This window comes from Vanellus vanellus (assembly GCF_965231255.1).
Source record: "Vanellus vanellus genome assembly, chromosome: 3".
Classification (NCBI taxonomy): Eukaryota; Metazoa; Chordata; class Aves; order Charadriiformes; family Charadriidae; genus Vanellus; species Vanellus vanellus.
This window is the reverse complement of record NC_138907.1, coordinates 87,422,867-87,544,762: the sequence shown is the minus strand read 5'-3', so window position 1 is coordinate 87,544,762 and position 121,896 is coordinate 87,422,867. Positions and strand designations below refer to the sequence as shown.

Genomic DNA, 121,896 nt, shown 5'->3' with positions numbered 1-121,896 from the left:
AGACTTAGCAGAATTGCCTTAAGTCAAGCACTAGGGGAACGGGTATAGATACAGCTTATTTGATCTTCCAAAACAACTTATTTCATCTTTTCATCTTTGCAATGAAATACCCTCGGCTGTTCCTGCAGCAGATCAAAGCTAACTGGATCCCTGGATCAAAGACGACTGGTGAATTAGCAATGGGACCACGTGAGGAGGTCTCTTCATCAGTCCAGAAATTCACCGGGCAGTATCAACCACATCCAAGCTACCCTCCCGCATCTCACCTACAGGCCGCGCGTTAACTGAGCACTGCAACATCAATTTCAGAGTCAAGACGAGGTGATTTACAATACATAATGATATGTCTTTATTTCATCAACAGAAATGGTGTCTAGACAAAATTCAGTTAACACTAGCAATTCAAATGAATGAAAAGGGTCGGGTGTTTTTTTTTCATTTTTGTTTTTCGCACAATACTGTATTTACAATGAGTAAATGACATTTTAAATTCATTAGTTCATAGCAATGCTTTCTTCCAAAAAGGTAAAAATTCTTAGTAACAGAGAGTAAGCATCAACAGCCACCTCATTTATTTATACAATAAAAATCACAAGAAACCACAGTCACCTAGAAAAAAAATAAAGACGAGCTTAAGAACTAGTACAATAAAATGATGCATTGAATTAAGTTACATTAATCGCATAGAATTTGTGTAAAAAGTATGTAGAAAAAACACCTGATGTAACCTGTTACAGTCATTGACCAGTTATGAGAGGTACAGAGGGTTATACAGGTAGATATGTGTGAAAACTGTCCATACTGTTTGACCTGGGGAGGAAGAGAAGAGGGGTTGCACCCCCTTGCATACACTGATAAAACCCTGTTTTGAATATGGCCTCTGAAGTTTGTAAGGCATATATAAGAGGTGCACTTGTAACCAACTGGTTCTGGAACAAACTCTTAGGGCATCCCCACCCTTGAAATCAAAGGTGATGCTTGGAACTACGAGTAAACAACCACGCATCGAATATCACCAAAGTGTTTAGTATCGTTCCTGCCGGTCTGAGGGATCCAGATAGCTTCAGGCAGAGCAAACGTAGTAGTCGAGAACAGGACTGAAACCACGCACGTTTCTCTCGGGTACATCACAAATGCAGGGCAACGCCGGCCTGGGCAAAGGATCCCCAGTCACAACCCCCCGGCGTGGGGTAGCTGCTCCCTCCTCTGCCCACCACCCGGAGGGTTGGCTCCTCCGGTTGCAGGGACGAGCCCAGCCGGCCACTGCGGTACCCGCTTGGCTCCCTCCAAAAGGGAAGGGTCGTTTGGGTTCGTAGCCTGGGACCGTCTCTGCTTCTAAGCAATCAATGAAATCAAACACTGCCAGTTGCCATTTCTATTTTAGGACGCTAGTTTCTTTCTGCGTGCCCTTAATTAGCCAAAAGGGACAACAGCGGCACTGCATGAACCACGCAGTGACTTTCACCTACAGAAAGGGCTCTGCCCACAGTCACTAAAAGTCGTACAAGAAGAGGATTCGTCTAACTGGCTTTTTAGCAGTCGTTTGGTTGGGGTAATGACCTTATAAAAAGGTATTTTTAGCATTCCTTCCTGCCAAAAAGCGATTTCATTTGCAAAAATGGCAACGTTATCTGTGTAACACCTTAAAATGCATATCAATATTTGACTTCGATATAAATAATACCTATCTTGGTGGAGTGTAGGAAAATACTGTACACTTAGTCTTTGCAAGTAATGCCATTAAAATTTTGAGAGTAACGGGAATAATTATTCTACAGACCACCAACAATAGATCTTTTAAATATACACACAGTATCTGAACATATGCATATACACATATATTGTATTCTACAGCATCCGATCTGATGCTTGAGTCATGAAATACTCCAAGGAGTATTATAAATATACATATATGTATTATAAACAGGAAAATACACAAACACACGCTCCGACTAGAATTATAGATGTATGTATACATACATACATGTATTATATATATGGATACAAAATTAACTTGGACTGTGTTGGCAGAGACAAAACTGAAATGAAGTCAAAATCTGTTGAGAAAATTTCTAGCAGGAAAGAGAGCATAAGTTCTTTATGTTAATGGTTTTAGTTTCACCTCACTTCCGATAAAAATAAACCGCTCCATACTTAGCAGATCCCCTCCTTATGCAAGGCCATCAGCTCCACTGCTCATACTGAGCTAAACCTTCTCCAGGCAGCCCTAAAATAGAGACTTTTAAAATGCTGCCACCACGGGCTACAACGTTCACCCGGAGGCACCTCCAAACACAACTCAGATCAGAGAAAAAAAAGGTGAAAGCAGCGCTGCTCGTTCCAGTGGTAGAGGACACGAAGTGGAGCAAACTGCGAGCTTGTGGAAACCTGGCAAACATTCACTTTGTCTCACTGCAAAACTCACTACAGGTCTTCTGTTCTGCAAACCCGCCCCTCTCTTTCTCTTAAGCACCACAGCAGAGCACGACAAGTGAGGATGTGGTGTTGGTTCTAGAATTGCACTGCTTCACCGTGCTTTCTCCTCGTGGATCAGATTTCGTTTCTTTACAGGATTATAGTGATTCCAGCATGCAGATTTGTTTTATTTATTAGGCAATCATAAAGTTACATATTAAAAAAATCTAACTATATATCTAGGCATTTGAACTTCTATTTAAGCGCTCTTTAGTACACAGACTTGACGAAGTGTTGGGCTCCAGATTAACGACCACACTATCAGCATTAATCATTTCTCCGGCAGCAGTTAATCCATTTAGCAAAGTAACGTATCTAGTTCCCACTCTCCTTTTTAAAGAGAAGTAGCAGTGAGCATACTAATCACTGTGGCTTGCCTTTGCAGCACATTTTACTTCCTTGGGAAAAAAAATAATACAAGGATTAGATCCAAAAATATAGTGCATCTTAAAAGCAGCATATACCCTTAGAAAGACATTTAATAAATTACTTGTACAATATATAAAATAATAGTTTTATACTGCAGCATCAAACTCTGACGCCTGAGTCATCACATGTTAGGAAGTCTGTGATATAAATACTGGGATCCTGATAACAGAGCCAACATTTTTGCTTTTGTTTTTTTTTTTGTTTTCTCTTTTGTTTTCTCTCTTGTTGTTTTTTTATTTTTTCCTTTTTTCTTTTAAACTACCTTTTTGTTCCAGAATCAGCTTGCAATGAGCTTTAATTGTGTTCAAGGCACCCCCAGAGAACGCAGAGAAACAAACACATTATATAGTGTAGTACTCACCTGAAAAAGCATAACAAGCCTAAATGAAATGAGGTTTCCTGGCGATACAAGTCTAGCAACGGCAAAGGAAAAGGAGGACTAGATACAGACTGGACAAAGCTTCAAGGACTTGCACGCCCACGGGAGCGGTGCAGCGCCCAGTGGGGAGATGGGGGTCTCACCACGCCATTCCCAAGCAGGATCAACGCTGCATGTATCCTCTTTGACAAAAGCAAAGAGATTCTTACTTAAGATCACGGTGACCACTGACCAAACTCTTAAAATTCTTAAATACTGCAGTCAGTTGGGTTTTTTTTCTTTTTTTCTTTTTTTTTTTTCTTTCCAATGGTATTCTTTTGGTCATTTGTTTTGACCTCATGAGACAAGAACAGTTGGGTATGTCAACTGGTGTCCAGGTCTGAAACTAATTTTCCCAATGTCTTCCTTTAACGTTAGCCCAGTAACCGCTTTGAGAGCCGCGTGGATCAGAATAGCAAAAAAACCTCACAACAAAGCAGAAACAAAAAACAACCACCACCACCAAAAAAACCCCACCGAAAAACCATGATACATGTAAATATAGGAAGCAATGACACAAAATCAGCCACTTCTAATGGGAAAGAATGAAATCAAACATCCAGAAAAGCGCGCGGGGGAGGGAAAGAGAGAGAGCGAGATGAGAGAAAGGTTGAGGAAGAGACACTTATTTGAGCAGTGGTTTTAAATATCAGTTCCCAAGGTAGAGGAAATCAAGAGACCCAGCACCAGTATGAAGCCAGGTCAAACCTAAGAGCTGCAGCGCAATGGGTTGTGTGGGTGGGTTTTTTTAAACCGTTGGAATGAGGTCAAGAGTACCAGTTGCACATGAGTTGTTAGTAGAGTAAATCTTCATGTCAGAAAGCAAGTTAAAACTTGGTTTTATACTCATAAAACATTCTATCTATTCATATATATAGGAGGTCACTTAAAAATAAAAAAGGCAACAGAAAAACATCTTTAAAATACTGTGTCAGTTGACCCTTCCCTCCCTCCCACCCGCCCCCAGCCCCCCCCCCCAAGTAGCTATGACTCTATAATGTGATTCACATTTAATTTTAAATTCTAGCTTTCACCATGGTCTCATAGAAACAAAACTTCTCTGCGAAGCACAGAACTGCTTTGCAACGTCGACGAATTCAAAGGAAAATCAAATCCCCCCCCAAAGAGCTTCTCAGTCAGTTACCTGCAAAAGATGGCTGGGAAGGGGGTTCAGATATTTTTAGGTTAAGCTCTTTTAAAAAGAAAGGACGACTCCTCCCCCTTTTTCAACCGTGTGAACTAGGAGTTTATGGCATTTGTATATTTCTGAACATTTAAAGGTAAGGATTTTGTACAGTAATGATTAATACTTAAACATAAATATTCTCCTACATTATATACTAGTTTTTCTTTGTACATGCGGGGAAAAAAAGTATTTTCAACAAACATGGCACATGCTATATGCATTTCCTCCTCAGTAGCTTGGCTACAATAGTTTGGGTGAAGAGGATAAAAGCAAGACTTTGTGGCGAGTGGGCGACGGTCCATGAGCACAGTCTGAAGATGGAAGAAGTGGAGAGAGGGAGCTGATTCCTCCTCCAGGGTCAAGATGCTGATCTACTGAGTGCCTCAAAAAAACACCAGCGCACACCTCTAGTGTAAACGTTAGCGCAGAAGACCACATTATCACTTAGTGCTTCTGAGAAGCTGCTTCCCCACACTTTTTTTCTTTTTTTTTTATAAATAGGTGTGAACAGCTGGTCATTTTTTTCAGTGAGAACAAACAATATCAGCCAGTAAAGCACATGACAGTTGTCGTCGATAAAGCCACGCAACCTGGCACACGTAGGGCAAAGAACCACAAAATAAAACCTCAGTACACTTAGAATAATAATAATAATTATTAAAAAAGCATCAGGAGGATGTTTTTCTGTCTACACTGTACATACAGATGTTAGGCTTGGAAAGCTGCTGTCTCACACAGTCATAACATGAGTCAACATTGCTTAAGATACAAATCCAATACAGTTACAACTAAGCCAATTCACTGAGTAGTCTCCTTCGAGACAGCGCTCTTTTAGCTGCGGTTTGTGCTGAGGGCAATGCTGCAGGACGAGAGGATCCTGGAACACAAGAATTTGATGGGTGAGCGACCGAATCGGGTGTTGGCAGATGTATGGTATGCTCTTAGAGGATACAGTGCTAACTCGACTTCTGTAAGGAAACCAAAGTCAACAACTAGGGGTCTGATCCTGCAACTCTGCCTACGCAGGCAGGATCACTGGCTTCACCAGACCCACCTCTGCAGCTCGGGTCTGGTGAGGAAAACGGGTAACGTCTGAGGACAGCTGAGGTGAGGCTCTGGGGACTAGCCGGAGCAGCAGTTGCTTCCATGAGTAAAGGATGCAGAGCGGGGCTGGAGAAAAAGCCCCCCGCCCCGCAAGTGTATTGATGAGATCGCCGTTTGCTTTACTTCGTGGAACGTATGATGATCCAGTTGTCAAATACTTTTTTCTCTAAAGAGTGAAATATACTTTCCCCTATAAGAATCCAAAAGCATCATTAACAGCACTTAAACTTGGTTTGTGAAACAGAAAGAAGTCTGAATATAAAAATAATTCAAGCAGATTCTCTTTACAAATTGTATAGTGAATTCAGTATTTGGCAAGACCGTTTTTACTACATAATGAGCTCCTGAGTGTTTGTCTATTAGCTAAAACTTTTCTATTTTCTTTAAGCCATAAAGCAAAGAAAACCATATACTCAAGTTATACTGAAGTCACGACTTCATTTATGAAAAGAGGTTTGACCAGAAACTCAGTGCAAGTGGCAAAGTTGACCATTACTGTACAGTATCTGCAAGAAAATAAAATAACTCCACATTGCTCAAGTGGCACGAAATGGCTGTGCCAAAAAAATTGTCTATAATAAAATCTCAAATAAGTTTCCAACATTAAAATTTTATAAATAAGTACAAATCGAATGATATTGCTGAACTGCGAACCGAGAAAAAAAAAATTATCATGTAACAAGTTACCAAACTAGTTCTAGCATCGAAGACAAAAAAGGAATGTTGGAACTTGTTTATACAATAGAAATGAAAGCTTCCAGTTTGTAGGATGAGAAAAATTGAGGCATGCAGGGACTTTTGCATATGGATATATATATTTTATATATATTATATATAATATGTACAGTTTAGCTATAAAACTTTGATGTGTAAAGAAGCTGTCTTCAATGAAAAATTGAACATTCAGAGGAAATTCCTGAGTTAGGGTTTTGTGACATGGGCCACTGAGAAAAAAGCTGCGGTTGGGTCCTCAGAGGTGTTATGTCCATCCCTGTTAAGATTGAAATCAACATACAAAAACAGACAGTGTTGCCACTGCTTCGTTCCCTGCCTGAGCAAGGGATAGCACCATTGTGAAGAGAACTCCTGCTTGTAGAGAGGAGGGAATACTTAAAAACAGTATTGCTGCTAAGACCACTGTAGTGTGCACCAAATACGTTCTTCTAGACAACAAATGAACATTGCCACTGGCTGACTGAAGAACACCTGACCAGGTGTAACGTTAAGGTTACAAGTCACTAGGTGTAATCTTTCCTAGGTTGTTCATCTGTTGTACATTTATCAGTCATTTCCTGACAGAAGTCTACCGTGACCGTTTGGCTGCTCTGCTCTGGTGGAAGCTCTCTCTCGGGGTAAGTACCTGTGTCGGCTCCATCCAACCCCCCGCCAGCCGAACAATTTTCCGAGATGTTGTTGGGCAGCCAGGGCGCTCCCAGTTGCACTGAGCCTTGCTCCGAGCAGCACTGCATGCTTTCCCCGACGCACTGGGAGGTCACCAGGCTCTGCTCCACGCCAGCTGGGGAGGGGCTGACGGTGGTGGCTGGCTGTAGATCCATGGGTCTGAGAACAGGGCAGTATCGGTGGAGAGCTTGGATCTGTTCCGGGCTCTGCATGTCTCTACACACTTCTTGGGAAAGACACGAGAAGTTGTCTAACAATTCTCCCATGCTTGCTTTCAGCTGGTTCCTTTCTGAGAGCAATTTCTCTTTCTCACACACCTGAAAAAGAAAGAAGGCATCTTAGGCTGAAGAAGGGACATCTGCCGGCTGCACACTCCAGGCACGTATGCAGCAGTACCCAAGAAGAACACCAACATGTCACAGTTATTTTTGTACAGGCGGAGGAAAAGTCACAAAGACATCAGGTATTTGACCACCGCGAGGTTCTGTCTGGACTGCAGTTTGGGAAACATCTGGAGAAAAACATTTGAGTTGGAAGAGTTGGATAGAGTCACAAGTTATTCCCAAGAGACTGTTAGTTCCTTTTATAGACTAAGGCTGTTTGATGGGTGATACAAAAAAACTCCGAAAGAAACATTTTTACAGAGAAAAGTCATTACACATCTAAAAAGCGAGAAAGCAGGGTTTAGTTCCTGAAGCGAGGATATATTGCAGAAGTTCAGTTCATCCTCTAGCTGGGTCAGTCGGTCAGGCTGGGTGCACCTGCTGGCCCGTGTGCCAGCTGAACCCTCCTCACCACTGAGAGGTGTGCTATTCAGCAGAGAGGATCTGTGTGTGGGCTCTGTGGCCTGCACCATGGCTCATTTTCTTATGTCCTGCTGCTTAACGGTTTAAGTTTGACCTAATCAAGATATTTTTATGAAGGCGTATGTGAAAACCCTGAAATTTGGTGGGCTTCTTAACACTCAGTACAACAAGATCAATGTCATTTCCCCTTTGTTCTGCTCAGGGTCTGCCTGCTGGGCTCCCAAATGTCCTCCCCTACCAAGACCTAGCTTGAGCATTTTCAGAGTGTCACTGTGTCAGCAAGCTGCTCTAGGAGGGGGCCGGGTGAGAGGCAGGACAATACCGGTGAGGAGGAAGAGCAAGAGAGTTTGGTGGGACTGACTTTTTCACGCGGGATTCAAAAACTGGGAAAAGGAGCTCAGGTTGTTCTGCATCCAGCAAAGCACCAGTAAGGCCCCCAGCCCTAGCTAGCACAGGGTGGTGGGAGTCATCTCCAGCTTGGACCTCACGTGGCTGGCAAGGTCCCGGTGAGGTGGACACTGCCCTCCCTGTGCTCAAGAGGCAGATTGGGGGGATTACGTACAGAGCCAGACCCAGCCTGGGGTTACACCTGTAAAAACCGGTGTTGACTCAGTGCAGACTGGCAGACTGACTGGGATGATCCTGCTGCATCACTTTCTGTCCCAGGAAGGTGGGTACGCAGCTTGAGGGAGTAGATGAGATTTTGTAGAGTACCAGAGCTATTTTCAGAGCTGAGCTGGCCCCAAAAGCAGCGCAGGCGTGTACCTCACCTAGTAACACTGCTAAACCCAAGCTGCCTCGGCATCTGAGGTGTGAAAACTCCACAACTCAGATAATCCAACTATGGGTGGTTGTTGACAGCTGATAGTATTGCCCTGGGTCCAAAGCCCGCACTGGAAGCATACAGCTGTGCGAATGAGAAAGAGAGCAGTGCACATGAAAGGAACCAACTGCTAAAATATTGATAAATCTATCAAGAAAGCATAAAAATAATAAAAAAATAAACAGATGCTCAAGTACATCTTGAGATAATGAATTATGGAAGAGAATATGCTGTGAGTTTGCAGGGAAAAAAAGGAATGTGAGTGGGTAGACGGATGAGTGAGGGAAAGCAGACAAAAAAAAATTACCTATCAAACTCAGCGGATACGACCATTTCACTCACTGTCTGCTGTGAAACCATCTGTGTCAAGAAGATGGGTGACTTACAGCAAGTAAGTGCACGGGGGGAAAAGGGTCTTCATAAAAAAGACCAGCCCAGGGAAAAACCCTTAAACCCTAGTACCATTACATAATTCAGGAGACCAGAAATTACTGGTCACAAAGCGGACAGAAGATGACAAAAGAATTTCCAGTGATCACGTATTGTGTGAATTCAACTGGAGTTTCACTGCTGGTTCTCCTAAGAGAAAAAGTAAGATCCTGAAGCAGACTACCTGCTTGGACAGCATGTGTATGGGAGGAGGGTAGGAGTGCTTGAGAGGCAAAGTTAAAGTTGCATGAGTTTAATTTTGCAGCTTTATACTCTTGCGCACCTTGTGACTGTCTTTTTTACAAATGCCCTTTTTCAGAATGATGCACCAGATCCCATAGAATCATAGAATCATTCAGGGTGGGAAAGACCTTTAAGATCATTGAGTCCAACCATTAACCTAACACTGTCAAGTCCACCACTAAACCATGTCCCTCAGCACCACAACCACACGTCTTTTAAATACCTCCAGGGACGGTGACTCCACCACTTCTCTGGGCAGCCTGTTCCAATGCTTGATAACCCTTTCAGTGAAGAATTTTTTCCTAATATCCTTCCTAACTTCCCCTGGCACAATTTAATGCCATTTCCTCTTGTCCTAGTGCTTGTTTATTTGGAGAAGAGACCAACACCCACCTCTCTACAGCCTCCTTTCAGGTAGTCATAGAGAGCAATAAGGTCTCCCCTCAGCCTCCTTCTCTCCAGGCTGAACAATCCCAGTTCCCTCAGCTGTTCCTCATAAGACTTGTGCTCTAGAGCCCTCACCAGCTTTGTTGCCCTTCTCTGGACATGCTCCAGAATCTCCATGTCTTTCTTGTAGTGAGGGGCCCAAAACTGAAGACAGTACTCAAGGTGCAGCCTCACCAGTGCCGAGTATAGAGGTACAGTCGCTTCCCTATTCCTGCTGGCCACAATATTCCTGATACAGGCCAGGATGCTATGGGCCTTCTTGGCCACCTGGCCACACTGCTGACTCATATTCAGCTGACTGTCGATCAACACCCCCAGGTCCTTTTCTGCCAGGCAGCTTTCCAGCCACTCTTCCCCAAGCCTGAAGTGCTTCATGGGGTTCCTGTGACCCAAGTGAAGGACCCGGCACTGGCCCTGTTGAACCTCATACCATTGGCCTCAGCCCATCCATCCAGCCTGTCCAGATTCCTCTGTAAAGTCTTGCTACCCTCAAGCAGATCAACACTCCTGCCCAACTTGGTGTCATCTGCAAACTTACTGAGGGTGCACTTGATCCCCTTGTCCAGATCATTGGTAAAGATATTAAAGAGAACTGGCCCCAATACTGAGCCCTGGGGAACACCACTTGTGACCGGCTCCCAACTGGATTTAACTCCATTCACCACAACTCTTTTGGCCTGGCCCTCCAGCCAGGTTTTTACCCAGTGAACAGTACACTTGTCCAAGCCACGAGCAGCTTCTTCAGGAGAATGATGTGGGAAACAGTATCAGAGAGTTTACTAAAGTCCAGGTAAACGACATCCACAGGCTTTCCCTCATACACTAAGCAGGTAACTTTGTCATAGAATGAGATCAGGTCAGTAAAGCAGGACCTGCCTTTCATAAATCCATGCTGACTGGGACTGATCGCCTGGTTGTCCTGTATGTGCTACATGATGGCACTCAAGATTATCTGTTCCATAACCTTCCCCAGCACCGAGGTCAGACTGACAGGTCTTGTAGTTCTCCAGATCCTCCTTCCAGCCCTTCCTGTGGATGGGAGTCACATTTGCTAACCTCCAGTCAACTGGGACCTCCCCAGTTAGCCAGGACTGCCAGTAAATGATGGAAAGTGGCTTGGTGAGCACTTCTGCCAGCTACCTTCAGCATCCTTGGGTAGATCCCATCTGCGCCATAGACTTGCGTGTGTCTCATTGGTGTAGCAGGTCACTAACCATTTCCCTTTGGATTATGGGGGCTTCTTTCTGGTTCCTGTCCTTGTCTTCCAGCTCAGGGGGCTGGGTACCCCGAGAACAACTGGTCTTACTATTAAAGACTGAGGCAAAGAAGGTATTAAGTACTTCAGCCTTCTCTTCATCCTTTGTCACTACGTTTCCTCCTGCATTCAAAAAAGGATGAAGATTCTCCTTAGCCCTCCTTTTGTTGCCAATGTATTTATAGAAACGCTTTTTATTGCCTTTTACTGCAGAAGCCAGATTAAGTTCTAGTTGGGCTTTGACCATTCTAATTTTCTCCCTGCATAACCTCATGACATCCTTGTAGTTCTCCTGAGTTGCCTGCCCCTTATTCCAAAGGTCATAAACTCTTCTTGTTTTCCTCAGTTCCAGACAAAGCTCTCTGTTCAGCCAGGCTGATCTTCCCCGCTGGCTTGTCTTTCGGCACATGGGGACAGCTTGCTCCTGTGCCTTTAAGATTTCCTTCTTGAATATCCAGCCTTCCTGGATGCATTTGCCCTCAGGACTGCCTCCCAAGGGACTCTGTCAACCAGTCTCCTAAACAGGCCAAAGTTTGCCTCTGGAAGTCCAAGGTAGCAGTTCTGCTGACCCCCCTCCTTACTTCTCCGGGAACTGAAAACCATAATTTCATGACTGCTACGCCCAAGATGGTCTCCATCACATCAGCTGCAAGTCCTTCTCTGTTTGCAAATAACAAATGCAGTGGGGCATCTTCCCTAGTGGGCTCACTCACTACTTATTGCTACATACTCAAGTCCAGCTTGCTAACTAGAAACTTGAAGATTTCTTTTGACAAATCCTGTACCTCAAAGGGTTTTTGATTCCTGAAATTCAGCAGGGATCAGTCCCACAAGGTCACTCATATGCCTTTCATTCATTTCCCTGAGATGTGTGTGTATGCTGGGGAGAGAAGGAGAGTTAAAAAGATCTATTTTGCCTATACACAGTTGATTATGTTAGACAGTAACGGAAATGCCACAGGATTGTGTAAAGCCAATGAACCCAAATTAATTTTCAAGTGAAGGCTACAGGTATCAATCTAAACCCCCCCTTGCTGCTAGTCCAGCCCTTAGAGTGCTGCCCCTGGTGATCTGCTCTGGAGAACAAGAGACATGCACTCCGCCCCATCATCAGCTCCGTGTAGAAAGATGGGCACGTGCAGCCAAGACTGGACCTGCTGGACCTGACAACCTGGACAAGCAGCTGCTTTTTCACCCTGCAGAACCTCTGACTCACCCCACACGTGCTGTGGATTATGTTCGGTGCAGGAAGCAGTTGCTCACTGTTTTGTTTATCTTTGATGTTTTGTTTGTTTTGCATCAGTGGAGCACCACTCTGAACAATGTTTTGATTTTTGTTTCTTTTTTTTTTCCCCCCAGGGCTTCAGCAGCACGGCATCTGAAGGCTTCGCAAGTCTTGATGATTTAAGCCTCCTAACCAGCTTGTGGGGTCAGTGTCACCTCCCTGTTACAGACGGGAAGCAGACAGGCACAGGCAGTAAGTGAGTAACCCAAAGTCATGCGGCTTTCTGCCATTTGTGAGGTGACGGCAACTCAGCTTCTTCCAACAGATCCCTGCCTCTTTCACACTACGTTTGCTACAGCTTGTGCAGAGAATGAAGCACAATGAAGCCTACACTAAAGGCCACTTTCAACACGCAACCTGTTATGACAAGAACAAGAAGTATCCCACTCCCAGACCCACCAAGTTCAACCTACAACTGAGCATGTTTTAAATGTGCACATAGATATTTAAATCAAAGCCTCCCAACAACCTTTAATTTTAATGGCAGCTGGGTACACAGAGATCTTAGTAAGGAAACCAACTTCAGATCCTTTTGTTTTATCTATGTGAATGAATTAATTTATCACTCAAACCCTTGCTTATTCAAAGGCTGGATTTACTGCTGCACTCTGAAATTTATGCTGTATAATGCAGTTAAACTGTCCAGTTCTGCATGCTCTGCATGCTGCACGTTCACACTTCTTGTAACAGCTGAACTGGGACTACTACATTATTTCTGACGTCTCAGAAAGCTTTCGGGACTTTTAAACAGATAAGGAGGTGCTAACTCATTTTGAAGTTCAGTGTTGCATTTCTCCTGCCAAGTGACACCCTGTAGACATGTCTTCCTCCATGACCCTTGTCTCAAGCTTTTTTATCTTTGTGTACCAGCTTGCTTTCTCAGTGGGCAAAGGATGGCAGAGGAAGAGGAGCAGGGCCCTCAGACCACAGGGGCACTGTCACAAAGGAGGGGAGTTTTTTCAGAAAAGGTGCCTATAGCTAAGATGTCTACATCTGACATGGCTCTCCAGGTGATCTTGTTTACTGATGGAGAGGACCAGACACTTCTGGGCTGTACGTCACCTTCTCTGCTGCAGGATGAGACAAATAAGGCTCAACAGGTATCTATTTCTCTTCACTGACTTTAAAGGAAACCGGGACAACTAGCTCCAGCGCAGGGGTGTATATTGTAGATACCTGTGTTTAGCCACCCAAACCACACCTGAGGTGTCCATACCATGACTGAAAGAGAGAGAGATTTCCTGAGCAGCCATTTAGCCTCACTCCAGTCACCTCACTCCTTTAGATTAAAATGTGGCAGCACTGTCCACTGACACTTTGGCACGCAGGAGACTCATCCCCATACGTGCTCTTGCCACTGAGCAGGGCATGCTTTGCTCTCCTCTCTGCAGCAGACTACTACCAGAGAAACACGACAAGGAGGGTTGGGGCACACCAACAGTTGCCACCCATTCGGTGCATGGGACATGAAGGCCAGTGCCCTGTGGAGTGGGAACAGGTCTTGTGTGTTAGATGGTCCTTGAATCATGGGGGAGTTTCAGTCCACAGCACACCAGGAGCGTTAGAAGGAAGAAGACAGCAGGAGCAAGGAGGAACATACCCTTGCCATCTCACTGACCTACACTAAGGGATGCCCACTTGTCTGGGTATTTACATTCCTGGCTTTTCACTTTGCTTGCCATTTTTGTCATTTGCGCAGTGAATGAAAGAGCTGAAAAAAAAAGCATAGCAAGCCGAAACGTCTAGAAAACACTGAGCTGCCTTCTAGCACACCAAAGTGAACGAAAATCTCTCTGTAAAGATGAAGCTGGCCCTGCCACACCACTGTTTGGACCAGACAGCCTCTGAAGGTCTCTTCATACCTATCTCTTCTAAGGACTCCATGAACCCCTGAGCAACAGACTGTTATGGTAGTTAGGCATGGAAATGGGGCTCGGATGAGGAAATGCCTTTGAGGATGCACTATAAGTACCGGCGGTAAGTTAAATTGCAAGAAGGTAGCTGTGATGCAGTCCTCCCTCCTCTTCCAAGTCACTCAACAATCTGCTCTTGAGAGATCAAAATAAAGAGATATCTAGGCCTCATTCCACTGGAATGTTGCGTTTTCCATATATATTATACACCACCCCCCCCCCCCATTTTTTTGTATGCTAAATTTTCATTCTAGTGGCTCCACTTACTTCCACATCAACTGACTGAACCCATTAAACTCTCGATAGGAATTGCTGTCGGTGCCCTGCAAGCTGAGGCATGAGGGTGAGAGGGGCCACGGCGAGAACACAGGACTCACCAACTTGCGGATTTCACATTCTAGGTTCTGAATACAGTCCAGTTTCCTCTTGCGGCAGCGCTGAGCTGCAATTCGGTTCTTGCTGCGCCGGCGGACATCATGAATGAACTCGAGCTGCTCTGAGGTTAGCTTGTGCATCTTTATCATCATCTGGAAATCATTCCTTGGAAGATCTGTGATTTGATCAACAGGAAAAGGAAGTTTCACCTAAAACAAACAGATACAAGACAAGAGCAAAGAGTCATATTTTGCTTGCTGAATGCAAGCTGAACAACCGTGAGCGGAAGGACCATTAGCTGTGCTGCCGCCCCTAAATAAACAACACATCAAGTTTTATTTTACATTGAGCAAGTTTTTAACACTCCCTTGTGGCACATTGTAGAGGTCCAGCTGGTAAGAATCAGATTATAATTGCACCGAAATCAGCAATATAGATGAATCCCGGGTAAAAATTTAATCTTTCTAAAAAGCTCTAAAACCAGATCTCCTTGCATTAAAGGAAGGCTCCATCCACTAAGAGACATGGCCTTTTTGAAACAGTGAAGTACTTCTCTGCTATTAATTTCAAACTAATTCCAAGGAACAGGCTATTACCGCAGCAGGAAACCTGTCTCCACATGGCCTGCAGGACTGAAAGTTTGATTAGGTGTGAGGTGAAAAATGCAACCTGACACCTCAAGTGGATGAAAAATACCATATTGCAATTAGGAAAGGTTGCCTAATCAGCATTTCAACCGAGCAGTACACCATATAAGAACAGGGTCAGAAGGAGCGTGATGCAACATATCCTACCCTGCTAAAATATAAATATTTTGAAATAAACCAGTATTTGCTGACATTCTAATATTTTTGTAGATTGAAGAGCACCCAAGTTGCATTTCTTGAAGAAAAACTCAGTCTAAAACCTGAGTTACTTGCAGTAAAACACTTTTCTTTCGGGCCACGAACTGCCATCCCGTTTTGACTGTAGACCAGGTTCTGACTTCAGCAATTCCAACCATCTCTCCAACTCCTACTGATTTATCCATTAAAGCAAAGCAAAACACAAAGCTCCTGACAGCTTGGAGCAACGAACACTTACTGTCTCAAAACCTGGAGAATGGTGGATGTGATCAAAGACTTCTGCTAGCTTTTTTCCCCCAAACCTATCAGCTTGCTCCAAGCGAGCACCTCTCCCTACAAACCTTGCTTCACTTGTAGCTTGAGACTGATAACACGACTATCAAAAAAATAACGTTCCTCGGTGGACTGCTGTGTTTGGTGGTCAAATAAAAATCAGTTGACAAAGCTGAAGGAGCTGACAACCAAGTAACTCGATTGACCCCCTTTGGTTTTGGATTTTTTTTTTTCAGTCATACCCACACTGCCCAAAAGATGGCAGTAAATATTTACATTTCTGTCCCCATTTGGTACAGTTCAGCCTCTTGAACAAGGAGACTGTTCTGCGTGCAGGCTACCAAAGAAGATATGACTTAAGCTGCTCCAGCCAAGCAAAAGATATGGGTTAAAAAGATTCCTTTGATATTTAAAACACTGTTATCGTCTTCAAATGGTGCACTTTAATTACTTGGATATAAAGAAAATAACAGCACAGATTAGAAATAAGTTATTTTCATCGGAAAGCTGAGTTTGTTTATGCAGAACAGTTTGCTGAGGGAGGACGCATGTACACAAACACACAGTGGTGGCCTCTGGGATCAACAGTCACAGACCCTCACCGGGCACCCGGACCTGCCAATAACCAGCTCCTCGCCTTGTTTATGAGCTTGTGTTTTCTTGTGCTATTCTATCATTGCTCTGCGCATCTCCAAAGCCTGGGCCACATGAAATTCAGTGCAAACACCCATGCATCCCTTCAGACACTTTCATGCCCTGACTGTTGCCCCGCTGCCCCATGTGTCCAGGCACCACTTCATAACACATTACTTGACAGGTCAATTTAAACCAGCAAGAAACACCAAACACTGCCCCAACCCCCCAGATTCCTCCTTGTACACACAAAGGCTGACCTTAGGCATGGTGATGTGGACTACCTTGTTTACAGACTGCTAACTAATGACATGAAGCCTGTTTGATTTCCCTTCCCTAGCCTTTGGACGGTCAACATAAACTTGGTGTCAGCTGCTTTTCTCTCAAGCTTCAACCAGGGTCTGAAAATGAAAACAGCCCGTGCTTTCTGCTGAAATATGTGACAGTTTGAGTCTCCTTCTCTGGAGACATTCAAAACTCGCCTGGACACCTTCCTGTGCAACCTCGTCTAGGTGTTCCTGCTCCGACAGGGGGATTGGACTAGATGATCTTTTGAGGTCCCTTCCAATCCCTAGCATACTGTGATACTGTGATACTGTGATACTGTTTCACTGCAAAACCAGCCATTTCACGTTCCCAGTTTTTCCTTATTTTATTAAGTCCAAAGCGGAAAGCGATGTTAACTTTATTTCTCCCCCCCCCTCCCTTTCAAAACATATTTACTTGCAAGGAGGAGATGTGCTTGCAGCTGGAATGGGAATGAAAGGGAAGCAACTTAAATCTGTCAGGTAGAAGTTGCTGAAGGGAAACGGGAAAATAAATAGAAACAGATTCATAAAAAAAAAAAAAGTATTGAAAATAAAACCATCTACACAGCAGGCCAGAGACGGCTATCAGCAAACCCAGCATAATCCCACTCCTGTCATAGGCAGCACTGCGCAGGATTAAAAATGTGAAAGGGAGAGTGGAAGTGAGTCAGACTCATTTCCTTCACCATTCACAGCATTTTTATTGCCTGTCTCCTTCTCTGCAATTAGCTGTCAACTGAAAAAAAAAAACAAAACACCAAGCTTTTGGCATGGACACAGTGAACAACTGCACCAGGGTATTGCTGCAGAGAGGGCTAATAGTGTTTTACATCGGCACAGGGCACAGCTCTCAGCCGGTATTTATCACAACAGAGCGGTAAGTCAATTTGCAAGAGCCGACGACTGTGCCATGGGTGGGATTCACCTGATTCACTTAGAGCCGTCTGAAATGATGGGTTGGGACTAGAGAGTGTCCAGGTCCCTGCTGCTGGAATCGAGGACAGAGAGGCTTCTGGATGGCAATGAATCCCGCATGGCTTCTCCTTCCTCCTGGCTGTAGAAGGAGCGGAGATGAGCCTTAGAAAAGATGCTGCATCTTAGGGTATCTAAGGTAGGTGAGAGAAACCTTTTCTGAGGCATCTGAAAAAGGATAGTCGGTCTTTTCTAAGATATCTAAGAAAAACACAGCAAATATGGTTTCTTGTAAACCTTTCTTTTTAATAACTATGAACTTTATACAGGAAATGACTGTGTACTCTTCAGTTCGGACTATTTCAAATTAGAAATGTAAGCGGGATCCCTACTCCTTCCACAAGTTACTCCAGCCAGAGTTAACCTCACTGAGCTCTAAAACCTTCCCTATCAGCACAATTGCTCTTTCCCTGCAATTTTACACCAACAGCAGAGGCTCTGTTTCTACCACACAAAAAATAAACCAGCACTTTCCACCACCGCTGCAGCCTCTATTGCCCCCGGCTCTGGCTGATGCATCCCTGAGAGGAGAGCCAACACACCCTGGTGAAAAAGAACACTTGTTTATGATTTTGCAGCATTTCCCCCCCTGTATTAGCATTAGGACGCCAGTGTAAATGTCATTGCTTTGAGTGGCTAAGTAACAGCAGTGATCTAGACAGACGGACAGCCATTGACTCAGCACATGAAAGGCCCGTATATAACCAATTAATTCCTTTAAGCTTCACTAGTTAGTGCCAGCTTGGATCATATGCCAGTTACTGCCATGCTGCTCACATACTGTACTAGTTACTACTGCTGCTGCTCTCCCCCCTCTTTTTCTTTGGAATAAAGAATGGACCAAGGCCCCGTATTCACTCACATTAAAATATAAATGTCAAGTGTTGGAAATTTCCTCATCTCATGAGTAACATTAGCTATTTCATTCTTTCTTTATATCTAAATTTCAACATCATCTTCCTTGAGCTGCCAAGTGCTAGTAAAGACACTGAGCTTCCCAAGCCTGGCTTAACATCACAGTAACAAAGGATTCATATGTTATCCCTAAGGAAAAGTAATCATTATGTATTGGGCATGGGAGGCTTAGGGGAGATCTTACCACCATGTTCCAGTATTTAAAGGGTGGCTACAAAGAAGATGGAAACTCTCTTTTTACAAGGAATCACATGGAAAATACGAGGAGTAATGGGTACAAATTACTCCTGGGGATATTCCTGTCGGATGCCAGAGGAAATGTTTTCACAATGCGAACAATCAGCCATTGGAATAATCTCCCCAGGGAAGTGGTGGATTCCCCATCATTGGACACTTTTAAGATTCAGCTGGACAGGGTGCTGGGCCGTCTTGTCTAGAATGTGGTTTTGCCTAGAAAGGTTGGACCACATGATCCTTGAGGTCCTTTCTAACCTGGTATTCTATGAGTCTATGATTCAAGGTACCAGCCTGACCTTTATAAATGGTTCAAAATCTTGGTCATTTGTTCCAGAGTTGTAAGAAATGAAACCGTTACCTTAATGTCCTTAAATTGAAAGCCAGAGCCATTGAAAGCCTCTGACACTTAAAACTGCCCAGCCCTTGGAAAGCTCTCAGGACCCACCCAAGCAATCTAGTACAGGGGCTGGATCATATCAGTGCTTTTTTAATGTAAAAAGGGGTAATTTGCTTCACACAGAAGAGCCCAACACAGTAATCTAAGGGTGGAGATACTTAGAAAAGATGCTTTTGTATCTAAAGGGTGGGTTGAAGGAGGATGGAGCCAGGCTCTTTTCAATGGTTCCAAGTGACAGGACGAGGGGCAATGGGCACAAGTTAGAACACAGGAAGTTCCGTTCAAATACACGGAAACAGTTCTTTACGGTGAGGGTGAGAGAGCACTGGAACAGGCTGCCCAGGGAGGTTGTGGAGTCCCCTTCCCTGGAGATTTTCAAGACCCGACTGGATGCAGTCCTGAGTAATGTGCTCTAGGCAATCCTGCTCTAGCAGGGGAGTTGGACTAGATGATCTCTAGAGGTCCCTTCCAACTCTGAAACTCTGTGATTCTGTGTAATGCTGGTTTTCCTAGTATCTTCCTCAGCATGCAAGTCTTTCTTCCACAAACGCCCAGGAAGAAATTCATCCCAGGACAGGAACTAAGGTGTGTCCACCTGTGTTAGGGGCTCAATTACCTACACACTATTTCAGGCACCGCTTGTGGTCCCACAGAACAGGGACCTACCTAATTTAACTTGGACAGGCACTATCTAAGAAGCACAAAGCCAATGGGCCATGCTTGGTCTAACAGAGAGGACAGGCAGGATGCACTCTCACTAGTTTCCTCACTTTGCTGTCTACTGGCATAGGTAAAGCCTTCAGAGCACCTCTTCTTTTCAGGTGTCAACCACATCACGATGGCAGAGGACTGCAAGAGGAGAATGGCGAGCCCAGGCAGCGAAAATCTACCATTATGTCAACAAACCAGGTCTGAAATGGACTTGATCAGCAAGCGCCACTGGAAACAGCCTGTCTTATCTGCCTCAACACAACTGATGGCCAGGCAGTTGCCTGGGGCCAAGTCCAGCCTCACCTCCTGAGGGCCACGAGAAGTGTTTGGGCCAGCAAATACTGCCTGAGAAGGCACTGCTGTGCTCTTAGTGGAGGCAGTCTGGGTAACTTTTTGATTTGCCACCTGCCTCAGAGAACTGGGGGAAAGGGCTGATTCATGGCTGAGGGTTTTAACCCAACAATCAGGAGATGGATGGAGTTCTCATCCCTTAGCCCATGACTTAGACTGGTATTCAGATCACACACTGTTGGTGCTTAAAATGCTGGGCTGACCTCTTCCTGTTCACTGCTTGTAGCGTCCCCAGCTTCCAGCCCTACAAAGGGCATGACAATACAATACTCCTGCCCATTAAAAGGCTTTTACGTGAACAGGGATAGCACAGAAACCCCGACAGAAGCCGTAGGTGCAATTGAGAAGGGCAGATCAGGCAGTGAAATGAGGGGGCATAAAGCACAGTATTTATCTGAAAAATCTGTTTTTGCAGAAATAATACAAGAACTGGAAATGGTCCTTCAAGAGCTCCAGCAGGGGCTTCAGCTCAGGGCATAACAGAATTGATTGTAGGCTGCGATAAAATAATACAGTGTTTAAAAGGTTCTTCCTGAAATTTCAAGCTTGTAATGGAAAACTCTCACTGTTGTTGTAATCCAGTAATTCCCTGCTACGAGCATGGATACCACTCCTATTGAAGAGAGGAAAGAAAACAAAACTGCCATGAAGTTTATCTTGCAAGACCGACGTTTCACAAGACTCCGTTTAACCAGATGTTGCCAAACACAATTCCCAGTGCTCTGTTGATGCTGACAAGGATCCTGGTCAGGAGAACATCCACCAGAGAAGAATGTGGAGATAACTTTCTCCTTGTCAAATTTATAAACCTAATAAGATCAGGAAAGCTGGGGTGACCAATCACCAAATTCTGGGGAGGAACTACATAAAAAAGCAAGTTAACACCTTAACATGCATTTTCCTTGTTTGTCCTTCTTTCTATGTAACACTCTTCACTGAGTAGAAACATTAAGCAGTGAAGAAGACTCAGCTTATGTAACTTAGCATAGCTCCAGTAGATTTCTGGTAGGGCAACTTTGGTTGACCCCCTTTTACTGGGGCTCTGACTTTGCTAAGCTTCAGCAGACAAAGAGAGAAAGGGTGGCTGCCTGTCACTTAACATGGAGGGTTTTGGAATCTCACTGAAGGTTATATGCCTACACTATCCTCAATGGTCCAATTGCATTAGCTCTGCCTTTATGAAAACTTCTTTTGAAAAGTGAGTGACTAACCCAGGCGGGAAATTCTTTTGAAATATAAATGAAAGACACATTGAATGCAATTCTCTAGATGGTAATAGTTCTTGGAAAATTCCACCTCTTACCTCCTTCTACCCTTGTTTATTCTTTTTGCTAAGAAAACTCACTCATCAAATTAGACTGAGTTGAGATTTCTTTTTAACTGGTTTAGTAGTACCATGTTTTTTACAAGTTTTCTACCAGAAAAAAAACCCATAGATACTTGCTGAAGAAAATGAGTATCAAGAAAAGTAGGTAGTGCTGAAGTTTCTGTTCCTAAGTAGGTTAACAGATTGACAGACTACTTCCTCCTCAACAATTCATTATTTCAGGGCTTATTGTTTTGTTGTTGCTATTTTGAGCAGGATTGTCAGAACCTGCCTGCAAGCACCGAGCGTAAGTCTTCTCTCTAGTAGTATATCCCAATAATTGATTTTTAACAATCTGTGGAGGCCTGAGGGACCTGGGTGAAAAGAGCAACACAAACTGTTAAATGTTTCTGTGAAGTCCCAGCAGATCCCGTTCCTGCAACTCTGTAACATAGGGATACTCCACATTGCACTTGTTGCTTCTGTCATGAAGCCTTAAGAAAGGGAAGTCTCAGAAGATTCTGGGTGGCTCCCTTAGCAGGAAGGAAAACGAAAAGCAAAGACATCCTGGAGTGAATTTACCAGCGGTGGTATGGGGACCACCACCCTCTGTGACACTTGTGACTGCAGTTGGCACCCCTGTATGGGACAGGGAGGCTGCCCGCAGAGCGGGGTCACCTTCACCCACAAGGCACTCACGCTGAGCCCGAGCACCCAACAACTTGGACATGTGCTCCTAAACAGCAATCATCTGCGGGAAAGCAGAGTACCCTAAAAAAGCAAATAGAAGAAACCTTTCACCTAATTCTCACACAATCAATACGCAGGTAAACGATGTTTTGTGACATTAATTCTGGCACCGACAGCACTCCGGAACCCAAATCAAGACTAACAAGGTCCAAATTCCAGGGGAACTGAGTAGCCCTGTGAGATAACTAAGGGTCAGAGTCTATCAGGCTTATTCCCATCAGGCATCCCACCCAAACAAAAGCCCACCAGCAGCAGAAGAGCCTGTGCGGCTGCTCTCTGGAGGGGTGAGCGCCTGTGCGGTGCCCCCAGCTATCTTATCAGGTGCTTTTTGAAGAGAAGCCCAGCAAACACTGTATGATCTGATATGACAGGGGGCAAAGGACCCGTCTGGGAAGTTATCAGGACAGCAAGGGCAAACCGGCAATTTCGGGAATGGACAAAGACTTCCATGCAGCTTAAGGGGAGACGAAGGACTGAAAGCAGTCCATTTCAGACTGCTGTGAGTCTCTCCTGCAGTTTTAATGGCAGCCAAACTGCTAAAAGTAGGTAGAGCAACTTATACAATAACTTCCAGCTGTCATTAGATATTTTCTACTGCCTGGTTTAACATATCCTTCTCTGAGATTTCCACAGCAGTGGATCTTACAGGATTGCAGGATACACACCCCAAGTCGCTGTATAAATACAACATTGTTCAAGGAGGCTGCAATGTCCTTTCTTGTATTGGTAACAATCTTTACAATTCATTTTTCAGGAAAAAATCTGTACTGAAGCACTGGTGTGATCTGTTTACCCTTTGCTTGCTAAGGATAGTGCAGTGCAACCTCACAGAGCATTAATTTCCTCACCACAATTTTAATAAAAAAATAAATTTTTTTATTAAAAATAATAAATAATAAAGTCCTAATAAAAAAACCAAAACCAAAACCAAACAAACAAAAAAAACAAGGCAAAAAAAAAAAGCCTTATCAGCAGTCCCAGGAAGAAAACTTGCTCAGCACAGTGCTGCAAATCTTCCCAGGAGGAAACCAGCAGCAAAACCTGGAGGGGAGCAAACCCTTCCCAGCTCTGCCCTAGAGCCAGACACATCTGCCCGCCAGCAGCACACTGAGACAGCCTCCTGTAGCCCACCCGCTTGCTCCTCTCATGAATGTCCCTCCTCTCATCCATGCTTTCCTGCTCACTTTCGCACACTTTTTTTGGGAAACCACCAACAATCCCCTATACTCTTCTTGTTTGACTCTTCCAAGCTCATTTCTTCTGCAGCGTCTCCACTCAATTAGCCAATTATGACAGCTAATTAGTCATCAAACCCCAAAAGGCTAACCTCCCGCCCTCTTTCCTGCCTCACGCTGTGCATTAGCCCCTGCTGAGCAAGCAGCACATGTGGGTGGAGATCTGATGCTCCCACTCCCTGCTCCCTTCCACCCCTCATAAAGGCAGGACTTCACCAAGTAACCTCGGTATCGCCAAGTAGAGTGGTTCTGCTGTAGGGCTTCCCAAATGAGGTCCTACATGTGGTATCCCAGGCAGCTTTCCAAGGCGGCTCCTCTCCCTTCTGCATTGTCCCTGGCTCAGGACATGGGTACAAGCAAGAATCGTCCTCTCAAAAACACAGGTGCAGCATGACAGGGATTAGGACACCAGAGGCACCCCAGGCTCTTCCTTAGAGCTAAGCAGAAAACCACCCAACTAAAGGAACCATCCACATTTGTCTGGAAGGTATCTTCCAGGCCCTGGGATGTAGCTGGAATAAGGATTGAGGGATAAAATACAGTTCATTCTTTTCACCCCTAGCCTACAACTGAGCCCAACTGGTTCTGTCCTGGGAGCTCACAACACGTGAACCCCCCAAACTTGAACTTGCCGCTCCTCATGCTGAAGCACAAGCTTGCAGTGGAGCACTTCAGCGTTACTAGAAGAGCCAGATACACCCCTTCAGCCAGATGCTGTCCAGGTCATGCAGTTTCCTAATGAAACTCTATGAAAACATCTAGTCTTTTTTCAGTTTCTGGGCTCCACAATGCTGCTCCATGATTTAAGTCTTCCCTCAAACTAGTGACTTCACACAGACGGTTAGCCAGTTATCAGCACAGCATCTCCAGCTAGCCCATCTCTAGTTTTAACGTGGGCCCTCTTTCTCCTCCCTCTCATGGGAGAGCTGCACAACAATTAACAGCTTGTTCTCCAGTCCCCAAACGCCCTCCTGCTATTCTCCTAATAGTCCTGGAAATTAAAGGATAACTCCTCTTTGAGACCACTTATGCAATGGCTGCTAGAGCTCGCCACCAAAGTGGGGTCACAGGCAGGAAACATCATCTCAGTTGTCACTTAATGGAGGCAAAACCGATTACCTGAGCGTGGAACCCATTACCACACAGGGAAGATGACTTGAACACCACTCCCACAGCCAAGGGTGGCCAGCTATGCAACTGTTCAAGTAATTTCACACCTCTTTCTCCTCCCACTCTGTCTGCCTCCTCTACTCAGGCTGTTAGCGATATGCAGCAAGGGCTCTTGGTGCAGGCTGCTCGACCCTCGGTGCCAGCGAAGGCATGGCTTGAGGTTGCTCAAATACACCAGCAACAATAACAAGCAGAGCTGGAACCACCTCGGCAAACTAAGGATGGAGAACGGTGCTTTGTGCCATGGGCGAGGGAGGGAGGAGGCCAGGACACTGCTAGCAGACTTCTAAGCACATCAATGTGCTTTCGTCATTCAACAGTTTGCTATTGCCCCATACCCAAATTCTGATAAGCACCAAACACCTCGGAGGTCAAGCAGACCTATTTACGTGAAGTCATGCCTCTATAAACAAAGTGCTGGGAAAATGCCAAGTCATTCGAGAGAATCAAGAAGCGATTAATTGGGTCACAACAACTGTGATATATGTACTTATCTTAAATCCCTACCTCATGCCCTCTGTCTTGCACAGGACATGATTCACTGTCTGCTTCTGAGAATGACCCAGACTCATCGCTGGAGTTTGTTCCATAGGATGGCTCACATTTAATCTGGGCTCGGACCGGGTTGTACAATCCATCCCCCACCACACCGGGTTCCTGGTGCTCGGGCGCCAGGAATCGGGGGCCTTGGGAGCAAGGGGAAGAGGAGAGCTCGCAAAGACGCAGACTGCAGGGAGAGCCGCCGCTGCCGTCCTCTGCGTATGAGTAGGAAGAGCACGAGCTGGAGGTCCTGGTTCTGGTTTCCAAAGGAGGAGAGCGAGGGCAAACTTTAATTGGCACCGGACAGCTGGTGTTCGGCCGCATCCTTCCCGGCAAGTGATCAGCTGTCAGTCCGCTGTGCGAATAGGTCTGAGAGCTGGGGAGAGACTGGCTACTGCCAGCCCACAGACCCTTTGGCACAGTCTCAGTGAGGTCTTTGTCCAAGCTGCTCACACCAGAATATGAATGCACCGAAGTGTTTACTTGGTCACAAGCGTTTGAAGAGAATATAACACTCCTCCTGTCCAGTTCCCCTTCTTGCTTACAGAGAGTTTCAAAGCCGGGCCCCCTGAGTGGCGATCCCACTGTGAAGTTGGAAGCATCCTTCTGCATGGCATGGGACTGTCCATAGTTCCCTGTGAAAGGGATGTAATCAGTTTTGTGGTCACCCTGAGTTGTCCCTTTTTCAAAAGGGCATGCTGGACTCCTGCCAAAGTGCTGTTGGGAAGTGCTGGGGAAGCCAACCAAATCTATGCTTTTTGTTCTGTTGAAGAAAGACCGCAAGCAAGAAGGAGAGGATCCACTTTTTGGCCTGTCGACGCAAGTGGGGCTTGGCTGTTTCCTGTCCATTTCAACATCCCCTTCTTTATCCCTGATGTCAGGTTCATCTCCAGACAGGCAAAGTGTGATGCTTTCTTCATCATTCTCTTCATTCTGAGGCTCGCTTTTTATCTGCCCCATAGCAAGTCCTGATTTGAGGCCATTTCCAGAGCTCTCTTCGCTGAATGTGCTTGCAAAACCTGAGGTACTGATGTGTGATGTGTTGTAGACATTCTTGGTACAAGCAAGCTGGTATTTCTTGTATCTAGGGTACCGTGTTACTGCATCTTTGTCCAAATTGTCCTTGCTATCTCTCAGCATGTCAGAGTCAGGTAGCATCCCTTCACCTTTGTCTGCTCCAGCAACAGTGGTGTCAAAATTGAAGGGCTCTTGGTGCATCCTCTCTCTTGGGCAAGATATTTTTGACGTCTCCGATTCCATCGTCTCCTCCTCATCTCCATCCGAGTTCTCCTCATCGTGCATGCGCTGACAGGTGGTATCTTTTTTGCACAGGAACAGGCCATCTTCGTTGTTCAGCAGTTGAGTCTGAAGGAAGCTGAAGCAGGAGTCCTCCAGGTTGTGCATGCGCAGGAATTCAGCGCAGTGGATGACCTCCTGGATGTTTTCTCTGCTGAGTAACAGCTTAGCAGTGTAGGCAAACTGTAACAATGGACCAAATCCCCTGACAGTGACCTGCAAAAACAGAGAGAGAAATTGCCAGCGTTACCATCAGCTCTTGCTATCATCACAAGTCCTTCATCGTGTAGTTAGATAACCTAACAGACGTAGCGTCCACAAATAAATACTGCTCAGTATCAGTTATTCGTCTATTGGGTCAGCAATGATGCTACATCCAGTAACTAACACTGCTCCCTTTCTGTTGCTTCTGTACATCATTGTACAGGTTGAGCTGAGCATTATTTTTCCCAAATGTCTTGAAGACCTATGAAGTAAGCCTCTGCTGTAACAAAAGACTGAAAAACCAGACTGGTGTAGACACTGCTAATTCTTGGACGGATCTTATTTTAACTGTGATGCAGGCCACCAACCTGAAAGCACCAATTAAAATTTGATTCTTGTGCCCTGATGAAAGCTCTGGTGAACAGTCGTTTCAAGCTTAAGATACCCCTTAAATACCAAAAGTGTTTTGGGAAGGAAACATTTAAAACTATGGAAAAATTCAACAGAAAACACCTTTTTGCCTCTTTCAAGAACAAACTGGTTCCTTTTTATTTCTCAGATTTTTGCAAGCCATTGCTGAGTAAATAATAGGTAAGTAATGACTTGACTGCACAGGTCTTTTCTCCATCCCATGGTGATTATTCTCCTCAAATTGTTCTTGATTTTAGTGAGTCTAACGTACAGCTAACAGAAAAGAAATCCATATTCATGGTTCAAGTGATACAAATCACTCCAAGTCCCATCCCAATACATCACTTCCCACCATTTTCTTCGTAGAAGAAAATTTTTTTCCTTTTCCAGGAAAGTGATCTCCAGCAAACTGTTCCAGGTCTGAGTTATGCACCACTACTTGTCCTTTTTTCTCATCATACCATCTACATGACATTTTATATTCACATATCAAATATTAAAAAATACACACTTCCTCACCCCAGATTTTTACAGTGATATCTTCACATATAACTATCAAATAACTTGCTAAACCACATGGTAAACTATAGATATTGTCTACTTTTTGACCAGAAGTGCACTGGCACTAATTTCTGTTGCATTTTTTCCCCGCAACGGGCAGGAAACAAAGGTACTGGAAAAACTCTATTCTTCAGGAAGCAGTGAGAGGTTGCTTCCAAACCAGGGCTCACCATCAAGGATAAAGGTTTCTCCACAAGAAGGAGATTCAGTGTTCTGGCCACTAAGTTGAGACTTGGGATACCACCACTGATTTCCTGCTCCACCAAACACCTTCTACATGACCCTGGCAAGTCACTTCAGTCTCAATTCACCAGGACTTTTTTTTGCCTTGCCTGCAAGCGGTATTCACAAATCTGAGTTCCCTGTGCTTTGCATACCAAGGAAAGTCATCTAGTTGAGATTCAGAGCACGCAAACACCTGCATGCCTCTGTGAGGTTGGGATGCACAGTCTGCAATCTCCTTCTGGTTGTAGGTGTCTCTGGTAGGTGTTCCCAGCTCAGTTTCTTCTTTTAAAACAAATAAGAAGAGGAAGCACTGCTGTCCTCTTTTGTAAAACGGCCAAAAGATCACAAGAGGGACCTAGAAAGTAGAAGGCCAGGTCCCTTCCCTAGGCTGTGGGGACTAAGATTCACATTTCCCGGCTCCTCAGAAGGATATCCTACCCAGTAGATATGGGATACCCTGACGGTGTGCTGCTTTTCCCTGTCCTTCCGATTGAATTAACGCCACTGAGCAAGAAGCTGCTCAAGAGGTCAGTGAGACATCAGGCCATGAATTTGTGATGGTCTTATGTGTGATTAACATAAATCTCAGTGAATAATTTGGTTCAATCCAATGAAAAGCCTATAAATTCCCTACACTGCCTCAGGACCAGTGGTGGAGCTTACAGGTTTTTATGGAAAATCCTGACTTCCAGAAACAAGCCTTTGTTATTCATAGATCCGCACTTGTAATGCTGGATGATGAAGACACCACAACTGGTGCAGACTTTGATGGAGAGAAAAATATTTTAAAACACCTCTAAAATTGCTCCCAATAGCTTTTCCATACATAATATTACTGCTGTATCTGCTATTTTAAGAAACAGTTCATTTTCATGCACATACTAACACATTTGTGCACTCCTGTTTTACAATACGCCTCTGGTACAGAATTGCCTAGATTTACAGCTGGCTATTAAACCGATCTCTGCTTTATCAGTGTTACACTTTCTGCCTATTTGTTGGATTATCAGCTCACTAAAGGCCTATCTCCATTTTATCTATGGAGCCTGATTAACAAAATTGCTCGAGAACTTAATGAGCTACTCGCAGGCCCAAGTTTCTCTTTGATAAAATCTTCAATGTGGGGGTGTACGTATTCCTACACATCTTGGAAGCTCCGCAGCAGCGTAGGTCTGTAGGAGCAGCCATAAATACCGTCTGGAGGTTTTGGATCCCTTTTGATGAGGAGGGACTCCGGAGCACAAACCCAGCTCTCCTGGCAGTTGTGTCCCTTGGCCACTAGGTGGAATGACTGGAAAGCAAATTAAAATAATTTTCTGTGCTGGGCCAGGGTTTCACCTGCCCATCCGCCACCCCAGCGCAGGCACGCTGCAGAGCCCCGGGCTGACTCATATCAGCCCACAGCAAGGCTGTCTCCCACGCTGACTCAGGTTTTAGCTCCCCATTAACCACTGTGATAACAGACAGCAGCAAGACAGCTGTTACAGCTGTTCTGTGCTGGATGTATTGGAAGCAGAGCCCGAGACTGAGCTGCGGGCTCCCCACGATGCCCGGCAGATGCCTCAAGTGAAGGATGATGAAAATGCTGGTCAAACGTGCGTCTTGACTTCGATACAAGATCTTACCCGGTGACACAATTTCCCTCACTCTCACAATCTTCAGATTCAGAAGGGGCAAGTCACTCTTCAAGCACCCGGCGTTTGTCATTGCCCTCAGGGAGGAATCTCTCAAGTGCAAATGCTTGAAACTGCACAAACAATAACTTTGGTAAGAAATGGATGCAAAGCTTGCTGCCAAGTGTGAAAGCCAGCGCAATCTTTGTCGCCTGAAGTTGTCTAAATATTGATTTGGCTCCCATGGCGGGTCCCCTGCCTCAGCCCCACCAGCTTTTGGGACCGTTCCTGTCTGATGCATTCTGGCAGGAAGGCTGGAATGGAGGCGCTGAAGCATGGCTATGAGCACCACGTATTGGGAAAGAAAAGGCTTCGAAGCTATGTGTATTACCATCACACACACATTTCCGTAGGAAGAGGTAAGAACAGTCTTTTGAAATGATTTGACCTGACTGATGCATCCCAGTGAAAACAGTTAGTGAAACTGAGTTGATCTGTGCTTGTAGAAGGAAACAGATCATTTCTCTGATATAACAGTCTCCATTTACATGTGAGAGAGACCTTTGCTGGATGGGTAAAACACATGCCAGCAACAATCTCAGTTTATTTTTTTTTCCCCTACTGTAAATAAGATGCCATATGTCCAAGATTTGTTTGCTTTTAGACCTTATTTTCCATATAATTTAATGTTTAAGTAGGCAGGTCAATTTGTGGGAATCTCCACTTGGGCACCTTGTCCAAGCTCATATGCCAAGTCACTGCTTCCCTGCCCTCCGGTCATTTGCCTTATTCCAATTTCTACCCATTTCTATTGTTTAAATGGAATTGACTGGCTACAAGAAAACCACGCAGAGAAAAGGTAAAACGTACATACAGAACAACCATGCCCACACAGACAAGAAAAGCCAAGCAAAGATCTCAGCTTCTTGAAGCCTTGCTTTGCCTCATCTTTCAAGGCAGGTCAGGAGAGGACTTCTCTTGTGTACTTGCAATGTGCCAAACACCCCGCCAAGTCTAAGGATGAATCATTTTATTTTGTCTGTCCCCAGCTGGTCTTGTATGTATTAAAACCCTTCTGCACAGCTAGTGCACAGAGGACACGGGCACTGCAGCCCTACCTAAGCATCTGGCACATCTTCTTGCTCTCCAGCAACCCGAGAGATCGAGCACCGGGGCTCCATGTGCAGCTCCTGCCCCTGCTGTGCTGCCACAGGTACGCCATGCTCAGCATGTGCTATGGAGGTCTACCACAATTCAGTTTGTGGCAATAACAAGCCTGACCACTGCTAAGGTGAGAGAAAGTTCTCCAGCCCTTTATCTGCTGCTTCTCTGTCAGACTGAGCTAGCCGAGCCAGGGGGTGTGTTTCATATGTCCATGCCCTCATGAGTTTATGATACTGAGGAACAGGCTGGAAATAATGCAATGATATAATCACCGTCAAGAGAGTTGTTAATCAGCATTAGCCATATTGAATTTACTGGCAAAATATAGACAGCAGCCCTGCAGAAAATAAGCATGCAAAATCTATTTTAGTTTAGTCTGACACTGCTTTTCTCCTTACAAAGTCCTGTGGAGTGCGATGCTCTGGTTAGTTTTAATTGATTTAAGTGACCAGACTTCCACTACTTCCTTTGGGAGATCATTGCCAGACTCTACTTAAAACCTCCCTGTAAGGAAATCTTCCTTCCCTTATTTTCCTCCATCACCTCTCATTATATTTCCTTGATGCATTCCGGGTAATGCTTCTTTCTTCTGGAGAAAAAGTTGTATCATTGTTATACTCTTTACCTTCCCTTCTTCTTTGGTTGGTATTGTATCATTAATGAAAAACTGGCTAATTCAAGGAAAACAATATTGATGACTGTCAGATGGGAGAATAAGAAGCTGAGACAAGAGTCAGCAACCAGAAATGCTAAAAGAAGGCAGCATTACAGATGCAAATATAGAGTGTTTTTAGCACAGCATTTTTCTAGTACTGGGCACGCACTACTCTAAAATTAGGAGGAGGATTAGCTCACTTCCACGTTAGGAACATCACATTTTCGTAAGGGACTTCTAGGGCAGAAGTTCTATTTTAAATGCAGTTGTACGCACACCCACAGGCGCCACGGGAGACAGAGCGCTGCGCGTGAACTCCCTCTGGCTCCCCATTGTATCAGGTCTCCGATCAAGCATGCCGTGGAGGCCTCCCTGTTGTTTTGAACACACAGGACGTGGCCTCAGAGCACACGCAGAGGTCTGACATTTCTGTGGATGGGCTGGACTCGCTGTGCGCTGCAGAGTTCATCAGTACATGCTCATTAGCTGGCTGCCCAGACTTCCAGATGTCTCAAAATCCCAGACAAACAGACAAAATCCTCCAATTCTGTACAGACAATATTTCTTATGGGGGAAAAAAAAGGTTATTTCCAAGGGAAACATGGATGTCTGGTAACCCCGCTCCGAATGGCATCTGTATGAAAAGCTGCATCTGGAGCGGGGAAGGTCAACCCCTGCAAAATGCCAGCAAATCTGAGTTCAATTTAAAGAGGGGAAAAGTGATTAAGGGCAAGGAAAGATCACTGTAAACATGTAGGAATGTAAAACTTGGCAAGGCAATATCTAAAACGGAGCAAGAGAATGTTTACAGTAATTTGATGCATACTAACATCAAGAACAGAGAAGAATTGTCTAGTTTGCTACGGGGTGCTATTGCTGATTGCAGTGAGAAGAAACTGAAGAAATGAAAAATGCAGGGATTTTTTCCTGACTCTTAACAGCGAATTCAGTGCCATCTTGGAAGGCTTTCCAGGGAAGATGATGGATACTTTATGTCTGAGTACTGCAAAGCAAAATTAACAAAGCACAACCTTCTTCTGGCAAGGTGGGCTTTGATAATTCTGCAGGCTTTTCCATCCCTAATTTCCGTGTTAATGAGGGCATGGTGCCAATGATCTTCTAGAAAACAGCACCAAAGTTCAACAGCAAATGTACATGCAATTGCTCCTTTTCAAATAAAGAGTACCTGGGGCATATTCAAAGAACAGGCTCTTTACTGGTGGTGTGGGAGGGCTGAGCCCCCTCCTTCCTCCCCTGGAATACAATGAGATCTGCAGAACATTAGTTGCTAAATCCCACTGAACTGGGGGTAAAGTAAATGGCCAGGCCTTCAGACCCACTGAGAACGCAGAAATCCTGACGGAACAGCACAGGCACAGATTATCTTTATGCATTTGAGTAGTCTCGTTGAAATCAATAGGAGTACTGATGGGTTTTCTGTGAAGCATGCAAGCTGCTTGTAGGATTATGGATTGTATTTTTAGTATTTTGATTTTCAGGTTAAATTCATCACCAGGTACCTAAAAACAGTTAGAAACCCCTCATCTCTAATCTCCAAACATCAATTTAATTATTTAGCCATTTTGTGGGGAAGGAAGAAATGAAAATTGAATCAATCCTCACATGCTGAATATCAAATCTTAAACTAAGTACTACTTTAAAACAATTGTATAGAAACACAGAAGAAACGTGACTGTTTCTTGCAGAACCCCAAATCAATCCATTATTCACATACTGTTTTGTAGTAGCCCTACTGTGGTACCCATTTTGTTAACATTTTAGTGTTGCTATTGCAGTCTAAAGGCATGTGCGGAGACCTTCTAAATCCATCTCAGCCCTGAAGTTTGTCTAACAGACCCAAGGATGTAGCAAATAAACTACTAACTTCTCACTCGGCCAGCATGTTCCTAACACTACAACTTATATAATCAAACGCATGCTAGAAATAGAGATAAGATTAGTGACAGTTAACTGCTGCTATTTTTTTTCCACAGCCTGAAGAAGGTCTCTGGGATTAAATATTAACTCTAATCTTATTTGCTAAAATTAGTGCACTGTATTCTTTTTCTTTTACAGCCAATTGCAAGTATAGCGCAGAAGTTATTTTCAGAGTGTAATCTGATAACCAAAATCAGTCACCAAAGCTGTTATTCCATTAAGAGTTAAGAGACTTCCTGGTTATTTACTTAGTTATTTTTACTTGGGATAGTGGAGCCTGGCAGATCCTGTTTTTCCTAGCTTGAGCTTATTTGGTTTCGGAAAACTCTCTGAAGGACTTAACTATATTACCACGTTCAAAAAGGTCAGTCGCGTGTGCAAAATCAATGGTGCTAGACATCCCTGTTTCTCTCTATATATGCCCAAAATAAGACTGCACACAGTCAGTTTTGAAACTGTGATCCTTTTATACAGGGTGGGAACATGCAGGAGGCAGGAAAAAGTCCAAAGAAGAGATGATAAACAGCAGAGTACTTTCACAAGCCAACGCCATGGCAGTACTTAACTCTTTACTGCATTTCCCCCTTCTTTAATTTAACAGCGTTTAAATGTTCTCTCACCAGCAGCTTACAGGTATATTTCCCCTATCTTCTCATAAAGTTGTGGAGCTCCTAAAATAAGTAATCACTCTTCAAAATTAAAATTGGGTGAGAAGCATCAGATGCAGGTATTTGTATTATCTGGGCTTTTAAACAACACAGGAATGTACAAGTCACTGACGGAGAAGACTGACGAAGCGTGGCCTTTGTTTTCACTCTAAAACCACTTTTAATTAAGCAAATAACCTGCTGGCCCCAGTTTTACATTCTGTCACTTCACGTAGGGTGTACAGCTTTGGGCAGAAGAGTGACCCGAAGTCCAAGTGACAGCTTGGCATCTCCCACATCACATCAAGTTGCAGGGGTGGGAGGCCACCACACCATCACTGCAACAGACACCCCTGCGCCTGAATGCACATGGGGGAAGGGAGAACCTGGACACACAGCTCCTTTCTTTGAGAGGCTGATTTACCTGGGACTTTTTTAACATATTTTTTTTTAGCAAAAAGTCCTACTGAAAAATTTGCCACCTGCAAAGCCACACTGAGGGCAGGCTAAGGGGCATCCCACCATCTTTCCAGTGCATCTTCCGCAACAGCCTCTTGAGGCATAAGGCTGAGAGCTTCAAAGACTTGCTCAACCCCCTTCAATAGTACTTCTACAAAACATGCCACATTGGAGGCGCTCGTCCAACTTTCAATTTTGTGCTTGTGGAATAAGAAGAGCATAGGTGCCCCCCTCAGCCCTCGCCTATGAAGCCCCAGCTTTCAGTCAGATGATGAATCATGGAATCACGGAGTTTTCAGAGTTGGAAGGGACCTCTAGAGATCATCTAGTCCAACTCCCCTGCTAAAGCAGGATTGCCTAGAGCACATTACTCAGGACTGCATCCAGGCAGGTCTTGAAAATCTCCAGAGAAGGGGACTCCACAACCTCCCTGGGCAGCCTGTGCCAGTGCTCTGTCACCCTCACCATAAAGATTTTCCGTGTATTTGAACAGACCTTCCTATGTTCTAACTTGTGCCCATTACCCCTTGTCCTGTCACTTGGAACCATTGAAAAGAGCCTGGCTCCATCCTCCTTCAACCCACCCTTTAGATACTTGTATGCCATAATAAGGTCTCCCCTCAGCCTTCTCTTCTCCAGGCTAAAGAGTCCCAGCTCTTTTGGCCTTTCCTCATAAGGGAGATGCTCCAAGCTCTTAATCATCTTAGTTGCCCTTCGCTGGACTCGCTCCAGCAGTTCCCTGTCCCTCTTGAACTGGGGCGCCCAAAACTGGACACAGTATTCCAGTTGCGTCCTCACCAGTGCAGAGTGGTGGGGGAGAATGACCTCCCTCGACCTACTGGCCACACTCTTCCCTATGCAGCCCAGGATTCCATTGGCCTTTTTGGTGACAAGGGCACATTGCTGGGCCATGGATAATTTACTGTCTACTAGGACCCCGAGATCCTTCTCCTCCAAGCTACTTCCCAGCAGGTCCACCCCTAACCTATACTGGTGCTTTACATTCTTCCTCCCCAGGTGCAGGACCTTGCACTTGCTTTTGTTGAACCTCATTAGGTTCTTCTCTGCTCAGCTCTCCAGCCTGTCCAGGTCACACTGGATGGCAGCACGGCCCTCTGGGGTGTCAGCCACCCTACCCAGTTTGGTATCATCAGCAAACTTGCTGAGGATACACTCTGTCCCCTCATCCAGGTCATTAATGAATATATTAAACAAGATTGGACCAAGTATTGACCCCTGGGGGACACCACTGGTTACAGGCCTCCAACTAGACTCTGTGCCACTGATCACAACCCTCTGAGTTCTGTCACGCAGCCAACTCTCAATCCACCTTGCTGTCACGTCATCTAGCCCATACTTCCTCAGCTTCCTGATGAGGATGTTATGGGAGACAGTGTCAAAAGCCTTGCTAAAGTCAAGGTAGATGACATCTACGACTCTCCCCTCATCCAGCCAACTAGTTATAACATCATAGAAAGCTATCAGATTGGTGAAGCATGATTTACCCTTGGTAAATCCATGTTGACCACTTCCAATAACTTCCTGTTCCTCAACGTGTTTGGAGATGACATCCAGAATGAGTCGCTCCATTACTTTCCCAGGGACAGAGGTGAGACTAACTGGTCTGTAGTTCCCTGGGTCCTCCTTCTTGCCTTTTTTGAAGATTCCTCCAGTCCTCAGACACCTCTCCTGTTCTCCATGACCTTTCAAAGACGATGGAGAGTGGTCTAGCAATAACATCTGCCAGCTCTCTCAGCACTCGCGGGTGCATCCCATCAGGGCCCATGGACTTATGAACGTCCAGCTTGGCCAAGTGGTCTCTGACCCGGTCCTCCTCAACTGAGGGAAAATCTTCCTCTCCAGACCTTCCCCTTTGCCTTCAGAGTATGGGATTCATGAGGGTCAGCTTTAGCAGTGAAGACCAAAGAAAAGAAGGCATTCAATAACTCTGCCTTCTCTGTGCCTTCCACCACTAGGGCACCTGTCTCATTCACCAGTGGGCCTACATTTTCCCTAGTCTTCCTTTTTTTATTGATATACTGAAAGAATCTCTTCTTATTGTCTTTAACTGCAGTGGCCAAGCTGAGTTCTGATTGAGCTTTGGCCCTTCTCATTTTCCCCCTACATAGCTTGGTTATATCTTGATAGTCCTCGTAAGTTGCCAACCCCCTTTTCCAGAGAATGTAAACTTTCCTTTTTTTCCAGAGAATGTAAACTTTCCTTTTTTTCCTGAGGTCCAGCCAAAGCTCTCTATTTAGCCAGGCTGGTCGTCTTCCCCGTCTGCTCGTTTTTTGAGACACGGGGATGGCCTTCTCCTGCGCTTTTAAGAGCACCTGCTTGAAGTATGCCCAGCCTTCCTGGGCACCTTTGCTCTTCAAAACTGCCTTTCAAGGGACACTCTCGACCGTGCTCCTAAAATTTACACTGGAATTTACACTGGAAGCCCTTACCGCCAATACGAGAGTAGTTACAAATCGAACAAGGAAACCAGATGACTTCTCATTTTCCTCTCTCCAGCAAAATGAACACGTCCAGGGGCAGCACTTCAAAGGGCCTCCTCCCTCCTCGTTTCAAAGGGAGGGAGAGACCAATACCCCTCAGTGCCTGCAGAGCACCACGATGCTCCCGGGTGGCAGGTGTGACTGCAGAAGGTGAGACGGGGAGGAAGGAGAGGTCATTCATGCTAGACTCACCTCGAGGACGGGAAGCAATAATTGCAAACTGCGTCCATTACCCCGTGAGAAGTGCGTCAGCGCTGACAACGGGGCAAGTGGCTCGGAATTGATTGCCAAGCGCAAAGATGGCGTAAACAGCCAGCAGATCGATGCCCGCTTTATTGGTTATGTCAGCATTTGACCACACATGACTTATGGGTGGAGCGCAAAAGTTAAGGCACCTGCGCACACTTGGGGTTTTTCTGAATCAAGTTCACAACAGTAACGGCCCCAACTTTGACGCGTTCTCAAAAATCCTGGCCCCTAACCTGGGGGCAAAAATATCAGATGAACCAAATGGGGAGAAAGAATCAGAAGATGTCTAAGAAATAAATAAAAACAAAATAAATTCAGAATAATAAAAGTAAAAATGAAGTAATCTCTGATCCAGCTACAATGCTTATTTTAATCCATGGCTTCAAGTTTTATTATTGAAGGCCAACTGAAATTCTTTTGATCTTTCAAAAGTGAGACTGGTTTCAAATCAGAACGAAGAATTTACTTTTGGAAATCCAGAGAGTATCCCTGGGCCCTTTCAGTATCCTTCCCATCCCTGCAAATTTTAAGGGGAAATTAATTTGTTGAATTTGCCACAACTTTCAGGAAATACGCTAGTTATTGAGAAGGAAGGTAGAAATCATCAGGAATAAGCCTCAATACTTTGCTGTTGACACATTTCAGTGCAGGAAACAAGAGACATCTTTTCCAAACATAGAGGAATATGCTTACAGAACCGAAAGGCCCTAGGACTGGAAGATCCAGTGCTTTTCCATAGCAGGGATGCACCGCCTGGATTACATCTACTGCAACCATCGCTCTCTGGCAGACGTTCCCTGGCACACCCCATCGGGCAGCACTGCGTTTTACCATCTGTAGCAGTTTGCTGAGGGTAAGGGGCCACAGCTCGGCAGGAGAAGCTCGGCAGCCAGGGGAGGCAGGGTTGCGCAGAGGCGAGGGGCAGCCATGGTGGCACTGGGGTATGCCTCCCTCTGCCACCCCTCTGCGGTGAAATACCTGTGGCAAAACAGCTCTTGGGCTGGAGGGGGAAACTTCACGCAGCCCTGCAAGCAAACCTGCCACAGGATACTTGTAAGAGCCCTTATTTTAAAACCTCACTCGGTAACTCGTATTGAAGTCAAAGACTAGTTTATTCAACCGTAAAGAGAATACTTTCTCTAATACTATGCATCAAACTTGGAGGAATTACAACTGAAGTACCACTGTTTGGAGAAAACACCTTAATGAACCAGCAGAAGATGACAAATTTTGCCTAATTACATGGTTTGGGATACGTTGTCAATGTTAGAGGCTGCCTAGGGCATAATTGGAGAACACAGAAAACTAAAAAAATACAGCCAAGAGAGTACCTTCAGGCAACCGTAGGTGAATAAGCACGGAGGAAAACTTTCAGGCTGCTCAGGTTAGACTCTGGGTGGAGGTGTTAGAAAATTAGAGACGAGAATGTTTCAAATAGCCTTTTCTCCAAAGGAAAAACTCGGCTATGACATGACTGAAGCAACAAAGAACACATAAAAACTAGTGGCACTAATTAGCAGTTTAAACACTCAAGCATTAACAGGAAAATAAAGCAAAGAGAAATATGGCTGTTTGCAGTTTGCAATACATTTGTTTTTCCAATGCAACTTGCACCGTAAGAAACCTGGAACGCAGTAACAAAGGATGACATAGGAGGGTGGCTCAGCAGAAACGCTACCTTCACTCCTTGGGTGCCCGTGCAAGCCATGCTGAAACTGGTGGGGAAGAAACGGGCAGAAATAAAGAGATTTTAGCCCAAGAGCATCATCAAAATTAAAGTGCAACTGTAATTTAAAATTAAAATCAATCCTGTATTTTTGCAAAAGGAAAACTAAACTGACCCCCAGATTAAAAAAGAAAAAAAAAAAGAGAGAAAGCGTTAAGTGGTGAGGAGGGTGAAGGAAGGAGTGGGAAAGCTTTCACAGAATATAAATTGTGAGAGAAGAGTCTGTGAAAGATCTGTTTAGGTTCATATCATGATCCAAAATGGGGAGAAAAAGGGAAAACAAAAAGCAGTTTAAGAACTTCTAGAATGAAAAGAAAAACTCCAGAAGCCTCCAATTTACATGAGGAAATATCAAAATAGGCAGAAAATGAGGTCGTGTGTAGGAATTTGCTAAGTCACAGGGTGCGTAGAGGAGCAGTTGTTTCCAAAGCTGCAATTAATACACAAGCAAACACAACAATACAGAAAAATTAGAGACCTGTAAATTACACCAATACTCCTCTTTCCCAGGCACGGCAGAATTTATTTATACGAATAAACTATATAATAGAGTGTATTAAATACACAGTGCATTAAATACACTGTAATTACTTTATAAAAACAAGGAATACTTCACAGCAAGGCATCTCACTACAAGCCCTACTATTATAGCTTGTGTAGCATAGAAGAGGAAGAAACAGGCTCTGCTAGACACGATTTAGGAAAAGACAAGGCTGCACTCTGAGGAAGAGAACTGACTCAGAAGACAAAGGAGCTGGAGAAGAAGCGGGCTCAGGAGACAGGGCTGGACAACATCCGATGCAGCTCATGGATGCTCTGCCATGGTTTCCACGGGGCTGATGATGCCAGCGCTTCCAGCACTGCCCACGACCATGCGCTGGCATGGCACAGCATATAAAATCACTGGCATCTTTACACCGGGATAGCAGAGAGCACAGCCCAGCAAATACTGTAACATTTCAAATCCAGAGACGTTTTTGCTGGGCTGTGGAAGGAACTGCATGTCTAAGCTTTATTATTGCACTTCATGAGGTAACTAGGCAATTACAATTATTAACTGGTAGGCTGAAAACCTGTATAAATAACTCAGCTTCCTGCAGACATCGTATTTTTAAAACAAAACCTGCCAAATGTTGCATTTGCTCCAGTTTTCCTTCCCCTCCTCCCCTGCCTTGCCTTTCAATTTCCGGTATTTGGACATGCAATTTTTCTGCATTCACCTCATTTTTGTTCTTGCACGGCTACTAACAGATCTGAGGATTACGGTGGCTTTTGTTCCACTGCTTGGTGTTCTCGTTTCATCAATGACATCCGCTCAGCTCAGCAAAGCAGGTTTGCAAGGAGAACCAGCCACTGCTGAGCCGGCAAAGTTGGTCCCCTCCTGTCCTCCACAAGGAGCAGTTAACTCCTCCCGTGGCAGCCCAAAAGGTTAGCTAGGCTCCATAAATCCCGCCAGAAAAAAATCGGAGGCATTTACCTTCTTGCTGAGATTTCATGTCTGCTGCAAGCAAAGGTAAATGGTTCTTTTAGTCCCTAAAAGGAGCACAGGCTCAGCAGGAGTGTCCCATAGCAAAGTGACCAAAGGCAGGGAAGGACGGCAAGGATGGGCAATGGCATCCCAGCGCAGCCACAACCCTGTGACTGGTTTTGGGCTGTCCCCAAGGAATTGACTTCCCTCTTTCCACTTCATGTGCGGGATTTTTACGATCTACCCAGAAAGCGAGGGATAGAAAATACTACCTGCCCTAGGAGCCCTATAAATACTCTCCACGTAGAAAAAATGACAGCATTTCCAGCTTGATGTGTGACTTCCCTGTCCTGGGAGGGCTGAAGTTGGGACTTTACAGCTATTCGTGCGCGTGTGTGTGTCTACATATGCTCACATGCACCCACGCATGCTAGTGTGAGAAAGAGACAAGAGAATGTGAACACGTGTGAAAGGGAGTGAATTAGCCCCATCTGCTCCGAAAAGATCATTTTCTCCTTGGATTTCTATTACTGTCGTATCGTTGCCACACTAGAGTGCTCCTAAAAGGCTACAGCTCTGGCAGCCAGCATCATTACAGCTGCTCAGATTATTAACAGTATAAATAAACTCTCAGAGACACTACTAAGAAAATATTAACTACAATTATCAGTGTCTGATAACATAATGAACAGTGAAGTGTTTTTCTGCTGCCTCAGTCACCAGTGCACGTTTATGTGTGCCGTGAGTAATGAAAAACAGTTTATTTGCATACTGAATCATCCTGGAATTGGTTCTTGCTATTTTATTTTATTTCTTTTTCTAAAGATCAAGCGGCGCAGGCTGAAGCTCTGTGTTTGCAGAATTCAGTGTACCCTGCCTCCTTTCCCGCCGTATATAATCCCATTAATTCCAAGTGAACAGAAAGCTGTGCCCATAGCCATGCATGCATCTGTCGGAGAAGGGAGATGGGGCAGCGTAAAAGTTACCAGCAGCAACTCTAAAACCTCCTGATGGACTTTTATTCTTGAGCCTTGTTACTTTTTCTCCCTAGACGAGGAGCAAGGGCCCACTTGATGTCAATGCTGTTTGCTGCATGGATCCTCCTCGCCTTCGCTTCCTCTGCCGGCCTGCGCTGCTTTGGCTTTGTGAGCTCATTTTTCACCACATTCTCCAGCGATACTCTTGAGTCCTGTCCTTTCCTGAGAGCAGTGGGGGAACTTGGGCTTGGTTTCTAATTGATAGATGTTATTATTTCCCTGCAAGCACTGGGAAAAAAAGGTCTTAATTGCTTGGAGAGCAGGAGACGGGAGCAGAAGCCTCTCACCCCATGTCCCAAGGCTGGGGTCCAGCCCCTGCGTCTGAGCAACACCGTCCTCTTGTCTTCTTCACCGTCTGTTTGTTAGTGGAGCTCATTAAAATGAGGAGAAATAAGCTACCTGGGCCTGAAACCATTCGCTGCAGGGCAGACATCCAGTCCAGGCAGCCCGCTCTCATGGCCCCGATGTGGGAGAGGCTGCCCTCTTTTGAGCTGGGCCCTGCGGATTAGCAACCACCCAGCCGCAAGACATCTTTAACGTCTTCCCAGGAAGTACCAAGGAAGGCCCTGGCTTTGTTCAGCTCTCCCCTGACCGCCGGTGGGGAGGGACACAGGGCCTGGGGCGGGCTAGGGAAGCAGCGCGGTCCATGCCCAGCGTTGGCAGGCCCCAGCCCCCGGTGTTGATGGCGGCCAACCGAATGCCACAGATGCGCAAGCTAAATTTTCTCCGTCAGGGCTTGCAGGGATGCTGACGACTCAGGGTGACGGCAGGGTGACAGGGCTGGCACAAGGCACGTTGTCAAGCTGAACACAGGAGCTGGGCCATTTCTGCCTCAGCGTGCAAGAGCAGCCCAGGGCGAGAGCCCCTCTCAGGCTCCTGGGGAAAGGCCTGCATCCCAGCCAGGTACCAAGGAAAATTAGAAAGATGATGGACGGGCCAGCAGCAACTAAATGCAACCAGAAAGGAAGGCAAAAAATGCAATGCTGAGAGAGAGAAAAAGGAAGAGGGGATTTTCTAAAATAGCTTCCCTTAATCTGGGCCAGAAAAATCCTGCACAGTACCTTTAGTGTTTTTATCCCACTGCCCTTTTTCTTTGCCCTCTTCCATCATTTCTCCAGCATCCCATACTCCCTGCCTGGTCTCTTTTCCCTGTCTACAAGCCTTTTGTTCCACCAACCCCTCCTTCTGTGCTCAGTCTTATTGCCAGCTCTCAGCAGCCAGCCACGGTGGGACCGTCCTTCGACCTGCACATCTCGGGGCTCTCATCGCCTGCACCAATACCACGGTGACAGAGGAAGAAAAGCGGGGTGCCGAGGCAGGAGGAAAAGCTGTCCTCGAGCATCCCCCTCTGCCAGCTGTGGGGGAGACAGTTCGAAGGAGGCGACCTTCTCCCTCCATACAAATCACTGCCAGGATGAGTCTCCGCTCCTGGGAGAGGAAGAGTCGAGCCACAGCCTTCCTCGCTATTTTCCCTCCAGCATCCTCCCTCTTCTCATTCTCAGCAGTCGGCCTCTTCTGGCCACCAAAGCAGGTTAGATGTGGCTTGCTCTGAATAAGTCACCTATATTATTTTTTCCATTTTAATTAAAGAGTTCTTCTGTGAAACAATTTACGAGAACTTCTTTTCTAAGGGAAAGAAAACAACGTATTGTTCCATAGATGTTTACAAAGACAAACATGCTCTCTCCAAATGAATTTTGTTCCCCAAAAAGCCCCTATGGAAGGCAAAACACAGAGAATGGTAAAGGATTTGCTGAAGAAAAACTGAAATTCATTTTAAATCAGTGTACCATGTAAAAATGCTGTCTTACAAATAGGATTATTTAATTTAAACCTTAGATCTGTCAAGTTCCATTACTTCAAATGGAGCCTGTCGTTTTCTTGACTTCATTATAAATCAGGATTATATTACAATTTATGTTAGGTAAAGTCACTGCTTCGATAGCAGGCAGTGAAAAAAATTACACAGCAGTCAGTAAATAGAGCAAAGTCATTGCACTGTTCTTGAAAGGCAAAAAGTCATCTTGCTAAATGAGGGTCCGAGCTGTCCTGTACCAAGACTGTTCCTAATAAATAAAAGACCTCTGGGAAAAGTGCTGAGCATACGCTGGATCTATTTTCAGCTTGCATCAGCAGCTGCTGCCCCTGGGATCGCATCTTTGCTCATACCCTACACCATATGTAATCACTCCAGTGCTGCAACCAGTAAGATAATGAAAGAGCATGGCATAAATCTATACTTGAGTGGAATGCTAAATGAGAAAAATAATACAAAAAAGGGGGAAATAAACCACATTTTCAAGTCATTAGGAAGAAAGACTTTGACATATGAAGTGTTGCAACCATTAATAGCACTTATCATATAGAGTGGAGACAAAGAGACAAATTAATCAAACTGACAGAACTGGGACATTTTATGCTAATGCAGGCTCCTGGGTTTTCGTTTGTATTCCTCTGTGTCTGGAAAACTGATACCATTACAGGGCAGGAAATTGCATGAATAACATGCAACAGATCATAAAAATTCACACACCAAGTGCAGAAACACTGCCAAAAGCACTGTAAAAACAAGGCTAGAGACCTCAACAGAGGAACTACCAACAGCTAATGAATGCAAATAAGTACAGGAATATTTCCCATCCCTGCATAACAATGAGACATAGGCTGTGACTCCGCAGTCTCCAATAGCGTAGGTAAAATAAAGCCTGGAGAGTGAACATGGAGATAGCTGGGGGGAACTGCTGGCCAAGCCAGGGTCTGAATTTGTTTGCAGTATTGCAGCCAGCATTTTAAAGCCACTGGGGAACTGGTATAGCCAAGTGTCGCCTCTGTCTAAACATATCGCTATGTTAGATTTAATTTAATGTTTCAGGTAGAAGACAGAGGGGGAAGAGAATGAAAGAGGAAATAAAACAGAGCCACAAACCAGCACATAATCACACAAAACAAAAATCCCCTTGCCTCCGTGCAAATCCATAGCATGCAGTGAAAACCTTCGCAGATAAAGACATTTAAAACATAATTTGTTTGGGAAATACAAAACACGCTTGCTGTCCAAAGCCACAGCCATGTTGTAAGGGGCAGGAAATGGCAAGAACTACAGGAATGCTGGGCAGGGCACGGTGTAATGCAGGACCTTGCCAAGGTTACTTCATTTGCCATTAAAGGCTTCTCAAGGACCTTTAAAAAATCCCTGGCAAAACAGAGCACTGGTGAAGTGCAGAGAGCTCATCGGCCATATAAACACCAAACAAAAAATACGTTCACTTAAAGGATGGTCACGGCATTTCTCATTGCTCTCAGTTTTTAAAAAAAGTAATGCTTCCCTCTTGTACGGTAGCTACCGTACAAACCTAAGGCGAGGATTAACTCCGGGGGTTAAAAGGAGTAAAGCTGACACCTTTTGGAGCTGCGTCATTTCCAGCACTGCTCTCACCTTCCCCAGAATAGAATGATATGCAGCCGATAGGATTGAGCAAGAGCATTTATGTGCCAGTACCACATACATAAAGAGGGTGAGGAAATGCCAGCCTGCTCAGGGGTGGCTGCTTTCCTGAAAAGCGAGTAGAGTTCAAGTCCTTTCTGCATTTGGTGCTGGAGGACTCTGTGGGCAGAGGCGGCGGGACCGAATTTGTTTTACCTCAGCAGAGATGGGCATAGAGAGCACAAAATGCAGAGCCCAGCTCTCCATCCGCTCTCTAGAAGACCGTTGTGGAGGTTTTACACAGTTTTAGCCGTGTGAACAGGGTTTATCTCCAAACCTCAAAATCTTTCTGTTCCTTCAATCACTACTAGAGTCTCAACAGGGTGCTTGGCATGGTACCAAAACATGGTGCGCACACACAAAAGCAAGCTGGTCCAAAAGCTTTCCAACGATGGTGTAACCTTTGTTCTAAGGGGAGAAATTAGAAACAGGCATTCATTAACTCCTGTAAATATACATCCATCTGACAGACAGACAAGGGTTGCAAGCTGCAAACGGAATGACTTTCTCCCTCCCCTTAAATAAATAAATTAAAAAAGCACAGACAATTAAGTTACAAAAAGGCCTCAAGAAAACCTTGGCTTTAAGAAATTTTAATATCAGGAGGGAAATAATTTGGTCAAATAGTTGTAACAATGTTGATTTCTTCCGCTTTTTACAATAGCAAACCCACCTTTGAAGTCTCTCAAGAACACATATGACACCTGACCCTTTCTTTTCTTCTACCTGCAATCACAGCAATTTGGGAAAAGACAAGCCTAGTTAGAGCAAAAAATCCATTCTTCAAAGAGAATATTTAGAGGTCTTTACTACCACCTTACCATTCAACCAAGAGGTAGAAAGCACAGTGACAAGAAATGGCCATGAATTCTCAGATTCTTTTAGCAATGCAATTTCTCTCTAGAAAACCAGTTTCAGTACTGGACTGTAACCTCACCAAATATTTCAGAGTAAAACTGTATCTGAGAACTAAGCTGAGAGTCCAGGAGCAGATGATGCAAACAGTCTGGGCCCCTGAGGCTGGGATTGACTTGAAACCCTCCAAGCTTGCTGTGAAAAGCAGCTTACGGTGTGCAGCACCAGTCTGCTCTACAGCTCTCCAAGAGCTGCTTGGAAGAGGTCTAGCACAGCAGTCCTGCCAGTGGCTCCCACTAGGGTCACCTCAGCTGTGCACCACCAGCTGAAGATAGAGGCCAGAACGCCATCAAATACTTGTCTTTAACAATTCACCTGCCTACACCCTCTCAACCGAGGTTTCCAAAAGTAAAGTTCATGCATAATAGTGAAATAAATCCCTTAAGAGAAGGGTTAGGCTAATCTTTGAAAAGGAAGCAGAACTAAACCAAGCCTGAGGTAGCTCTTACTGGGTGTTCTTCTCAGTCCTTCAACTGCAAGATAAATTGAAGACCGGGAAAGAAGAAAAGGAGTATTGATTTAAAGGTTTCTGCCACTACTGAAAATGACTCTTTCTGCTTTCTGAATGCTATGATGACTTTGTAAATGTGAACAAGTTTCTTTGTAGAATGTCTCAATGCCTATATACATCATGGACACCTCTTCATTCTTCATTTCCTTAGACAATGGTATAGATATTATTCGTCCTCAATAGCTACTGCTTACATAAACTAGGCAAAAATGACAAGAATGGCTCTTACAAAAGACAGGCAACTCTCTATTTTTTGTGCCTTGCATTTGACAAATTGATTCAGACATTGAAAACATAGCCTTGGTTTGATGTGTCCAGTCTCCTGAAAACTAACAAGTTCAAGGAATAGACAGAAACTGTTTGATTTGGCTTTACGTCCAGACAAAAACGCCATATGCAGAAAGCCATCCATGGAGGAACATGGAAATCAGATAAACATGGAAGTCAGATAAAAATAAGGTGAAAAAATAGTTCAATTAAACAGGCAGATGGAATGGCTGGAGAGACCCATCCACCTCAAGTCCAGCTTTCCTTTCCGGAAGCAGAAATGAGCACTAGTCCTCTGTGGAAAGCAGAAGGGAAGTTGTCAGGATTTGTCTTTCCCCAGCTTTTTCCTGTCTTGAAAGCTTACTGGCTCCAACCCTGTCCTTTGAAAGAAACAGGAAATAACTTGAGCTTATTCTGTTTTTACTTGACCAAGAATCCCCTGACAGGGAAATTTTCTCTGAAGGCTGCCTGTGTATCTGGGGAGAGGGGTTGCTAGGCATGTTGTACTACTGCTGTGTGGTCAGAGACGGAAAGACATTTTGCTTTCAGAGTTGTTAAAGACTTGTTTCTTACTAGCTGCGGGCCCTTGAAACAGAGGACCACAGGTCTGAATTTCAAAGGAAGGAAAAAACCCAACATATTTCCCATAAGCAAAAGCTTCACACAGCCAAAAATGTAGCCTCAGCCTCCTAAGTGACAGTCTGATGAAAATCCCAGACCACCGAAAGCATTTTCTCCTGAAGCTGAGAACTGTATGGGCAAAGTTTGCGTGGACAATTTTTTTCTTAAATCTATCCTTTTTACCTTGAAACACTACCACAGACTGCATCCCTACCCATTCTGGGAACATAAAGTAAGAGATATTTGCACAGACTAAGGCATTTAGTCCTATTGCAACTCAAAGCAAGCAAACTTCAAGTAAAGCATTACGAAGTGTTTGATGGACTGGATGCCCACACTCCTTTAAATTATTAGCGTTGTTCTGGTCCACTTCTGGGTCAGTCCATTTACTTGGATGGTCTGCTTTCTATTTTACTAACCCAACAAACCCAGGTCAGCACGGGCTTCGGGAAGTACATCTGACACCGTGGGAGCAGAAGGAAACACTGAGAATACAATGCCACCGCTGAATCCATCCTGGGTCACATCTGCCAAACCTCTCTGCACTCCTTACAGTAAGTCTGTACACTTTCATTTGTCTAAAGTGTTGGTCTGAAATGATGAGCAGCTGCTGCAGTGAATGATGTGGACCAGGTACCTTAGCAAACCCAAATACATACTCAACTAAATATGGTTGCTTCAACGCCAAAACAAAGGTGCTAGATTTTTGGGGTCCTACAGCTCCCATCTGCTGAGACCAATTAGCTCTCAGTGGAAGAGATCAAGTCTTGCTGGGTACCTGCCTATTGTTGGGGATAAATGGGATGCCCAAAAGCTACAAAAACACAGAAAAAAAATTTAAATCTTGCTCTAAGTATCCATATATATATTTTTTTTAATAAAGAATTTATTTTTTGACCTGGAGTCTGCAACAGCTCTGTCACTTAGGCAAAAATTCCGAAATAAGCATCCTCAGAGTGCACCAGTCTCCTGGTGACGAACTGGAAGTCTTTGTGGCAATCCACATACTTTTTCAGATCTGCTCCATGCCTCCAAGTCCACGTTCCTCTTAGATGTGGCAGTCTCAGCAGTTCTTATCGATGGCAGTGCACAGGACCTCAGGGGTGATGCAGGAACGGGCAGAGGACACAGAGTAGAGCCCATCCATCACCCAGGACCAATCAGCCAGATAAGGCAGTGAGTGGCTCCATCCTACCCCAATCATCTTGAGAAGTGCTGCAACTAGTCGGAAAATCCCCTCAATGCTTCCTGCATGCTAAAAAGTTACAGAGGGAAGAAAATGAGACTGAAACTCTAGCTGAAGAGTGATAAGCTGGAAGCTCTGGGTTCAGATATACAGGCTGCTCTGGGACCGGCAGCTGTGCCAGTTGTGGGTCAGTCTGTTCACCTCCGTGTGAGGTAATGTGAACCAGAGCGTTTAGAGAGAGGTAAACATAGCTGAGTGGTTCACACAAGGTGATTTAATCGTCACTGACCTGATGCACAGACCTGTGCTGTAATTCCTATCTGATACATCAGCTTCCACCCCAGCATTTGCAGAGAGGTGATGACAGTATTTTATTTGTTCACAAGAGACATCAAAAATCTACTGCTGAAGGTTTTATGCTACCATTATTTAACTTCAGAGCTGATACCTCTCAATTCCAGCTGTTTGGTGACACCTTGTTTATATATTGGTTGTACTGAAAGTGCTAGTACTGTGATTCTCTGCCGTTCTCAGCCCAGCTGTGGGTATTTTAACTTCAGACCCCCTGGCTAGCAGCAGTCCCTGGGTCACAGCAAGAAATTCCTGGTGCATTTCGATTATGAATTAACCTCCTCTTCTCCACAAAGTCTTCTAAAGCTTCCATCACTGGCTCTTAAGTGACCCAAAAGATGCATCGTGCAAACTTTTAAGCACAAAAAAAAACCAACCCCAAACCCAAAATACAAACCAAAAACTAAAAAAAAGAAAGATTTCAATTATTTCTGTGTGCAGGAAACAGACTTAACCACACACTCTCATGCCATCTGCTTTTATAAAGTCAGATTAAGTAAAGTGAAAGACAGAAAGGTTTATTAGCAAATCTGATCTATGTTACGCTAGGATGTTAAATTTTACTCGACTACATTTGTGCTGAGCACCAAGCTTCTTGAAGGAGTGTCTAAAGCTCATCTCTCCTTTTGCCTTACAGTTACGAAACAATGTGTAGTCACTGAGCAGTTTGTTGCTAAAAACACATGCGAAATTTTTCAGCTGATTTTAATCTGGCTTCAAAACAACTGCCAGTGGCTCTCATGATATCTTTCCCCAGTAAATCAAAACACGCTTCTTAGAGATATGCCTGATACTTTCTTTTCATTTAAGTCTTTAAACAACCACCCAAGCTTCCTCTCAAGCTCCTTCACAGAAATTAAATCTCATTTTTAGAACAAACCAGTCCTAGGCTAGACAGATCTGTAGTTTGACCAAGTACAGCTGCTCCTATTTATTTATTTCTTAAAGTAAATAAAGTGCCCAAGGACACAGCTTTTAGTAGTGTTAGACTGCGCTAAGTGTTTGCTGATGGTCTCCCATCAAAGTGGGACAGAGGAAAATTCAGTGCTGCACAAAAGTCCTGGAATAAACCAGCCATTTCTCGCTTCGAAGCTTGTGTCGTGTGTGTAACAGAAAGTGTGTCTACTTGTTCCTCTAAAAAACCCAACAGCCTGCCCATAAAATTCACAAAGAGCATCTCATTCCCAAATCCTAGTACGATTCAATTGCCTTCTCCTCACCTAAAACCCTTATTTCACTTCCAAATTGAACTGTACTTTCTAGTCTTAATGTTTGTTGACTGCTGCAATGCATCATTTGAATACAAGCCATATTCCACCCCATAACATGCTCAATTTCACTGGTAGCTGAGAAAAACAGCCGGTCTGATATTATTCACTGGGGAAGCCTTGTCAGAAAGTGCTGTACGGAAATAAAACCTTATCTTCTTTGGGTCTTGGGAACACTAATGAAGCAGAGCTTGGCACTGGGATCAGAAAGTACCTTAACAGGTTGTGGTCTCTGATGTGGTGAAGCTGAGGGGTGTCTTATCTGGGCGCTATCTGTCTGTTTATTCAAATAGCAAATGCTTAGACTGTATTTCTGGACTCTTAGAAGAGCAGATACTTAGCTTTCTGGCAATAAAGAAATTGAAAGCTTTTTTAGATGGAGAAAAAGCAGATTTAGGAGAATGAAAGGTGAAGGGGTGAGGAGAGGAGGAGATCTTTCAGACTGCAGTGCCAGAATGCTCACAGCGTTGAGGAACTACATGCAGTCCTGGCTCAGACACCTCATTTTCATTCATATTCAGATATGTATTTAAATACAGAAAAAAAAAATTAAAAAACAAACAAACAAACAAAATACACCTCCTGTTATACATGCTTATTTCTTCTGCTCATGCCCTTAGCCTAGTTTACCTTTAGGACTTACTCTTCAGGACATCTTTTACATTTTAGATTATGTTTGTCATGTTTGAGAGAGAAAATTTCCACACTGTAAACTGCCTTTTCAATAGTGAGTGCAATCACAGTCAATCAGCCCGATTTAGCACTAGCGGCAGGCAGGAGTCTAACAAAGGCAACGAAATTGAGTCCACTTATCGCAGTGGTGAATTTCATTCTGTGCATTCATCTCCATATCCCCTTCGACAGTACATTTTTATATGCTTACTCGAATAAATAAATAAATAGTACAACTACCGCCAAAGGGAGGGTAAAGAAGTTATGGCGAGATTTTCTCCCCTTAACGTGCACTATGCACGGCTTTTGTTTTGCTTTTTTAAGCCTAGCTCTCCTGACTACACAATAGAGATGTATTTCACTTTTCTCCACCTGAAAATATCAGAGAAAAATTATCAGTAGTGAGACAGCCCTCATCAGAAAATAATGGAAGCTACACCAAGCGGAATGAAAAGTATGTGGCTAGTTTCCTCATCTTATTTGAGGCATGAAAAATCAGGCAGTGCCAGAATCTTTTGCAGTAAGACATGGATGGAATTTCTTATCACATCTTGACGGTCTTACTGCTGTTTTATCGCTCACCTGCTAGAAACAAAGTATGCCGTTTGTACCTTGTACTATGCTACTTAAGCAACGCACATCAAACAATACACATTTCTGTCTCACAATTTCTCCTGAATTAGTATCGTGTCACGTAAGACCTCAGAAAGTACCCAGATGCTCCGTTTTACTCTCACTACAGATTCGCAGCCTCCAGTTATCCTTCTGAGCGGTCATCAGTGTCAGCCCTGTGAATCAGCATGAAGAAGAACACATTCCCTAGGAGGAATTTAGGAAACCAAAGACCCAACTTCCACCCATACGGACTCACTGAAGTGGCACTGCTGAGGTGAGGTTGAAGCATAAATGAGTTTGAAGCCCGACTTTACTTGAAGCCTGATGGATACAACCTCTTGCCGCTACAAAAAGCTCTGTGGATGAAGTGTGGGGGGGGTGGCTTTCGGGAAGGCTTTCAGGTCACTGCCACCTCCTGAGCCAAAACAGAATTAATTCTGGCCAGTGCTGTGAGGAACATCAATGGCTGATACAGTCATGTAAAAAGAAAACCACAATAATGCTCCCCATTGTCTAAGAACTAACCTTAGCTACTCCTAATACATCTCTGGGGTGTCAAAGAAAAAGGGTCTTCCGTTGTTCCCTACTGTGTAATAATATCCCCCCAGCTGGAAAACAAACTTCCAAGCAGACATTTTCTTCTTGCCCTCTTGCTTCTCTTTCCCACATTTATCACCTCTTCCACTCCAAGCGTCTGTGCAGAGCACTCCCAGCTCAGTCACTGCATTCCTTAAAGACATTACATTCATACATATACACACTGCACAGAAAGGAAAGAGACAAAGTAAGAGAATATCTTTTATTTCTAGAGAGATAAAAAGGAATAGTAATTGCCTTCAGCCAGCAGGGTATGTAATAGCTGACCTCCTGCATCCTGCCTTTGATTTTGTCCTCATCGCAATCATCTTTCGTTGGCTAATTCCCAGCATTTTTCCTGCAGGCTGGCGGGTTGGCATGGATGGTTAGCAGCTGCCAGTATTTCTCCTCCCTGTCAGCTACGAGCTATACTAATGTTAGATGCCTGGCTCAGTCCCACCCAGGGTGCCGCATGCCTTTGCTTTCCAACATACTCAGCTTTTGCCAGCCTTGAACCCGAACCGAGCTCCCGGCCTGCCTTTCTCTTTGCAAAGATTAACCGGGTGAGGGAGTTAACCCACGTCAACCGAAGAAGCAGATGACAGATTTCACAGGGCTAAACCTCATGGGGAAATGGCAGGTTTCACAGCAGCCGTCGGGGAGCAGTAAAGCAGTAAGAACGCAGAGAAATTCAGCCCGCGGTATGTGCTAACATCTACTTTGAACATCATTCTCTTAATAGCAAAGAAAAGAGCTGTGCGGATAAACAAACAAAAAAGCTCCCCAAGCACATGCTGCCCTGTCGTGGTTTAACCCCAGCCACCAGCTAGAACCACACAGTCACTCATTTACTCCCCCCAGGTCGGATGAGGGAGAAAATCGAAGAGTAAAAGTGAAAAAAACCCTCATGGCTTGAGGTAACAACAGTTTAATAGGTAAAGCAAAAGGTACGCACACAAGCAAAGAAAAACAAGGAATTCATTCACTGCTTCCCATCAGCAGGCAGGTGTTCAGCCATCTCCAGGAAAGCAGGGCTCCATTGCATGTTACTTGGGAAGACAAATGCCATAATTCAAAATGTCCCCCCCTTTCCTTCTTTTTCCTCCAGCTTTATATACTGAGCGTGATGTCACATGGTATGGAATAGCCCTTTGGTCAGTTGGGGTCAGATCTCCCGGCTGTGTCCCCTCCCAAGTCCTTGTGTACTCCCAGCCTACTTGTTGGCGGGGTGGCGTGAAGAGCAGGAAAGGCCTTGAGAGCTTAGCAACAACCAAAACCACCAGTGTGCTACCAACAGTATTTCTTATCCCAAATCCAAAACATAGCACTACACCAGCTGCTAGCAAAAAAGTTAACTCCATCCCAGCTCAAACCAGGACTCACCCCCTCTTCCTAAAAGAGATGCAGCTTCCCTTTGCCCCTTGGAAGATTTGTAAACAACTCTATTTAATCCTTTTGGAAGGAAGCACTTCCAGCAGATAGTTCACTGCGCTAAAAAAAAAGTCCCCAGCAACCAGTCTTTGAAACAGATTCAAGAAATTTGAGGGTTACAGGTAAAACAAACCAACCCAATTAAGCAGCAAGTTGGTTTTATAACAGAAAGGACAGTACCAGACCAGTGCTAGAGAAAGCTTGGTCTACGACTTCAGAAGACCTGTGTTTAACTTCACCAGAGAGAAAGGCACTTGGTGCTCTCGTGGCTGGAATGACCAGGTGAAGGTTTTTTCAAATGTACACCCCAAAGTCAAAGAAATGCCAGCAAGGTTGGGAATCTCATTTCTAAGCTGTAGGAATCTCATGCAACTGAGGGGGTTTATTTGTTGTTGCTGTTTCTGTCTTTTCACCATTTAACTGCTCCCTCAGCTTTCAGAAAACCAAGTGAATAAGGTGTTTGCACAGATGATGCTCCTCCGTCCAGCACCCAGCTTTCAGCTGGCCCATACAGACTCGCTGGGTGCTTCCACTGGCAAAGCCAGGCAGGTAATAATAGCGAATAAAAAGCCTATCCGACGAAGCACTGGCTCCTTCTCAAGTAAAGCAGAGTACCACTACAGCATGAATGACTCAATCATCTACTCGAGAGCTATTACTTGCAGCGATGAAGCAATGTTAATTGGATAATGGCCTGCTGCCAGCTAATATTGGCATGACCTACAATACCCCTGGCTGACAGCCGTGTCTCTCTCTCTATCACACCTTTTTTTGTAATCTGGATGGGAAGTGGAAACCATTAAAAAAGCCTCATAAGTGCCATTTAACTTCTTATCATGAATTAAAAGCTTAATTAAGTGCCTTGTTAAAGGAAGGAAGACCAGTTTTCGTGATTAAATAAAACAAAACAACAGTTAGGGGTATGGAGTGAATGACTAACTTTACAGCTTTAAACTCAGTTCTTGGAAAATATTAATTTTGCGTTGCATTTAACGGCAGCTGCTAGAGGAAAATTGTACAATTGCTGAAAAATACCCTGGGTGAAAAGCAGGCGAGGTTCTAGCTATTTAACAAAAACTGCAAATGAAGAGAAAAGCATAGAAGTGAAGAGCTAAGAGGGTCCTTTAGTATTAGCTGTAGGCAGCTGACATACTCCATTCCTCTAACTCTGCTCTGAGGGCTGATCGTTCACACACCACAGCCATATCTGAGTCCTTGTTATTAGGTGACTGTTTTTCCAAGTGCTTATCTACAGACTGAAATACGTTGCTTTCACAAAAGGTGTAGTATGAAATCAAATTACCGAAGCTAGCACAAAAGGCTTCATTGAAGCTCTTCAATCAGCGCAGAATTAGGTCCATACTGAATTAGCTCCATACTGACTTAGTTTAAGTTGATTAGGGAAAGGTTTGAACTGAGGCATATTAGGTCACGCTTGAACTGACCTGAAATGTCTAACAAAAAGGTTTGCAGTGGTTTAAAACCCTGTAAGTTCAACTAGTCCCAATTCCGTGTGTGCACAATGTCTCCCTACTGAAATGACTGGTGTATCATAAAGACCGCTCTCACTTGTAATTGGATATAAACAAGAACTAACGTAGAAAACATCTGTTCGCTGTTTAGCTAGACAACAGTTAACAATGTCTGGATGCCAGATTAACAAAAAGACCCCAACACGCTATGAAGTAAAAAAACCCATGGTCTGCAATTTAGACTTCAGAGGCATATTTACTGCTTTGAATAATCAAAAATAAGTTCTTTTGTTTTGATGTTAAGCTCCCTCACACCAACATTACATGAGTGTATAAGCTTTATATATATAAAGCTTTATCCAGCTCCAACATCAAACCTTTGAGAAATAATAGTAATAATGCCCTTTCTCAACAATTGCGTACTTTAGCAGTTATTAAACCATGGCAGAATTTAAAATACAATGCTTGTATGGTTGACTTAAAAATAGCTTTGCTAATTTACAAGTGATCGTCACCTTTGGAAAACTTTTGAACTGTGAAGACTATATTTAAAAATTATTTTCAACCTCTTGTTTTTCTATAACAACTATATGCCAACATAAATTGTCTCTAAGCCTGAAAAAAGTATTGGCTCAAGGCACTAACTTTCAACTTTTGTTTGAAGTTTTTCCACTGGAGGTATAACCCCTTACATGGCAGATTAAGTCAATTTTCACAGATACCTTTAGAAATAACTCAAGAGCCATTAGCTCGTGAAATGAAAAAGACCCTGTTAACTTCTTTTAATGCAATATAACTAAGATGCTTTTTCCCCTGCTCTATCAGTTCTTAAAATCCAGGAGTCTTTCAGTTCCTTTCATGGGGGGCTCTGACACTGCTCTCTGTCAGAGGCACTTCCCATACCTAAGGACAGGCACTTACCAAAGCGCCCAGTACTCTGAAGTTGAGCAACACCAGAAGCAGAGATGTGCACCTTAACCAAGGAATAACTGAGAAATAAAAAACTGCATCAGGCAGACCTCTACCCAAAGTGACTAACACTTGTGAGAAAATTATTATAATTGATCACCTCACATATTGAAATAAAGTAGTCACCGAGCAAATTAGATTCAATGGAGTTTACCAGCAATTAAGTTGCACGTGGAAAATATCTGTACAAGTAGGCATTGGTAAATGTAGGCATCTTTTTTAATAAGCCGAGAAAGTTCTTTTCCAGGATGAGAAAGATAAAGCCCTGGTGCTTTGCAACTAATCGAAGCATGTGGCAAAATAACAGTGGTGGTCTTAGGTGAAGTGTGATAATTTTAGAGTACTGGGAAAAACAAGAACTAGAATCACTGCTTCTGCAAAACCATGGACTTCACTGGACCTTAAGAGAAGCCAGTGCAACCCTAAGTCACTAAAAGTTTTTTATCTTTCATTGAGATATATTCTAAAATGTAAAACCCCAATACTTCACTTATCCAAAGGGGATTCACTTAAATAGAAAACATTTATGGTTGGACTGGAGGAATTTTTTAAATGTAATATCTCATAAAACACATAGAAAGACAAACCTTTGTGTTTTAAATCTTTAGTGTTTGTTTGAGCATAGGACTGTGTCATGGAGTGCAGACACATTGTCATCCCTCCACCACCCTGCAGCTCAACACCTTACCGCTGCTGTGATTAGAAATCTGCTAATTTCCAATCTACTTTTACTAAAAGCCAGTGGAAACCAATCAATGCTTGTGTCAACACTCTTAGTATTAAAGAGAAACTCCTCCTCTCAGCTGTTTCATCTCCTCTGCCTACACAGTACTGCAGCATGTTGCAGTTGTCATGTCAGCGGGATGAACCTGCCATGGTCTTGTCTTGCCCTCCTTTAGGCCAGGCTCTTTCTTCTGAACATCTCAGTCACTCTTGTATGCGCTTATTTGAATTTCAATCATTTTTCTTTATCTAACTGGACCTGAATCATACATGGAGGACTCACCAAGGCTTTGTAGAAAAGCACTGAAACCCTCCTGTCTCTTCCTACCTGCGCACCCCATGGCATGTTTTGTCACCTCTCTGCTCCCATCCTTGCTTTGTGGTGCGAAAGCTATGCAACACTGACAGAGACTTGATTCTTCCACTGGAAATTATTAGTGGACACTGTAGAATTATAGTGTGCATCCTAGCGCGTCCCCTGCGATATCTCTAAACTCCTATGCAAAATGTCTGGGTCAAAATTTCTTCATGAGTAATATTCAGTGTCAAGACTCATGAAGTCACACCCAGTGACCTACTTCTTCTAATGCCCTCCAACTTCTGCCGTGACAACATCATGACGCCACTAAAGTCTCTGGAGAGCTAAACCAGAGGGGGAAAAAACAGTGTATGACACTTTGGGACCTGTCATCATTTAAAAACACACCGTGCTTCTTCATGGGCGTTAAGCAAATGATGGTGAAAAACCCTCTGCATGCCAGGGTACCTTCCCACTGAGTGACTGCAGTCCCATGCCCTGGGGACATGGCTGCCCCTCTTGTACTTCCTGTCCCAGCTGGAGACGCCGGGCAGGCAGTGCCAAGGTGGTGGGTGATGGCAGCCCTGGGCAGCAGGCACACATCTTCCCTATGTGGGCAGCAAAGCCACTGGCGCGCCCTACGGTTGCTGTGCTGTCACGGCCGTACGGCTGTGAGGAAATTACAGTGGGGGTGGAAGCCAGCCAGTGAGATTTTGTGGTAAAATAAAGTAAACTTTCCAGTGAGGTAGGTATTTTCTACATCCCTTGGCTTCCTGCTGTGGGAGCCATGCCGCATGAGAAAAACCCTGCTTTTTGACAGACCGCGTTCATGGGTTCTTGGTGGAAAACACGCGTCCCAGAGCAGTTAAATCCCAAACTCGTCTTGAGGGGCGGCGAGAGGAAGCAAGGCTCAGTGAGGTGCAGGACAGGGGAAAGAGGAGGACGAAGATACGACCTGCTAGAGAGGGGTGGGCAGCAATGAGACTCCCAACAATGTGACAGCTCAAATTATTTTTCAACAATAACCTGCCATCTAGCAGCCACACTACCCCTTTCAAATTTCCTGTCTGGAAGAGCAGAAGAATATCAGGGTCCTGATAACGCCCTGAATGAAGCTATTGGTAATTAAGCATTTGGGTACAACTCCCTCGGTGGTGGTGAGAAAGGTGAGCTGAAGCATCTTAAAGCTTTGCTGCCGTACCCGTTAGGAGTTACCGCCAGCAAGGAAGGTTGGTCTGAACATGTCCATCCTTCAGCGATTCACAACCCGCTAAAACACAAAAACCACACCGAGAGCTGTGCCGGGGCAGGCACTGACACCTGTGTCGCACTCCGCTTGGCCACCTTAGTGGATCGCGGAGGTCTTCCTCACCGCATGGGATGGAGGGGGCTTATGTTTAAGGCAGGGGCACGACGACATACTGTACCTCTTCCGGCAGGCTGACCACCAGATCATTTTCCGTCTGCCCTACCAAGGCCTGCAAGAAGTACTCGCTGCAGGCAGCCAGCACAGCCCGGTGGGCGCGGAACTCCTTCCCCTCCACGATCAGCGTCACGTCACAGAGAATGTCCTGCTTCCGCTGGTCATTTAAGCAGAGGAGAATATTGGTACAGTGCACCGTTGACTCATACACATACATGGGGGAGTCAGTCTTCTCATCCACAGACATGCCGTTCACACCCTGCAGGGGAGAAGGGAGGAAGAAAACACAAACAAGGCGGTGAGGAGCAACACAGATGCTGGGCAAACATGGTGTGCCGGGATGCTGCCCGATTTCTGGGTACCCCATGACCGTGGCCAAGCAGCCCATCAACTCTTAAATCCCAATAAGTTGTTTAGGAAAGGTATGGGGAAGGGCGGTCATTACCACCGGCTTTCACTCTGCTGCGCTTTGATTACCTAACCCCCCCTAACTTCCCCCTCAAAACCAAAATAGAGTTGAGATGGACTGCAAAGTGCTTTCCTTCAACCACCTACTGTTCATCTACGATTTTTGATTTAGTAGAGAAAGTGACATGGAGATGTGGGAAATTTTAGAAGATTTTAGCAAAAAAAAGCAAGAGCGACTGTCGGGTCTTCTAATAGTGAAAAAACAGCTTTGTGCTTGCTTCTGTTATTTTCAGATTAGGGGAAAAAACCCTCAAAACCCCAGCCTATTCTCCAGCAGGCGGGCAGCACTGCGTGTTTACACTGAAGACCTCATCTCAAGTGAAAGGTAAGGTGGAAGTGTACCCGACGAAGCCAAGCCACTAACTACAGCGACCTCATTCCTCAGTCAGAATTAAGAGTGATTTTAAGCCTTAAGGGGGAGAGAAAGATGATGTTTAGTGGCTTCAGAAGAAATACATTTCCAGGTGTGGCTAAAGCAACATGCCTTCACCAGTGGTTTAATGTCATTTACAAAAAAAAAAAAGCAGTTTCTGAATTCCATTTTCCCAAGAAAAATCCCCCAATCCAAGTGAAGGTCCAGCCCCTGGTAGCACAGCATGAGGGTTCTGGGATCACTCCTGCCTGCAGATAAGCCTCCACCTCCTGACAGCAGAGTAGAGGTTGGAAGGATGTAAGACACTCATTACAACAGTTTGAGCTAGGCAGTTCCCTGCTTGCTGTTCTGAAATTTCTGCAACTGGCATCGCCTTTGAGTACGGGGATCGGACTTGGGGTGGTGGTGGTGGTGGTGGTGGGAGGTCAGCTTCCTCCAACACCCAACACTGCGTGACTCCCCTTCGCACTTGGACACATTGAAGTAATCCTTCTATTACCCAAAACTTTCTGCCCAGCACCAGACTGAATCCTCTTTGCATTATTTTCGCATTTCAGTTTCTCTGAGTAGAAAGCTGTAAAAGCCTGTGCTGTGTCTGAACACACTATGTACCCCAAAACCAAATGAACCCGCTTGTTTTAAGGCTTACAAAGGAAAAAGGATTATTTGTATGTATTCTATCTGCTGCTGAAAAGGAAAGTTGTGGAAACACAGAAACTTCAAGTATTTTAAGGAATTATTTTTCCAAACAAGAACCACCTTCTGAGAGATAAAATTTAGCAGCATACAGGGCTAAGGGCAACCGACAGGGGTATTTTGGTATAATACTGCTGCACTGCAAATATCTGACCACCGTAGTGTGGTGGGTTGACGCTGACTGGACACCAGGTACCCACCAAAGCTGCTCCATTACTCCCCTCCTCAGCTGGACAAAGGGAGAAAAATATTATGAAAGGCTCGTAGATTGAGATAAGGACAGGGAGATCATTCACCAATTACCATCATGGGCAAAACAGACTTGACTTGGGGAAATTAGTTTAATTTATTACCAACCAAATTAGAGCAGGCTAATGAGATATAAAACCATATCTTAAAAACACCTTCCTCTCACCCTTCCTTTCTTCCTGGGCTCAACTTCACTTTTGATTTTCTCTGTCTCCTCCCCCTGAGCAGCGCAGGGAGATGGGGAATGGGGGTTGAGGTCAGTTCATCACAGGTTGTCTCTGCTGCTCCTTCCTCCTCAGGGAGAGGACTCATCATACTCTTCCCCTCTGCTCCAGTGTGGGGTCCCTGCCATGGGAGATAGTCCTCCACAAACTTCTCCAACGTGAGTCCTTCCTGTGGGCTGCAGTTCATGAAGTGCTCCAGTGTGGGTCTCTTCCACAAGGTGCAGCCCTTCAAGAACAGATTGCTCCAGCATGGGTCCCCCATGGGGTCACAAGTCCTGCCAGCAAACCTGCTCCAGCGTGGGCACCTCTCTCCACAGGTCCACCAGTCCTGCCAGAAGCCTGCTCCAGTGCAGGCTTCCCACAGGGTCACAGCCTCCTTTGGGCATCCAGCTGCTCTGGTGTGGGGTCCTCCACAGGTTGCAGGTGGGTATCTGCTCCACCGTTAACCTCCATGGGCTGCAAGGGAACCTCTGGTGCCCAGAGCACCTCCTCCCCTCCTTCTTCAGTGACCTTGGTGTCTGCAGAGTTGTTTCTATATTCTCACTCCTCTCTCCGTTGCACAGTTGTTCCCCCCCCACCCTAAATATGTTATCCCAGAGGTGCTCAGCTTTGGCCAGTGGTGGGTCTATCTTGGAGCTGGCTGGCATTGGCTCTATCCCTGTAACCCCACTGCTACCAAAACGTTGCCACACAAACCAAATACATGTAGAAAATGAAGCAAAATTCCTCCTCTGCTACCTCTTAACGTGGATCTTTGCAGCATTTTCCTTTGCTAGTACAATATACAGGTACACGTGTAGACACAGCATGACTTCAAACTATTTCTCTTGCCTTGCGTTCAAACCAGGGTACTATTTTCCTACAGTGTCATTCGCAAGACTAATAATCTAGAGAAAAGTGGACTTAAGTATTTACTAGACTTCTCAAAAATAACTCCATCTTCCCACCTTTATAAGAATATTTTTAAGCCAGTGGCTATGTTGACTTTTTCTTTTCTTCCAACATTACAAAACTATAATATTACTGGAATTCTTAATGGGATGTTTACGGCTTCTCTTTTACTGGTATTTTCAGTATTTACTGCTGACTCATGCTATGCTTCTAAGTACCCAGATGAAATGCCTACATGAACAGAAGAAACCCAGCCAACCAACCAACCCAGCATCCATTAGCCCTTCACCGACTTCATATGTAGAGAGACGATACAAATCTGCTTATTGGTCTGCACACAGGTAAGGGAGAGAGACACTGTGGGTTTTTTAATGCTACCAGTTGGATTTCTTAATCATGAGAAAATTCATTCTTTTTTTTTTTTTTCTCATGAATTGAGACTAATAAGAAGAATTGACAGCAATCATTTTATTAGCACTATGGTAAGGTAAAAGAGAAAATGATACTGAGGCTCATCCCACTCATATCTTTCTGTGTAACTCTGATGCTAATGATAGCGTTATAATGATGTTCTAAGTGGTCACTCTTGCGTGCTGTGAAATGCAAGAGTTTACAAGAACAATCTAGTGGGAAAACCTGAGAGTTGCAAATGACAATGCAAAGGGGAAAGCGTTCAGTTTTTTTCTTTTTTTTCCAGACATGTCTTATGCCTGTAATGTCTCAGATGATGAATAAATGTACAAGAAACCCGAAACCTGGCAGGTAATGAACAGAACATCAATTATATTTTCAGTGCCTTTTTTTCTAAAAAACAAAAAACACTGTTTGCCTGAAATTGCAATCCTTTTTTACAGTAATAGTGCAATTTGTGTGAATGAAACCCTGAATTACTTGGTTACTAATTAGTAATTTCCCACTTTTTAACTACAGCTCTCATCAAGTGTATTTTTTTAAAAAATTTGTCGCATGCCCTGTGAAGTGCTGAAAATACCACGGTGTATTTCCCCACTGGCGAGCGAGCCTGCCTTCTATGCTAGGAAACCTGACCGATGCGGTACTGAGATGCCGGTGCTGTAAATCCCACCCTCCGCTCCAGCAGATCCCTAGCTACGCTTTCGGAAAGGACCTCCACCCAGCTGCTTATACCGCCGTGCCTTCCCAAGGCTACCATTGTAACTCCAACGGCTTCCCAAAAGCGGATCCATGCCGTGCCCCTTCCCGCAGCCGCTGAGAGCCTGCATGGATGCCCTGGCCGGTGGCTGCAATCTCAGCCCAACACAGACTTCCCCTGGCCGTGCCCTTGGCCGCTCCAGGAAGCACCCCGAGCCCTGCATTGCGCACAGGGAAGCCGGGGCTGGGCTATGGCTCAGAACCACCTATTTATCAGCTTTTAATGTTTCAACACAAGTGATTTATGGTCTTCCCTTTTCCACGATCTGCCATCAACTGAATGACCTCCAGGCACGAGGTGTTTCCTCTCCAAGAGGGCTTTATCCTGCAGGACAGGAGCAAGATGGTGAAACCCTGCACTGGGAAGTACATTGTTCATTTTCACGGAGAAAGGGTTTAGAGTGCAAATAGAAAAGGTCACTGTGGGGCTTTGGAATGTAGTAGCAAGAAAATTAGCAGAATTCAACTTCTTTTTTTTCCCTCAGAAGAGAAAAGCAGCGATCGGGTATTAACTGTAAACTCTGAGGCAAGCTGTGCTGGAAGTCTTTTATACAGTGTTAATTCAAACTGCACAATTTTTTTTCAGTATTATGCTGAGTTTGCAGAACCTTCTTCATGGAAATCATTGTTACACACTTGGTATTTCTTCAAACTGAAGAGAGAATGTCTTAGCAAGCCTTTCTCTGGCTCAAAAGAACATGCTGGCATTTGTTTGCATATAGGTCACCACACTGCCAGAAAAAGCCTCTTTGAAACAAAAGTTTCCAGAAACTGGCACGAACTGTTTATTGTGGGTAAGGAAAGCACCACTGAAACCTCGCCAAAAAAAGTTGCTGGTAAAGGCCAGCAACTGCAGTGAAGGGAACTGGAACGTTGCTTACATGGTCCTTCCACAGCAACGGGTGGGAGATCTCATCGAGCCCTTCTGCATAGGCAGCATGGAGGAGGCACACGAAACCTCAGGAGACCAAAAAAGTTGCTCATGGAACATCCGAATCACTTTGGTTTTCAGCACATCGTCTCTACTGGCTGGCGCTCGCCCAAAACTCTCCAGGAACTCATGAACAAACCTGCTAAGCTGCTACCAAAAATACATTACCTATCACAAAAAAAACAGCTCCTGCCTCACAAGACTAGAGCGCAGACAATATGGTGTCTGTTTTTAAAGGGAAACACTAAGGGAGAGAAAATCTTATCACAGCAGACCAGAAAGTCCTGCATCAGAACTGGGTTAATTACGTGAAAAGGTAAAACTCGACCGTGGCAGAGCTACAGAGCACTTAACCAGGCAAATTATCATCGTGACAAAGCAGCATGGCTTCTGCAAGGGGAAGTCATGTCTCTGATGGGCTCTATTAGAATTCCTGAAGTGTGTCAAATTAGCAGTTAGGAACACTGGTACGTGTAATTAGTGTTGACTTTCAGAAATCCTTTCACAAAGCCTTTACAAAAGGCTTCTAGAGAAGCTCAGTTGGCATAAGGTGAGAAGCTGCATCAGACTGGAAATCACTTAGGCTAAATTGTATTCAACAGAGAAGGGATACAGGGGCAATTTTCAGCAGGTGAACAGTGAAATTCTTCCAGAAACGGAACAGCAGCAGTACTGGCTCATATCTGCCTATGGTCACACCATGCGACACGCCTGAGTTCGTCTGATCTCTGAAGGTAAAGCAGGGTTGGGCACACTTAGTGCTTGGATGGGAGACTGCCTGGGCGTATCGGGGTCCTACCAGCAGCCTGCCACTCCTGCAGCAAGGTCATCGAGAAGATGGAGCCAGACTATGGGAGCAACTTGAAACAACAGAGGTTTAGAGTAGACATAAGGAGAAACTGAGGAACAGGTTGCCTGGAGAGGTTGTGTCATTTCCACCCTTGGAGGTTTTCAAGGCCAGAGTGGATATAGCACTGAGCAACCTGCTCCGATCGCAGAGCTGACCTGCTCTGAGGAAGAGTTTGTGCTAGAAACCTCCTGAGGTCCTTTCCAACATGAATTATCTGATGGTCCTCCATTGATTAGTGACCTAGAAGTCCACAGATCATGACAGGGAGACTGAAATTGATCAAATGTCAAAGGTAATAGGGATTGTTGGGAATTTCAGAAAGACTTAATATAAAAAAGAATTAGACACTAACAAGGTGACACACTAAATCCTGGGCCCTCTATTACACACAAGTGGCAATTAGAGGAAAAAATGTAATTTTATAGAATGGTTGAGGTTTAAAGGGAACTCTAGATATCAACTAGTCTAACCTCCCTGCTCAAAGCAGGATGAGCTAGAGACGGCTGCTTGGGACTGTGGCCAGTTGGGTTTTTGTGAGACCCCACACCACCTCTGGGCAACCCGCTGCAGTTTGATCACCGTCACAGTGAAAGAGGAACTCATTGACCTGGAACCTCAATTCCAACTGGAGCCTCTCATGAAAAAGACAGACTGGAGAACGACAGACTGTCATCACCTAAAGATAGATTTTAGAGAGAGAGAAATATTTTAATAAGGAGCTATATTTTCTAGTTACTTCTGCTGTAGTACACTGTTGTGCAGAGTCTGCATCTGATTACTGATGTTGAAACAGTGAGAAAAGAAATCCTCAGGAGAACAACAAAAAATATTATTGGCAAGGAAAGAGAAAAAGCCCTCCTCAACATGTACTATCAATTCAATAAGTATTATACAAATAATACAAAATAAAAAGGCCAAAGCAGCACTGCTATTTATTGGTTTTAGTGTCGCAAATAGGAGAGGACACCCAAGTAAAAGAAGTGAGGCAAAGGCAGAATTTGTAAAAAGAAGAGCTGTGATTCTTGACCATAGAAATGAACTGGACTCTGTACTACTCACAAGAAGATGCTTGTTTTGTTTTTTTCTGAGAGATTTTACAGTCACTGCAATAAACTGTATTTACAACTGACCACGGCTGCACGTTACTGGGCCAAGAACTCACCAGATTTGTAGAAAGATTAGTCACTCATAATAAAAATATCCAGGGCCACATTACTCAGGGTACAAGTTTACATGGGATGAATATTCACATGCTGCAGCACACCGGCCAACAACAAACTGCCTGTGCAGAGGAATGTGCCTGTATTATCCATTTTTCCTGACCTACCAACCACTGCCTCAGAAACAAATTATTTGATTGATGTCAACGCAGATGAAACACCAAATCTATCACCTCCACACGTGCCTCCTAGATCCCTCGCCCCCTCTGCCCCCAGCCCCAGGAGGCAGCGATGGGCACGCTGCCCTGTGCTCCCCTCTCCTGAACGGGCGCCAAAGTTGCATGGGACTAAGCTGTGGAGGGCAAGCAGTATAAAACACCCGTCCAAAGACTACACATGGCGGGTGTTAGTGATACCAGGGGCTCCCACTCCCACTAGCTCCAGTGGAGTAGTGGGTTTGGGACATGAGAAACCATCAGATGTTAAGCCCAACTCAGAAAAGGTGCACAGACTGCAGTGGAAGTATCCTTGTAACCTCTCCATGGCAAAATACCAGCGAGGAAGGAGATAGGGGAAAAAAGGGACCTAAAGGTACCTCTTTATCCCATGAAGCAAAAGTTTGCTTGTATCCCAGGAGGTGTAAGCAGGACAACAACAGATCTACAAAAAGCATACAGAGGACTCCCGACAACTTCACAGTAAAAGGTTCATCGCTAACTCCTCATTAGGCCCATGATGCTACATTTTAGTACGGAAGCCAACAGATAACAACACTGTGTGATTTCTCATTTACGAATCACAGTACCTGACCCGGTGTAAAATGAACCGCAGGTTTTGCTTGGAAGTGTAAGCTGGAACTCCTATTATATCCTGCTATACAAGGTGACTCCTGGCTTTCTCCTGATTGTGTTAAGAGAGGATCAATACTGAACTGGGTTTTTTTTTTAGTTCCAGTTCACATTCATCCAATCAGCTCCACTAAGAGTAAACAAAAGACAGTTAGGAATAACTTGAAGTGGTAAGCTTGAAAACATTTAAGGCTCTTTGGTCAGAGGTAGCTGGAGAGTCTGCACTGCAGATTGGCATGTAAATGTCTGACCATATTTCTGTTCAACAGGATGCAGGGAGCGTGAAAAAATGCTCTTTTGTTCTGAGGTTTTCTATTAATCTCCCCCCCCCCCCCCCCCCAACAATTTAGCAAAAGGTACTAGGAAAAAAATGGTGGGAGAATGATGATAAAATAATGAAAAAGTTGAGAGGAACTCGTACTTCTGACAAACAGCAGCAAAAGCACGTCAGACTTGACAGTTTTTAGGGATAAACATGCACTGTTTTTAAGTGGCAAGTGGGAGGAAAATAATTTTCCAGGTTTCCTTCCCCATCTCCTGGTATTTTTTCTATGAAAAGACTCATTCTGTGTAATCAACACTTTGGTTTTAAAGAAATTTATCAATAACTGACACTTCAGAGCTCCTAAAATGACCATCCTTATAATTGGTTATTACGATCTCTCAATTATAGCTATAACAACAAAGGATATGATTATATTGTCACTGCTTTCCTTTAAAAAGAAACTATTGAAAGGCCTAATGATTAATTCACCATTTTTGAGAGCTCACTGTAATGACAGAAGACTATATACAAAGGTCTCTTCAGTGAGCCCATTATTCAATTAATAAATGCTGAATACTGAGCAGTCATAGTCATATGAAACTCCCAAGAATTGTGTGAATTTTTAACCAATTAATTATCAATTACAACATCATAAAACACCAGCACAAAAATAGAAATAATGAAATTTAATTATACATTATTCTTCTTAGTTGCTGCAAATACTATACAAGACTGATTTTGATTAATAATTCATACAGCAATAAAGTATCAGGAAAGATAATTATACTGTGCCACAATTCTCACACTGATTTCTGTAATTACAGATTACAACAGTGTTAGCAATTTAAAAAGGTTAGGGAGCAGTAGTAATTTGCTATGTCATCCTCAGCAATATTAATGTCTTCTTCTCTGAGCACCCCAGATAATTGAAAATAGACTAGCGGGCCACCAGGCTACACGGGCTTGCCTCCAGCCAAACAGACTGTGGGTGCCAGGGCCATTAACAAGAACGTCTTCAGAAACGAGCTTTTCACATTGCTCAAGTAACTTCTGCTGCAAAGCAGATGACACATGGCCAAGTGGAAAAAACGTTGTAGAGCATTCTTGGCCAGCAGCCTGCAGACATGCATTGCTGCTGATAGCGATGGCTGATGCTTCTGACCCTACCGCCTCAAAGGAAAACCTTCGTTTGACCATGAGTGGGAAGGGGGATAGTTAAGAGAAACTCAAGAGAGGATTTAACCACAGGCCTGCCACAGAAGCAGGTCTGGTTTGGCACGCAGCAGGGCCCTATGGACATCTGCTAACTTTCCTAAAGGCAAGAATTCACATTGCTGAGGTGGCCGCATGGCTCCTACACATCAAGTGTTTGTTCACAGCCCAGGGAGCACCCTATGAATTGCTGAACAGCTGCACATGGTTCAAGGGCCACAAACTGGTCCCTGGTGAGCTACACTGTGGGCAGTGAGCAGGAGCAGCAGGGCCTGGGCTGGCTGCAGAGCTAGGCCATGAGCCCTGTTCCTGTATGGCAAGCTTCACGTGCCTCCAAAATAGAGACGAGAACACTGGAAAATCATTCCTTAGCTTAAACCAACAGGAACAGGGATGCGTCCTCCAGACCATGGAACAGCTGCTTTTGCGCAGCCTATATGTTGTCACAGCACAGAGGCTTTGATGTAGGAAGTAACTCCCATTGCAAAAGTCACTTACTGGCTTTGTTATACTGGACCTAAACCCTACTGCACAACTGAACAGAGACCAAGAAAAAAAAAAAAAAAGGGACTCTGATCCTTCAGACCTTTAAATAGAACTGCTGAGTACAACTTTTCTCTGTAGCATTTCGGTTACTTACAATGATTTTGCTATTGGCAGATTGCACACACAAACAGAAAAGTACTACAGCTTCATTCCTGCAATAGATCTTGGTTTTTGTTTGCCTTTTTTTTTTTTAAAAAATTAGTGTCAGGATGCCCATAGCCTCCATGATGAATGTTTATTTAAACCCCAGGTGTCTACTCTAAAGAAATTGCGCTTCAGGTTGTTCAGAGACTGGTACCATACGGAGGCAGGGATTCCCAGTGGAGGCTGCTTTGAACAGTCTAAATAGATTTACATTCCACATACAGATAAAACCTATTTCTTGACTGCAGAGGGTTGTGTTGTTATTGTTTTTTGAGAGAGTAACCCAGCTGAACAACATAATGATAGCTCACAGTCTTTAGGGACTTCAGTTAACATGCAAATAATGTTTACACATAGTACTTGCATCGACATATACATTCTATATAGGCTGACTAGGCAACATATACATGTGCATCTTTTTATGAGTCAGGAGAAAGTATATAATTATACTACTCATTGTCCTACAGTCAGCAAGTCAGGCTTAGTTTAACATGCATTTTCAACACCCTTTAAATATAAATGGTGGTGCCTTCAGCAGAGAGGCATAGTAGATGAGGTGCGGGAAGACATAGACCAGGTAGGAAAAGAGAAGGAACAACAGAAGAACTGTCCTCTATCCTCATTTCTCCGAAGCCACTCAACTGACATATATGTACATGGAAAGTGAGAAACACAGAAGAGCTCTTCCCCGATAAAGTCTCTTCTCACAGCTTTCACATTGCTCTTTAAAGTAGCTGGCTATGGTGAAGGGGACCGGAACCAAGTATGCTACTCAAAATAGCTTATTCAAAGCAGAATGGGGAATGCCCAACACTGAAACAGTGCCAGGAAACCACCAAGCAAAACAAACAACATATTATGCTTTTCTGAAGTGGTCAATGGCTTCAGGACCTTGGGGAAAAGAAACAACCTTTTAGGTTACTCTTGGGTAAGCTGGGTTGCCAGATTAAAGAATCAGAGAGGAAAAATCGAACTAGTGATTTGTTTTTATCCTGCCTTCCAGCTTGGTGACCTCTCTGAAAAGGTTTAAGGTGTCTCCACGCAATCAGAGGCTGGAGATTCTGGCAAGGACCCATCAGATTTAGATCTTGCCTTCCCTGCTTTAAATGGGTATTTTTGAGCTTTGGTATCACACAGTAATACGGTTTTCCTCCTTTTCCTAATTTTTAAAATAATTTATGTGTACTGCTGTTGGCGTTTGTGCACATGTATGTATGTATAATTTGCACTATGATGCCATCTGAGATGATGAAATCGCTGTAGCATAAATGCTTGGTCAAGTATCCAGGCCACTTCCCTGTGTGACAATACACTGGGATAGTAAAGAATGTGCTTCTCTGTTTGGAATCTCTTTTGCTAATATGACTATGAGAACAAAGGCCAGGCTGATAGTGACCCAATACCACGAGTGTTTGGAAGCTACCTATTATGAGTAATGGTGCTGTTCTGCTCATTTTAGCAGTCTTTTCATGCAAAACATTATGCCAACAAGTATCTGAGTAAAAGCCATTAATTTCTCTTATGCTTTATTCTCCAGGGAGCCCAGCCTTTCAAAACTCCAGGAGAGTTCAATGCTAAAGCTCCGTACTTGAAATTTTTGGTTGCTATCAATATTTACAGTTGAGTGAGTCTCTAAACTGAGCATTTTTTGTAAAATTTCTCCAGAAGAAAACAGAAAACTTACATCTCAAAATTATGTTCCCTGGTGAATCTTCTCCTTGCTTCTCAAGCTGTATCAATTACTGCTTTTCCAGCCTATCTGCGGAACTGGCGGAAGAGGTTTTATCTGCATAGGAGGGTATGGCCAAACCTACTACTAACATCTTCGACTACTCAAATTGTAGAGGTTGCAAAAACTACAAAAGCTCATTTTCTCCTGTCGTACTACACAGTTGTTATGGGAAAAATCTGCTCTCGTTTTTTCCTTCCCCTAAAATGCAAGCTCTTCATCTTTGCTGCAAGTTAGCAGGTGTTCAGAATATCCTTCGTGTTTCCTTAGGACACAAACTGGCATGTCCTTTGGAACATGTCGGATGTGATTAATGTGTGAAGAGCAGGAACGTATGCAGTAGGTCACTGGGTTAAATTTGGGACAGAATTTCATAGGGTATAACTTCACACCTTCTGCTCTCGGGAAAGAATGTAGGTTTCGCCTTCTCCTTGGAGACTGGGCCGTTATCTGCTTGTGCAGTGTTTTCCATAACTGAATGGATACCAACAATAATATTCTCCTTTGACAGTGTATGTACTGAAGGAAAAAGGTTTTCTTATGGTTAAATCATAGATTTTTACTAAAAATAAAATAATACATAAATAAATTCTACAGACTACTGCATTAGGATCCACAGATTTACAGCTCTGAACCTTGGAAGGCCTATCAACATATGCAAAACCCAAATTTCATGTGTTTTTATAACCATCAAATGATCAGAAGGTCACTGAAATGACCATTTAGATATTCTCAGAGCAAGTGCCAAGGGGATACCTGGATTATGCCAAGGAATTCTGACAGTGGTTTTGATTCTGCAAGGATCTGAGAATTGCTAATTCGTTATCGAAAGGTTTAAGCAGAAGTTATAAGCCTTCTTCCATCCTCAGAGTCTGGCACATGCCTAGATTCCTATTTAGAGACTCTTTATCCATGGACCGGCCCTTTTTCTGGAACTAAACTGCCTTTCCTGTTGTAGACAATAAATCATCCCACCGACAAAGGTACAGGGAAAGCAATCACTTCTGCTGCCAACACCTACCAGGCTACAGCCGAGGCGAGGAGAGGATGTGAGACAGAAATGGGCGTTTTGACTAAGTGCAACCGCATCCTGAAGGAGCCCAGAGAGCAAGAAAAGATTTGATGCATTTGGGTCCTGGTTCTGAGGGTAAGTACAGCCAACGTAGCATCTGTACCTCTAGTTTCTTAGAGGACTGCAAAGACAGCAGAAGGCAAAGACAAGTTTTCCTTCTCCTGTAAGATCCAGGCAAGCTTGTGAAAGCTTCTTTGCCATGGTAAAGAACAAGGGATTAAAGCTGCAAAGGCTGCTATAAGAACTTGGATTTTATCTTTGAGGATACTTATATACTTTGTTGAGCTCTTCATGCAGCTTTTTGAAGTTTGTTTGGTTTCGTTCCCCCTCCCGAACTACAATGTACTCAAAACACTTAAAGCTGCAAAAGCCATCAAATCGAATCAAATAGATTAACACGCAAAATCCCAAACTAAGCCACGCTTTATCCCAGGGAAACAGAGTGGCTTGATTATTTCTGTTTGAATTAGCGCACTCTGTCAAGAGAGTTTTAATCTCAGGGCATTCCTCCTGCGGTTCAAAAACCCGAAAGGCAGAAAGGACCACCTAATCCGGCCTCTTAAAGGCAACATCAACCATTGCCTTTATCACACAGACTTGCAATCCTGACAGAGCAAAGAAAAACAGTGGTTTATTTGACAAGCTCTCTCTTCAACAGTTACTGAAATTATCTATACCTTTAGCCTCCAAGTTCTCTCTCAACAGATCCTGAAATAGCTGTTCTGCTATTTCACCCTGGACTGACGTCAAGCTAAACCAGCCTTCAGTTCCCCGGGACATCCCTTTTATCTTTCTGAAATATCGGAAATACAATTGGCAGCCCTCCAATTCTCTGGAATTTCCCCTGTTTCCCAAGATTTATTACAAATTAACAGCCACTCAGCAGAGCTTTTCAGCTACCTCCTTTAAGATTCCTAGATATAAAAGTTACGAGGATGTGAAAATGTTTAATTTCAACCACTCCTGCCTGTCTCAGATCCTCCTTCCCTATAAGCAGAAAACTTTCTCTTCTTTCCACATCACCGCACAGGATGGACACAACCTTTTCTACTGCTTCAAATACAAAAACTATCTAGGGAACACTTCTGTCTTTTCTATTTTCCCTGTCTTGATATTCAATTAATTAATGTTTTATCATGACTTCTATGTCTTCATTTAACCAGAATGGCTTCTCATTAGAGTAACGTTTTTTGTTATTGATGGCAATGTAAAATCATAATTTTGAGCAGCTGGCAGAATATTCTTCAACAATTCCCAGTGCGTTCAACGCTTTTTACTTTAAATGTAATGTTATGCCAACACAACAGGTTCTAACTTTGGAAAACATCTTTTTCAGTTCTGAGTACAGTGCATGCATAAATTTATAATCTCCTGGTAGATGGTGCACTCTGCTTGCATAAGGTCACTGTACGGGATCTGAGGCCCCGCGATTCACATTATTTAAGACTGTCCACAAATAATAGCATTTGACAAACTGCTTCCCTTCTCGCTTCATCTTCTCATGCAACAAGTAGTAAACCTTTATCTTCCAGTCTGTTTTTAAGAAAACCACTCCCATTGAAATTCTGTTGGATTCCTGCTCATGTGTCACTGTCTCCAATGCCTCTCTCATAATGCTGGAAACTGGATAATAAAAAGTAAACAATGTGATTCTTGTACGAACCTAAAGGTTTAGAGTTACATATACGGAAAGCACCGTAAGGCTGGTTTACATGGATGGGTATTCACTGATGTCACTCTTTTCCTCTATGGTCAGTTTACAGCCCCCACTTGCTCTTTTTTCTTCAAGTACTATTGGTAGAGAAAGAGGCCACCAAAACCAGACATTCCCCACAGTCTCTGCAGACCATAGCTTGCAGACCCACAAAATCCCAAGCCGTTATACCCTCCTCAGCAGCACGGGGACCACAACCCACCGCTACTGTCTGCCTTCCCTCCCCTTTCACAAAGGGACAGATGCTGCAGGACACCTGGCTGTACCATATCCGAGGGCAACACAAAACAAATCAGTAAGGACCTTGTCCCCATGGTGGCAATCATCATTGCCACACTGCTCTCGGGACCACGGCAGGTTTTCTCAGGACTGTGTTCCAGGCAGCTGTGACCTATGGATGCTTTGCCCGGCTGATGAAATGTACACCATACCTACAGCCCGGACAACCTTTAAGAGATAACGATATTTGATGTACAAGCAAATGCTTCTTTTCTGAAAAGAAAAACGTCTGTGTGCTTTTTCTGATGTGAGTTGAGAGGCTATATTCTCCATAGATCTTGGAGACGTGCAATTAAAGACTGTCAAATTTGCATGCACACAGGATCCAATTGAAGGCTGAGCAGGCGATGTTGTAACATTTCTCGCTTGACTTGACAACCTTATATTCTTTTAACAGCTTCTATGCATAATTTCCTTACCTTAAACAAACTAAAGGTGCCTTTGTGTAACCTGACCCTGGAACCCACGCAGGTGAGGAGGAGGGCAGGAACCATGAGATTTCTGCTTTCCAAGAGGCGTGGGCTGACCATCACTGGTCTGCAAAATCACAACCGAGCAGCCTACCACACCGCACCAAATACGGATGGAGTGAGCAGAGGCCAGCTCTGCAGGTCCCCCTGGTTTGTCAGAAACCAGGTTTCTGAGGCAGCATTAAGCAGAAGCCATCAGCTCCCCTGAGCTTTCTTTTCCAAAGTTTCTGGCTGGTCAGATGGATTTCCACGGGAATAGCAACAGCAATGACTGCTCTGGTGTCTCCAAACCCACTCTCCAGCTGAGATCTCATGTCTTTGCTCCACAGCATGGGGGCACCAGAGCTTTAGAAGAGCTCAAAAGAAAATGCTGAACATCAGAAAATCAGCACCTAATTTCAAGCTTTATTTTCCTATTTAGTTCCCCCTCAGTTGAAGCACTTTGGTGGTAGTTTTCCAACTACAGGCTGAGAGAACATCACAGCAAGAAAACTGTCCCTGTGCACCTGAAGTCTGGCAAACCTACTGTGGTTCAGAACAAGGCTTTGTAGAGAGGAATGACAAGGTACAAGGCAGGCAGCCCTATTTCTGGTGCACATGTAGAGTGAGAAGCACTGGGAGATCTATATGCCAGAGGACTTAGCTGGCACATTCCAGCACTTCTTTGGCGAGGTGCTGAGTGCCTTTAATCCATGCCCTTTAATGAGATTTGAGATCCCCTGCAACAAGCAGGATCAAGCCATAAAAGTATGAAGACAAGGAGATTAAACTACAGATTAATAATTATACAGTATAAACAATCTGGGATAAAATAAAACTCTTTCGCTCCATTGGAGACTGACATGGTTATGTATAAAGCGGGGAATCTATAAAGCTCATTGATTGCTATTTCAAACGAAACTAATCTAAAAGCATTACTAATTATTAACTAAAATATGTAATACAAATAACATGCTAGGAAACAATCAATACTTCCCAGTGCTTGCAAACCCCTACAGCATTTTTTGTGCTAAAAAGGGGGCCAGTCTAGATGGCAAACTCTAGTGCTTGCAGGGGAGTTTGTCTCTCTGTATACGTGTAAAAGAGAACAATCTGCAATGTAAAAACAAGCATACTTTTTCCTTACTTCTTCCCCCTCAACTTCTGCCTACCCTAACTCTACCTAACCTATATTGCAGGCTTCAAAAAAAACCACCAAAACCTAAAAAAACCCAAATCACTCCACAAATTTTCTAACTAAATCAATGTACTGTGTTTCTTGCACTGTCAGAAGAATGCAGATATTGTTATGCGGGACCAAATCCAGCCTTTCTAGACAAACTTGACCACATAATAACATAGCTTCATGGAAGGAAGAGACAATTTTCCACTATCGGACTAAATGAAGATTTTGCCATTAGCACAATTCAAGTCTTGTAGAAATAGGCTCAGCTAATTTATATTTATCAGAAGTCAAGATCAGGTAAGTATATCTACAGATTCATGCCATTTCTTCAAGAATTCAAGTCCTAGTAAGACGCAGCTTGGTTATAAGCCCAAAGGAATGTTAAAATGCTTTAAAAAATACTTGTTCCTTGATGAAATACAGCACAGTCACTACTTTGTTATTAACGACATGACGCTTTTCCATCATAGATACTATGCTCCAATATAGCATCTTAAAACCAGACATCTATGTGCATATGCATATAGTTACATATCTGCATCCATGTACATGTGTGTATATATATATGTGCACAAATATGCATGATGTTTAATTAACATCACTTAGAAAACACGTATTGTCATTGCATGTTTCTGGAACAGCCCATGTTGCCTGGCATAAGCTTTCCAAACAATGAAAAAGGATATGATCTCTATTAAAAAGGTCCTTGGACCAGTCCTATCAGTACAGCTACCCTGACTTATATTAAGGAGGAAACACTCCTTTAACTCTGTACAAATTAGGTGGCTCAGTATTATTTCGTAGCCATTATTCCACGCATTTCTACCCTGAAGTACATATGCACACATCTTTTCTTCTCCACTGCGTGTGGCAAGAATTCTTCCAAAAGGAGCATAAGTAAACAGGAGAAATTAAAATCCTGAAAAGGATGTTTGTGCAAATGTTTTTAGTAATAATAAAGGAGGAAAGAGATGTGAGAAAAAAGCTCTGAAATGGGACTAGTCCAGAGGCAATGGTGAAAAGTTGAAGGTATGGGGAAGAGCCAGGAGCAATATCCACAAGGATGCTAAAAATCACGTTATTATGAATGAGTGGAAGGGTTCAAGATAAAAGAAGGGAAAGGACCAGGCTTACCTGAGAGAGAGAGGAGGCTGAAGAGGCTGGGGGCTTACAGATCAAGAGTTACACAGAAGGAAAGGCAGAGGAGGGATGGCTGGAGACATTTCAAGGGAGAAGGGTCTGTAGCAAGGGAAGCCCAGTCCTGCCTTTGCTGCCTCTGGGGGGGGGGAGGGGACAGAGGTGAGAAGGGGGGGAATGGAATCGTGGGAAAGAGTGCCTATTTTCTAGGGTTTTCAGAGAGCAAAAAGAAACTGAAGAAGCCGTAGATAAAGCCATTGCACACTACAGCGAGTATGTAAGGATGCTGGGAGGGAGCAGAAGAGAGGAGGCAGGCAGCAGAGAGAGGTTGCGCTGCCCAGAACAGAGAGGGGAACGATTGCCAAAGAGCTTGAAAGAGCAGGGGGAATGGAGGCGACACCGAGAAAAATGTTGCTGGAAATTGTCCGTTCCCCCACTGGGAGGTGGGACAATGCTTTTTCAATGGGAGGTGAGGGGAGGGAAAGTCGCAGGCACTCAGGGAAGCAAACAGGGAGAAGTGTCAGAGCGGAGAAGAGATGAGAGGGGAGAGGTAATCGCTGGTGAGAGGCTGGAGAGTGGGTGAGGACACGGTGCCAAGAGACGATAATCCATCTGATTAGAGAATTAGGCACAAGAGATGTCAAGCGAAAGGCAGAGAGTAGAAGAGGCTATGGAGGTGGCAAGAAGAACCTGAGCTTAAAATAAAGCCGTCAAGCAGTCCGAACACACCAGCTGTACGCTTCCCCTCTGCCTGCCCCCTCTTTCCATCGCAGTCAGAGACCAACTACCTTACAGCAGGGAGCAAACAAAAATCCAGCCACCCTCAGGCTGATCCTGGAGGAGCAACAGCACAGGAGAGAGAAGAAAGAAGAGCTGGCTGACAATAGCTGCCCGTGGATAAAAAGGAGGCTTTTAGCACAGCTGTGCAGCTATATTTGATTTACGTGGGCTTCTTCATGCAAAACAGAGGCACAGCAGTGCAAATGGCTTTCTAAAGAAAGCATCGTGGACAGAAACTCCTGCACGTTAGAAAGAGAGAAGGGAAAGGCTGACGTCCTGGGCTATGCCAGGATGTGTACGGAGCCGGGGATCCTGACTCAAGCAGCCAGCACAAAGGCGTTCGCCTCGCTCCATCGCAGGCAGCGCTACGCCCAGCAGGGCAAGGACCGATGTACACAAAGCCCTAAGTGCTTTCTTAGGCGGCTTATTATTTTGAGTTTGAGGTTGATACCCCTTAGTTACGAAAAGGCTTGCCTCCTCAGGAAAACGGCTGCCAAATACCGTAAAAATCCTGTCCTTTGCGACAAAGAAGTCCATTTCCAAGTTAAGAAACAAAACACAGTATCCCCGATTGCACACTACACATTTTTGTAAATGTTGTTTTCTAGTAGCAAGTAATTAATCTCGTGTTAAGAGCCTGAAAAGTCCCTACTAGTTTTTGAACTTGCAGACAGCTGGAAAATGCCTACTTAGGCTAGTGTGCACATCTTTGAGTAATTCCTACTTGCTAATTACTCTTCCAGAAGCTGCCAACAGCTATTCTAACGTTTTGCTAACTAGGGAGGGATAGGGATATCACATCGCATTATCACATATCTTGTGAATTAACAGGATGCTGGTGAAGCAATGGGATAAAAATCAGGTAGTTGAGAAAGACATTAAAGCTAATCGATTTGCACCAAAAAAAAAAAAAAAAATATCTGTGGTATGTAAACAGCATTTCAGAAACAAAGGGCATGGCTGGGGAACAAAAAACAAAAGTGAAACCAGCATTTGCAGAAGTTGTCAGAGTAGATTCCTTCTCTTGGTGACAGATGAGACGAGACTGAAGCCCGGGACCCCATGCAGATGCAGCTTGCCAGTGCTCCACAAACCCACTGCAACCAGAGCAGTATTCACCTCCGCAACGCAACAGACGTGATTCAAACTGGCAAGCCCTTGCACGTAAAAGCACGGCGCCTTCCCCTGCTCGGCAAGGTTTCTGTAATATTCATCGCAGCGGCCCAGAGGGAATTCCAGCTTGCGGTGTGCAGAAAGCTCAACGGTGCTCCCGCACAGCGGAGCAGACCCCCCCGTGGCTGAAGGGGTACCGAAGGGCACCAAGCGGGTGCTGTTGGAGGAACCCCCTTGAGATAAAGCTGCCAGCGGCACGGGCATCCCGTGCAGCCCTTGGACCTGTCTCGGAGGTGGGGGCAGGTAGCCTGGAAGGAAAGCCAAGAGGCACCTTTACATATGTGCGTGCACATTAACCGCAGCGAGCTAGCGCAGTAGTAGGAATGTCTGCTCTGAAAATGGCAAAGGCAAGTTATTATCAGGACAAATGTCCTTATGCAGCACCTCACGGGAGGCTCTGGCTACCTTCGATCAAACGCCTTTTTTCTTGGAATGTTGTTAAGCTGTAGTCATCAATCCTATTTAAGAAGAGGGATAAAAAGGCTTCATATCACCTCTTTCCCTCCTCACTCGATGCGACATAATATACCGGCACATTAGCACAGGTGAAAGAAACAGAGCCTGGCTGACAATGGCCGCGCTCACGTATTTATTAAGCAGCCCAGAGAAGGAGGCACCAGGCGCAGAAGACGACTACGCAGCTCGTTCATCGAATGCCTGCAGTAGCGGCTTCCTGCTACCAAGAGGTTTCCTTGAAATCCCTCCACAAACGCTCTGCAACCAAAGCGTGAAAGCAACCGCTTGCCTTGCTCTGATTGCCCACTTGAACTTTTCAAGAAGGTTGCATATATTTACCACCCATCTACAGCATTGCGTTGCCAACTGACTTGTGGTGGAAAAAACTGCAAAACCTGACTGCGGTACCGTCCTGGTTTGAGGTATTTGTGCAATCCACGCATCGCTTTGCCTCTGTGCCTCAAAAGGGCACATAGGGAGATAGGGCAGTATCCCCATTTACTGTCGGGCCGTGGGGGTACAGGCAAACCACCTGATTTAGGAGCTTGTGCTGCCATTGCCAGGGCTGTACTCGTCCTGATTGTTAAAATCAGTTAAAAGACAAGGTGATTTTCCTAATAGTTACAGCCTAGACAGGAGCTGGAATTTGGCCCACGTTGGTTCAAATGCTTCACTATTGGGCAGTGCTACAGGGTTTAGCATCACTGCCTTCATTATCTCCCCGTGGCTTCATCTTGTCTGTGCTGCGTATACATAAGCACACACAGACCGTGAGATTCACAATGAACTCTTGTAATACCAGCAAGCCGACTTGGTGACAGGAAAAACATGCTTCAGCAAGAGGTCATGTCTATAAATATGGCAAAACTAATTACCCCAAGAAGGGTTCCCCTTCCTTTTAAAATTAGCAGTGTATACACTTGGACATCTCAATGTAAACACATTGCTCTGAATTTCACCAGCTTCCCTATCAAGCACTGTTGCACTGCTATGGAAGGAAAAGTGAATCCTGTATGAAGTCTCTAACAGATACTAAATCTGACGTGTGAAAAGTTTTACTGTAGTGTTCTTAAAAGAGTGAATGAGAGAGAACAAGCGTGAAGCCTAAAACCAGCAACACACCGAAGGTTACAAGAGAAATGTTAAACAAATGGTCCTGTGAGAAATGGAAAAGATAGGTGAAGCCCCTCCTGTGACCAAGACAGTGGGCAAGCTCCAATGAAGAGTCCAGGAGAGAAAAAAGGCAGATAGTTGTGAGAGAGGACAAGAGAGCCAATGCCATCGTGGGTTCGAGAACAGAAAGGCTTTCCAGAAAAACTACTCTGGATAGTTTAAGTAATCATCTGTAAAATACAGGGCAACAAAGAGCCCCCCAGGACCGGCCAGACCCGGGGACTATGTAAGCCACATCTCGCAAGCCAGAAGACCTCAGAAAAAATCCTTGCTAGGGCATGCTGTTGTTTTCTTTATTTTTCTTTTTTTTTTTTTCAATTTTGCTTCTTTATTTCAAGTCTGGTTTTAAGTAAATATTTCTTTAATCCTTAAAGGCATCTTTAAATCTCATCTAGCTGCCCAGTTTTTCAGAGCCAAAAAAGCAGAGTACTGCGTTCACTCAAGTATGGTTGTCCCTCAAACTGGTGAATGGGACATCTCCTGCAGTGCCCAGTGGTGCTGCCGCAACTCAACGTAGCACAAGGGTAATGAGATGCATACATCCTCGTGTTTAACAAAGGAGCCTGTATGGAAGAGGTGTCTTCCAGTGACCACTGCTAGAGTGGAGAGCCCTTTAGCATGCAATGTTGGAAAGAAAGGTTGAATGAATCATGAGCGAGCAAAAAAAGGTTGTGGCACACCCCCACACTTTTCCATTTCAGCTCTGTAAAGTTCAGTTACGTCCAGGTGATGCTACTGGAACCACTATCCAGAGAGAGAGAAGCAAGCAAGTCTGAATCAATCGGATTCTGCCTAAGCATTGAGCAAAATCCCGCAGCACAACAGAGGATGGAGAAGTTCTCATCATTTACATAGGAATAACACAGAGAGATGAGTCCGGCAACCTTATAATAAGGCAAGCTTCATCCAGCACAGTCAGAGAGAAAAGGGAAAAAAGGTCAGGAAAAACACAGCCAGATTTCCAAGCAGAAAATCCACTCATCTCCCAAACCCTTTCCATGTCCTTGGGTGCAAATGCACTGCCAGCTTCTGCCCTGGACCCCCACGGGAGATAAGGGGGACACACAACAAGTGCCATAGGCCAATCTTTGCAGCAAAGGAGCAACTACCGCTTAACCAACCCAAAACGACAGCCTCAAATGCTAGTGCAACGACGAAGCATCAGCAAAAGCCAAACGGGAGATGAACAGAAACATGCTCTCGCATCCACAGCCATCTGTCCCTCTTCACTCGTTCTTGTTGTTTTACAAATTGACCTACTGTTCCAAATCCCAGATTTTCAGAAATAGCACTGGCTGAAGGTATTACCAGGAAAAACGATCAGCGTCAGCTAACCAGTGTAACTGAGGAATTCTTTCCAGCAGGCTGAGGCAGTGATGACAGATGCTGGAAAACCAAAATCCCAGGGAGGGGGAAGCGCGGGCCACTTGCATACATAGGCAAGAAGCAGCAGGACCAACATTTGACAGCACAAGCGATGTTGTCTTCTGCCGAAAGCAGGTGAGAAGTTTAACAAAGACCATTCCTGTTTTCTGGTACAAAAGGTGCATTTCAGAGGACAAACCGCCATCCTTTCCCTGCTCTCCAGACTGGCCTCGGAGTAAAGGAGACCAGAAAACCCGGGAGATTCCTAAAATCTATTACTATACCAAATAAACAGCTAGTATTCTCCTGTGAACTGAAAATCCCTTCAACTATTCCCAAACAATTACTGCCTCCCCATCCTGCACAAAGATAAATTTCCTCTCCAAGGTAATTTTTAATATCATAAGTAGGCCTGGTAATGGCAACGCCGTTAATTTAATATCCTCAGAGACCTTTACCATCTCTCCCTGCTGAGGTTTTCCACAAAGCACCCATCCTCATAATTTTTCAGTCTTTTGAGCCCTTAATTTCCTGTTAGATTGGCATGTCTTCATCGGCCTGACTAGTTTTATTGTGTGCTTTAATCTGTGGTAAGAGAGTAAACCTCTCGCAAGGCTTTTTTGGGGAGATTTCCTCCCAGCACTGCTGAAGGAGCCACGACTTGCCGCATGTCCTCCCCCACCTCGGTGCTCCCTCTCCCTTTGAAATGGGGAAAAAGGGAAATTAGGAAACGCAACAGATGGCCTGAAATCCGCTTCCTGCGAAAACCATCGCTACGGCAGCTAGCTTAGGCAATACTTCAAATATTTCCGCATGTGCCAACAGCGGTATCCATGACTAGGGAAGACGAGGAGACTGCTTGTGAAACTCCCTCATAGGCACACTGTTTGCAACAGCCTAGTCCTCTTCTTGAAGGCTCTCTTCTTTTCCCTCCTCTAAATCCAAGGAGAAAACTAATCTGCAGATTTAAAGCTGACAGGTGGTACATGCATAATTAAAGATGACCTAACAGAGAATGCTCTCATTTCTGGCATATTATCAGACACTTAAGCAAAGCAATTATCAGTAGGCAATCTTTTCTGTCAACAGAGATTGGATGAAACATTTTTCCAGTAAGGAAGATACTGTAACGATGATACAAACGTATTTGCAAATACTCCAGCAATATAACATTGACTTAAATCTCTCTTATCTCAGAGAAATGCCTTCATCACCTATGGAGGACTACAGTAACCTCTTCTCACATTTCCGTGCTCCCCTGTGCTATTTCCACCATACACACTACACAGAATCCATCTTGTTCCTACTCATGTCAACCTCTTCCTTCAACCCATCTGCACTCCTGACAAGTCCTGCCGTTCCTCCCTGCCTAGTCTTACTGTCCTCTCTAGCTCCCACACCCCTTACACCTGCACTAGCTGATAGATGTTGATCTGTGCTCCAGAAAACCTCCTTTTTTTCCTCCAAAAGCAAGCAAAACCTCAGAAAACTTGTTCTCCCTCTTTCTTACTCAAAAGCAAACAAACCCCCAACTCCTCCAACAAAACCCAACCAAGCCTGCCCCAAACACCCTCTTCTTCACCTGAAGGTAGCAGCCACTTGTGGCATGTCAGGTGTTGGGCGCTATGTTGCTCTCTTTTTCTCCTTGTTATAGCTCTTGTGACCTCAACACCCATGGGGAGGAATTATGGACATCATATATCACGACAGACTCTGCCTGTTGTGAGCAACCATGTCCTACTCGCTCATTGTGGACCATGAGGTGAACACCTTTCCCCTGGGAGTTGTGAAGGTGGAAGAGGTGAGTGGCTTTGCTCTCCCCAGCTTATAGAGGGGGCCAGCGCAAGCAAAGATCGGTTGGGAGTCTTATGTGGAATCAACCCAAAAGTCTATGCAAGAACTGGGAACATCTTTCCCGCTTTTTGGTTGAACAAGCAGATGGCACTGCCTCCCAAAATAGCAATGTCACCCATGCCGTTTGAAAGAGGCAGAAACTTTTTAACCTAAACTCTTAAAATGCCTCCTTCGAGCAGTGTTTTGCAACGAATCCAGAAAGCGTTCTGTGCCTTTTTTTTTTTTTTTTTTAGCTCTCCTAAGAAGGGATTTTTAAAAAAGGATCTTTTGGGGAAGAAAACCAGGGAGAACAAAAAATAATTAGGAAAAGGAAAGCCTAAAAAGGTGTGTGGTTTTCTTAATTTTGGGGAAATCAGGATTGTGAGAAGTATTATAAACCGCAATTACATACACACACGGGACTGCACTTTACCTTATGAAAGAGCTGCTCTTAGGGTATAAAATTGCTTTAATATTGCACTAAGACAAGTGTTTTTTAAAAAAAATGGCTTATGATAATGGATTTTCAAAGCAAAAGCAAAGCTGCTTTTTCCCGAGAATAGGGCTTTAGAGAAGGGAAACTTCACAATGCCAGTGGTGTGCGTTTTGCTGCGTTTCACAAGATCTCTCATTATTTAAATTCCGATGTATTTATGTCATACATGGATAAACGATCTTATTGTTGAGAACATGTCTTTATATGAACATCTCTGCTGTTAGAACTAGCGTTATTTTGCGCTTTTTTTTTCTCTCCTTACCAAGTCAGAACAAAAGTCTCTTTTACTGCAGTTTTGGGAACTTCATGCAAATGGCAGTTTTTACACATCAATCGTCAGTTTAATAACACTAATGATAAGAGGGGAATTAACGGTAATGGGCTGACTTTTTGGCAAGTAAATCAGAGTTTATAGAGAAGTTTCTGCTATGTCAAACTTTATAGCCCTGTGTTATCGAAAGCCCTAGCAGTGAGAATTAAGATTAAACCATCGACTCGTTAGCAAGCTGGGCTTACTGAACCACAACTTTCCTGCACAAAGATTGATTATTTAGAAATCCATTTTACAAGATAGGAAGAGATAGCGATAGTCTTCTGGGACGGCAGGGAGCCATTTACACAACAAAATACATTTGCCAGGGGACACAGATCTGACTGAGCAGGCTCAATATCTTTCTCAGTTGAAGCAATACTGGTTAGTCTCTTAGCCCTCCCTAAGGCATAGAGTTTGGTCATTCCTTCTCCCGCTCTACCTTGTTCTTGCAATCACGGTACTTTGCAGTAGTTAAAGTCCAGTCTGGCATCCATCGCTCCCATGAGTGACCCTGGTGACTTCACAGGTGCTGGTTACAGGCATTCGTGCCGCGGGACCAGCGTGGGAAGAGGAAAACGGCATCACATGGATAGCTAGGGCAGCGGGAACAAATGGGTCTTCTGTGGATTGACGGATGACTACAAAGAGCCACATTTTGAAAACGTGGCTCAATCATGACCGCAGGAATGACACTGAATACAAGAAAAAGCATTTGCTTTCCTGACACGCAAAGAAGGAGAGATGTGTCAAAATGCCATCTTTTTACACAAAATACCACAGGAGAAATGAGCGATGGCAGATTTTTAGTAACACTACAAATGGCTGCTTAAGCAGCCATAGTAGTTTCCCATGGCAATGATGGTCTAAGGACAAACTTTACACCTCTTCCATCTTAAATCCCCTTTTTATCCAGACAGACAGACAGACAGACAGACAGACACAGTCCTATACCCTGGGGAGCTCCAGCCCAGTTCTAATGTGGAAAGTATAGATAAAAATTACACTTTACTTCCTCCCGCTCACCTTTGGCTATGATCAGGACCCACTAATAAATTGCTCTACTATTGAATCCCATCCCATGCAGGGCACTTTCTTTTCCACAGAGCCTCACTGCTTTTTCACATTGTCCATAGGTTTGATGGTTTCCAGCTATGGGCTGCAAGGACCAAATCCTGCATCCTGAGGAGGACGGGCCATTTCCAAGGAAGCATTTGAATCGCAACCTTCCCGTACAGTCAGTACACTTCAGTTTGGCCATATTTCCTGGTTAATGCCCCCACAACTTGAAACCGTATTTCCAGGTAAAGAAGCCTACGCTGAGGACTGCTAATTTAACTGTGCTACCATGTGTGGGCTTTGTTGAGAATCAAGTTTTGTAGACGAGAAACTAAGCCTGCTCCCTTATAATTATTTACAGCATGCACTTTCAGTGATGCTTTTCATGAGTAGGCAAGTGGAAAAAATATGCTTTTAAGCAGAACAAAGTCTGCTGAAGTTTTACAAGAAGTCCCAAGGCAGGCAGGGCTTATTATGTACCGCAGGAATGAAACATAGCACCTTTGGGGAGAAGCCGTTTTAATGTCGAGCGGCAGTTTGGGAGAACTGTGGGAGCTGGGCTGTCTCACCCAAGAGCAAACTAGGAAATGACAGGAGGTTGTAGGTGTTGTCTGTATGTAAGGTCAGAGACAGGGAAGCCGTTAAACTCCGTCTCCAACGTACTGCCCCTGTGAGGGTGGATGTAACAGGTCATTACAGAGAGAAAACAGGCAAGAAATAACTATTCCGCTCAACACCATCACTGTGGCTGGGGGAAGCAAGGTGGCGTTTGCAGTGGGTTTGGATGGGCAATGAGCAAAGCAGTGTGAGGAACATATATGTATGATGCGCCTGCGCACGCATGCTGAAAGGGATGAAGTATCTGGATTTTTGCTGCACTGTCACCATGATGTCACGCTTCTAGCCGCCCGCATCATGGACCTCGCCATGCTGTCTGAGTGCCTCTAAATAAGACCATAAAGTTTGTGTCTCATGATCTGCTGCTGCTCACCACAATCCAGCCTCAGACATGGCTACTGAGAATGGTAACAACCTTCCTCTCCCCACAAACCTATGCTAGAATTACCCCATAACCAAAATCCAGCCCCAAAAGCAAGTCCTCAGCCAAATGAAGCAATGCATAAAGATCACTGCCTGAGCTGGGAATACAGGACTAGATTTTTCCCAAGTCTGAAGGAATCCCAATTCCTACTGAAAAAATGGGAGCTGCAGCCTTTTGCTGCAGGCTGGTATCCACTCTGAAGAGAATCTCAAAAAATACTATCACTTCATCAATACATTTGTAATTCAACTAAAAAAAAAAAAAAAATTAAAAAGCATCTGAAGAGCTTTGCATGGTAAACATCAGAAAAACACCGCTTTCCAACCCTGCAGCCAGTTGTTCTATAATATCTTCTGCTTTGTGCTGACAACCTTTTTTCCCTCCAATCATTCAGACACAATGCCTTCAGGTCTGTCTAAGTAATGTAATTTACTGGAGTGGAATTCCCTTGATACCTTCTGCAGCACTCAGTGACAGTATCATTTATACTCTACACTGTCATGCCATGACACTGATACATTGGCTTTCATCCCTCATTCAGCGCAGAGGGTGCAATTTCACCTTCCATTGTGCCCTCTTGCAGACCGCGCGTACAAATTCCCTCCATTCATTCCTAATTACAAACCTCCGCTGAAATACTCTCATTAGATTTATATTTCTCACTCCGCAGTGTCAATCTTATTCGAAAATTCCAATTTTCTGGAAGATTCATCCATTAGCAGCAACCTCCAAAGCATTCCTTAACCGAGTGCATTAAAAGTGAAGCTGGCAGAGCAGAGACGCGCTTAAAATACACCATTACAGCAAATCTCCATCACTAATGTTTTTGCATCATTCGAAAAATGCAATAAGGAGCCTGCGGCTGGCCAGCTCAGTTCCTCCAGCAAGCGACAGGCGTAAGACAGCAGTCAAGTGCCATGTCCAGTTCTGCTCCCACCATCAGGCTGTACCACGTCCCGAAGCATCAGTGGTCCCCTCTGCCCCGGGTGCGTGGGAGGGAAACGCCAGCTGACCGGGATCTGCCGCCGCTGCCGTCTCACAGGACCTCCCGTAGGTCACGGGGCGCAGCGGCAGCCGAGGTGGCTGCTTAAAGGACTCCAGAAACTGAGAGCCATAGAAAGAGTTTATGACAACTGTAAAAGTGCAGCTTGTGTGCTGTGAGACAGTTATAAAAAAAAAAACAAAACCCAAGCTGGGGGTTTCCCAAGGTAACAGGTCTTCTGCTATGCAACCCAACAGGTTGTTAGAGCTCTTCAGCTGGAAATCTCGACCGCGTTACTTCGGTCACTTATACTAATCCTAATTTAGCAGCCCCACGCAGGACTGTACCCTTCAGACTGCGTGCAGAAAACACAACTCCACAGACTCCCCCGAGCAGCTCTGCAAGTGGTTAAAAGGATCAAAAAGAGATCCGTCTACCTCTTCAAGAGAAAGGTAAACACCTCAAAAATCTCATCACCATACAAGGGAAAAAATGAAGAGCCCGGCAGCGGGTACTGATAGTTGCACAACGCGTCCTATGTATGTGCCATCTCTAAAAATAGCCCGTGTGGCGATACCCCTGGAAAAGACCAGCGTGTCTCATCCAGCTGGAAAGTGCGGCAGCGGTGAGCGGCGCATGAGTGCCGTCGCCGCATGACGCACTCTCTCCTGCCGTTATCTTCAAAGCCATCAGGTTTGAACTCATCTGCATCGTGCACAGCAGTACAGCAGTAGAAAGAAGGCGGGGGGGGGGGAAGGGTGAAAAAACCCACCTCTACATCTGTACCGAAAAGGGAAAATTCCACAGAAAAAAAAATGACAACAAATGTTTACACCGCTTGGCAGCATCTGGTCACCTGCAGGACGGAGACATGCAGGCAATTATAACAGATGTAATGAAATTCCCTGCAGCAACCAGCACTGTGGAAACTAATTATGGCTGAAGTTTTGCCCGTTCCCACCTGAAATATTTAAAACCTTGATTACTGCGTTAGCTCTCTTGCCTTTCGCAGTTTGCATCAAGGCAGGAGCCACTCCAACGGGTGTGCACAGATGTAAAAGCAGAAATGCGCATTTCAGCAGAAAAGCAAAAGTACGGCAGCAATGACGGGCACCGAGCTCTCCTAAGATAGGGGGGAGGGTTACACCAAGCTAATTTAAAGGGATTTCATATTGCCTAGTGAAAGACTCACCGCTGACAGCATGGCTATTCCATGGAACGAGCACGTGCGCCTTTAAGTGCCCCCAACACCCGACATCCTCCGCACCACGCGGCGTTACTCAGAGCGAAAACCCATTGTCTTACGCAGCCCGATTCTCACGAGCAGCACCTCGGCTACCCTGCCAAGCCTGGAAAACCTGGAAAGGTCACGAAGCGAAAAGAAAGCGGTGAAGCTCAAGCTGCCATGCAGCAGAAAGCAAGTTTTCAGCCTCTACCTTTGGTTCTGCAGCTCTTGGATAGATGCTCTCTCTACTCATCCATCGCGAGAATGACATCAAATCGAGAAGCTTGACACGCACAGGCACACTCATTCTCTGGAAATGCCACGGCTACTTAATGAGCGAAGCTGGGACAGCACCAAACCTTACACCACGAAGTTACGAATTTCCCTGCATGCACTGACAACATCTCTCTCTAATGGTTCTCTTGGCCACAAGCTGACATATCAATTAATGTGGTCAGAACAGATTTAGTAGCTCAAGATATCGCAACTAATTTAGAGGATTCCTAACCGGTGCAACTACCTGGGAAAACGACCAAGACAGCGTATTTCAATACTGTCACCCTAAAAACCAAACCAAAAGGATTTTACGTGCCAGAAGTTAATCCTGAGAATTTGTTTCCTGATACTCAGCAGATTTGTACAGATTTCCTTTTTTTCCCCCCTTTCTTTTTCTTTTTCTTTACCAGAAGATGAAGTTCTGGATCAACAGTTCAAGTTACACCAGTAAAGTTTTGGAGGGCTGATTTTAAAGATCTTTCAGTCCTCTCCAAAGCTGCTTTTTCCAGAGAGCAGAACAATTCTGCTTCCAAAATTCTTTCATCACCACCTCTTCCCTACGCACTAAGCCTAACTCCTTTTTTTTAAAAAAAAAAAAAAAAAAAAAAAGAAGTTGATGAATTAACACAGCTAGACCACACCAGAAGTAAACTCTGCCTCTCCTTCCAACACAGACCCATTTACAAGCATTAAAGCCTGGGACTCACCAGACAGAGCTGAAGCTGCAGGCGAGCCGGTCATCAGAGCTAAGAGAAGGATTATGCTCGCTCTACAAATTCTAAAGCATTTGAATCTTATTTTTAGTTGTACACAAAGGGCAATAAATGGAAAATCTTATTGTAACCACCGCTTTTTCATGGCCACCCACACTTCCAACACCTACAGCAGAAGTATATAAATGCAAAAAACCCAGAACTCATGGCTCATCTGAACAAGGGATGCAAACTAGGTAATTGCTGTTACTTTTTTTCCAGTTTGTATTTAGAGCGCCGTTATATTCTGTTAAACATCAAGGATGGCTATTCACATGCAGTGTGTATCTGCTGTCCAGGATCCTGCAGGATTTTCATACATTTAATTAATTGTTTTCTCTCAGCTACCTGGCGGAGTCCTTCTCTAAGTTAGCTGACCACTGACCAATTTTCAAATGATGAAACAGAGGAGGTGCCTCTCCCTAACTCTCAGTTTCTCCCACCACTGCCCAAACTACTGAGGTACAAGGACTTAATGCTTCACTTACCTGTGAGAAATTATGCCGAATGCTCTACCCAGAAACTAGCAATTAAAAAAAAAATCCCTTTACACTCATAATAGTAGAAGAACTTCAAACAAATTGGTGTCAAGGATGATTTCATTGTGTTTAAATCCACTTTACTTCAAGTCACTTTGCAAATTACTCTTTAATTTCAGAGCTGAAACTCCCGTGCCTACTACGATGCCAGTTTACCCTCCTGTCTGTCCTATGCCTGATTCTTTCCATTCACTGAAAGCAACACAAGCATGAACCTAATTATCATCTGAAAACCTGCAGAAAGCTAACCCAATTAGCTGAGAAAAAAGAAATAAAGAAAAAAGGTCTGTCTTAATAGCAGACTGAACAAGACTATAGGTGATGCCATGTCTGGGGATGGGGAAAGGAGAGTGAACAATCTCACGTCACGAATTACCTTGCTGTCTCTGAAAATACAAGTTATTATAGCCAGAAAAGCATCCACTACAACACTTTTATTTCTCAACTCTTCGCAAACAAACAGGAAACACATCCCGTAAGCTCGCAATCAATATTTAACAAAATAATCTAAAGACAAAGAGCCAGCTCCAGAAAAATGTACCTTTACCTGCACTTGCCCATTAATTGCCTGCTAGACCCAAGGGCCCATCGCCTTCCCGCAGCCCCCCGCCAAGCCGAGGGCAGAGCCGGCCGCTCTCAACGCAACGCCGCTGCAATCAGGTGTGTGCTCTTCTGGCGAGGATTTAGGTCGTCGGACCCATGTGCCGAACGCTGCAGAAGCGCGGGTATCTAAGTATTATGAAAATAAATGGGTCATACACCACTGAGCCAACAACCACACCACCCCCAAGGCGGGCGCTGAATGACTGTGCAGGGCTCTTGCCAGAGGGAGAGGAGAGGTTGAACCAGCAGTGAAAACAAAACCGATGCGGTGAGATGGATTTTACTTTTCACCGGTTTGGGTTACAGAGAAAGTTGATCTCGCCATCACCATCTATCTCTCAGTCTTTTCTGTTTCAAAAAAAAAAAAATAAAAAATAAAGCAAACACGTGGGCAGGTAAGCCGTCCTGCGGAGATGAGCCGGCATCTCACCCCCCGCCCCCGGCATGGGGAAGTGCCGCCATCCCCGTCCCCGGCAGCGGAGGGAGGGCTGTGACTCAGTCCCTCGGGCTGACACACACGCGCACCCGGGCTGTCACCTGCCGCAGCGAAAAATAAAAGTCCTCGCCACAACACGGCGGCCACGTGGGAAACACCGAGTAAACAGATCAATGACACCGGGCGCCCACGCGGCCCGTCGCGCCGCTGGGGTGATGAACAAACAAACCTGTGGTCAATGGCAGCAAAGGGGAGAGCTGTCAGAATAATTCGGTTCCATACGGCGCACTATACGGCAACAAACACCACTGTCCTCCTCCGTTGTACCAGTTAAACACAGCTAAACACCAGCAGGATGCTCCTCCTGGCCATACAGCCCGCGGTCACTGCGTGTCCCTGGGTGGGGATGCCTCCGGCACGGGGCTCCTGGTCAGAAACACCCAGAGAGGGATGTGGTCTCACCGCCCACACACGGCTGCACACGCAGCCGCTGTGCATGAAGCTACACCAGCACTTTTCCAACCGTACTGAATGTATCTGTCCAAATATATATTTTATTTTTTTTAATGTTATATACTTATATATAACTATTTTTTATGTATAAATACAGGCTGGGCAGAGAATGGATTGCGGGAAGCCCTGAGGAGAAGCACTTGGGGGTGTTGGTGGATGAGAAGCTCAACATGACCCAGCAATGTGCGCTCACAGTACAAAAGGCCAACTGTATCCTGGGCTACATCAGAAAAAGTGTGGCCAGCAGGTTGAGGGAGGTGATTCTGCCTCTCTACTCTGCTCTGGTGGGACCCCACCTGGAGTACTGTGTCCAGCTCTGGAGCCCCCAACACAAGAAGGACATGGACCTGTTGGAGCGGGTCCAGATGAGGGCCACAAAGATGATCAGAGAGTTTGAGCACCTCTCCTATGAAGACAGTTGGGGTTGTTCAGCCTGGAGAAGAGAAGGCTCCGGGGAGACCTTATAGCCCCTAAAGGGGCTACAGGAAAGCTGGTGAGGGACTCTTTATCAGGGACTGTAGCAACAGGACGAGGGATAACAGTTTTAAACTGAAAGATGGTAGATTTAGATTAGATATTAGGAAGAAATTCTTTACTCTGAGGGTGGTCAGACACTGGCACAGGTTGCCCAGAGAAGGTGTAGATGCCCCATCCCTGGAGGTGTTCAAGGCCAGGTTGGATGGGGCTTTGAGCAACCTGATCTAGTGGGAGGTGTCCCTGGCCATGGCAGGGGGGTTGGAACTCGGTGATCTTAAAGGTCCCTTCCAACTCTAACCATTCTATGATTTTAAAATATATACACATATATGTATATATGAATAGAAAAAAATATATTTAATCAACAGATATATTTGCAGCAAACACCTATCAAAAGCTGTCCCCAGCCACACAGGCTGGGGGTGCAGCCTGCCTCGGGTGCAGAGGCACTGATGCTGTCGAGAAGCACCTGATCATGCCAAGGGACCGACACAGCGCTGGCAGCAGTCAATGGCTTTATGTATTCTCAACAGGGAGGCAGCAGGAGTAACCAGATTAATCAGCGGCAAATAAGATTTCCCCTAAATTGTAGGAAAATGCTTTTTGGCAGTTGCGAGTGCGACACCCAGGGCAGGATGCCATGGGAGTTTGTGAAGCTCCCTTGGATGGGAGATGCTCCACGCAATGCATGAGGTGCAGAGCTCTGATATGCCAGTACCATAAAATGAGCAACAAAATCCCTTCTCCACTATAAAAACAACACTCCAACAGGAAAACATACCAGAAAAATAATTGAATCCATATATGGCCACATCCTGCATCAAAATCCAGAAGGATAAAACCACCTATGTCCTCAGGTATGGACATGGCACTTGGGAAGTAGGTTTGGTACCAATGTTTGGTAAGTCAATGTTCAAAGGGATGCGACTTCGCCTTCAGAAATCTGACTTCCTTCTTAATTCAGTCAAGTTACCTGACCTTTTGGTGCAGATTTTAAAGAAGATACATTTTTCCCAGGCTGTGGTAGTAGGCGGGTAACAGACATTTAATCACCAAAATCTGCATCTTAAAATTTTACATTATTTACATCTGCCTACAGATGGTCGTAGGAAAGATTTCAATTAATCTTCTAAAAATTTTTTTGAAATATTCTGAAGAACTGGTACCTAGCAAATATGAAATCTGTGTGCAGAGGTTTCTGAGTTTCGTGTTGCCTTTTTTTTTTTTTGCCTAAACAAAGCACTTAAAGGCCCTTGCTGAATTCTCAACACTGCATAAGCAGTACAAATTAGAACCATTTATTAGACACAAAATACCATTGATTGGGATGTTATTTTTGCCGCTTTTAAAGGAAAACACACTGGGGTAAAACAAAGCGAGAAACGTGAGCAGAGTGTGGAAATTTCCAGGAATCACCGCCTGTCTCCGCTGGGATGCCCGCAGCCCTGCCCCAGCATCTGCTCCAAGGCACGGCCACGTCCCCAGTGCCTGAGCGAAGCCCCGGCCGTACTCTGCCATTAGTGACCATTTGGGATAACGAACTGTGAGCCGCCCAGCGAAGAGCACAGCTTCTCCCTAATTCCTGTACTCCCTCATTAAGTTTAACCTGCTCAGGATTAATTCCCAGGGAACCTAGAGAGAAATTTATTTTTTTTTATCTCATACTATCACAGAGTTTTGCAATCTGCTCTGTCAGAACAAGGAAGACACTTTCTGCTTTGAATTCAAACATCATTCTGTACTATTTTTACGGAGATCACATCAACCGGCATCCTAGTAGTATCATAAAAACTAAATAATAAGTGGAAGGGGGGGAAGGGTATACTTGTTTACAAAATACACTGCACCCTGGAAAAGCAAGAAGAATACGGTTGTTACAGCTGGGTCAACCGTGTGCAACTGCTCTTTCCAACAGGGCTAATTAACAAGAGAAAGTTCGCTTCTTCCTATGGGAATTGCTGTAACAAGGCAACCGTTACAAGCAGAGTTTGTTCTCAAAAAAAGCCAGACGGTGGGAAACACTGAGAAATTAAGTAAGCAACCATCAGCCTGCCCTCGCATCTACCTCTGCTGGCACAGATCTGCGTGCACAACGGATGCAACCCCGGCCAAGAACCTGCGAGGTGACACACGTGTTTTCTAGGAGTTAGCTAGGAGTTCGAGCACACACCATATTTTAAAAGCTTGGCATATCTCAAGCACACAACCATAGTAAAAAGAAAAAAAAGCAAAAGAAAAAAAGGAAAGCAGAAAAAAGGAAAAAGCAAGGAAAGCACATACTTGATGACGTCTCCCATATCCTCACACTGTTTTTCAAGTTTATTTGGCCCTCAGACCTCCTTTAACTGTTGGAAATGGAGACTTCTGATTATTTGCAGCACAACAATCAACAAGACAAAACTTCCTATGCACTTCTTGGAATGAGAAAGGCTTTTTTTCCATTTATGTCTATTCAGTTTCTGGGTGTTTTTTCAAGTCCCCTAAGAAGGATGCCATTTTTAAAGTTAGTTCCTCTGAAAGGGTTTTCAATAGTGAATTTGCAAGATGCCTAATGATAAGCTTTTCAGACATCATGAGAAAAGCCTGCAAAAAACTGTGAATAAGGCTTCCCAACCTCATGGGAATGGTGCTAAGTAGGACTAATGAACAAAGAGCTGTTTCTGCCCGCCTAGCTGTTACGACTCCGATTTTCAAGCTTTCTTCCCTTAAGACAAGCACTAGAAAAAAGTTTCAAGCCAGTTCCAAAATTCTGCAGTCAGAAGATTCCTGCTGTCGGGGGGTTGATTAATAACTGCGCCATATATTGCCAATGCCACAACGAAATGGCAATGCTCTCCCTTTTTCAGAAAACAAAATCAAACCAACACCTTGTAAGGCCTCTTTGACAGCGAGTTCTGTTACCACCCAGCCTCTCTCCAATGCCTACTACTTCACTATTATATTTGCTGATATTCATCACACCAGAAAAAAATTTCTCAACTCTTTAAAAATCGAATTTCCGTATGCATTAAAAACCCTGTCCTCCTTGTGCAATAGACTTCTCTTGTTTTAAATAATACTTTTAGTGTCACATAAGCAAATAAAGTACTTCAAACAAAGGTATGTTTCTAATAGAAATTCTTCAGTTCCAAAATACTCCTATTTTTTAGCAGTAGTGTTACAAATCAGTTCCCAAGATTAAAAACGATGTTAGCAAGCATTCAAGAAAAACTGACCAGCAATGAGTGTTGGCTTCACTGCCCTGTCCTGATTAATCATTAAATTCTGTCACATAAATTTGTTACTGCAGTGAACGAACAAGGGCAGGAACGTGCACAGTGCCACACTGCGAACCACAATTTTGTACTGTCTCTGGTGTCAAGCGACCTTTTGCCAAGCTGCTCTCTACCACCATCCGAAAGATAAAAACCTCCTAACCACAATGAGATTTGGTTATATTATTAAAAAAAATAATGCAATAAAGCTGTGCTCAAGCCTTTTTCCAAACTTGGCAGCTCTGGGGTGTCCCTCCCTCTGGACAGCATAGACCGTCACATCCACACCATCCTTATAATGGTCCAGAGGCTTCTTCCACCTGCAGATCCATCCCAGAATTAGGGTTTGAACTGCAGACAAGTTAAAAAGGGTCAAATCAATTTCTTCCCTCCAGAATAGCCAACCCATTCCATGCCCGGCTGATGCTATATGAGATTTCAGAGGAGGATTCAGCCATGATGGGGGATGAAACATGGGCACAGCACCACAGCCTCTCCCTGTCTTGGGAGGAAAAATCAAAGCACACAACACGCACCAGGAACTTCTACCCAGACTGAGGAGACACGAAGGGGTCTGCAGCCCCCCTAAATCCCCTTGGTCCCTCGTCAATCTGTGCACAGCTTTCTCCACCCTCCTACAGCCAGGTGGAGCAGCTAATTCCACCTGGAAGGAGCTGGAGGTGGCAATGAAGATACTACTGATGCTTAAAAACCCTTTCGGGGCAGCAGGCTCAAAGGAGAAGCAGCTCCAGGGCTCCTCAGAAGGGAGTATTTTGGAAAGCCCAAAGGAGAAGGATATGGGTTTTATGATGGGAAAAATACAGGGATGCCTCCTTTCCTGCTGAGCAAAGGATGGCGTCCAAACTTGTGTGAAGCACGAGCAGCTTCGGCACAGCACACCGAGGTAAGTGTACACACACTTATTCAGTTGTGGAAAAACCCCCCCAAAGCATAGTTTGGGGGATGGGGTGAAGAGAGCTATTTTAAGTACTTCTCGCTATGGTTTACTATGGTAGTAGAACACTCAGAAAAGCCTTCAAAATGACAATCACCATTTCAGTTTAAAAAGCAAGTAACTACTTCAATAACAAATTATTCACCACCTTTGCTGTTGAATTACAGCTTTTACAGTATTTTTCGGAAGTATGATGTTTACTGCCTCCACCTTGCTTTCCCGTGACCCTTTTTTTCTTTTTTTTTTTTTTTCTTTAAATAGAAAGGAATTTGAATCGTGACTTACATGTAACTTTTCTAGGTTCTGTGCTGGCTAAAATGTTCTCACGACGCAGGGAACAGGATCAATGGAGAAATTAAGAGGCTGCAGCAATCCATTAAGAAGTGGCCCTCCAAAGTTTTGTAGGGCAATGTTCTGGTAACTCAGTCGATAGCAACCTAAAATAAAATAAAGGCAGGCATTACAAAATTCAAGCACTGAATCTTCACAACTCCCCCTTCCCCCCGCGTTCTAATTCTAAAAACAGTTTTGGGTCCTGTTTTTTTAAACACAGAAGGTCTTATGTCAAACATGACAATCACATTATGGTCATTACATACCTCCTCTTACCTTTAAGCTGTAGATACATTACAACAAAGACTATGTTTTTCTTGTGTTTATATAGCAGCTAGACATATGAGGCCCCCGAGAAGAATTGCAGAACAGATAAACTAACACTTCTGTGATTATTCTACCAGATGATACCGCAGCTATGTGCACACTTAGGCACACGTACTAAGAAATTCTTTACTGTGAGGGCCGTGAGACACTGGAACAGGTTGCCCAGAGCAGCTGTGGATGCCCCATCCCTGGAAGTGTTCAAAGTCAGGTTGCAACCTGATCTAGTGAAAGATGTCCCTGCCCATGGCAGGGGTGGGTTGGACTAGATGAGCTTTAAAGTTCCCTTCCAACCCAAACCATCCTGTGGTTCTATGAAACTGCACATCACACCAGAAAGGTGTTCCAACAAAACTAGCAAAATGATATAACAGACTTTAAATAACAATACTGGCTTTTGTCAAAGCTTCACTTTGATTTTATCAAGCCAGGAACACCAAATTTGTTCCTTTGTTTCCTATTGTGGGGAGCTTCAGAGAAGCAATATAGAATCATAGAATCATGGGGTTGGAAGGGACTTCTGGAGATCATCTAGTCCAACCCCCCTGCCAGAGCAGGGACACCTTAGAGCAGGTTGCACAGGAACGCATCGTTTTGAATGTCTCCAGAGATGGAGACTCCACCACCTCCCTGGGCAGTCTGTTCCAGTGCTCTGCCATCCTCCAGGTAAAGAAGTTCCTCCTCATGTTTAGGTGGAACTTCCTATACTCAAGTTTGTGCCCGTTACCTCTTGTCCTGTCACTGGGCACCACCGAAAAGAGCCTGGCCCCATCCTTCTGGCACCCACCCTTTAAGTATTTATAAGCATGGATCAGGTCCCCCCTCAACCGTCTTTTTTCCAGACTAAAGAGACCCAATTCCCTCAGTCTTTCTTCATAAGAGAGGTGTTCCAGTCCCCTAATCATCTTGGTAGCCCTATGCTGCACCCTCTCCAGCAGTTCCTGTCCTTCTTGAGCTGGGGAGCCCAGAACTGGACACAGTACTCCAGGTGCGGCCTCACCAAGGCAGAGTAGAGGGGGAGGATGACTTCCCTTGACCTGCTGGCCACACTCTTCTTGATGCACCCCAGGATGCCATTGGCCTTTTTGGCCACAAGGGCACATTGCTGGCTCATGGTCATCCTGTTGTCCACCAGGACTCCCAGGTCTCTTTCTACAGAGCTGCTCTCCAGCAGCAACCTGTACTGCTGCATGGGGTTATTCCTCCCCAGCTGCAGCACCCTACACTTGCCCTTATTGAATTTTGTAAGATTCCTCTCCGCCCAACTCTCCAGCCTGTCCAGGTCTCTCTGTATGGCAGCACAGCCTTCTGGTGTGTCAGCCACCCCTCCCAGCTTTGTATCATCAGCAAACTTGCTGAGGGTGCTCTCTATCCCCTCATCCAAGTCGTTGATGAATATATTGAACAGGACTGGACCCAGTACTGACCCCTGGGGAACACCACTCGTCACTGACCTCCAACTAGACTCTGCGCCCCTAACCACAACCCTCTGAGCTCTGTCTTGCAACCAGTTTTCTATCCACCTTACTGTCCATTCATCTAACCCACTCTTCCTAAGCTTCCCTATGAGGATGCTGTGGGAGACCGTGTCGAACGCTTTGCTGAACACCATCAGCATAGTTCGGTATCCCCCAGTTAATGCCACGTGTCTCATACTCCTCTATCCACCCAAAAGCAAAGCTACCTGTCACACCAGTCCATGTCAAAGGAAAATTGGAGAGGGAATAAAATGCTCCGTGTGCCTACAGCAAATTCATCGTGCTGCCACCGCCGGGCAAAGGGCTCGGGGCTCAGCCCCCCGAGGGGAGGCACTGTGGGATGGGGAGGGCTGCCGAGAGCAGATCTGGGGCCGGGGGGCTGTGAGAGGGGGTGCACCCCCCCCAGCACCTGAATCCTGGCACCCCCACACAGCCAGATCCCACCCAACGTCTCCCGTCCCAGCTGACTCCGAAAAGGCTTCCCCCATCTATCAAGGAAGTGGTCACACTCTGAAGTGGTTGGGGAGGAGGGTGGGAAGGAAATACTTGTGGAAGGAGAAGTAATTAGTTTTAAGTTACTGGGATTTTCAAGTTGAAGTTTTTGAGTTGCCAGTGCCCAACACTTCATTGTTTTCCCGGAAAAAAATTGTGAACGCTTAACTACTATTTACTTGAACATTACTTATCTATTTAATTTATTTAATTATTGGTGACTGGGAGTGGAAAGGAAGATGATTTTCTTTTGAACAGAAGGGGACAGCAGCAGTACAAGCAGTGGCATGTATCTATCACTGCAAGGGCTGCGTCTGCAGAATTACCACAAACTAAAGCTAGATAAAGGGGGAGGTGAGGGGAAGAAAAATAAACCCGGAAAGTTTGATTTTTTAAAAAAAGCATACTATTATTTTTCTGAAACTTGCAAAATGAACTCTCCAGTAAAAACTTCTGGTTTCTCAAGAAATGTGTACTGACCCCATAAAAAAGCTAAAAAAACACTGCAAATGAAATGTGTGGTAGTTGTTTTTTATAAGTATGCGGTTCCTGGTAAAAAAGTTCTATTCTTTCTGAGCACCAATGCTACAGCATTTTGCTCCAAGCCTTGTAGAGAACTGGATTACTTATGAAAAGTAGGTTATTTCTTCTGGATGGCACCCATCCAACAGATGCTCAAAATACTGCTACCTGTAAGGATTACCTATATGGGTACTCGAAAAGAAGCAGGAGGCTACGCTAGGAACACAATGCTTGTGTCTCTTCAGTTTTAATTTCCTCCAACTGGGCATAACACTCATTGACAGACCGAAAGAGGACCAAATATTTATGGTCACAAATATACATTATCTAAATTGCCTATAAAACTAAAAATATAAACTCCAAATCTGTTCAGTCGTAAATCACTGGCAGAACAAAAATAACCGTTGCTTACTCGCTTACTCAACGGCCAATGGAATAAAACTAGGCAAGGCTCTGCTCTGTGTTTTCAAGGACAAGTTAGTTTTTGGAGCTAGAATTGCTCTTGCCGCAGCATATCAGAAGGAAAGGAGAATAAACAGAAGTGGGGAACAGGGAAACAAGAAAAAAAGCAGGGGGAGGAAGACTTTCAGTGCCACGCTTTTCTGAGAAGGTGTGATTGATGTTCACTGCTGTAGGAAGCATGAGGCTGCATCCCAAACATTTCATTCCCTCCTGCAAATGTCTCACTGCGTATCTCGCCCCATGTTCCCCAGATATTCTTGCCCTACGCGGGCCGATCGAGCCAGCATCAGGTTTTACACATGATCTAAAACATGAAAGCAGGAATCTCTCTGCCCAGGGGTCAGCTTAGGGTAGAATGAAACCTAACGCCCCCGCCTACACTCAACACGAGGGCTTCTTCATGCTTTCCATTCCGTAAATTAATTTTCTTTCTGAAACAGGCAAATTATTAAAAGCAAAACTGTCGCTACAGCTGGAAATTACAAGGAATACCAAAAACTGAGCTTATAGGAAATAAAGAGCCTACAGTACATCTACTGAAGAGTTTCAACATTTTAACATGCTGACCGGCCAGCTTTACAGCACGGGTAGAGCTGGATCCTAGGCAGGGGAAGATGCACTCTCCACTCCAAGGCTTGCTCACATCAAGGTCTCGGCTCTCAGCACCGACCTGCACACGTGGGCAATCAGTTAAAGCATCACGAGGTGCTACAAAATCATCGTTCAATGTCAACTTGAAGACCCAGCTCCTGAAGTCATGGAGCGTGCAAGGAAACTTAATTTTAAAGAGAAGCATCTGCCTTCACAGCTGCATAGAAAGCTAGAAAAAGTAACAGTACTTCAAAGCAGACATTATAAGCTTTTTTTTTTAAAAAAAACTTACATTGTTTAACAACCTCTTGTACACTTTTGAACAAGGTTACCTTTTCTCCCCCTTTCTGAGGGCTTCCAGTACTACTTGGAGGCTCAATCTATCACTGAAGAATGCAAATGCAAAGGACACCACAACTGGCAGAAGAAGGATGCATGAAGCTAAGAAAGTATTTACTTCAAGAAAACACCTTCCAGCTTGGATTTCTGTTATACAGAGCGTGTGTTTCAAAGAGAGGTTTTGTTGTTAATGTAAAACAATGAGAGCTTTGATGCTTAAGAGGAGGAAAACTGATAAATTCTTCGGTTTGCAATGAACAAACCAAGAAAAAAGATTTGAGAAAAGCGCAATGAATGTACCTGGGTATCACTCCGGTTAGCATGAAAGATGTTTCAAACACAGCAAATCATGCAATCATGCTCAAGAAAACCAGAGAAGCTGGGCGGACAACGAGGGAGGCGAGCAACAAATACGCAGTTGGGTTAGCAAACACACCACACAACGGGCGTGTAAATTAAGGCTGAGTAAAACGAACCCACATGACAAGACGAGTTGGTGAGCTTCTCACAGACACGGACAGGAGAAAAAAAGATATTTAAGGAAGGCTGCGCACCAGCGAGCAGGAAGAAGTGAGCGCAGATGTACAAAGAGAGCTGCTGTTCTCTGAAGCGACGGCTCACTTGGCGGATGCAACGCTTCTTACACACAAACGTGCGCAGAAATTAGTCCCAGTGAAGTCAAGGATCCCAGGCTGTTACATGCAATACCATCACAGTTTAGCAAACGTGTTTTCTTTACGTTTTGTGTGCTTTTGAGGGAAGCTGAAGAATATTTCTTTCTGGTTGAAACAGCTTCATTGGAACATTTGTAGCTTGCAACTGCTTGAAGGATTGCCTAAGGCTGAGAAGGCATTTGCAATGTTCCTGACATCTAGTGCAGGATCTCTCCCTGAAATCTGTAAATTAAACCCAAGATGATATAAATACCTATGTCAGAAAAGACGCAGGGCCTGGCTTCGCTATCAGTGCATTTAATTTCCTCCTAATAACCTGCTCGGTTCTTCCAAAGAGAAGGAACGTGCTCGTCCATCACTCCTGCTTGTGCTCACGTGCAGCGTTTGGCCAGGGGCAGCCAAACCCAGGACTCCTAAGGGCACCGCAGCTTCTTCCCTGGTGCCCAGAGGTGGGATGCAGAAGACCACCACAAGCGAAGAGGTGTGGACCAGAAGCAGGGAGGTACCCACCCGGGACCGCGAGATCCGGCCCCGCGGTGCGTCCCTATCTGGGCGAGCTGTGTCAACAGTCAGTGGAGATGAGATTGAGCTGTTCGTTCAGATAATGGCAAAACCACGTGAGGAATCAGTCTGGCTAGAAACCACGACTGAAGGCATCGGGAGAAGCAGCAAGATAACCGCCACTGCGGGACTGAAGGGGAAGGCAGCTGCTGCTGCCCTGCGCTGGCCAGGGAAGCGCTCCAGGGGCTGCAAACTGGATATTCCCCAGCTACACTTAACAGCACCAACTGGGCTTAAACAGAAAACCCTCAGAGGAGCTGGGGGATGTGCGGGGGGGGGATTTTCCACCCCCTGTTGTCCTCTGGTTGCAGTTAACTCTGTGACACATCAACCAGGCTGGGCTAGGAGAGGGGGGGGACTGGTTCAAGAGCATCACCACAGGAACTTGGATATCTTTTAATGTAAAATCCGAATGACCTTATCATTGGAATATACTCAAAATAAAGCCACTGTTGAAAATATTTTATCTTGGTGGTATGACTCATGAAAGAATGGTTAGGTATAAAAGGGAAGTTAATATATGCTGTGAGAAAGACCCCCCCACAACATTATCAAATGACACAAGATGAATATTTATGCCCCACGCAGTAAAACCAATACACGGCAAAAGTCACAGCCTAATACTTTGTGTCAGATCTGGTGAAAATTCAGATATCTGGCTTATTTCTCCTTAAGGACTGGAGATTTTGGTTAATACACGTGCCAACAGGAGAAAATAAGGTGGTTCAGTGACAAGGATGAAATTGCTGTCCCTGAGCCCGGCATCTCGGAAGACAATGCTGCACTAGCCAGCACTGGGTGTCCCATGTACGGATGTTTCCCAGGGCGGCACGAAATGACACAGCTCGCTGGGTTTACACGCCGGGACTTCTGCCCCAACACATGTGAACCACGAGAACACACGCCTGCCCCGCTGAAAGGATGTTTCCGCGTTGAACGATTATCACAGTCAGACTTTTACTGCCGATTTCTTTTAAAAAATGCAAATTGAAAAAACAGTTAGCATACAGAATGAAAGAACGGGCCACAGTCAACCACAAAAACTCCCCATAAGGTTCAGCATGTGGGAAACAGATAAGTAAATGCTGCGAAAGATGAACAATATTTAAGTATTAACACAAATGTTTTTTTTGGGAAGGTTTATCTGGCATCTCTACCGGTTTTCCTCCAAGCTCTAATACAAAAATAACTACGTCTAACTGTGACTGGGAGAGATGGCAGCAGCTCAACATTGCTCCCTTTTTTTCTCTGTACTCAGAAAAAAAACCCTACTGTCTTACAACATCAGACAAACTAATTTTCAGGTGATTTCAGATCAGGGTGAAGTCAGCGAGGCATTTGCCAGTTCCGAAAGTTCAGTCGGTGGTCTCATTTTCATGAGCCTGTGAAATGAGGACAAACGTGCGCAACACGAGGGCAGGAGAAATACAGCCCTGTGCAGCTGGTTCCCCACGCTCCTGCATCAAGTGAAGGAATTATCCTTTAGCGCATATAAATGCTGAATGCAGCAGTTGCGCGTCAAACGATGAAGAGGGAGCCCGTGCCGACGGAGGTATCCGTCTACCACACGCCTGCGCAAGTTGTGGTGGGGCTAAGAGTGGACCAACGCTGCATCTCATGTGACGGAGCTGCCTCGTAGGTTCTCCATCTTCACCCTCACACCAAGCAGGGGAAAGTCAAGAGACCTGAAAATGTTTTGTGGGTTTTCTTCACTGGTCGTAACAAACAGAAAAAGAGAAAGGCAGAATCGTGATGGGAAAGAGCTTCAAAAATATGTTCCCTGTTGGGTGAACTCAAGTCTGTTTAACAAGAAAAGCCAGAGAGGCCACGCACAGTAATGCTGAGAAAAAGGAAATGGTACTTCACTTTAGCCAGAGTCATAAATCTTACCAGCGAGCCTCTAACGGCAAAACGGCGAGCAGGGGAATTTTTATACACAGATAATTAGTCGCGAGCTGATATCGGGTTTACTGTGCGGTGCACTCCGTGTGTGCAGTGCCTTCTCAACCTGCAAAACACCACGTGAGGCTCTGTCCGCCTCGCTGCTGCTGGCTTCACCAGGAGGTGTGTGGCTGAAAATCCCAGAAACTCTTATAAAAAAAGGAGGTGAAGTGGAGATGGATATTTCTGTTCTACAGAAATACTCCTGAGGCAAACTCAGAAAGATTTTTTTCAGTGGGGAAAACGCACCACTTTATAAAACCACCCCGTCTGCTACAGGGGAGATGGACCAACAGGACACCTTGTCCCACCGTTAGCACCCTTGTCTTCTGGGGTACAGACGCCACTCACAGATCCTGCAGAGCAGGCAGTTTGGTCAGGGAAAAGGTTCACCCACTGAAGCAGAGAAAGAAAACATGGTCAGGGGAATTCATCAGCCAGAAGCAGCTGTGGAGCTGCCTCACAAGGACTAAAGTCAACTGGGTGTTCCCACCACCTCTGCTGGGAACAAGGCTGCCCATCTGCCAGTGCTTGTTCCTCGACATCTTGCTCTGTTTCAGAGCATGGCCAGGGAATTCCACTAGCAACAGACGTGAGCAAAGACTCCACTGCATCAAATAGTCAGACCGCATTTCCAATCAAAGAAAAGCCGCTTTTCGGTTTCTAGATGAGAGGGTACCCAGGGGACGTGTGCCAGCAGCATGCCGGGTGCGCGAGGTGCCGGCGAGCACTCCTGGCGCTTCTGACACTACCTTAGAAGGGACCAATTTGGTATAGAGGAGGAGGTCTGGAAACCTTCATCCCCAAAAGATGCCCGGGTTAGAGAACAGCTCAGAGAAGACAGCAGCTTGCTGCTCTAAGACTGGCTGAGAGACACCTTGGTGAGCAAGGACAGCCCACCCTGTTTGCACCAGGACCTCCGAGGCTACGGCCCCCGCAGGCTGCCTTGGTGCTCCTAACTACTTTCTGCCCATCTTCTATTCTCTTTTTCATCTCCAACCCAATGATAAAGGGCAGATACATCCCATTGCTCGACCACACTCCTCTGCTAGTCCAAAAGAGCTGGAGGCAGGTTAAGGCTTCGGGGCAGACCTATTCCACTATCCCCACAAGCTTCATCTGAGGGGGTTAAGCAGCAGGTCTCTGGTCCAAGGCTCAGTTCTCTTGCTACCGTATGTTAAACTGATAGACCAATCTGTATTTACTGCGCTAAACTACAATTATGGGGTTTTTTTTTCATCATTCAGCCTAATGGTATGCAGCTGTCACAAAAATCTTTGAACACATCACTGGCTCTCTTTGAGCTGATTAACCAGATAAGGAACTGTAGCCAAAAGACATGAAAGGACGGGTCCAAATTTCAAACTCTCAGCTGAGCAAGGAATTTCATTCAAAGGACTGTATGAAATGGGGGGGTGGGAGCGGGGAGAAGGTTCACAACACAAACGAAGGTTTTGTTTACTACAGATCTAAACGGGCGAAACACTCTCTGTCGCTCGGCTTAAGAATCAACGCACACCAGCCTCAAAGCCGTGCTGACAGGTATTACAGCTGCCACACCGATCTGTGTCGATGCCAATATTTGTGTTGTTTTTTTCCGGACTGGAATTGAGGGAGAACCTACCGACAAATCTAACTTTACACTGAAGAAACCTCTGTGTGATATTGAAGAGCTCCAAGACCACAGGCCTTTCACCCAAACGGCTTCTGTTCAGTGCGTTTCTTTGGATAGCATAGTTGTTCGTTTTTTTTCTTTTTTAATTCAAGACAGCTCCGTGTATTTGCTTTTATTTCTAGCATAATGTTTACTGTTCCAATCAGAACATTCTGTAAACTCGTCTAAATGTTTTATTATTAATTGCTGCACCCCGCACCCCACCCTTTATAATTATCCTCGGGAGAGGTAAACATTTCAACACGAGTTACTTTCAGTTAAAGCCATGAATATGCATTATTTATTTATTTAGGTAAACAGTAATTAAGAAAAATCACCCAGACCGTCTTCTCTTTGAAACGAGCACTACTTCACCAGCCTTGCCATGGGAATTGCAAGTCCCTTAAACACATAGATTACTTTGTCCTCCTCCACCGTGATTTACATTTCTGGGCCTCAGACTACACAACAGCTGCCAAGAAAGCAGTCCCTACGTTGTCCAAGGCTGTGCAACAACTCCAAAGCATCCAGACTCGCTCTCAAGGACGAGCTGCAGGTACCCAGATGCCAGCAGAGAAGAAAGTACCAACACCTTGGGTGCACGATGAGGACCAGAACACTGCTATCTGTCACCCAATATGACAATTTTTAATTTTTTTGCAGCAAGACCAGCTCTACTAACATCAAAACATTCATGACCCCCCTCAGACAGAGAGCTATGTCCTTACAAACGGAGCGGCTGTTACCACCACAGCCTCTCCATGCTAAGCTGGGGAGCAGCCAGCCCCAAACCAGTGAGTGTTTGGACCGGAGCAGTCAGATAGCCCCGTGAGCCGTATATATATAACCTATGCATTGGGTAATAAGCAGCTGAGTGACTCCACTCAATTCCCCCGGATTTCTTCCTCAGTATTACACGACCTCAAATACTGCAACTTCCCATTCATTCTAAGCTCGTAAGTCTCTTTCTCCCCCTCCTCTCCTTGGAGAGGTGTGGGGGAGAGCATCTGCCATTTGTCTCAGTGGTCGGTCTGGACCAAATCACGATACCCGTCCTGCCTAATACTTCCACCAACTTCTGCCATATGCCATGACAAAATCAGGCAGCACCATAGGCAATGAAGCCATTTACAAGGAACTCATTTTTTTAACCCAAAAAATTAAGACACATCAGACAGTCCTGACATGGGTGACCATCCAGCCTAAGGATCGCACTGGCGCTACAAGAGAGGAATCAAAATGTTTCCCAAAGACAAAGGGATTTTCGCAGATCTGAAATTGTTAAGTAAATAGATAAAACTGCGGTCTGGGCTTTGTTTCAGTTTTCAGAGCTAATTTCCGGCCACCGTTCAGAGAAATGCTTTGCATTTCCATTTCTGACTCACCCGTTTTAACAAACGCGCTCGCTGGAATTACTAAGCACGGGATCCGATCAAAACATTTTGCTTTCTGAATCAAAGTGCTTTTCAGTTTTATTGATGCGAACTGCTCTATAAAATTTAATGCGGTGACTGACAACACTGGTGGTGCATGGGTATGGTCCAGGCGTGCGACGCGATGGGTGAGAGGACCCCTCTCCTACTGGGTGCCCGGCATCCCACCGAGGCACGGGGATGCCTCCCAAATTCTCCACAGCCACTCAGTGCAGGCTGACGCCTGTCTCTCACGTTCCGATCACAAAATGATACACGCTCCCAGAGACACGTTTAAATGACGGCTATGAATGAAAAGCATTCCTGAAAAGAATCTGTTACGAAACCGAAAATCGGAGACCGCCGCAGAGCTGTGCCTAAGTTGAGTCATCAGTTCCCTTTACAGCCTAATAATTGACACTGCCTTGATCAGAATGACTGATCCGAATGTTGCTTTGTGTTTGTGTGTTTTTTGTTTTGTTTTTTGTTTTTTTTTTTTTTTACTAAAAAAATAGATTTCCTATGTAAACAAGCCGCCTGTCATCTCACAGGAGTGTTTGTATTTGCCAGATCATGGGAAACATCTGTCAAAAACAGATTTTGCTCTCCTCAGTCAACTCGGTACAGTCTGAATCGACTGTACTACAAAGAAACCAAAACCAGGACTTGTTACGGAAAAAATACGCTGCCAACTCTCAGTGGAAGCACTGATTTCATTGCATTTTCTTGGGATTAAATGCTGCAAAGATTATTAGAAGAGTTCCCTCCTTCCCCTGCGGGATCTCTCCCCCAGAGGAAATCCTGGGAATTTAAGAGCTGCTTTTCTCCCCTCTTCCTGCACTTTTCCAAAATGAAGTACCTTCTAGGAAGAGACAGACAGGAGAAGAATCAAGATTTAGTGAAACTTCAGAGCACGCTGAATAATGTACTCGAATAATGTAGTGATTCCCCTCCTGATGCTTCCAACAAACAAACACTCCCACGCGTCTGCATCCCTCGGGTCACACCTCCCAAAAACGGTTCAGTAATTATTTTCACATCTTCTAAACAGAGAAAGCTCAAGTGAGGCTGCAACTGCCTCTAGTGGTGTTTTCTGAAGAAAAGGTGACACAAAACAGGGTGGTTGCTACTACCAGGATAAGGGTGATGCTAGAGAGCCGTACTGTGGGTCTTCTGCCTGGGAATCTGCCCGGGAATAGCAAAATCATTAGAACAACAACAGTAAAAAAAGAAACCAAAGGGAGAAACAGGTGTGAGACTTTAACAGAAAGAGAATTAGGCTACTTCTTTAGCATGACAACGGAGAGGAGATGACTGGGGCAGGAGCACCAGGCTCACTGGGTACCACCCAGGTGTCAGGGCTGGGGCTGAACACAGACACCTGTTGAATGAACCCATCATTTATAGATTAAGGGGACAGTACTTGAAACATTTAACAGCGAATACATAGTCTTATTAGAAGTACATCCCTGGACGGGTGAGAAATTAATGTCCATGTCTGTATTAGCCTTTGTCTGTAGACCGAAACCGTCAGTACTGTGGAGCTGACGCGATGCCCAATTTTTGTGTTTTGCTTGGCAGTAACTCCAGCCTGGCGCTGCAGACTGAGCGCCCACCAGCAGTTGGAGTACATCAGCAGCGCTGCTGGAGGCACAACTCTCAGCTTGTCTCAGTAACTCACGGATTACAGAGCATGCTACTAATTCTTAAAAAAAAAAAGGCACGGAGATAGGACGAGAACCTCGATATACTTTGGAGAAGATGGAGGAGGACCCATCTAAACATGGAGAATAATACAGTAGTAGATTTTAAAAGAAGAAGACAGACAAAATCCAAAGCTGCGGAGGAGAAGAAATGATGAAACAAAAAGCATAAAAAGGGAAAGGAAAATGATTTACTGGATGAAGATGACATTTGATTTTATTTCCCTAACTGTGGTAGATAGTTGGACATGAAACTAATACTTACAAGTATCTGCAAAATACTGTACTCTGTCTCCTTCAAATGGGGCAGAAGCGGATTTAAATGAAAGTCTTGCTTGTCAATGACAAAGAAATCTTCACCCAAGCAATTTACACAGCTCTTTTGAAATAAGAAATGACTGCAGAACTACACTTACGAAACAAACCTACGACAATACTAAACAAGATGTAATCTCAACTGTGATTTAGAAATAATGTCCAGAAGCACATAGCTTTAGCTCTGTTCAGCACAGAATCCAATGAGTATCCTCAACCTTGCAACATTTTTGGGGAATCTCATATTTTTCTGAACAACACTTTTACCTACTTCAGCTCTTTTAGAGAGAAATGGACAGCCACGCTCCCCAAATGCGAGGAGACACACTATTTTGGACAGATTTGAGAAGAGAATGCACTTAGTTAGCACTGGTTTTATCTGCCTGACCAAGGATAACACATCCTTTCGACCGCAACTTTTATATTAAAACTCTTTGAAGTTTTATAACTCCAAGGTACAAAGGTGGCAAGACAAAGGCAGAGGAAGCAGAGAAAAACTGAATGGCAATTAAAAGCACTTTGCACTCTCAAGCCCGCAAGCGAAAGAATCATATTTGGCTTCACGAGAGCATTGCCAATACTAACAAACCATTTGCCGTCTGGTGCTGCAACCAGCAGGTCGTATAGAAACGTACATTAGTGTACATTAGATGCAAGCTAAGTGGGCAAAATTTGAAGTGCCACTTGTATTTGCTTTTTAGTTAATTTTGCACTGACTCCTGAATGTCACAATGAAAAAAATAAAGGCATGGGAAACAAAGCAAAACAGGGTTCATCACCTCATAAAGAAAGTTAACTAAACCAGCAAAGACTGTATTTTAAATGTCTGTCTAGTTCACTCTAGCAGCTCAGCTCAAACAGAAAACTTAGGAACTATGTGAATTTCTTCTTCAGTTTCACGCCACCTGAAAACAAAAGTTTAGTATCAGCGTTGTCACCATCCCAGTTAACTATCACCCAAAGCAGCAGTAAGAACCAGCATGCATCAGGCCAGAACCAAAGCCAACTCCGTAACTAGAAAAAAGAATGATTTTCTTAGCGAGCTCCCTTCTCTGCTCTTAAGCTGTGGCTGTGCCAGCTTCAGCGGCACGATCCACACTCACCGCTCATTCCTGTAAGAAAAATGTTTTCTGCACCCAGTAATTACAGCTTAACCTTGCCACGTGAAAGAGCCTCTCTTTCCAATTCTCATGGCTTTTGGAGTTTTTTGTTTTGTTTGTTTTTAACTCATACCACAAAACCTGCCTGTTCTGCCTAGATTATTTTGTTTTATTATTCTCTGTAGTCCTGGCATTTGTTTAAAATGACGTAAAACTAGGCAGTTGCATAGAGAATGATTAGTACAGCACGTGCCGTACCAAGCAATGTTATATATTTTATTGCTTATGAAGTCAGTGTACCAGAACCAGCCAAATCTGTTAGTTTAGTCGGAAAGTATATTTTTCCTTTCCTGCTTGCAGCAGGATATACTCAGAAGAAATAATGGAGAAAATAAGCATGGTGGTAGGTAAGCACTCCTAATGACATAAACTCAAGTTTGGATCACGGGTTGTGGTTTGGGATGTATCTCTGCAAAGAAAGAATAACAAATTTTGTGCCTCAGCATATAACAAGGACACTGTCTGTTCAGCCATCATCCCAATTTACTCATTACCTGTGTCAGCGTCCTCGTCCCACTGAAAAAGTCTGTACGTTCCCCTGAAGCTCTGCAAGCAAAAAATTAAATCTAATGCTTTCCCATTTGTTCAGAGTGACTGATGAAAAACTCATTAATGAATAGTTAGGCAAAAAGGCTCTCCACAGTTATAAAAGCCAATGCACGATGGCCAGTGAATATTTCTATGTAGAAATTGGCTTCACACAGCTTCCTACTTGGTAAATAGTGAGAGGAAATTCTGAATAAATATTTGTTTTCCCGTATTTATTTCTCTGCTGGGTGAGGCAAGACTAAAGGATGTTTGGGCACTGAACTGATTTCAGGTTTTGTTCTCTGTGCACATTTGACCTGCAATGTTATAGGGTTTTTAATCTCATACACCTCATGGATCCTATTATCATCATCATCATAACGAAACCAGACACAGCTTACTTCCCGTTCCCCTAGCCCGACACCAGCAGGGCACGCTGAAATGAGAGAGTCGCTCATGTAAAACTGACTGCAAAATGCTACCCATCATTTCAGTCGCTTGGCTTTCACCTCCCTGCACCAAACGGTGCAACCTCAAACTGCTCCTGCCCACCCGCAGGTCAAGCAGCAGTGTAACCCAAACCACAAGGCTCAGAAGACATCCAACTCAGCTTGTCCCTGGGAAAGGCAGAAAACAGTCCCTGGGTGTTTCTACAATTCCTGTAGCTCTCGGCGCAATTAGATTTTATTGAATGGTAATCCTAGATAAGCATATTGAATCTTACAGCTAAAGTCAATTACACTGCGTTAAATAGCCATCCTGACTTGCAGGAGGAAAATCACTTCTTCAGCATAAAACTAAATCAGCTCAATAACTCGTTACCTGTAGCTTGGGCATGGGGTTGAAACAGCAATGGACAACTAAGCGGTTGCCGTATTTTCAGGCACCTGTCCTTTAGAGGACAGGTGTCCTGTAAGCAGACCGAATTCCCGGTTCTACCAGTTGGGAAAGGGGATGAGCATTGCAGGCATTGCAGGCAGTGAGGGGACATCCAGTGTCAGCAGCAGCACATCTCAAACCATCCGTGTTTTCTCACGGCAGGGGACTCTGAGCTAACTGGCCTTGGAAAGGACGAGACATTGCTTTTCCTGTAATTAAAAGTCCTCGTACTTAGAGGTTTGGATTAGACGCAGCAGTCAACCTGGAGCTGCACTGCATCTCTCCAAGTGAGGTGTGGGCTCTTTATTCATCTAAAATAGCAGTAACTCAACCAAAATCAATGGGGCTACTCCCGAGTCTACCAAGGCTTACGGAGTGCTCTAAATCACAGCCCCTCCAGCGCATCCCCTCAGTGCCTGGCACCACCCACACCTGCCTTCTGCCTTCGCACACCCTCTCCATGGATGTTCACTCTCCATGGTCAGAGACAGGGCTGGCGGACCTCTGGTCTGACCCTCATTCAGCACCTGGGCTCAGAATTCAGGCTGCTGTGTGCTGCTGTCAACCAGGGTTGAAATGAGAAACCAGAACCAGACCAAACCAAACCATTTCATGAATGAGGAGAGAAGAAAAACTGGGTGCAGCACAATGGTGGGCAAAAATAAACAAGAAAGTAACTTGATGAGAGAGTTACTGAAGAAAAGCCAACCTGCCCAAGACAAAGGCTGGCTGCCATTGGGGAGTGAGGAACAAGTAGAGGAGGGAGGACCTGGGAAGGAAGAGCATACCTTGTGCCCCTTCTGTATCCTACCAGACATGAATCATGACGGAGAAGAAACTTCTCATGGAAGGGCCAGGATAAAGAGTATCAGTGGCAGAAAGAGGTCCAGATGAATATGGATCTCAAGGTAAGGCCAGGGAAGTGTTTCTGTGGCCACGGGAGGAGGACTGAAATACATCAGGGATGGGAGGACTACAGAGGTCCTACAGAGGAGGATCTCTAACTAACCCTGGCAGCTCAGAGAAAGTTGAGGGTCAGGTCAAAGGAAGGTTTGCGAAAGCAAGACCAAAAAAAAAGGGAAGGCAGTAAGAAGGTGGGAGGACAGGAAACGGCAAGAGCTGTTGTAGCAGAATCAAACAGAAAACAAAACGTGGCTCTGGTCTGAATATGAACCTGTCTGTACTTTCAAGATCTCTTCGGTGGCCAGAGAAGAGCATTACTAATGTTTGGAGAAGAAAAAGAGTGTATGGGGCTCCACACCCTCTTCCCAGAAAATAGTAATTCCTGTAAGGGGTGAGAAAACTTTAACTACCAACCCACAGGAGATAAAAGGACACATCAAAAGGCATGTGACTTGTCATTTCTGATTCCTTACTCAGAATTAGCATTGGTACTGGGTGAGATTCATATAAAAATCTCTTAAATGAATATCTGCCTTTCAGAGGCTGAGTGGAGGAGCAGAGGGGCTGAAGGCCAACAGTGGTGACGGGCTATCTGGACACCCTCAGCAGGTGCAGCAACGCTGTGCCAGTGCACACCTTGCCAGGAGGCTGGGAAGGTGATGGCCTGCTCCCTCGTACCACCTTCCTCAACTGGTAGGGTCACCTTTGGTAACCCTCTGACCAGGCTCAAGCATTCTTTGCTTTCTTTCTTACACACAACTGTATTTAAATGTCAAGAGATCTCCATGTGACTCAGGAGATGACAGAAGCTGCGTTTCTGATCCCGTTGGGTTTGTGTGGGTCGTGCATGTCGAGTAGACAGGAATGACTCAAAGCCATAAGTTGACAGACTGAGAGGAGAAATGTGAGAGACAGGGAATACTCCAAATGCCTGCTGCTGCACTGGGGCATCCAAACTCCACGAGAAATAGGCCTGAAAGGCTCAAAAAAACCCAACCCTTTCTAGATTTGGCAATGAGTTCCTGTACTCCTGAACACTGAAATGCAAGCAGCATGGGTGATCATCCCCTGTGAGGAAGCGCACTCCTCTTGCTCTGGTCCCCAGAGTGGCTCTCCCTGTTGCAACATCCATGTCTTTCAGCAGCATCAGTAGGCTTCACCCTCACAATGGACAGGAGGAGGATGATCTCTGCTGCACAAATGAGGAAGCTGGTCATGGGGCAGATGAAGGAGGTCGCCCGAGAATGCACAGGAAACCTCTGACCAAGGCAGGGAACTGAACCCAGACCATAAGTTCCAGTTGGGTGCCCAGTCCAAGCTGGGTGGCTGACAGATCAACTCTTCTACTGGGGCTTTGAAATTTAAGTTTGGTGGGTTTTTTAATGAATAATTTTTTTTTTTTCCATTTGTCTAGCCACTACGTTTCATTTCACTCACACTTCTGCTTTGTGGAAGCTTTTTATTCTGTTTCTTTTTTGTTTTAGCTTAAAAAACCAACACAACTGAACATTCAACAGAATTTAACCTTCACTATTTGGTCTTCCCCCTATCAACATCAGCCTCTCTCTAGGCTTCAGTGTTAAGTATCCTTTGTTTCTGCACTCTGCGCTCACAACTATGGCTTCACCAAAACACATCAGTGGTATTTAGAAGGAGATGTCTTATTCACAGCTTCAAAGAATTACAGCAACTGCTTATGCAAACAGCAGCGCTGTGAGGCAGCGGAGCAGATCTGGTGGGAAAACCAGAGAAAGAAGATGCACAAAAAAGGTAAGTTCCAAAGTAAATGCTCCGATGCTGCTATGCATCACGTCAAAATGAGCAATCGGCTGAAGAACAGCTACCAGTAAGCCACCACATCAGACTGCCTAGAATGTTTTACTGGCTTGGCTAATGAATCACTGGGCAAATGTGAGCAATGTGCTCACAGCCAGGGTAGTCTTCATGGTGGGTGAGAACAGTGCCTCTTCCATTACCATGACTATCATCATGATCTGTGGTTTAATTGATATTTGAAAACGTTTAAGATCTTCCAGTGAAAGGCACATAATATGTATTTCTAAGAGAAAATTATGTGGTATTATACTTTTTGCAAGGAGGTGCAACAAGTCAAACCGTTATTTCATGAAATAATTCATGGTGGCTAAATCCCTTACAGAAAGTATCAAGATCTTGGCAGGGGAAAAAGTAGCTAATTTCCACCTGTGTAATAACTAACACAGTGAGAAAGAAAAAGACCTCGGACTTTTGTGAGAAAATGCTGCAAAACCACAAACTTTCAAAAGTGCCCAATATGCTATTTTCAGCTTATCTGGATGCAGCCCAAACTATCGACAGCTAACCAAGGTGCATCAGAAGATTGTCATCATTCCTCTTCCACCACAGGCTTTCAGTAACTTCTGCCCACTGTGCATCCAAGGCTGTCAAGCCCCACAAAATAACATAAGACTTTACGCTTAAAGGAGCCGAGCAGCTGCAAAAATAACCCTTCAAAAATACTGAATACTCATTCCTACTCGGCAGCTGGAAAAACAATTACTGATTGAAAAATTCAGTGTTTGATATTACTTAATAGTTGGGGAAAACTATTTGTGAATCGTAATTAACATTCATTTAACTATTTAAAAGCAGGCATCTACTGTTTGAGGCTTCAGGGAGAGCAAATATGTGGCCTTTTGGCACCATTAAACAGACTAATACAGTTAAATTGGAAGGACATGAGGCAGAAAGCCATGCCGGAACAGTGAATCCTTTAAGGAACTGGTAAAACTGAGATTATCTCAGTAGCGCATGTCCCGCAACACTAGCTCCGAACCCGCTCTACCAAATGAGTTGCAACTACCTCAGGGTCAATTAAACAAATGCACAGCTCTAGCTCCTGGTGCCACAGTGATTCAAACACCATGACACAAAATGGATGAAAATCCAGCACTAAACAGCAACAGAGCAAAAAGTTCCCCTGGAAACAGGTTTATGGGCAACTCTACGGCAGTGCCAGCCCAGGGCTGAGTGACAGCAGGGCTTCCTGATGGCAAGTGCTGCAGGGGCCTGCAAGAAGGGACCAGAAGGGCTCCTCACTGCTGGAAGAGCCAGGCTCCTGCCTCCCGTGCTGAAAGCGTGGCCAGCAGGACTAGGGCCGTGATCATCCCCCTGTACTCGGTGCTGGTGAGGCCGCAACTCGAATACTGTGTTCAGTTTTGGGCCTCTCACTACAAGAAAGACATTGAGGTGTTGGAGCGTGTCCCGAGAAGGGCAACGAAGCTGGTGAAGGGTCTAAAACACAAGTCTTATGAGGAGTGGCTGAGGGAACAGGGGTTGTTTAGCCTGGAGAAAAGAAGGCTGAGGGGAGACCTTATCAATCTCTACAACTACCCGAAAGGAGGGTGTAGTGAGGTGGGGTCGGTCTCTTCTCCCAGGTAACAAGCGATAGGACAAGAGGAAATGGCCTGAAGTTATGCCAGGGGAGGATCAGACTGGATATTAGGAAAAACTTCTTCACCGAAATGGTTGTCAAGCATTGGAAGAGGCTGCCCAGGGAAGCGGTTGAGTCACCATCCCTGGGGGTATTTAAAAGACGTGTAGATGCAGCACTTAGGGACATGGTTTGGTGGCGGCTTTTGCAGTGTTAGGTTTACAGATGGACTCGATGATTTTAAAGGTCTTTTCCAACCTAAATGATTCTATGATTCTATGAAAGCAACGGCAGCTTGGGTCAGGACATAAATTCCAGAAGCAGACAGACCATTTGCAGGCAGGATGCCCTAAACAAATGTTTTGTCTTGTTCTAAATTTCTAATTAGAAAACTTTCTTAGAGCTTAAGACTTTTGTAAGTCCTACTTTCCTCCAAGCAATTCCCTCAGTCTTGTTTGCCCATTTGCCATAGCTGAGGTGTCCCATCACTGACAGCAACTGGATCCTTTTTTCATCTCATTCACATCCACCCACGCAGAATACGGCTGAGCACCCCACTGGTCCAGTAGGCGAAAGACAAGGATGAAATGGCAATCAGTACATCTGGCAGGTAAGTGCTGGCAGAGCTGAGCCAAGGATTTGTGTCCAGCACAGACTCACCTGGAGAGTGACCCAAGTGTGCCAGCTGACAGCACAAAACAAAGATCCACAAACAAGAAATCTATTCTATTTGAGGAGTTGGACTAGATGGTCTCTAGAGGTCCCTTCCAACTCTGAAAACTCCATGATTCCGTGATTCCGAAAGACTGACTCAACTGCTTTACCACTGGGTTTGAAGGATTTTGTGATGGAGTTAGCATATATATGTATTTTAGAACTAGTTTATGTACAGCAAATGTAACCTGTGGGGAATATTTTGCAAGGTGCTGAGGAGTGCGAGCTGCCTGTACATTATGCTTAACTAAGTGATTTGAGCCCTGAGCCACTAACTCTCCCACCCTTGCTCTCTGAAGCGACCGTATTATCAGAGGCCGTTTCAAGGGAAATGCACTTAAGTCATAAATACTTCTCGTATCATACTTCTCATAACCTGCATCATCAGCAGCAGAAAAATGAAGGCAATATAAAAAGGAATAAAAGTTATAAAATTTCAGGTCACAAACATCCCCAAATGGATTATGCTTTCAAAAGAAACTGTATAAATGGCACGATGAGGTTTTCTTGGTGTGTATCTCAAAGTTTTCTAGGATGATGTTATTTATTTTAAGCACAGATGTGTTCTCAATGCAATTGGCTTGTAACCTGAAATGGGGTCTTTTTCATGGACACGCACTCATCATGGAGAGATGCAGCTGACCAAATTCAAATTCACCTTCTTTCACAGCCTACTGAGGTTCCCTAGCCATACCCCACAGCATGTCTGAAGAGACAAACCAGTGCTCTTTCCGGATCGGTTAAGGCAGCTATTCATGGGCTATTTCAAATGGAGTTAGGCAGATCACAGTTTATGAAAATTTCCACAAAGCATTTACATAGCAGGGGCTATACCAGCATAGCTAAAATGCTGAAGTGCAAAAATGTAGGCGGGGATGAACGCTCAAAAAACATGTATGCCACAGAGCGAATGATAAAATAGATCGATACGTATTTCGCCAAATTTCTTTCTAGGCTTATACGCAGCTACCTGTTCTCAGAAGTGTTCAGGTACTGTGCCGGGGAGTTTTGGAGCAAGTCAGCAAAGAGCCTGTTAAAGGCTTTAGCTCTATGCTTCAGACATGGGAGTGCTTGTGTTCCTACATGTATTGCTATTGACTACTAGATGCTAGAGCAAAACTACGAAATTATAAGGAACAATCAAAATATCTTAAAAATGCCCCCAAACTGAAGAAACCATTTGACGCCGCTTTTGCAAAAATACTTACTTACAACACAGTCCTGGAAGCGATTTCCAAGCAAGCCAACTGCTGCTCTAAGACAGCTTACTGGATGGCGTGGCTCAGCACTTTCATACAAGCAGCACCGACAGTTATATCTAGAAAAAGAAATAAAACCAAAATCCTTTGTGAGCAAATACGCAAATAAAGTCATCTTTCTTTTTAAAACCTTAACCAGGTTAAAAGTAGGTTTAGTAGGACTCGATAAAAAGTTCTCGTGCCAGGCTTCACGTGTGCTGGCCGCTTACAGGAACAAGCTCCAAGGCGCAGCCAAAGCCTCACCCAGGGTGCTGAAGCAGAGAGCGACTGCGCTTGAGAAAAAAGCCCCATGAAGAGCGTATCAAAGCAGCGCACAATCGCACGCAGCTGTTTTTCTCACCTAGTTCTAATTAAAACATTTGCAGGAAACGCAGGATGAAATACCGGCCTTAGCGCCTAAAAACACAGGTGATTTCAGCAAGGCCAGGAATTCCAGGCACCGACTTCTTTTTTGTCTCTCTTGAGTGGGTGTTCACTTGTAAGTTGTAGACATGTTAGCAATTCAACGACTGAGCGAATTAATGTTCAACTTCACAGTCATTGTTAGGTTGGGAGGTTATTACTGCTTGTTCTGCTAAAGTGACAGGTTAAAATAGGTTTGTATCTGAAAAGTTGTTTTCTACAATACATACTCCCCGGCTTTTCGTATCAAATAATTTTCTTCCATCACGTCAACTCCTATTGTATGAACCATCACTGCTAGCTCCACCACAGCAGTTGGCATCGGCAAGGAGAAACAACAGGTGGACAGGCGAGGAAGGGAGAGCTCTCAGCCTCCATCACTTCTTTGGGCTGCCATCTGATTTATTTTTTTTCCAGGCATTTAATGTTGTTTACGCGAGACTCCTCGGCAAAGGAGCATGCTCACACTTGTGGGACATGTTCTGCTTTTAAAGCAAGCAAGCAAAGGCAAAAACCAAGAGTAAAGAGATGGCTGTACTTCATCTAGCCATGAGCCAGAGAAATCTGTTTGCTATCAGGCACTACTTGGTGCACAGGACGGAGAGTTGTGATTTCCCAGCTTTGCAGGTGATTATCATTAATGGAAAAAACAAATTTTCAAGGTTGAGCTGACTGGTACGGAGGAGAAAAAGAACACCACCACATGTCCGATTTTTGCAGACTCAGATCCATTTTGTACTAGTAAACGAGCTTTTATCGTTCCCTCCATTTTTATTTTTTTTTTTCTTTTAGGGTAGCTCACAAGCTGCTGACAACTCACACTGTACTAAGAGCTGTTCACACCGCACAAAGTGTTTACCACTCACAACTGATGCTAAAAATTAATTTACAGCACCGCTACAGCAAGCTTTGACAAATTGTCATGTGTTGACACAGTCATAAGCTGTTGGTTAAAAAAAGTAACACTTCCCTCTTCTGCCACCTCATGTTTAAGACCAGAGATGGGCACATTATGCAAAGTTTGAGGGTTTGTAAGCTTCACAAATGTTTGGTCTTCACAAAACAAGCTTGGTTGTGAAAGTTTTTCTCTTACAGTTAGGCATGTGTTTATTGCCAAAAAGACTCTAGTAAGAAAAAAAAAATAATCTTTTCCCATCCACCAAGATCTGTGTGTTGTGCAAAACTAGGAGAAAAGGCTGTAAAATAAATAACCTTACACGATACTTGTTCTAGATAAGATCAGACCAATGACAAATACTCTGTATCAACTACTCAGAGCTGCAGACACCACCCTCCTACTGTAGAAAGGAAGGAAAAAATGTAGCTGCAAGTAAGAGTTTTAATTGTTCTCAGCTGTTACACAATGTTATCTTAAGCAAACGCATTTATTTCTCGATTCTTCTGTATAGCTCTATATGCAAAAAAAAAAAAAAAAAGCGGTGTCATTCATCAGACAAGGTCCAAATTGATTTCCGTGTACTCAAGATAGTAAGTGTTAGTCAGCATTCGTGCCCATGAGTGGCAACTCTTAAATTTTAACTCCTCCTCTTCTTCCTCAGGGCAGGATAAATAATCAGTCTAGTTTACACCCTGGAATCAGTAATGGACACAAAGGTGGTCTCGGCTGAAACGAGCAGTGTTTTGGTGGCGATGCTAACTTAACATGTTAGCCCCCCACTAGCCTAAATCAAGGTAAAGAAACAAGGCCAAGGATGGAGACAACCAAACCAGCAGGAGATACCAAGGCATCCATTTGGTCGAGGTGTCAACAACTTCAAATTATCTTAGTGTTTCTTGCTTTCTGAGCTTTAAATTCCTCTGCACTTCTGCAGAGACACCCATGTAAGCTCGGGACTGCCATCCAGCAACCAAACTGAGTGGTCGGTTGGTTTTCCCTCCAGCGTTGTTGATAGCCAGGACAGGAAGACTGCCAACGCAGGAGAGAAAGGGAGTCAGGGTGGGCCCGACCCCAGGCAGAAATCAAAACACTAGCAATAGTCCAGGGCAGCAAAGCACAGTACTGCAAAACGGGCACTCTCAGCACCTGCCAAATGGGCTTCATGAGGACCACTTAAAAGCCACCGCTTTATGTTGTGCACCGGTGATGTGGACTTCCAGTGCTCCGAGACCTCTCCCTAAGCTCCACCACCTCACAGAGCACACACCGCGCAAGAATGCAGAGGAAATTCATTCAGGAAATTAACTTGGCAATACAAGGCATTCATTTTCTTTTTTTTTTTTTTTTTTTTCCCTAACACTTGTACAAAGAAGAGATGCCTCGAGTGGTTCAGAAGTCCTGAAGAGAGGCAATGTTGAACACGTGCAGAACTGATCCACCTGCCCCATGCCTGCATTGGTGCAGGAGCAATCCACGTAATTTCTCTACAAAACTCAAAACACATCACATCAACCACAAAGAACTGCAAAACATTAGGAGGGATGAAATTTCATATGGACTCTCTGATTGCTCACACCTCACACACCCGGTACAGAATTTCCTTATCGTCAGAGATGATACTCTGACAAATGACATATATTACTCTCTGATAGACCTAATGGAAGTAAAAGACATTTATGTCATTACCATCAGGATGGACATTATCTTGTGCTGCTGACTGCAATGATATCATCCCTGCTTAATTAGCTTAGATTGCTGTACATTTAGAAAAGCAATCAAGTGGCAATTCCTACTGCCCTCCCCAAAAGTAACAAAAATTTGTAAGTATTTTCAGTGCATTACATGAAATGCATTATTTCACTGGATTCAGTCCACGAGTCAATGAGGTTGAAATAAAGATGATTCAACTATTAAGTCAAAAACTTCAGCTGTGTAACTACCCAGAAGGTATTGCTTCTCTTCCTCCACCTTGGAGGAAAACTAATAAAATCTGAAGTTTTACTGTAAGTTATCTCAACAGCCCAAATATAATCTCTCCTGTGCATTTTTACTTCTTTGCTGTATAGAAGAAAACACAAGGAGCTTGAACTCCTGGAGTTCTTACTTTGGGATGGAAAAAGCCCGAGACATCCCCACTAACCTCATGAAGAATACTGTTAGGAAGAAAGTGGGACTTGGGGTTTTCTGTTTGTTTGTTTGTGTTTGTGTTTGTTTTTGTTTTTTGAGAAAAAGTATCTATTTACTTGTGTCAAGTTTTTTTCCTGATGGATCCAGCTTGTCAGTGTGAAGAAACCACCCACCAGCAGAAGAGCCTTTCTTGCCAAGTCCCTTGTGTGAGCTTCTGCCTGCTCTAACCAACGCAGGGCCAGCGCAGGAAGGTTCAGCATTGGGGAAACGCAGACAGAGGATCTCCTGTGGCCTCTCTGCATCACACCTTTCCACTCTGCCCTTCAGGTTTCGGCACGGGGAGGATGGCAGGGTCTTGGCTGACCCTGCAGCTGCACTCCCTCCCTCTGCTATTTGCAGGGGCCATAAAGACGACATTTGCCCCAGCAAGCCCTCACCAAGACTTCAAAAGCAGAAGGGAATATATGAAACTGTCCTGCTCTCTCCATGATGCACGCATGCAACTGAAGGGGTAAATATATATATATATTGAATATATATACAGAATAAGTCACTGCCTGCATGGGACGCAGACTGTGTGAAACAAACTCCCCTGGCTAGACATTAAAGATAAAAAGGATGGTTGCAGCTTTCTTATTCCCTGGAAACCACTCTTCCAACCAGCAAGGACAGGACGCTAACCCCAATGCTTCAGAGCTGCTGGGGTTTAAGAGGGCCTCTCCTCTCCTCTCCTCTCCCAAGGCAAGTGGCACCAGTGACTAATGACACCGTGGGCAATTTTCCTGTCTCTGCTCTACGCTCGTCTTCACATCGCTGCAAAGGTCACCGCGTCATATCTGTTAGGCTGAGGTCTGCCGCCCACCTGCAAACAGGGAAGGGGCTTATCTGGACAGTCTGGCAGGACCTTCTGCAAGAGTTTGGGGGTGGGGGGAAACCTTGAAGCTTTCCACTTGGGGGGGAAGGGGGGTGCTTCAAAAATAGCTCCAGTTCTTAAACCTGAAGAAGGGACTGAGATGCTCCAATTACCTTGAACTGAAAGGAACTCCACATACACCAGATTTGCACAGCAAGCTTTGCTCAGCAAAGCCCAGGCCCTAAAGAAGCCGTTCCCTTCCTGATTCTCCCTCCCTGGGGCAGGAGAGAGAGCAACGTGAAGCCATATCTCTGTAAGCATGAAACCGTGGGAAAAGGCATCAGATCTCTGTCCGTGCCTCTCTGGAGCACGCCTCGTGCTTCCAGCCCTTTCAAGCAGAAGAAACTTTGTGGCCCTATGAAGAATTGAATCACTTGAAATCCAGCATCCGCATTCCCCCTTGGCCGCTCCATCAAAAAGGAAGTGCAAGGACCCCCCAG

At 44.6% G+C, this 121,896-nt stretch overlaps 1 protein-coding gene across 1 annotated transcript; it reads right to left on the bottom strand.

Annotated features, from left to right (window-relative positions):
* Positions 1-6,393: 6,393 nt before the first annotated feature.
* BACH2 (BTB domain and CNC homolog 2) lies at positions 6,394-95,800 on the bottom strand. Its single transcript, XM_082481779.1, has 6 exons — positions 95,746-95,800; positions 93,532-93,596; positions 58,173-58,427; positions 25,200-26,744; positions 14,592-14,798; positions 6,394-7,330 (listed from the first exon to the last, which is right to left on the bottom strand). The coding sequence occupies exons 3-6, from the start codon at positions 58,413-58,415 to the stop codon at positions 6,851-6,853; spliced, it is 2,475 nt and encodes an 824-aa protein (XP_082337905.1). The 5' UTR covers positions 58,416-58,427; positions 93,532-93,596; positions 95,746-95,800; the 3' UTR covers positions 6,394-6,850.
* Positions 95,801-121,896: the final 26,096 nt, after the last annotated feature.

Excerpts from the sequence above, each read along its gene's own strand:
- BACH2 (XM_082481779.1), bottom strand. The coding sequence starts at position 58,415 with ATGTCTGTGGATGAGAAGACTGACTCCCCCATGTATGTGTATGAGTCA. Across the intron at positions 26,745-58,172 it reads TGGTCAGCCTGCCGGAAGAG|GTCACTGTCAGGGGATTTGG; the intron begins GTACAGTATGTC and ends CTGTTTTTGCAG. Across the intron at positions 7,331-14,591 it reads AATGTGAAATCCGCAAGTTG|GTGTGTGAGAAAGAGAAATT; the intron begins GTGAGTCCTGTG and ends TTTCTTTTTCAG.